Source organism: Rana temporaria, chromosome 13, assembly GCF_905171775.1.
Source record: "Rana temporaria chromosome 13, aRanTem1.1, whole genome shotgun sequence".
Lineage (NCBI taxonomy): Eukaryota > Metazoa > Chordata > Amphibia > Anura > Ranidae > Rana > Rana temporaria.
In genome coordinates, this window is record NC_053501.1 from 4,944,447 (window position 1) to 5,078,251 (window position 133,805).

Here is a 133,805-nt window from a genome sequence, read left to right on the forward strand (position 1 = left end):
AGGATATAAAAAATATATATAATGTTTGGGGATTCTAATTAGAGGGAAGAATATGGCAGTGAAAAATAGTGAAAAATGACATTAGAATTGCTGTTTAACTTGTAATGCTTAACTTGTAATACCAACGGCCACCACCAGATGGCGCCACCTTCCAAGCCAAGTCGCCAGGACACTATTTCTAGTCGCCATGGCGACCGGGATTTGTTGAGCCCTGTTTTAGGCGACGCCGCGACTTCGGCCTAGTCCGCGGAGCGCCGGTCCTAAGTTTTTTAGGTAAGGCCGCAGCTTAAGACCGGTGCCTAAAAACTTAGGACCGGTGTCCATCAGGAAAAAACAAAAACTATTCGAATCGTGAATCAAGTTTTTTTTTTTTTTTTTAAATCTCAGATTTTTTGGGGGCCAAAAATCGCCCAGCTCTACCGTTTGTACGGTCCATTGGACAATTGTTGTCGGATTTTCTGCGGACAGATGTGGGATAGCATGCTTTAAAATTTTCCGACAATTGTGCGTTGAATTGAATTTTAGCCTCTAAAGAACAACACATACATTTTATTAACTAACAGTACCATCATCCAAAAATTTGAATTGAAGAGAGGTTGGACTTTTGGTCCCCAAAACCAAAAAGGCAGAGAAAGCCGGGCAGTTGGACTATTGCAGTACAGGAAAAATAGATAAACTCAAATATGAGAACTCAACATAAAAAATAAACACCGCTCATATAACCTGAGAAAAAAAAAAAGAAAAAAAAGACAGATTTATTTTTAGATTTTATTACTTAAATAAAACTCACAAGTCACAGCTCTTTGCCGAACCCAGAATTTACACTGTACAAATACAGCAGCGCTATTTTCTCTCCTGATCAAGGGTACCTGTCACGTACACACAGAGGAGGCCGTTTTACAAGCTTCTGAAAGAACTGTAAACGCACAGCATGGCTTCTTCCGTTCATGTACAGATGACAGGTACACTTGCAGCCTGTAGGTTTAGACCCCTTTCACACCGACACGTTTTTCAGGCGGTTTATCGATAAAAATAGCGTCCGCTATACCGCCTGGAAAAAATCGTGCCCTGCAGTCTTCAGTGTGAAAGCCCGAAGGCTTTCACACTGAAGCGGTGCGCTAGCAGGACCACTCCAAAAGTCCTGCTAGGTGAATCTTTGGAGCGGTATAAGAGAGGGGTGTTTACCGCTCCTTCCCATTGAAATCAGTGGGAAACCGCGGTAATCCCGCCGGCAACGCGCCTCTGCAGAGGAGCATTGCCGGCGGCATTAACCCTTTTTCGGCTGCTAGCGGGGGTTTAAACTGCACCGCTAGCGGCCGAATATCACAGTAAATACGACGCTATCGCGGCGCTAAAAATCGCGCCGCTATACCGCCACCGCTCCTTCCCATTGAAATCAATGGGAAACCGCGGTAATACCTCCAGCAATGCTCCTGCGCAGAGCCGGCGATATTAACCCTTTTTCGGCAGCTAGCGGGGGTTAAAACCGCACCGCTAGCGGCCGAATATCGCGGTAAATACAACAGTATAGCGGCACTAAAAAACGCGCCGCTATACTGCCACCGCACCTCCGCTGCCCCGTGTGAAAGGAGCTTTAGAAAGGGTATTCCAAAAGGGACAGCACTGAGGAAGCCATCGTCACCCAGTAATGTTTGTAAACGAATAGGCAGATGTCTGAAGCCCCTGGAACAAATTCTTTACGCAGGTGACTAACTGTAACAAGAAAAAAAAAAAAAAAGAAAAAAATTGCGCCGATATACCGCCACCGATCCTTCCCATTGAATTCAATGGGAAACCGCGGTAATACCTCCAGCAATGCGCCTCAGCAGAGGCGCATTGCCAGCGGTATAAACCCTTTTTCGACAGCTAGCGGGGGTTAAAACCGCACCGCTAGCGGCCGAATATTGTGGTAAATACGACAGTATAACGGCGCTAAAAATTGCGCCACTATACCGCCACCGCACCTCCGCTGCCCCGTGTGAAAGGAGCCTTAAAAAGGGTATTCCAAAAGGGACAGCACTGAGGAAGCCATTGTCACCCAGTAAGGTTTGTAAACGAATAGGCAGATGTCTGAAGCCCATGGAACAAATTCTTTACGCAGGTGAATAACAACAAGAAAAAAAAAAAAATGCTGAAACTAAAAATGTTATCTTTTCAACATCAACGGGGTTCATTTAAAAATCAGTAAGAAGTATGCCGCCACCCAGAGTTGCTGATCAATTTATGGTGAAGGTGCCCACATGTCCGCAGAACTCCTGCCCAGCTGGAAACTGATTGGGGAAAATGAGATGCAGAGTCCTATGAGTGCCACCCCCATCTACAGGAAACACCCGGGCGCATTGGTCTGACTATGGGACGGTTATGTGGCAGACTGGCAGGAACTGCATCACTGGACACGTGGAAAGAAAAACCAGAGTGATGTCCGTCCCCCACAGACTTGGACACAAGCCCGGGCTCGGCACTGAAATTCTGAATGAAAAGTATTTGTAGAGTTCCACAAGTCTGTAATAAATAATGGAAATCGCTGCGGACTGCGCCCTGCCGTGTAAAATAGATAATTTTTTTTTCTCTTTGTACAGCAAACAAACAATGACAAAGAAGAGAGCAAAAAAACTGATCTCGCTTTCGTTTCAGATGTCACTCGGTGTGGCCAAGTGGTTGCATATGTTCAGATTGAACGCCGACTCCTGGAAGCCTTTGGGACAGTCCGTGGTTACGTCACATGACGCCGTTGTCATTGCGGTGCCTGGCCTTCCTGTGGCTGTTGCTGGGGCTGATCTTGTTGTGGAGGAGGGGGGTCTTGTGCGGCAGGTCTGGGCGCTGGGGGTCGCGGGACCACTTGCGGCTGTCTTTGCCGGTAAGCGATGACTGTCCCCAGGAGTAATGCGATGATGGTCATGAGATAGAGGTCCCATTCTGGCCCCAGCAACTGATCCATATCAACACGAGACATGACTTCCTTCACCTGATACAAGAACAGAGGAAACATTTTAGAAGCAGGGATGGGGGTGGGGATATGCCAAGACTCATAAGCAATTTTCACACTAAGCTAAAGGAACAAGAATCCCAAAATTACAGCTCAGTATTTAGTTTGCAGTGGCTGAGTGGGTTAGATACAACCCTAATAAAAGGTTATTAAAAAATTAACAGTTATTGAAAGATAGAACAGAACCTTTGGAGTCAGGCTGCACATGCTCAGTTTGGTGTGTATTGCTAGAGAGGTTTTTTCTTGGGAAAGTGCATGTGATCAGCACAGGGCCACTCAGCACTGACAGGGGGTCAGGGGTCATGCAGCCTCATAGAACAGTCAGAGGAGAATAAATAATTATATATATATATATATATATATTTATTGTCAGAACCACTGACGTATCGCGGCATAGTGCCTCCATATACTGTCAGAATGTTTATACTGAAATATAAAAAATATTATTGTATTTATGGAAATATGGAAATCTGTGCTTTGGGAGAATTACATCTTCCTACAATATCAAATCCAAAATTCTTTTATCCGTGCTATTTTGAAGACAAGTAACACAAATTAATATTGCTTAAAAAATATATATATTATTTATCGGCGTATACCGCGCACTTTTTCCCCCCTGAAAATAGGGGGGAAAATCACAGGTGCGCATTATACGCCGATAGTGTACCTTGGGCTCGGAGGGGGACGAGCGCTGCCGAGTGCCACCGGAATTCACGAGCCGTCTCTCCTGTTTACTCGGCTCTGACGTCACACACACAGTCCCGCTTCCGCCACCGGCATTGGACCAGTGTTCTATCAATCACAGGAGCTGGTCCAATGCCGATGGTGGAGGCGGGACTATGTAGCCTCCCGCGATCGGTACCCGGAAATGACCACTGTGCTTCACGGAACGCTGTCCCCCCTCTCCACAGCACCGGAGGAATACAATCTCCCACCGCCGCTGACAGAGGTAGGGACAACAGCGACCCCAGTCCACCACCATCTGGACCAACAGAGCACCCACAGTGAGTGACACTATATGAATTGCCTTTTTTATTAAAACAACGAGATTACTGGAGATGGGCACATAGGCTGCATTTAGGCTAGAGATGGGCACAAAAAAAAAAAAAAAAAAATCCTGAAACTTCCCTCTGAAATTGGCGTGCGCGTTATACGCCGATAAATACGGTAACTAAAGATATAGTGCAAAATTTAAAAATCGGGTATAATGGGTGATAATACAAATTGATATACTTCTACAATCAGAGATAAATGATGGTTAAATGTTCAGATAATATTTACATTATATGACAAGGTATATTCACAGTTCAATACTTAAATCATACTTGTGTATTTAAAACCTGGTTAACTCGTAGTGAATAGCCTTCCCGTGATTTCACGGCTTAGTAAATAGCTTTTGTTTACATTGACACTATGTTATCTCTTCTCAACACAAACAGATCTCCTGCTTACTTATTATATGCATAAACAAAAGGTTATATTATGCAATAGCTTGATAATTTGATCAAGGCATTTAGCTTTTTAAAGACAAACAACAATTGTGTATGAGAGATATGATCAACATGTACAAATATATAAGGGGTCCATATAGTGAACTTGGTGTCGAGTTATTCACTTTACGGTCATCACTGAGGACAAGGGGGCACTCTCTACGTCTCGAGGAAAAAAGATTTCATCTCCAAATACGGAAAGGTTTCTTCACAGTAAGAGCTGTGAAAATGTGGAACAGACTCCCTCCAGACGTGGTTCTGGCCAGATCAGTAGATTGCTATAAGAAAGGTCTGGATACTTTCCTGTACAGAATATAACCGAGTACTGACATTTATAGGTAAAGTTGATCCGGGGAAAATCCGATTGGCTCTCAGGAAGGAATTTTTTCCCCTGCTGTAGCAAATTGGATCTCATGCTCTGCTGGGGTTTTTCTCCTTCCTCTGGATCAACTGTGGGTATAGAATTGTGTATATGGGATTGTACGATATTTTATTTATTTATATTTTTATGGTTGAACTGGATGGACTTGTGTCTTTTTTCAATCTGACTAACTATGTAACTATAGATGCGGTCTGTTTCTCTTCCAAGTCCAATTATAAACGATTCCCTCTTTTAATTGAATGCTAAATGCAGAAAATGTAATCTGGAGTAGCTGTATATTAGCTCAGTTGGCGGGTGGGTACACAGATGTTGATATTGGTCACACAATAAACACCCCAAAATGATCATAATAAATCAGAGAAGGAATGGTCTTGCCTGGTCATAATCAGGAGGTCACAGACTCTGCACTTACCTTGGACCACTCACATTCACCTACATACATGCATGCGTGCTACTTACATTCAGTTCCTGCAGGTACTGCGTGGCGTACAATACTCCAAGTTTACAGAGCGCAAGGAAGACGGGGACCTGTGCGTCCGGGCTGGCCTCGGCTGCCATGTCATAGAACCTCTTAGCCAAATGAATGTCCTGAAAAGAGGGGACAAAGAGCGAGATAAACTGTTAAGGCTGAACTGCAGGAAGGTATAAAAAAAACAAAAAAACAATGCAGCCGTTTTCATTAACACATCATTTGGTGCATTAATTTTTTCGAAATTCAAACACCACAAAGTATCAGAATGTGGCCTGGCATCAATCCCTGCACAACAGAGCTCAGGAGCCAATCAGTTATATGGCAGTGCAAGGAACGTTATATCCGTTAGGGCTAGTTTACACGCGCTTCAAAACAAGTGCTTCCATGATGGTTCTTAGTAGGGATGTCCCGATACCGATACTAGTATCGGGACCGATACCAAGCATTTCCTGCATTTGCCGTTCGTTTTAAGTACTTGTATGGCACTCGCCCATCATTTGCATGGGGTCACGCCTCATTAGCATGGCTCACTCCCACATCCACTTACGACGGCTTACGCCGAGGGAACCCAGCGCAGTTTGTGAGGCACGTGCTTTGTGAATTCGGTGCTTGCCTCTCTGCGCTACGTCGGCGTAGCGTATATATTGGATACGCTACGCCAGCATAAATATGCGCCAATGTATGTGAATCCGGGCCATAGTTTATATTTCCATCAAATAATGTGGCATCCTTTCGTTTCTAACACATCACCCAGTCCATACCAGTATACTGTATATATCCAGAATGATACATTTTCTTCATGAAGATCGGATGTGTTTTCTAAGTGTTCCTTTTATTATTTTTTTTGAGCAGTGTGTGTGTGTGTGTGTGTATAATATATATATATCAAATTAAAACAAATTTTTATTTATTTTTTTCCCTCTCCTTTTTTAGTCACATGTTGTATAGATGATCTCAGTCCTCACTGACCTGTTTGATGCCCAGACCCTTCTCATGCATGTATCCCAGGTTGAACATGGCCTGGGCGCTGTGTTGCTGCTCCGACGCCAGGCGGTAATGAATGAACGCCGTCTCGTAGTCTATCTCCGTCCCGTAGCCGTAGTAATGATAGTCACCCAGCTTTAGCCGGGCCAGCGTGTACCCTGCAAGACACCAAGACACAAATTACTGCAATGTCATTTCCTATGAAATTACTCAAACGTAAGGCATAAGATGCATGTCCAGTCCATACTTTATTTTAAGTTTTGAACAGAGTGGGAGGGTTTTACATTTACACCCCGTCAGCTTTTGATATCTGAGGCTCTGTAGGGGCTCATTTAGTCAAGTGATGCCCTCTAAAGAATGATGTACACTCAGATCTTAACTACGCTCTTATAGGGGTATTGAACAGGTGGTGCTGCCTAGCATCTCAAACCCCACACCAGTGTGCTACTAGAGTGTGCTTTGCAGGGCACTCCCACCCAAAGCCCCGCACGACAGCAGGGGTCATTTTTTGCCACTATGCAAAGCATCGCAGCTGCGGCATATGTACACCCCCATCCGCCACGTTGGTAGTTTAAAGCGGAGGTCCACACTGTAACGGTCAGAGGTTAACACCGTTAACGATATTCCATTCCACCAACCCAAGACAGCTTATCTGACTCAATCCAGCAGACACGATCCATATGAATTTTCCCAGAATAACGAGACACAAGCTCTGTTCTCGGGTTCCAAACGAATGAATACTTTAATGGTAAACTCAGCTTGTTATATACAGTTAGAAACCAAATCTGGACAATGACTCAACTTCACCCACAACATGACACAAGGAACTTTATTACACATTCCGTTAGATAATGACATTCCGATGAGCTAATTACTAATCATTACCCAGACGTTCTGACTCCGCCATAAGTTATTCTCACCTGCTACATAATACACATTCCTTTAGTAAACATAATTGACATGCTAATCCACTACACCTGAAAGGTCAGACATCTGACCTTTCAGACTGCCAATACATATCTATCATCAATAGAACTTTCACACAATACAGTGTCATTAGCATCACACAATGAGAGGTCCTTCAGAAGCCAGACTTAATTAGCACATCAACAGTCTATGTTCCACATTGAAGGAGACACTCTATTGACCTGTTGTGTTCAGAAACTACCTGTAATATTTCAAGATATCCTGCAATACATTCTGAATTATTACTATCCCATCTCATGTAATTCAAGATATCATTTCTCAGTCATCCTATGCCCCTATTGGACATAGGATGACCCTAGACCCAAGAGTCATTAGTGAAGCTGGCACAGGAGTACCCCACATCCTTCAAAAGTCTCTGGATATCACGGGCCATTCCGTTACACACACAAAAACGGAACCTCGGCTTTTCGGAACCCTCCTTCCCTCCGGTTTGGCACCTTTCAGGGGGAGGGGGTGCAGACACCTGAATAATACAGGTGTTTGCACCCACTTCCCGGCATAGACCCCTGCGGGGGTTACGGCACTTCCCCCTCCTCCCCGCTGTCTTCTGGGAAACACACAGGTCCCAGAAGACAGCGGGGACCAGTGAGGACGCAAAGCGAGATTCGCGCACGTGCAGTAGGGAACCGGGAACTGAAGCCACAAAACGCTTTGCTTCCCGATTCCCTTACCGAGGATGGCGGCGAGAGCCGAGCGATTGATCGTCTTCGGCTGCCGACATCGCGGGCACCCAGGACAGGTAAGTGTCCTTATTAACAGTCAGCAGCTGCAGTATTTGTAGCTGCAGGCTTTTAATATATATTTTTTTTTTGTAGCCGGACCTACGCTTTAAACGGTGGAGCAGTAGAACTATAGCTCAAATGACATGTTTCTACCACCCCCCATCCACAAGCGAGCCATGACCAAACACCAATTGTGTGCGAAACGCGTCGGCTGCCCCTTATGTGACTGTATCTTTGGATGTACATGTCTTACTTTTATCAATAAAGACAACTTCCTCAAGTTTATCCGGAGTGCGGCTGTCCATGGATTTCCATGTTTGCCTAGTGCATTGCCAGCACCTTGGACTCCAGGGAGGTTCCTCCAATTGTCTGCTAAAGATCCACCTGGAGCGGTGACTCCCTTCCCTATAGCTCAAATTACATGTTTCTACCACCCCCCATCCACAAGCGTTCACATTGGCCAAATGTTGGGTGGCATCGTCCGGTTCAATAGAAACCAGCCAACATTCAGCCTGTGTGTACTGTAGCCGGTCCAACAAAAGCCAGCCGAAAAAGGTCTACCGATTGACATCCCATCAGCGATCTCAGCCAATGGCTGAGTGTGTTGACCAGGGGGAGGGAAACCCCCCCCCCCTGTCAAAACACAATAGCTCAGTAGGGGAGATCGGCGTACTAACATTGCATAGTTGGTACAGGATCTCCTCCTTAGTGCTTTTGTTTTTTCTCCTTCACCCTGCTGGGTAGAACGTTTTTTTTTTTCCAGTCAGTGTGTACAAGGCTTTAGAAAGATTTGCCTTCACTTCCTGTCCTGGTGATAACAGTTTCATCAGACAGGAAGTGAAGGGGAATGCTCCAATAACACCACAAACAGTAGGGTGAGGCCAGGACCCGTCAGCTTTATATTTAATCGGTGCCCCTCTTACACATTTCCCTTCACTTCCTGTCTGGTGGTAGTATATGGGGGGGGGACGCTCTAATGGAGCCCCGATTAGCAATAAAACACCAAAGCAGGTTTTAATCCTACCCCATGTCATCAAAAAAAAAAAAAAAAACTAAAACAAAAAAATGTATAAAAAAAAAAAAAACACAACCCAGCTAAATGGCAGAGATACAGAGTAGAGATACAGAGCAAAGATACAGAGAAGACATACAGAGTAGAGATACAAAGCAGAGATGCAGAGCAGAGATGCAGACATACAGAGCAGAGATACAGAGAAGAGATACAGGAGCAGAGATACAGAGAAGAGATACAGGAGTAGAGATACAGGAGTAGAGATACAGAGAAGAGATACAGAGTAGAGATACAGAGCAGAGATGCAGACATACAGAGCAGAGATACAGAGCAGAGATACAGAGCAGAGATACAGGAGAAGAGATACAGGAGAAGAGATACAGAGAAGAGATACAGAGAAGCGATACAGAGAAGCGATACAGAGAAGCGATACAGAGAAGAGATGCAGACATACAGAGCAGAGATACAGAGAAGAGATACAGAGCAGAGATACAGAGAAGAGATACAGGAGAAGAGATACAGGAGAAGAGATACAGGAGAAGAGATACAGAGAAGAGATACAGGAGAAGAGATACAGAGAAGAGATACAGAGAAGAGATACAGAGAAGAGATACAGAGAAGAGATACAGGAGTAGAGATACAGAGCAGAGATACATAGTAGAGATACAGAGCAGAGATACAGAAGCAGAGATACAGGAGCAGAGATACAGGAGCAGAGATACAGGAGCAGAGATACAGGAGCAGAGATGCAGAGTAGAGATGCAGAGAATAGATGCAGAGTAGAGATGCAGAGAATAGATGCAGAGAAGAGATACAGAGAAGAGATACAGAGAAGAGATACAGAGTAGAGATACAGAGTAGAGATACAGGAGCAGAGATACATAGTAGAGATACAGGAGTAGAGATACAGAGAAGAAATACAGGAGAAGAGATACATAGTAGAGATACAGAGTAGAGATACAGAGCAGAGATACAGAGCAGAGATACAGAGAAGAGATACAGAGTAGAGATACAGAGCAGAGATGCAGAGATACAGAGAAGAGATACAGAGTAGAGATACAGAGTAGAGATACAGAGTAGAGATACATAGTAGAGATACAGGAGCAGAGATACAGGAGCAGAGATACAGGAGAAGAGATACAGAGCAGAGATACAGAGCAGAGATACAGAGCAGAGATACAGGAGCAGAGATACAGGAGCAGAGATACAGAGCAGAGATACAGAGTAAAATATCTGCACTAACCTTGAGCGGCGGCTCGGTTCCAATGTAGCAGAGCTCTGGGGAAAGTCTCATTCTCACCAACCAGAGAGGCTTCTTCTGTGGACAGAGATGCAGAAAGTTAAACCTCTGAAGCTGTGGGGGGCGCAGCACATATGATGAGGAACATGCCGATAGGAGGAGAAAAGTACAGTGACAGAACAGATGGGCTGCTGTCCAATCACAGAGTGGGGCTGGGAGATGACCAAGCATTATTGCTTAATTGCAGGAGAGAAAAGTCAAGTCACCAGCCCTGTCCAGTCTACAGATAATAGAACAAAATCTCAGGACTGGATGGACAAAAATACAAAGTATTTGGCAGGTAAAACATCTTCCCTATATGTACTTAAAGCGGAGTCCCAACCAAAAATGGAACTTCCGCTTTTCGGAACCCTCCCCTCCTCCGGTGTCACATTTGGCACCTTTCAGGGGGGAGGAGGGTGCAGCTACCTGTCTAATCCAGATATTTGCTCCCACTTCCGGGCAAAGATCACCACGGTGACCTATGCCACGTCTGGCGCCTACTCCGCGCCTCCCTCCCCCACTGTCCTCTGGGAGGCACACAGCAGAGACCAGTGGGATCGCGCAGAGTGACTCGCGCATGCGCAGTAGGGAATCAGGAAGTGAAGCTACAACGCTTCACTTCCTGATTCCCTTACAGAAGATGGCGGTGGCAGCACCCGAGAGCTGAGGAACAGATCGGCTTCGGGTGCAGACATCGCGGGCGCCCAGGACAGGCAAGTGTCCTAATATTAAAATTCAGCAGCTGCAGTATTTGTAGCTGCTGACTTAAAAAAAAATTAATAAAAAAAATTGACGGACCTCCGCTTTAAATTTTTGTGTAATTTCACAGTTTTCCTGGAGTTTAGAGTTAGACTGAATATTATCACCACTGGGGGTTTTTTATAGCCCAAAAAAGAAGGAAGGAAGGAAGGAAGGAAGGGTAATACAAAATAAATATATACAATAATAATAATAATAATAATAATAATAATAAGATGATTTTTTTTATAAATAAAAAAATATATATATATATATATATATATATATATATATATATATATATATATATATATATATATATATATATATATATATATATATATATATATATATATATATATATATATATATATATATATATATATATATATACACACACATATACACACACACACACATACATATACACATACACATACATACATATACACACACACAATAATAATAAAAAAGTTTTTAATAAATATAAATAATCGAAATTTAGGCCAATAAAGTAATCTGCTACATATCTTTGGGAAAAAAAATAAAAAATAAAAAAAAATAAAAAAATAAGCGTATATTGATTGATGTGCACAAAAGTTAGAGCATCTACAAACTATGGCATATATACTGGAATTGTTTTTTTTTTTTTTATACTCGTAATGGTGGCGATCAGCGACTTATAGTGGTACTGCGGCAGGCAATCAGACACTAACTGACACTAATACTGTGATCAGTGCCAATACTATACACTCTACATAGACGCTGGCTGGGAAGGAGTTAAACATCTAGGACGATCAAAGGGTTAAATGTGTACCTAACCTGTGTTTTGGTTATACTGTGTGAGGTGCTTTTACCAAGGCCCCTTTCACACTGGGGCGGTGGGTGCGTCGGCGGTAAAGCGCTTTAAAATCAATTTTGCGGCTCTGTTTGGCCAAAGGGGGGGATGGGGGGGAAGACAGCACGGGGGGGGGGGGGGGGGAGAAAAGACAGCACGGGGGGGGGGGGGGAAAGGAGGCACGGGGGGGGGGAGAGAAGACAGCACGAGGGGGAGAGAAGACAGCACGAGGGGGAGAGAAGACAGCACGAGGGGGGGGGGGGAGAGAAGACAGCACGAGGGGGGGGGGGGAGAGAAGACAGCACGAGGGGGGGGGAGAGAAGACAGCACGAGGGGGGGGGGGGAGAGAAGACAGCACGAGGGGGGGGAGAGAAGACAGCACGAGGGGGGGGGAGAGAAGACAGCACGAGGGGGGGGGGAGAGAAGACAGCACGGGGGGGGGGGGGGAGAGAAGACAGCACGGGGGGGGGGAGAGAAGACAGCACGGGGGGGAGAGAAGACAGCACGGGGGGGGAGAGAAGACAGCACGGGGGGGGGGGGGAGAGAAGACAGCACGGGGGGGGGGGGGGGAGAGAAGACAGCACGGAGGGGGAGGTGGGGGGAAGACAGCACGGAGGGGGAGATGGGGGGAAGACAGCACGGAGGGGGAGGTGGGGGGAAGACAGCACGGAGGGGGAGGTGGGGGGAAGACAGCACGGAGGGGGAGGTGGGGGGAAGACAGCACGGAGGGGGAGGTGGGGGGAAGACAGCACAGAGAGGGAGGTGGGGGGAAGACAGCACAGAGGGGGAGGTGGGGGGAAGACAGCACAGAGGGGGAGGTGGGGGGAAGACAGCACAGAGGGGGAGGTGGGGGGAAGACAGCACAGAGGGGGAGAAGACAGCACAGAGGGGGAGAAGACAGCACAGAGGGGGAGAAGACAGCACAGAGGGGGAGAAGACTGCACAGAGGGGGAGAAGACTGCACAGAGGGGGAGAAGACTGCACAGAGGGGGAGAAGACAGCATGGAGAAGACTTGTAACTCCCCCCACCACCTGATACCTGACTGCCCAGGTATCGGGTGAAGCATCGGAGCATTTCAGCCAAGTACAAGTACACAGGGAAATGCTCGGTACTAGTATCGGTATCGGTACATCCCTATTAGAAACCATATAACCTACTTTCTGTGCGTTTTTGATGCAGAACAAAAAAAACGCAACTGGAGTGCATGTGGTGTGAACTGGGCCTTAGATACACCAACAAATCCGAGTGAAACTCACATTACAGCGGCAGCAACACTTTTTGTTTCTATCGGAAAAAACATTTTACAGAAATAAATAAAAAACTGATCATTGGAGTCACCAGTCAGTTATAAAACGGTTTGTCTCATTCCTACAATTTCTACATCTGAAAGACAGCTTGTTCTGTTGAAAAATACTTACTGGGTGGGATCACCAGGGGGAAAGCAAAAGGAAAAAAAAAACACACATTAAAAAAAGAACACTAATGCAGCCACGACATCTAAAGCCTCGTACACGCGATCGGATTATCTGACGGGAATTGTGTGGTGACGGGCTGTTGTCGGAAAATCCGACCGCTTGTACGCCCCATCGGACAATTGTTGTCGGATTTTCCGACAACAAATGTGGGATAGCACGCGTGAAAATTGTCCGCAAACAAAATGTGTGTTGTCGGATTATCCGATCGTGTGTACACAAGTCCGTCGGACAAAAACTCCAAAGTACAAACACGCATGCTCAGAAGCAATTCTAACCATAACACAGCATTAGCAGAACTTGCCCAAAGGGTGGCGCTAAGCAGCTGAAAAAACACGTAGTTTCGTGTTGGTTGGCCGACAATTCTTTGCCGTTTGTATGCGATACAAGTTTATGGCCAACGCCCTTCGGACAAAAGTCCTGCGCTGCGGAAAATCTGATCGTGTGTATGAGGCTTAAGAATCGGTAAGTTGCAATATTATACCGTATATACTCAAGTATAAGCCGAGTTTTTCAGCCCTTTTTTTTGCCAGGCGTCCATTTTTTTTAAAAAGTCGCGGCTTCCTCCTGGCGTTCCGTTCCGCGATGGGCATTTGACACGGTGTTCCGCCTATCACGGACGTTCTCTCATCCTCAGGCAGTTTCCCAGCAGATACTGTGTTCCGCCAATCGGACGCCCTCTTGTCCGAAGCTGAAAGAATGTCTGTGATTGGCGGAATACCTAACAGAGTGTCCGCTGGGAAACGGAGTCTGAAGATGAGCGGACCTCCATGATAGGCAGAACACAGTGTCAAATGCCTATCACGGAACGGAACACCAGGAGGAAGCCGCGACTTTTAAAAAAAACGAACGCCTGGCAAGAATTCAGGTACTCGGGCACAGTGAGACTGCAATGGGCACAGTGAGACTGCAATGGGCACAGTGAGACTGCAATGGGCACAGTGAGACTGCAATGGGCACAGTGAGACTGCAATGGGCACAGTGAGACTGCAATGGGCACAGTGAGATATGGCACAGTGAGACTGCAATGGGCACAGTGTGGTATGGCACAGTGAGGTATGGCACAGCAAGACTGCAGTGGGCACAGCGAGACTGCAATGGGCACAGCGAGACTGCAATGGGCACAGCGAGGTATGTCACAGCGAGACTGCAATGGGCACAGTAAGACTGCAATGGGCACAGTGTGGTATGGCACAGTGAGGTATGGCACAGCAAGACTGCAATGGGCACAGTAAGACTGCAATGGGCACAGTTTTTGTGGTAAAATGAGGTCCTCGGCTTATACTCGGGTATATACGGTAAATGTTTGCTTTTGGGTTGAATACGGCTTTATTTTATACCGTAAACTGGACAGAAATGTAATCGCTGAGAGCGTGTCAGTTTATTGATGCGCGGCGGTTGGTGAATCAGACTCTCGGCGTCTACAATAAACCAGGAAATAAATTCAGGTCGTTATCGCGGGGCAAAGGGCTTGTGAATGTGGAGATTAGCGACGTCTTGTTTACCAAACTCAGCTACTTATTACCTTCGGCCGCTCAGACTAAGCCACGCCTTCAAATGACTTGTAAGATATGAGGCGCTCCTGCCTTGCAGCACCGGGGTCCTATAAATTGTAATGGCTAATAAAGAAGCCTATGCTTACCTGCTCTGTGCAATCATTTTGCACAGAGCAGCCCCGATCCTCTTTTTCTGGGGTGCCCCGCCAACGTTCCAGGCCCCTCCTTTTCATCTGGTGCCCCCCACAGAAACCCGCTTTCCCTGGGGGCACCCATGCATGCTTGCTCCCGAGTCCCGCTGCTGCGTCCATTGACACACAGACAGCGGGACTCATCCCCGCCCCCCACTCCAGTGTCACTGGATTTGCCTATGGCTCCCACTGCTATCAATCTGCCCAATGAGGAAAGAGACAGAGGACGGAGTCGCTGTGCTCCTACACATCGCTGGATCAGTTTGGGCTTAAATTAAAAAAATATATAAAAAAAAGGGGGGGGGGTCTTGGGGGAGCTGCAGCACAGAAGGTTTTACACCTTCATGCATCCTTGAGGATTTACAACCACTTTAAACCACTTGCTGACCGGCTCACGCTGATATATAGTGGCACGTTCCCAGAAAACAACGTATGGGTACGTCGTCCCCTTTAAGAGGCGCATGCCCGCTGCACCACGGCAGGGGACCCGATGGAGCATGGCCGCAATAGCCATTGGCAGGGCTGATCCGCCCTATAGGCTCACTATGCAAGCCGATTAAGGCCCCGCAAAGCTGTGGAGGGCCCCCCAAATTACTGGAGGCCCCACCTGGTGCGAAGTCATTTTCAGCCCCTCACCCCACTTCTCAACTCGCTGGCTGCATGGGAGAAGAGGTAAGAAGTCAGCACCCCCCGGCTTCTCACTTTAATGTAAAATGTAATTTCTGACAGCAGAACACCCCCTCCCCCCGCTTATCAACTTTAATCTTTAATGTGACATGTCATTTTGCTTAGGGCCCCAGGGAGGTCAGGATTGGCACTGGCCATTGGCCACCTGTGATCGTGGGCACGAAAGTTAGAACGGGGATTTGTGTGTAATAAACACACAAATCTCTGTTCTGTCAGGGCAGTGGAGACAGATCGTTTGTTCCTACCGTGTTACCCCCGAAAATAAGACCTACCCCGATTTTCAGGAAGGGCTGCAATATAAGCCATATCCCAAAAATAAGCCCTAGTTTAGAGTGCCGGTGAAATACTAGAGTCCACTCTATTACAGTATACCTTTTGGTATAGCGCTGACCTCCCTCTGCTCTCAGCTGTACTCGCGCTGCTCTCCTCTTCCCCTCTCCTCCCAGTGGGGGGGGGGGAGGGGGGGGGATCTCGGGCCCCCCTCCCTCTGGATTCCTTAGAGCTGGGAAGAGGCCTCCGGCGGGCAACGAAATCGCCGAGCAGCACGCTGCAGTTACGCTCTGCATTCCTTAGAGCTGGGATAAGGCCTCCGGCTGGGGCAACAGATTCGTCGAGCAGCGATCAGCTGATGTTGGGCTGCTCTGCTCTTCTGCAAGCTGTCAGCGAGGGAACTCGGGGCCCCCCTCCCTCTGCAGTGCTTGAAGAGGGCAAGAGAGCTTCAAAAAGGTTACAGATGGGAATCACAGTGGTGTAGTGAGTAGCACTTTCGCCTAGCAGCAAAAGGATCGCTGGTTCTAATCCCAACCACGACACCATCTGCCTGGAGTTTGCATGTTCTCCCTGTGCCTGCGTGGGTTTCCTCCGGGTACTCCGGTTTCCTCCCACACTCCAAAAGACATGCTGGTAGGTAAATTGGATCTCGTCCAAATTGGCCCAGTATGTATCTGTATACCTGTGTGTATGACTGTGTGTCCCAAGCGTGTCGAGATCCTACGGGGTAAAATGACCGCACCAGCCAAGCAGACACTGGCTGGAAAAAGCGCCCAGAGGAGATTCAGTTCGCATGTGTAGCGCTATACAAGTCGTTCATGTTCAGATGCGCCCAGCACTAGAAGGAGGTATGTGGCACAATTGAATTGCAGACATACACATTATGCAATATGCTGTGCTGTAAATTTTAGGAATTTCCACAGGGGATTTCTGACAGGCAGGGGGGAAGAGAAGACAGCATATGGCATAAGACCTACCCCGAAAATAAGCCCTAGTGTGTTTTTTGGTAGCCAAAATTAATATAAGACCCAGGCTTATTTTCGGGGAAACACGGTAGTAAGTAGGTAACAGCGATATGTCTCCTCCCCCAGTCAGTCCCATCGCCACACAGTAAGAAACACTCACGAAGGAACTCAGTTAACCCCTTGATGACCCCCTAGTGTTAGCCCCTTCCCTACCAGTGACATTTACACAGTAATCAGTGCATTTTTTTTTAGCACCGATCGCTGTATAAATGTCAATGGTCCCAAAAATGTGTCAAAGATATCCGATCTGTCCGCTGCAATGTCGCAGTACCGCTAAAAATCACCGCTATTACTACCAAAAAAAAAAAAAAAAGCCATAAATCTTTACAATAGTTTGTAGAAGCTATAAATTTTGCGCAAAATCAATATACGCTTATTAAGTTGTTGTTTTTTTAACAAAAATATGTAGAAGAATATATATCGGCCTAAACTGATGAAGAAATTTGTTTATTAACCACTTAAGCCCCGGACCATATTGCTGGTCAAAGACCAGAGCACTTTTTGCGAATCGGCACTGCGTCGCTTTAACGGACAATTGCGCGGTTGTGCGACGTGGCTTCCAAACAAAATTGGCGTCCTTTTTTCCCCACAAATAGAGCTTTCTTTTGGTGGTATTTGATCACCTCTGCGGTTTTTATTTTTTGCGCTATAAACAAAAATAGAGCGACAATTTTGAAAAAAAAATTATATATTTTTTACTTTTTGCTATAATAAATATCCCCAAAAATATATAAAAAAAATTTCCTCAGTTTAGGCCGATACGTATTCTTCTACATATTTTTCGTAAAAAAAATAAATTAAAAAAAAATCACAATAAACGTTTATCGATTGGTTTGCGCAAAAGTTATAGCGTTTACAAAATAGGGGATAGTTTTATGGCATTTTTATTAATATTTTTTTTTTTACTATTAATGGTGGTGATCAGCGATTTTATTCCGGTACTGTGACATTATGGCGGACACTTCGGACAATTTTGACACATTTTTGGGACCATTGGCATTTTTATAGCGATCAGTGCTATAAAAATGCATTGATTACTATAAAAATGCCACTGGCAGGGAAGGGGCTTAACACTAGGGCGTGGGGAAGGGTTTAAGTATGTTCCCTGGGTGTGTTCTAACTGTAGGGGGGGAGGGACTGACGAGGGGAAATTATTGATCGCTGTTCATACATTGTATGAACAGACGGTCAGGCTTTTCTCCCCTGACAGGACCGGGAGCTGTGTGATTACACACACAGCTCCCAATCCTCACTCTGTAACGAGCGATCGCGGGTGACCCGGCGGTGATCACACGCGCGTCAGGATCGAGGGGGGGCACGCGCCCCTAGTGCCCGCTTCGCGAGGTGATGTAGAGCTACTGGCTCTCGCACAGGGGAGCCGACCTACCGCCGTATAACTGTGGCGGCTGGTCGGCAAGTAGTTAAAAAACGTTTTTGGGGGATATTTATTATAGCAAAAAGAAGTAAAAAATATAATTTTTTCTCAAAATTGTCGCTCTATTTTTGTTTATAGAGCAAAAAATAAAAACCGCAGAGGTGATCAAATACCACCAAAATAAAGCTCTATTTGTGGGGGGAATTTTCTTGGGTACAGCGTCACATGATCGTGCAATTGTCAGTTAAAGCGACGCAGTGCTGTATTGCAAAAAAAAAAAAAAAAAAAGGGCCTGGTCATCAAGGGGGCAAATCTTTTGGCCTATAAGTGGTTAACCCTTTCCTGCATTACACCTCACAACAGCAGACAATCCCTTACGCTGGTCCAGGATGAAGGCCGCGTTGCTCTGTGCCACCTCGTAGCCTTGTTCAGCCAGTAGCAAGTACTGCACTACAGCCGTGTTGGCGTTTCCGTTCTTGTAGCTGTTATACGCCGTCATCAACCTCTCAGACCAACGGCCGCGCTCGCACACGTTCTTGAACAGCTGCACAGAGAAGAAGAAGAAGAAGGAAGACAAGTGAAGAGCACTGAGAGCCCAGGACAGGAGAACAGGCTGTAGAGTGCAGGGAAGCAGATACTGTACAACCTTTTTTTATGTCTTATGACTCCTTATTATCGACCTTTTATATACTGCACATTTAACGTCCCTTTAACCACTTCAGATCCGTGTTATAGCCAAAAGACGGCTACGGCTACGGCGCGGACTTGGACGTCCTCCCGTGCTCGAGTAGCATGCGCGTCCCTTGCAGGGCGTGCACGGCGTGCTCTGTAATCAGCGAGTCAATCAGACTCAGCTGATCGGAGTAGGGGTTGATCCTGACCCCTTACCACGTGATCAGCCGGCAGCCAATGACAGCTGATCATGTGATGTAAACAAAGCCGGTAATCGGCTATTTTTTCGTCTCACACTGATAGCGTGAGGAGAAAAAAAAAATAGACGAGCACCGGCGGCTGTCAGAGGGACATCTGTCCCGATCAAGGAGACCGGGACTGATGCTCATCTGTGCCACCTGCCAGTGCACAACAGTGCTCCCTACCACTGTCCTCCAATCATCTCACCACTGGACAATGAGGTCCCTGTCCTCCAATCATCTCACCACTGGACAATGAGGTCCCTGTCCACCAATCATCTCACCACTGGACAATGAGGTCCCTGTCCTCCAATCATCTCACCACTGGACAATGAGGTCCCTGTCCTCCAATCATCTCACCACTGGACAATGAGGTCCCTGTCCACCAATCATCTCACCACTGGACAATGAGGTCCCTGTCCTCCAATCATCTCATCACTGGACAATGAGGTCACTGTCCTCCAATCATCTCACCACTGGACAATGAGGTCCCCGTCCTCCAATCATCTCACCACTGGACAATGAGGTCACTGTCCTCCAATCATCTCACCACTGGACAATGAGGTCACTGTCCTCCAATCATCTCACCACTGGACAATGAGGTGCCTGTCCTCCAATCATCTCACCACTGGACAATGAAATCCCTGTCCTCCAATCATCTCACCACTGGACAATGAGGTCACTGAACTCCAATCATCTCACCACTGGACAATGAGGTCCCTGTCCACCAATCATCTCACCACTGGACAATGAGGTCACTGTCCTCCAATCATCTCACCACTGGACAATGAGGTCCCTGTCCACCAATCATCTCACCACTAGACAATGAGGTCCCTGTCCTCCAATCATCTCACCACTGGACAATGAGGTCCCTGTCCTCCAATCATCTCACCACTGGACAATGAGGTCCCTGCCCTCCAATCATCTCACCACTGGACAATGAGGTCACTGCCCTCCAATCATCTCACCACTGGACAATGAGGTCACTGCCCTCCAATCATCTCACCACTGGACAATGAAATCCCTGTCCTCCAATCATCTCACCACTGGACAATGAAATCCCTGTCCTCCAATCATCTCACCACTGGACGATGAGGTCACTGTCCTCCAACCATCTCACCACTGGACAATGAAATCCCTGTCCTCCAAACATCTCACCACTGGACAATGAGGTCACTGTCCTCCAATCATCTCACCACTGGACAATGAGGTCCCTGTCCTCCAATCATCTCACCACTGGACAATGAGGTCACTGCCCTCCAATCATCTCACCACTGGACAATGAAATCCCTGTCCTCCAATCATCTCACCACTGGACAATGAAATCCCTGTCCTCCAATCATCTCACCACTGGACGATGAGGTCACTGTCCTCCAATCATCTCACCACTGGACAATGAAATCCCTGTCCTCCAATCATCTCACCACTGGACAATGAGGTCACTGTCCTCCAATCATCTCACCACTGGACAATGAGGTCCCTGTCCTCCAATCATCTCACCACTGGACAATGAGGTCACTGTCCTCCAATCATCTCACCACTGGACAATGAAATCCCTGTCCTCCAATCATCTCACCACTGGACAATGAGGTCCCTGTCCACCAATCATCTCACCACTGGACAATGAGGTCCCTGCCCTCCAATCATCTCACCACTGGACAATGAGGTCACTGTCCTCCAATCATCTCACCACTGGACAATGAGGTCCCTGTCCTCCCTCCAATCATCTCACCACTGGACAATGAGGTCCCTGCCCTCCAATCATCTAACCACTGGACAATGAGGTCACTGCCCTCCAATCATCTCACCACTGGACAATGAGGTCCCTGCCTTTCAATCATCTCACCACTGGACAATGAGGTCACTGCCCTCCAATCATCTCACCACTGGACAATGAGGTCACTGCCCTCCAATCATCTCACCACTGGACAATGAGGTCACTGCCCTCCAATCATCTCACCACTGGACGATGAGGTCACTGTCCTCCAATCATCTCACCACTGGACAATGAAATCCCTGTCCTCCAATCATCTCACCACTGGACAATGAGGTCACTGCACTCCAATCATCTCACCACTGGACAATGAGGTCACTGTCCTCCAATCATCTCACCACTGGACAATGAGGTCACTGTCCTCCAATCACCTCACCACTGGACAATGAGGTCCCTGTCCACCAATCATCTCACCACTGGACAATGAGGTCCCTGCCCTCCCTCCAATCATCTCACCACTGGACAATGAGGTCCCTGCCCTCCAATCATCTCACCACTGGACAATGAGGTCACTCCCCTCCAATCATCTCACCACTGGACAATGAGGTCACTGCCCTCCAATCATCTCACCACTGGACAATGAGGTCACTGCCCTCCAATCATCTCACCACTGGACGATGAGGTCACTGTCCTCCAATCATCTCACCACTGGACAATGAAATCCCTGTCCTCCAATCATCTCACCACTAGACAATGAGGTCACTGTCCTCCAATCATCTAACCACTGGACAATGAGGTCCCTGTCCTCCAATCATCTCACCACTGGACAATGAGGTCCCTGTCCTCCAATCATCTCACCACTGGACAATGAGGTCCCTGTCCTCCAATCACCTCACCACTGGACAATGAGGTCCCTGTCCACCAATCATCTCACCACTGGACAATGAGGTCCCTGCCTTTCAATCATCTCACCACTGGACGATGAGGTCACTGTCCTCCAATCATCTCACCACTGGACAATGAAATCCCTGTCCTCCAATCATCTCACCACTGGACAATGAGGTCACTGTCCTCCAATCATCTCACCACTGGACAATGAGGTCCCTGTCCTCCAATCATCTCACCACTGGACAATGAGGTCACTGCACTCCAATCATCTCACCACTGGACAATGAGGTCCCTGTCCTCCAATCATCTCACCACTGGACAATGAGGTCCCTGTCCTCCAATCATCTCACCACTGGACAATGAGGTCACTGCACTCCAATCATCTCACCACTGGACAATGAGGTCCCTGTCCTCCAATCATCTCACCACTGGACAATGAGGTCCCTGTCCTCCAATCATCTCACCACTGGACAATGAGGTCACTGTCCTCCAATCATCTCACCACTGGACAATGAGGTCCCTGCCCTCCAATCATCTCACCACTGGACAATGAGGTCCCTATCCTCCAATGGCCTCCACACTCACCACATCTCATCCAATAGAGGACCTTTGGGATGTGGTGAAACGGGAAGATTGGCATCATCGATGTGCAGCCGACAAATCTGCAGCAACTGTGTGATGTCATCATGTCACTATGGAGCAAAATCTCTGAGGAACGTTTCCAACACCTTGTTGTATCTATGCCATGAAGAATGAAGGGGAAAGGGGTTCCAACCCGGGACTAGCAAGGGGGACCTAATAAAGGGGGTCCAACCCGCTACTAGCAAGGTGTACCTAATAAAGGGGGTCCAACCCAGGACTAGCAAGGGGGACCTAATAAAGGGGGTCCAACCCGGGACTAGCAAGGGGGACCTAATAAAGTGGCCGGTGAGTGTATATGGTGAATTGTGATACATATGGTATTCTATAGGAACATTATTGCTCAGTTACCTCCACAGCGGTTTGGCAGGATCGTAGAACCCCGGTGCCGGTGGCGTGCATTTGAGCCAGATTGTAAAACGCCAGAATGTGACCCCCCTGGGATGCCAAATTAAAATACTTCAGGGCCTGTTTGTAATCTCTCTTCACTCCGACACCGTCTGCAGGGAGAACAGAAAACACAAGTCAGTGTCACCCAACAAGATTACATTCCTATACTATACATGAGTATCACCTGAATGATTCACAATATTCAAGTGGAAGGATTTCATACAGTAAAACCTTGGTTTGAGAGTAACTTGGTTTGAGAGCGTTTTGCAAGACAAGCAAAATGATTTTAATAAATTTTGCCTTGATATACAAGCGATGTCTTGATATAAGAGTAGCGTCATGTCACAACTGAGTATAAAAAAAAAAAAAAAAAAAAGAAGAGGATCCTCTAAGTGTAGCAATATGGTTACATTTAACCACTTCAGCCCCGGACCATTTTGCTGGTCAATGACCGGGCCACTTTTTGCGATTGGGCACTGCATCGCTTTAACTGACAATTGCGCGGTCGTGCGAAGTGGCTCCCTAACAAAATTGACATCCTTTTTTTCCCACAAATAGAGCTTTCTTTTGGTGGTATTTGATCACCTCTGCGCTATAAACAAAAATAGAGCGACAATTTTGAAGAAAATAAAAATATATATATTTTTTACTTTTTGCTATAATAAATACCCCCCCAAAAAATATAAAAAAACTAAATTTCTTAGTTTAGGCCGATACGTAATATATATATATATATATAAATAATAATATTATTATTATAATATATATATATATATATATATATATATATATATATATATATAAAAATAACAAAAAAAAATAATAATATATAATAATACACATATATATATATATATATATATATATATATATATATATATTATTATTTTTTTTGTTATATATATATTATTATTTTTTCTGGGATCACGGCTGCCATGTGACAGCTGCTTTCTAATACTTTTCTATCTGTCCTCCTAATGTTCTCCCACTTTGAACAGTGCCACCCCCATCAGATTACCCGCTGTCCTCACTCTCCCAATCCATAGTTGACTACCATACCGAACACCCTCCTGCCAAATGTGTGAGCACAAGAGAGCGACACTTACTGTAGTACATGGAGCCCAGCTGAAGCTGCCCGTCCACCCAGCCCTGCTCAGCCGCCTTCTGGAAATACTTCAGTGCCAAGTCAAAGTTCTGTTAAGAAAAAGAGAAAGTCAGATTGGAAGAAGAAGAAGAAGATCGGAGCCCCGGGGGCCGGATAAGTATACAGGGAAGATCTACAGTTATCATAGAGTAGGAGGCCTTGTACTGCCACATAAACCTAAAATAAAATCGATTTACCAAAACTGAAGCAGCTGTGCATGGGAGCCAATCCGCTTTTAACTTCAGTTTGTTCAATGAAGCTTTCACGATAAAACCTGGAAGTCGATTGGTTTCTATGCAGAGCTGCACCAGGATTTTGCACTCAATAAAATCTGCCCCATAGTGACCTATCAAAGTGGCTGAGCGACTTAAAAAAAATAAAATAATGTATAACTAGGAGTATCGGGCTATTTTGAGGCTGTATACACATTTTGAGCGCACAGGCAGAATTTAACCACTTGCCCTCCTGGTATTATTTGATCACCTTTTTTTTTTTTTTTATAGTGCAAAAAATAAACGCAAAGAAAAAGAAGAAGGTTGACAGTTTGTAAAAAACAAAACAAAACAAAACAAAAAAACAATTAAATAGGCCGAAAAAATAATATATATTATATATATATATATATATATATATATGTATATATATATATATAATAAAAAAAACGCAAAGCAAAAGCGGCTCTGGCAGCGAAAGGGTTAACCACTTCAATACCGGGCATTTTCACCCCCTTCCTGCCCAGACTAATTTTTAGTTTTCAGCGCTTTTGCATTTTGAATGACAATTGCGCGGTCGTGCGACGTGGCTCCCAAACAAAAATCGGCATCCTTTTTCCCCCCACAAATAGAGCTTTCTTTTGGTGGTATTTGATCACCTCTGCGGTTTTTATTTTTTGCGCTATCAACAAAAGAGCGACAATTAAAAAAAAAAAAAAAAAAACAAACACAATATTTTTTACTTTTTGATTTAATAAATATCAAATAATAATAGAAAAAAACTAAAAAAAAAAACACAATAAGCGTATATTGATTGGTTTGCGCAAAAGTTATAACGTCTACAAATTAGGGGATAGTTTGATTGCATTTTTTTTTTTTACTAGTAATGGCGACGATCTGCGATTCTTATTGTGACCGTGACATTGCGGCGGACACATCGGACACTTTTGGGACCATTCACATTTATACAGCGATTAGTGCTATAAAACTGCACTGCTTACTGTATAAATGTGACTGGCAGGGAAGGGGTTAACACTAGGGGGCGCTGAAGGGGTTAAATATGTTCCCTAGGGAGTGGTTCTAACTGTAGGGGGAGGGGACTCACAAGGGGAGGAGACCAATCTGTGTTCCTCTGTACTGGGAACACACATCGGTCTCCACACCTCTGATAGGACATGGATCTGTGCGTTTACACCCCATCATTACACACACAGATCCACGGTCCTGCCGTAATCACGGGCAATCGCAGGTGCCTGGCGGACATCACAGCCGCCGGGCACACGGCCCCGAACGATGCCCCCTAGCGGTCGGGAAGCCCAGGACGTCATATGATGTCCACCCCGGAGGGAGACAAGGTTTCTGCTGACGTCATTTGACAATGGCTCGGTAGGGAGACGTCATTTGACAATGGCTCGGTAGGGAGACGTCATGTGACAATGGCTCGGTAGGGCGACGTCATTTGACAATGGCTCGGTAGGGAGACGTCATTTGACAATGGCTCGGTAGGGAGACGTCATTTGACATTGGCTCGGTAGGGAGACGTCATTTGACAATGGCTCGGTAGGGAGACGTCATTTGACAATGGCTCGGTAGGGAGACGTCATTTGACAATGGCTCGGTAGGGAACTGGTTAATGATCAAATTTTTTTTCTTTTTTGGAGAAACACAGGTACAGTGTGAACTCTCATCTGAGACAGAAAATTACTTTTATTCCAGAAAGATCTTTTGCACCCATTCTGGAGAATATAATGACTAATAACTAGGTCAGACCATATATTCGGACTTGCTATACCTGAACAGAGACATGTCACCCTAGCAGCAACATGAAGTTATAGGATACAAGCAATACAAGCATCATCACAAATACAGAGAATTCCATTCCAAGGAATTGGGAAAGCTCAAAAAGGAACCACAAACCTTCCAATAGAGAAAAGGAACGGACCCAATAGGTCCAAGGAAATACTCACCACAGGAACACCTCTGCCGTACAAGTATGCCATGCCTAGACCGCTCTGCCCTACCGGATTACCCTGTTAGAAGAATAAAGTTGTGTCAGGTTCATTTGGTCACATGCTGCCACCTACTGTCTGCAATCTGAAATGGTTGTGCCGGCTTAAAAGTAGAACTTTACCCATAACAACTTGATAAAAAAAAAAAAATGTATGTTTTTTAGTAAGGAATATACATTCCACATTAAAAATGTGACTACCAAAATGAGCGTGTGCTGTAAATTGTCTCCAGCATTGCTCCCGTTTCTTCTCCCTGGAGGCGGCCATTTTGCTGAAGCCCCAGAGCCCCTGAACAGCAGTAAATTATTAGACCCCTTTCACACTGAGGAGTTTTTCAGGTGGTACAGCGCTAAAAATAGCGCTGCTATACCGCCTGAAAAACTCCTGCACTGCATACTCAATGTGAAAGCCGGAGGGCTTTCACACTGAGGCGATGCGCTGGCGGGAGAGAAAAAAATCTCCTGTCAGCAGCATCTTTGGAGCGGTGAGAGGAGCGGCGTGTATACCGCTCCTTCCCATTTAAAACAATGGGAAACCGCGGTATTAACCCTTTATCGGCTGCTAGCGGGGGTTAATACCGCACCGCTAGCGGCCAAATCCCGCTGCAATTCCGACGGTATAGCGTCGCTATTTTTAGCGGCGCTATACTGCCACCGCGCCTCCCGCCCCAGTGTGAAAGGGGCCTAAAGTGGAAAAAATAGGATTTTTGTACTCACCGTAAAATCCATTTCTCTGAGTTCATAGACGGACACAGCCTTCATTGACCTTAGGGTTATGCTTCTTCCTACCAGGAGATTTAGGCAGAAGTATAACCCTAATGTCAATGAAGACTGTGTTCGTCTATGAACGGAAGAGAAAAAATGAATTTAAAAAAACAGTTACATTTCTTGTTTCATCAGCCAAACTGTCAAACCATCAAATGGCTGAGGTAAGAACTGATCACATGCAGTTTCATATCAAACAGAAGCAGCTTCCTTGGCTGTAAAGGATGAGAGGGTTTAATTGCACTTAAAGGCCGTCAGAAGATCGACGTCTACAAACTCGGCAGTGCCTAAAAATAGAGAGCAACCAAGCATGTGCGGAGTGGGGGGAGACTGAGTTTTACTGGATTTTAAAGCGGATCTCCACCCAAAATATAACATTATCGCATAAATAATACTTCTCCTAAAGAATGCTGAAACCGATATTTTTAATTAAAATAATATTTACTGTACCATGAAACTGTACGGGCTTCCGGTCTGCCTCCCTCGGGTTTTTTGTCGGGTTTCTCAGTTTTCTGTCCCGCGTAGTGTCTTCTGGGAGCTTGTGTCATAGCTCCCTTGATATTGTATTCTACCCTGTTAGGCAAGATATCGCGCGATTTCGAGGAAGAGGCATGGCAACACAGACGCCAAAGCCGCTGCTCCCCGTTGCATGCGCGAGATCGAGCGGTGGATGCTGGGAGATCAGCATCCACCGCAACAAGGAAGTGCCGGGCTGTGGGCTTATGTCCACAGTTAAAATGGAGAGGAAACCAGAAGGATGAATAAAAGTTATTTTTTGAGACTGGATAGCAGCGGAGCGGCCGGGGGAGACCGGACACGTGAGTTTGGCAAATTAGTGTCATTTAAATTTTAAATAGCCATTACTAAAAAAACGTTTTTGGCGTGGGAGATCCGCTTTAAACAGTAGAGTAGGCACTTAAGTCCCTTTCACACTGGGGCGGGAGGCGCGGTGGTGGCGGTATAGCGGCGCTAAAAATAGCGGCGCTATACCGTCAGAGCTGCCGCGGGATTTGGCCGCTAGCGATGCGGTATTAACCCCTGCTAGCGGCCGATAGGCGCATTGTGGGCGGTATTGCGGTTTCCCATTGTTTTAAATGGGAAGGAGCGGTATACACGCCGCTCCAAAGATGCTGCTGGCAGGAGATTTCTTCTCTCTCCTGCCAGCACATCACATCAGTGTAAAAGCCAGAGATTATATATATATATTTACATAAAAAAATATATAAAAAATATATAATAATTCACACACGTCACATTAAATCAATTTTTTATTTATAGCAAAAAAAAGTGAACTTTAAGAATAAATTGGAATAAGTGTCACTTATGAAATTTCAGCTGAGATCACATGGTCTCTATCTAACAATATCTCTATCTAAAAAATGTCTGAAGTCAAAAACAGCCGCTGTAAAAACGTCCAGTGTGCACAAGGCGTAATTACTATGGCGATTCTATAATTGTATATAAAAAAACATTACCAGCTACAGCACTGACAATATTTATATAGAATTAATCTAAAGACTTTTAGCCAAGTTCTACCTTTTCTACCCCCGTCCCCATTTCTTGCACACTCCGATTCTTTAGAATGCCCACCCATTGTAACATTTTACCCCCCCCCCCCCCCCCCAATCTCATCCTCTCCTACCATCCACCATGCACCCCTCTCTTCCTCTGCACACTAGTCTTACCATGTCAGCTGCTTTCTTGAAGTACTGAAGAGCGGTTTCATTGCTCTGCATCACCGTGTCACTGCCCTCTGAGTACATCTGAAAGACATGAGAGGAGACACAGCTGACCACACAGACCCAACCAGGACAGGAGCTTTTGGAGGGGACTGTAGGGGTGTCTACAACCCTTGCCTACTGACTAGGGTCGCCCCGATACCACTTTAAGACCGAGTACAAGTACCGATACTTTTTTTCCCCAAGTACTTGCCGATACCAACACTTTTTTTTTTTTAATGTCATGTGACAGTGGCACATGTGTCAGTATTTTTTTTTTTTTTTTTTACAATTTTTTGTTATGTTTTTTTTACAGTGCTTTCTTCTTTTATTTTTATTTTTTAAGGGGGACGGGAGTGGATTGTGTCCGTGTGTTTTTTAATTGACATTTAGCGGCTCCTACCTCCGCTCTTCATCCTGACAGATCGAGGGGGTGGAGGAGGACATTGAGGGTGACACGGAGTGCAGAGGGGGAGAGCAGCAGGAGGGGGACATGGACAGCGGCACAAGGACCCCCGGAGGGGGAGATCAGCACGGAGGGGGACACACAGCACGGAGTGGGACACACAGCATGGAGGGGGACACAGCACAAACAGCAGCACGGAGGGGGACAAGGACCCGGAGGGGGAGAACAGCAGGGAGGGGGACATGAACCAGATGGGGGAGAGCAGAACGGGGGGAGTGACAAGCACCGATCATCACTGTATAACTTTCACTAAAGCAGCTGAAAAGAGGGCAGATCAGTGCTTGTAACTTCCCCCGCCGCACCGATCACCCCTGACTGCCCAGGTATCGGGTGAAGCATCAGAGCATTTCACAGAGTACAAGTACACAGGGAAATGCTCGGCATCGATACCGATACTAGTATTGGGACAACCCTACTACTGACTGACTATGAGCCCTTGCTTTTGAGAGGGCTTTATTCTTGGGGGGTGTGTGCCTGGGGGACCCTTGGAGTGGTCTTGGCTTTAGTCTCTGGTCCATGTCTCCCCAAAACACAGACTCTGGGAAACTAGGACAAGGATACAGATTTGGAGACACTGTGCCCAAACAAGCAATGGCTCCTTTAGACTGAGACTCGGAGTAGATGTTGATATAACCAGCTCAAAACTACCTGATGCTGGGGTCTCCGGCTATAATATATTTAAGGTGTTATGTGCTTATTGTTAAAGGATGTCTCTCCCATTGTGTGCCTCCTAGGTGCGATTTCCCATTGTTAATTGAGTCACCTATTATTTCTGTCTGTCCAATCATCTCTTTGAGATGTGGTTAATATTGTGTCCACTTTACCTCGTTGGATGTTTATGCGATTATGATAATGTGTAATGCACTTTTTGTATCCAGAGTTGTGGACTTGTTGCCGGATTGTCTGGGGACTCCCTGACTAATCAAGGCTTATTGTTAATTAGTGTATTGTGTATGTTTACGTTGGCTGTACCTTAGATGTGCCAATTGTCTAGGATAATGTGATCAAACTATTACCTGATCTTCCATGGTATATATTCTGTGTAAATGGACAATAAAGTCAGTTCCTGCTTGCACCAAAGCTAGTGTAGTCTAGTCCTTGGGCGCTCAGCTATAATACCCGCTTCCTGGGTCCAGCCTGGAGGAAGCGGGATACTGACTGAAACACCCAAGCTGGTTGCTGGACAGTCAGTCACATTTTTCTCCATAGGGTCTGTGTGCTTCCTGTACACCAGCAATATAGAATTCAAAACATCTCCCCTGGGATATCCCACTCCAGTTCTGTCTCCAACACATGTACGGACCCCAGCTCTTATCGTCTAGGATTTTAGTCACTATTGGGGATGCTGAATGGGGGATGGGGACAACTATCCAGCTGCTGATTGGCCAGCTCTGCCTGAACTCTTTGGTCCCCAAGCCTCTTTGGCTCTTACCTTCCCCAGGAAAGCCATGGCATGAGAATTCCCAGCGTTGGCAGCTTGATTGAAGTATTCAAAGGCCCTCTGTAGAGAATTAGTGTTTAGTGTTCATTTGCGCAATGTACACACCCAGCACAGATCAATATACAACATACACAAAGTGCACACCCAGCACCTATCAATATACAACATACACAAAGTGCACACCCAGCACAGATCAATATACAACATACACAAAGTGCACACCCAGCACCGATCAATATACAACATACACAAAAGTACACACCCTGCACTGATCATACAGCACACACCCAGCACTGATCATACAGCATGCACAGTACACACCCAGCACTGATCATACAGCATGCACAGTACACACCCAGCACTGATCATACAGACTGCACAGTACACACCCAGCACTGATCATACAGCATGCACAGTACACACCCAGCACTGATCATACATCGCGCGCACACACACACACCCAGCACCGATCAATATACAACATATGCACAGTACACACCCAGCACTTATCATACAACACATCCAGCACTGATCATACAGCACACACAGTACACACCCAGCACTGATCATACAGCACACACAGTACACAACCAGCACTGATCATACAGCACACACACACACACACTACACACCCAGCACTGATCATACAGCACACACCCAGCACTGATCATACAGCACACACCCAGCACTGATCATACAGCCCACATAGTACACACCCAGCACTGATCATACAGCATATACAGTACACACCCAGCACGGATCATACAGCACACACCCAGCACTGATCATACAGCACACACCCAGCACTGATCATCAAAGATCTACAATGCTAGACACGAAATGATCTTGGACATACCTGATGGTTTTGCTCTACTCCACGTCCCCCGTGTAGGTGAAGCTGCCCCAGACCCACCTAAAGCATAAAAGACCATTACTAGGACACAACTTGTGGACAACACATAGAAAAACTAGGGGAACTGTATAAAGAACAGCACTAGGCAAGCCTGGACCAATCAGATGTCAGGGGCGTTTCGAGTCCAGGTGAAAGAATAAAGCTATAACCCAATTGTTGTCTGTATCAATTTCCATTACTGTGAGCATTACAGTTCTACTGCTGTCTGTCACAAGTTATGTCACCCGTTACAGTATTAAAGTAGAACTATAGGCAAAAACTTTTCCTCCCCCTGTTTTGGATAGAATAAGGGAGGATTACAACCCCTGTCAGATTTTCTTTTGCCATCTGTGTCCCATTGCGTAGATTTCCCTTCACTTCCTTTCCCCATAGACAAACAGGAAGTGAGGAAATCCCTGCAAATCAAGGGAATTTCGTGGGGAGCTCCAGGTCCATTAGAAGATTTCTTCTGGGGACAGCCCAAAATGTGGGATTTTCTTTTACTTTCGATGATAAATGGTAAAAAGGACAAATAAAGAGGGTGAATCTTCCTAAGTGCGGGTTCATTCAGGGGCAGCATGACTTGCCGCGCGACACGACTTCAGAGGCAACTTGCAAAAGGACTTCTGTATTGAAGGCAATGCAAGTCACCCCAAAGTTGTAGAGGAACCTTTTTCTAAGTTGGAGCGACTTGTGTCGCCCTTGTATGAACCAGCACTAAAAACTGTCAGGGGAGGAGAGAAAGGAGGAGGAGGAAGAAAAAGAAGAAGAAGAAAAAGAAAAAGAAAAAGAAAAAGAAAAAGAAAAAAAGAAAAAGAAGAGCCTTTAGTTATACTTTATTTGTGATAATTAAAAATACAAAGTGTAAAAGGCTGACCTGTGCCTGGACATCTCCCTTCTCTGCCAGAAACTGGTAATACTGGATCAAGTCTTCCTCCAGCATCCCGCTGGCCATGCCTGGGTTCTCCACTTCGTCCGCCAATCGGATCCTCTGTACCACGGTGCCGCCCGTCAACGAGATGTCACTGGCAACTGTAAGATGGAGGACAGAGAGAAAAATCATTCGATGAAGAATACGGAACACATTTATTGTTGAACAAATGTAATTTTAAGTGATCCCCCTCCCCCACCCTGTGCAAGTGGACACCTTCACCAGACACCCCCCCCCCCCCCCACCTCTTTATCAGACATTTCCCCCCCTACCTCAGTCACCCCTGTGTGTCCACACAATGTGCACGACTCCTGCTCCGCGCTACTCACTGTCTAATTGTGACTCCGTCAGGGCAGAGCGAGCAGCAGGTGGCAGCTTGTCCTGGCGGCGGCGCGGGCTCTCTGATGAAAAGAGACCACGCAGTTCCTGTCTGCGCTGTGGCCAATAGTGAGCTGCGCTGCGGCACCCACCGCTACGGTCCAGGGTACAGAGTTACGGTAGCTTCGGGGGGCTTTATTATCGGGATGCCTTATGTTCGGGGGAGGCCCTATTATCAGGGAGGTCTTATTTTGGGGGGGGTGCCTTATATTTCAGCGAGAGGCAAAACTGTAAGTAGGTCTTATTTTTCGGGGGATGTCTTACTTTCGAGGAAACACAGTAGTTTGACTGTCGTGACCCAGTGATGTCATCACTGGGTCTTTTCCGAGTTTAATGGAAGGGACTGGACAGCTCCTGTAAACATCACAGCACCCCCTTTCAATATGCATGCATCTCTGTGCTGGCCACCATGTATGGATTATATTAGCTGTGCAATCTGCTGATCAGAGCCAATAGAGTGTAATTGAGCAACTGATCAGCAGATTGCACAGCTAAAGTCTGCAACACACAGCGCAGGTGGATTATTGATTGATAATGATTGGAATCTTCAGACAGGAAATGAAGGCGAGAGTAAGAAAGCTGTTGCAGCTTCAAAGGGTTATATTGTTGGGACGGAAGTTTGCAGAGGATTGAGAATAATCAGTTTTGATTAGAGGTCGGGCGATATGGGATTTTCTCTGGCCGATGCGATATTTAGAAATTGGGGCAGCTGATGGTCGATATATGATGCCGATTTTTGTGCAAAAAAACTCGGCCACTCCACTCCTTCCTGCCTGCTTGCTCCTGTCACTCTAGCACACACTTGATGTCCTCAGTAAAGGTGGCATTGGTTGGCACTGGTTTGGAACTGACAGATGGTACTGATTGGCAGTTGAAACTGGTTGGGTACTGGCAGGTGGCACCGATTGGTGGTGGCACTGCCAGGTTTCACACTGAGCCGAGTGTTACACTGACGAGAGAGAGAGCGAGAAAGAGAGCGAAAGAGAGAGCAAAAGAGAGAGCGCGAGAGCAAAAGAGAGAGCGTGAGAGCAAAAGAGAGAGCGTGAGAGCAAAAGAGAGAGCGCGAGAGCAAAAGAGAGAGCGCGAGAGCAGATAAAGAGCCTCATCCAAAAATACCACAAAAGACTTCAAGCTGTCATTGATGTTAAAGGGGGCAATACACGGTATGAAGAACTGGGGTATGTAAACTTTTGATTAGGGTCATTTGGGTAGTTTCTGTTGCTATTATGATTTAAAAAGAGAAAACACAGTTGATTGATAATAAATGGCTTCAGCCAATCACTAACCATGAGTAAAAGAAATGTTTTTGTGTTATCGTACATATTCTCTGAAAAATGGCCAAGAAATCATAAATTCTGCCAGGGTATGTAAACTTATGAGCACAACTGTATATGGATAGATACCGTATTTGCCGGTGTATAAGGCGACCGGGCGTATAAGACGACCCCCTAATTTTACATTTTTTTGTAAGATTTTTTGCCTGTACTCGCTGTATAAGATGACCCCCCCTTCCGAAGCTTCCGACACTTCATATTTCTTCCTTCTGGAGCCATATTCTTCTTCCTTCTTCTTGCTGGAGCTGGAGCCAATCACAGCGAGCGATGCATTCTATTAATGAATACAAAGCCTGCTTGGATTGGCAGAGGCTGTAACATCATCAGCCCACTCCTCTCTGACTCTCAAAGCCAATCCGAGCAGGGTACGGTCTGTAGCCTGCACAGATTGGCAGAGGTTGTTACTCCAATCCAAGCAGGCTCTGTATTAATTTGAATACATCGCTCACCGGGATTGGCTAAGTTGTATATAATGTATATAGCCAAAGCTACATACAGTATTACCACACATCCAGCAGGCATCCGAGCAGTTGACCCGGCGTATAAGACGACCCCTGCTTTTTGGCCATTTTTTTTAAGTGTAAAAGGTCGTCTTATACGCCAGCAAATACAGTAGATAGATAGATGATGAAAGAAATGATAGGACACATCTCCTGCATTGTATTACAATCTACAGTTCCTTACCATGATTTGCCACCAGGCGGTAATGTGTGAGAGCCGATTCGCAGCTCTGTAGTACTCCGATCCCGGCCCAATATCGATAGCCCTGCAGCAGGGAGAATACACATCAGAACCAGTAATGATACATACGCTAAAGAGCACATGTGCCTTCCTTTTTATTCATATTTGTCAGGGAGGGGGGGGGGTGGAAAAGGCAGACCTCATATGTGGCCCATTCATTGAACTTGCTTTATTGCATTTTGGAAGTGGGCGCCTTAGGCCCGCTACAACCGTAAGACACCCCCTTCCTTTCCTGCCGCTCTAACATAGCCGAGAGATAAACACTTATGGGTGGGCAACTTCTGATAATTCCTGACACACAAATGTGGAATATAAACTGATGAACCGCAGTGATTGTGTTACTGCAGGTCAGGAACTGAAACATTAGACTTACCAGAACCATGTGTGAGATCAGGTTTCCTCCCAATGCTCCAAACGTGTAATAGACCAGAGCCTGGAGGGGACAAAATTCCACAGTGACATTGCATGTACATACACAGACCGCACAATGTACACACACACACACAGACACCGCACAACGTACATACACACACACCGCACAATGTACATACACACAGACCGCACAATGTACATACACACAGACCGCACAACGTACATACACAGACCACGCAACGTACATACACAGACCACGCAATGTACATACACAGACCGTGCAATGTACATACACAGACCACACAATGTACACTACACACACACAGACCGCGCAATGTACATACACAGACCACACAATGTACACTACACACACACACAGACCACGCAACGTACATACACAGACCACGCAACGTACATACACAGACCACGCAACGTACATACACAGACCACGCAACGTACATACACAGACCACGCAATGTACATACACAGACCACGCAATGTACATACACACAGACTGCACAACGTACATACACAGACCACGAAACGTACATACACAGACCGTGCAATGTACATACACAGACCGTGCAATGTACATACACAGACCACACAATGTACACTACACACACACAGACCGCGCAATGTACATACACAGACCACACAATGTACACTACACACACACACAGACCGCGCAATGTACATACACAGACCGCACATCGCACAATGTACACACACACCCATACACACACACAGAACAATGTACATACACCGACCGTACAACGTACATACACAGACCGCACAACGTACACACACAGACCGCGCAATGTACACACACAGACCGCACAACGTACATGAATGAGTGACAAGAAAATTACCTTCGCCTGACTGCTGTTCACCCCTAATCCGGAGGCGTACAGATATCCCAGAGCCTAGAGAGTGAGAAGATGGTGAAAGGCTTACAACAAATGGTTTAGAAACAGAAACAGTGAGATGCACATAATATAATAATATAATGACATGCGTAAGCCTTAAATAAGAACCAGAAATATACAGAAATGCTATGGAAAACGGCCAGACTGCAGGCGAGCAACAAGAGATGGCCAAAGACTGTGGCTTTTGTACAGGAGATGGTCACCGACTACAGATCTGCTATTCAAACTGCTGGAGACAGGGAATACACTTTAACCACTTCAGCCCCGGAAGGATTTGCCCACTTCCTGACCAGGCAATTTTTTTTGCGATACAGCACGACGCCGCTTTAACCGACAATTGCGCGGTCTTGCGACGTTGTACCCAAACAAAATTGGCATCCTTTTTTTCCCTACAAATAGAACTTTCTTTTGGTGGCATTTGATCACCTCTGTGTTTTTTATGTTATAAACAAATAAAGTGTGACACTTAGAAGAAAATGTGTATATATATATATATAAAAAAAACAAGGATGTATTTATCAGTTGAGGCCAGGGGTGCTCAACCTTTTGAAGAGCGAGGGCCACTTAAAGCGGGGGTTCACCCAAAAATAAATTTTTAACATTACATTCAGCCGAGTTGTCCTAATGACATTTGCTGTTTTTTTTTTTTTTCGTACATACCTTATTTCACCGCCGCTTCTGGGTATGGGTCTTCTCCAGGACTGGGCATTCCTATCTGATTGACAGGCTTCCGACCGTCGCATACTATGCGTCACGAGTTGCCGAAAGAAGCCGAACGTCGGTGCGGCTCTATACGGCGCCTGCGCACCGACGTTTGGCTTCCAGAGTCATTATTACATTGATCAGTGCTATAAAAATGTATAAATGACACTGACAGGGAAGGGGTTAACACTAGAGGACGATCAAGGGGTTAAGGGTGTTCCCTGGGTTTGTTCTAATTGTAGGGGGGATGGGCTGGGCTGCCTGGAACACCACAGAGATCCCCGTTTCCAATGACTTTTTGTTATAGAAAAGCAATCATTAGCTGTATATTCACACAGTAGAAAAAAACTTTATGGAGAGAAGAGAATCTGTCCTGGATGCTCCCACACAGAAGCCATGTGTGCACCAGAAAAATACTCAAAAACACATATTTCACAGCTCCAAATCACAAGGCCAGCTTACCGTCTGTCCCCTGGGGGATCCCTGCTCGGTCAGTTTTATCAAGAGATCTTTAGCTGCAGGAATATCTTGCTTTATGGGGTCCCCGAACAGTAAAGCATAAGCCACTTTCTCCATAGCTTTCACATGATTCATGTCCGACGCTTTGCTGAAGTACTGGAAGGCCCTGCAGGGAAGGGAGAACACAGAGGGTTAGACAAGGTACTGAACCACCAAGATATCGCATCCTGCTAGAATAAAGGCCTATGAAGCTATATGGAATCAGACACCAATTCAAGGTGGACCTTCTCCCTTTACCCAGCAATGCAAGGTGGACCTTCTCCCATTGCCCAGCAATGCAAGGTGGACCTTCTCCCATTGCCCAGCAATGCAAGGTGGACCTTCTCCCATTGCCCAGCAATGCAAGGTGGACCTTCTCCCATTGCCCAGCAATGCAAGGCGGACCTTCTCCCATTGCCCAGCAATGCAAGGCGGACCTTCTCCCTTTTGCCCAGCAATGCAAGGCGGACCTTCTCCCTTTTGCCCAGCAATGCAAGGCGGACCTTCTCCCTTTTGCCCAGCAATGCAAGGCGGACCTTCTCCCATTGCCCAGCAATGCAAGGCGGACCTTCTCCCATTGCCCAGCAATGCAAGGCGGACCTTCTCCCATTGCCCAGCAATGCAAGGCGGACCTTCTCCCATTGCCCAGCAATGCAAGGCGGACCTTCTCCCATTGCCCAGCATGGCAAGGTGGACCTTCTCCCATTGCCCAGCATGGCAAGGTGGACCTTCTCCCATTGCCCAGCATGGCAAGGTGGACCTTCTCCCATTGCCCAGCATGGCAAGGTGGACCTTCTCCCATTGCCCAGCATGGCAAGGTGGACCTTCTCCCATTGCCCAGCATGGCAAGGTGGACCTTCTCCCATTGCCCAGCATGGCAAGGTGGACCTTCTCCCACTGCCCATCAATGCAAGGTGGACCTTCTGCCACTGCCCATCAATGCAAGGTGGACCTTCTGCCACTGCCCATCAATGCAAGGTGGACCTTCTGCCACTGTCCATCAATGCAAGGTGGACCTTCTGCCACTGCCCATCAATGCAAGGTGGACCTTCTGCCACTGCCCATCAATGCAAGGTGGACCTTCTCCCACTGCCCATCAATGCAAGGTGGACCTTCTGCCACTGCCCATCAATGTAGGGTGGACCTTTTGCCACTGCCCATCAATGTAGGATGGACCTTCTGCCACCGACCAACAGTGTAAGGTGGACTTTCATTTAAAAGGGGTACTTGGGCTAGCCAACCCATCTCAAAGGATACTTGATAAATATAAGAGGTGCGTAGTCTTATAGAGAACCTAGTGCAAGATGGGTGGGGTGTAGGGAGAACACACAATATACACAACATACTCCTTCTTTTGAGATCTCTTTGTACTTCCATTCAGGATCTTCATGCCCAGCTGGTACAGGTCCTCGGCTTCCTGCATCTGCCGCCTCTTGCTAGCCTGTTCTTCCGCTGTGGGCATCAGAGACAGAAAGTATCAATACTGCAATCCTTGTACAACCCACAATACGCAGGACATTCCAGAAAATGCTCATCGCTAATGGGCAAACAATTACTTATTTAGTGGCAATCACTGCTGTCCCTCCTTCCTGTGGGAATGCAGCCTCCTCTAGTGGTGGTTCTGGCTAAGCACTGGGTCTCCTGAAGATCATCTAAAGAAGCTGCCGTGTGCCACGATGGCAACCAGGAGGCAGCTGGCCAGTTGTGGAAGTGTGGGAGTCACAGAGCAGAATTGAGAGGAAGAGTATTTTTCAGGGAGGGGAAACACCAGTCATGATAGAAAAGGAGAAGATAGGTGCTGGTGGTTATCTCCACACCTCCCAACTTTTTGAGATGGGAATGAGGGACAACTATCAGCAAAAGTATACAGGCATAGGACACACTTTAAAGGAGAATTGTAAAAAAAGAAAAGAAAAAAAAAAGAAGGATTGGTTAAACCCGAAAGTGCTTTTTTAACACTACTATTCCTTTATATTGGCTTTTAGAGTTTATAAAAGGCAGCAATCTAGAAATCAGAAGGTTTAGCCCTAGAAAACACCTTTTAAAAAGATAAAAAGTGCATTTTATATACATCTATATAGATCAGACCAAAATGAGGGACAAATGAGGAAGAAAGAGAGACAGAGGGACTTATATTCCAAACTAATGTTTCTCAACCTTTTTCAGTCAAGGCACCCTTTAAAATTCTGCACAAATCTCGAGCCCCCCCCCCCTATTATAAAAAGGTTAAAAAAGCTAAACTTATAGGTTTATATAATACAGAAAAATCCACACATGTAGGACACCCAGCGTTCATACGGGCGGACCATTCAGGTTTCTTTAGGCGGACCTGAACGGACGCTCCGTGCAGGTCTATGGAGTCACGGATGTCAGTGGTGACCATGTACGCCGACATCCGATCCAAAGTGTGACAGATGAGCAAAGCGGAGCCCTTACACGGACACGTCCAAAAACCAAATAAAGGCGAAAAATGGCAAAAAATCTCCAGAGCACATGGGCTCCAGAAGGGCCATGTCTTCTCCTATCGCTTGGCAGAAAAAAACTGGTGCTGCATGAGGCAGAGAGTGGGATGTACCCGGGGGCCCGCCCCCTGGGAGGTGCTGTACTGAGAGAAGTGTTTTAACACTTGAAGTGCTGTTTTTTCTGCCTAGTCTCTCCTAAAAGGAAAGGAATATAACCCTAAGGTCAATGCTGCTGTGTCCGTCCATGAGCGGAAGAGAAAGGGCCCTTATTCTTTCAAAGCAAATGCACCAAAGCAGGGGAGGAGCACAATTCCCAGCGTCTTCCTTATCAACTGAAGATGTCACTGGTTGTTAGAACACTGGCGGCTAGAAGGTCACAATGAAAACCTGCGACTTTGTGTAATTAAAAAGCAGGCTCGAGCCACCTACTGACTTGTAAACAATTTTGGGGAAATGTTTAGGCATTTTGCCAAGGCACCCCTGAAGAAACCTCAAGGCACCTCAGTATGCCTGGGCAGTGGGCATCCTGGTTGAACAAGGCTTCTCTAAACACTCACTTTCACAGAAGCCCCACTTTAGGTCCCTCTTGTAATCGTAGGTAGTGGCGCACCACAGCCTGCCGTCCTCCCGCCCATCCGATGTACACTCGTCATATTCCTTCTCCAGGAAGAGGAAAGGTAAGTGGCATGGCTCCCCGTCTGCTGTCCCTCCGATGGCAGTAGTAACTGCAAGAGAACACAGGAAGGGTTAAATATCATGATTTGACAAAAAAAAAAAAAAAGAATTAAGAAAAGGCTTACATTGCAGCTTACAGGAATCTGCTGAATATTTTCTATGATGACCCAATTCTACCTTTTATTTAACAGTTACGTAAAAAGTCCTTTATGTCACTTTCATATTTTACAACACATTGATAGCAGAGACAGAAGGATATCGGTGCAAGGCAGAAAAGATCTGGACAAAGTTCTCTCCATCCTCTCCTGAACACTGTGGGTGGCTTCAAGTCGCCTCCAGAACAGGCGACTTTGCCAGTGGCCAATCAAAACAATAATCAGCTCTGTGGGAGGGAGGGAGGGGTTTGCCTGAGAAAAACTAGTTTCTCTTCCTGTAAAGTTGCTTCAGTTAAGACTTTGGAGGTGACTTCCATTGAAATCAATTAGGTAGATTCAGGTACGTTCGCGTAACTTTGCGGCGGCGTAGCTTAAGTAATTTAAGCTACGCCGCCGTAAGTTAGCGAGGCAAGTACATGATTCACAATGTACTTGCCTGCTAAATTACGTCGGCATAGCCTGAATCGGTGGGCGTAAGGGCGCCTAATTCAAATGTGTCTGAGGGGGCGTGTTTTATGTTAATGGCGCTTGACCTCAAGTTTTTTTAATTTTTTGTTTTACTGCGCATGCGCCGGGCGCCTACATTTCTCAGTGCGCATTGCGGCTAAGTACGCCGCACGGGCCTATTGATTTAGACGTGGACGTAAACCCCGATTCACGGACGACTTACGCAAAAGACGTAAAAAATTTTGACGCGGGAAAGGCGGCCATACTTGACATTACTATTCCAATAGAGCCTAGCTCTAACTTTACGCGGCCTATCTCTTACATAAACGGCGTAAAAAAGTACTGCGTCGGCCGGGCGTACGTTCGTGAATCGGCGTATCTCCTCATTTGCATATTCTACGCCGACCGCAATGGAAGCGCCACCTAGCGGCCATCCAAAATATTGCAATCTAAGATAGGACGGCGCAGGCCGTCGTATCTTAGGCATGTTTAAGCGTATCTCTGTTTGAGCATACACTTAAACATAAGTCGGCGTAGATTCTGAGTTAGGTCGGCTTATCTACTGATAAGCCGGCCTAACTCTTTCTGAATCTACCTAAATGTGTACAAGTTGCCTAGAAGTCGCCTTGAAGTAGTACAGGAACCTTTTCTGAAGCCGGAGCGACTTCAGTAGTGTGCATTAAGGCCCCTTTCACACTTGTGCGACTTCAGAGCAGAAGAGACATGAGAGGTACTCTGCAGGGAGAGGAAGCGATACTCTGCAGGGAGAGAAGACGGCTCCATTCACTTCCATGTAATTTGTCATGTCAGGCTACTTGGGGGCGACACAAGTCGCCCCCCAGGTCAGGTAGTGTGAACCGGCTCTTACCCCAACACTTAACCACCCCCCCCCCCCCAAAATATATTAGGTGGGTGGAAAACGCTGAAAAACAAGGCAACAAAATGATGAAACAGATGATATTTTTCTCTACTGGCCAATTAAAAAACTTGGCCCTGGCCAATTCTGACACTTCGTTTCTACATGTAAAAAAAATCATAATTCTTTTGCCATTTTATGCTAGAAAATTACATAGAACCCACAATAAACTATATTTTTTTTTTTGTTTAGCAGAGACCCTAGAGAATACAATGGCGGTCATTGCAACTTTCTATCTCGCACGGTATTTGTGCAGCAATTTTTCAAACTCATTTTCCTTAAAAAAATAAAATAAAAAATAAAAAACACAACCAGTAAACCAGTATTTTTTTTGCATAATGTGAAAGATGAAGTTACGCTGAGTAAATAAGATACCCAACATGTTACGCTTCAAAATTGCACACGCTTGTAGAATGACGCCAAACATCGGTACCTAAAAATCCCCATAGGCGACGCTTTCATTTTTTTTTTACTGGTTACATGTTTTGAGTTACAGAGGAGGTCTAGGGCTAGAATTATTGCTCTCACTCTAACGTTCGCGGCGATACCTCACATGTGTGGTTTGAACACGTTTTCCCATGTGGGCGGGTCTTACGTATGTGTTCGCTTCTGCGTGCGAGCACACGGGGACAGGGGCACTTAAAAAATAATAATAATAATAATAATAATAATATGGAAAAAAATTATTATTGTTAATTTTACTTAATTTTGATCACTTTTATTTCTATTTCAAGGAATGTAAACATCCCTTGTAATAGGAATATGACATGACAGGTCCTCTTTACAGTGATATATGGGGGTCAATAAGACCTCACATCTCACCACTAGGCTGGGAAGCCTAAAAAGAGATCACCGCTTCACAGCCGAAGCGGCGCCGTTTTTTTGATTGCAGAGGCCAGGCGTGATGTCATAACATCACGCGCCCGGCCTCCGACGATCAGAGACTCCAGCAACCATCTGGTCCGCCGGAAATCTCTATGATCAGCATCCGAGGCCGGCGGATCCGTTCTCCGACTCACCGATCGCACAGGTGAGTCGGTAGAAGCACCGGAGGGCGGCGGAAGGAGGGGGACGTCCCATTTTGCTGCCCGTACGAACGATTAAGTGGTGGAACAGCCGCTATGATCATTCCTATGGTGTAGGGAATTGCCGGCTGAATGATGCCTGTAGCTGCACCCATCATTCAGATATACCCCCACAAAGCCCAGGACGTCATGTGACATCCTCTGGGCCTCGAGTGGTTAAAATCACTGCACACAAACGCTTGAAAAAAGAAAAAAAAAAAAAAAGAAGAAGAAGAGGTGACGCTCAGGTGTGAATGCACCCCACAGCTACTACCCTTTGTTCCACTTGACCCTCCCCCTTCTAGACTGTAAGCTCTAACGAGCCGGGCCCTCTGATCCCTCCTGTATTGATTTGCATTGTGACTGTATTGTTTTCCCTGATGTTGTAAAGCGCTGCGCAAACTGTTGGCACTATAAATCCTGTATTATAATAATAATACTAAAAAGGCAGAGCTACCGTATTTATCGGGGTATACCACGCGCCGGCGTATAACGCGCACCCCAAACCTAGAAAGGTAGTTTAAGGAAAAAAAAAAAAAAAACTTATATTTTTGCCCTGCGTCCGTCTGCAGCTTCCTTGCGCAGGGGTCCGTCCAGCCTTGTGGGGGTCCGTCTGCGGCTTCCTTGCGCAGGGGTCCGTCCAGCCTTGTGGGGGTCCGTCTGCGGCTTCCTTTGCGCAGGGGTCCGTCCAGCCTTGTGGCTATCCGTTTGCGGCTTCCTTGCGTGGGGTCCGTCTGCGGCATTGCGCGGGGTCCGTCCAGCCTTGTGGGTGTCCGTCTGCGGCTTCCTTGTGCGGGGTCCGTCCAGCCTTGTGGGTATCCGTCTGCGGCTTCCTTGCGCGGGGTCCGTCCAGCCTTGTGGGTATCCGTCTGCGGCTTCCTTGCGCGGGGTCCGTCCAGCCTTGTGGGGGTCCGTCTGCGGCTTCCTTGCGCGGGGTCCGTCCAGCCTTGTGGGGGTCCGTCTGCGGCTTCCTTGCGCGGGGTCCGTCCAGCCTTGTGGGTGTCTGTCTGCAGCTTCCTCGCGGGGTCCGTCCAGCGTTGCGAGTGTCCGTTTTTGGATTTGGCGCCATTGCCGAGAGGAGCCGGATTTCCTGTGTGTTCGGCTCCTCTTGCGTGGCTGCGGGCCTAGCCGAGTGCTCAGTCCTCGGCTCCTCTCACGTGGCTGCGGGCGGATCCGAGTGCGCAGTACACTCGGCTCGGTCTATTTCGGCGGCTCCCGGGAACAGCAGTATCGGCGTTTATCGCGCACCCACGATTTTCCCCTGATTTTAAGTGGAAAAAAGTGTGCGGCATGCACCAATAAATACGGTACTTTGCGTTCATTTTGAAAGCTTTCATCAAACGCACTGGAGGGGCCTACTTTGATACTTACAGAACAGAAGCAGGCAAGGCTGAGTGTGATTCAGTCTTTGCATTGTGTAGAACTGATCTGGATGGGATGGTTTTTATTGTCTCCACAAAACTATCTTTTTTTTTTTTTTTTCTCAGCTGCACAGAGCAGGCCACAGACCTAAAATAATAATCAGGTGCATACATCCAGACAGAAGCTTTTATCTTCTTCTTACCGATATAAACAAGCTCTGAGAAACGGGTTTCAGTTCACTTCCTCACCGCAGGCTTCTGGAGCGTTCACACAAAACTCTGTCGTGGGCCAATAGAAGTGCAGGAAGAGGCCACACCTCCTCACCTGCTGAGCCCCGGGGACGCCGTGTACAGCCAGGTGTGACAGATGGCGGTTTCACATGGACAGACATCTGGCTGATGAAACTCCCGACACGTATGGCATAAATCTCTCCTCTAACGATTGCATCCTACGGGTGACGACTGCTGCAGGCGAGACGCCGAATATCACCCGCAGAGAACCCCAAACCACCATCACACCACATACACACCGACCCCCCAATACGAGGCGTACCGCCTTGTTTTGGGGGGGGGGGGTCGGTGTGTATGTGGTCTGATGGTGGTTTGGGGTTCTCTGTACAAGCATCAGCTTAGTAGATTATAGGAGAAGCTGCGTCATGATGAACACATGGGGGGGGGTAATAAACAGACACGACCCATATCAACAGTACCCTGCCGCCTTCCCCGTGGGTCGGACAGCAGGTCGCGCGGACTCGATTGCCGCGGGGATCCCTGCGATCGTCTCACGAAGGTATAGAGCGGGGAGATGCCTTGTGTAAACAAGCATCTCCTTGCTCTGCCTAGTGAGAATGACGCCGATCTCAGCTCTGTGTACTCGGAGCGGAGATCGCCTCCATTCATAGTGTGGACACCCGGCTGTGACAGCTTTCGGCTTCACGGCCGGGCACTCACTGCGCATGCGCGAGCGGCGCTGCGCTCCCGGAGTGGACAGGCGATCTCCTGGGACCCATCACATGTCCCAGGGGGATCACTTACAGGGAGGGGCCGCCTAAGGCGATATGACAAGTCGCCTAAGTGGTCCCTGGTCAGAAGGAGGAAGAGGGACAGGAAGTCCTACTCCTACCAAAGCCCCCCCCCCCCCAAATGTGGCATGCAAGGGGGCGAGGAGTGCTTAAAGCGGAAGTTCCACTTTTGGGTGGAACTCCACTTTAACCACTTAAGGACCCATTCACGCCGATATACGTCGGCAGAATGTCACGGCGCGTGCACGCGACCCGGTCTGAAGCTCCGTGACCGTGGGACTCGCGGACCCGATCACCGCTGGAGTCCCGCGATCGGTCCCCGGAGCTGAAGAACGGGGAGAGCCGTGTTCTTCACTGTGGCGCCGTCATCGATCGTGTGTTCCCTTTTATAGGGGGACACAATCGATGACGTCACACCTACAGCCACACCCCCCTACAGTTAGAAACACATATGAGGTCACACTTAACCCCTTCAGCCCCCCTTGTGGTTAACTCCCAAACTGCAGTCATTTTTACAGTAATCAGTGCATTTGTATTGCATTTTTTGCTGTGAAAATGACAATAGCCCCAAAAATGTGTCAAAATTGTCCGAAGTGTCCGCCATAATGTCGCAGTCACAAAAAAAAAAAATAATAATAATCGCTGATCGCCGCCATTACCGTGTTTCCCCGAAAATAAGACGTACTCCGAAAATAAGCCATAGCGGGATTTCGACGCAAGATCGAAATATAAGACATCCCCCCGAAAATAAGACGTAGCGATGGCGTGTCGAATCCCCGAAAATAAGACATAGCGATGGCGTGTCGTATGCGTAGCGGCGCGGGCGGGAAAACAAGACGTGATAGGCGTACTGTACTGGTGCGGAGCTCAGGAGCTGTAAAGAAGTCGTGCAGCCCTTATCTGCTCCACAGTATCTCTAAGTGACCGGAGAGGTGTCAGCAGCCCCATAAATACGGTAAGGTCGGCTCCATACTGTTGTACCATACTTGCTGGTAAAAAAAAAATAAGACGTCCCCCGAAAATAAGCCATAGTGTGATTTCTGGAGAAAAAATAAATATAAGACGGTGTCTTATTTTCGGGGAAACACGGTAGTAGTAAAAAAAAAAAAATAATGAATAAAAATGCAATAAAACGATCCCCTATAACCAATCGATAAACGCTTATTGCGATTTTTTTACCAAAAATAGGTAGAAGAATACGTATCGGCCTGAACGGAGGAAAAAAATAAATAATGTTTTATATATTTTTGGGGGCTATTTATTATAGAAAAAAGTAAAAAATATTGCATTTTTTTTTTTCAAAATTGTCGCTCTATTTTTGTTTATAGCGCAAAAAATAAAAACCGCAGAGGTGATCAAATACCACCAAAAGAAAGCTCTATTTGTGGGAAAAAAAAGGACACCAATTTTGTTTGGGAGCCACGTCGCACGACCGCGCAATTGTCAGCTAAAGCGAAACAGTGCTGAATCGCAAAATGTGGCCGGGTCCTTTAGCTGCCTAAAGGTCCGGGTCTTAAGTGGTTAATGATTGACAGGCTGTGCAGGTTCTGGTGTCTCGGGGTCATGGTATATGTAGTAGCAGTCGGTCACATTCAACTAGACTTGTTCTGTAATGAAGACATTTCGTAGCTTCTAGAAGTCACTTCCAATGAGTGGCAGGATCAATGAGTGGCAGGATCATGGAGTGGCAGGATCATGGAGTGGCAGGATCATGGAGTGGCAGGATCATGGAGTGGCAGGATCATGGAGTGGCAGGATCATGGAGTGGCAGGATCATGGAGTGGCAGGATCATGGAGTGGCAGGATCCATGAGTGGCAGGATCCATGAGTGGCAGGATCCATGAGTGGCAGGATCCATGAGTGGCAGGATCCATGAGTGGCAGGATCCATGAGTGGCAGGATCCATGAGTGGCAGGATCAATGAGTGGCAGGATCAATGAGTGGCAGGATCAATGAGTGGCAGGATCAATGAGTGGCAGGATCAATGAGTGGCAGGATCAATGAGTGGCAGGATCAATGAGTGGCAGGATCAATGTTGGGGTATTTTCCAGAACTGAAGAAGTGTTTGGAGAAGCTATGAAACGTCTTCAACATTACAGAACAAGTCTAACTGGATGCAGCCAACTACTACTAGAGAGAGATGTACGGACTGATTATAGAAGAGTGCATAGAACAGACAGCTGGCTTATATAAGAGGACAAAGGGCACATTTACATGTTAAATGACTCACAGCAGAGGCAATAAATCCAATATGGAAATCACCAGCATAAAAAAATAAACCGGCTCTCCATTACGCTTAGGAGACACAAACATTAAAAAGGATAGTAAACCTTCACCTAGGATTGCACCGATAAACCCCCCCCCCCCTTTTTTTTTTATTGCCGATTACCAATACTTACGGTTAGGGCCGAAACAACTAATCGATTAAGAAATTAAACGATTACAATTTTCATATTCGATTAATCGGCCAGTAACATAATGGGGTTAAAAAAACTACAATTGTCCCTTTATAGTACAAAAAAGCAAATCGCTACTGTAAATATTACAGTAGCGATTATTTGCTCTTTTTGTACTTATTTTTGTTTTTTTTTAACCCCCATTATGTTACTAAACATCTCAGGCCGGGGTCACACCTCTGTGTTTTGCAGAAACACACTGCAGTTCATTTACATGTTTTCCTATCGGACACGTTCACATCCAGGATTTTTTTCAGCTGCTGCGTATTTGGAAAGGGCAAGGAGTTTTTAACACAACGGTGCGATTTTTTTTTGGTTCAATATACTTCAATGGAGAAGCTTCAGAAAAGCATGTAGTGTGTGTGTGTGTATATATATATATATATATATATATATATATATATATATATATATATATATATATATATATACACACACACACACACACACATAAATGCTGTTAATACATACACACAATTTTCAGGTACTAAAAGGGACACTAAAAAAGGTACCCATTTTTAAAAAAAAAAGTTAACATGTCATCTTTACCTCCACTGTGCAGTTCGTTTTGCACAGAGTGGCCCCGATCCTCCTCTTCTGGGGTCCCTCGTTGGCTGTCTTGGCTCCTCCCCACATCAGCTAACCCCCTTCATGGGAAGCTCTCTCCCCAAGGGGGTTAAGCGTGCGGGCGCGCTCCAGTGATACAGCCGGTGGCCTCAACCGCATCACACGGCTCCGCCCCCCGGGCGCACCACGACATTGCATGCGATTGACAGCAGCGCAAGCCAACGGCTGCGCTGAGATCAAACTAGCAAATCTACCCAATCGACGGCCAGACTTTGAGGAGAAGAGGACGCCGGGGGACACACACAGCAGATTTGAGCTCAGGTAAGTAAAAAAACAGGGGGGCTGCCATTGCCAGGTTTTTTTTTTTTTTTTCATCTTAAAGCGGAGTTCCACCCACAATTTCACTTTTTAAATATAAATACCCCTGTAATACACAAGCTTAATGTATTCTAGTAAAGTTAGTCTGTAAACTAAGGTCCGTTTTGTTAGGTTGTTACAGCATTTAGACACTTTATAAAATAGAAATTGACCGGGGCCATCTTAAGTGTGGGCATCATGAAGCCAGACTGTATGACTTCCTGGATTTCAGCCTTGCAAATCTCGCACATGCTCAGTGCTGCACAAGCAGTGTCAGATCAGGTTTCAGCAGGGCTGTGGAGTCGGAGTCGAGGAGTCGGGGGAAATTTGGGGTACCTGGAGTCGGAGTCGGCAAACTATGCACCGACTCCGACTAAATTTAGATTGGAAGTAAAAAAAAAAAAAAAAACGCAAGTTTAAATGTCCCAATTCACAAAAAGTTATAATTAATGACTTCTCTACTGTAAGAATAAAGACCAATGCATGCAGTGCCTCACATAACTGCAATCTATGTAATGTAACTATACATCAGAGGTAATGTATATACCGTATTTATCGGCGTATACCGCACACTTTTTTCCCCTTAAAATAAGGGGAAAATCGTGGGTGCGCGATATACGCCGATACCCACGTCCCGCGCTCAGTTTGAATGCCTGCGCCGACATATACCGAGCTCGTGCTCACACATAAACGTCACAGAGCGTGAGCACGAGCGAAGCCGAGCCTGGCCGAATGTAGCCGAGTGTACTGCACTCTGTATATGTCGGCACAGGCATTCAAACTTTGAATGCAGAGGCAATTCTCTTCCTTAGAACTCTACATTGAATTGATTTGCATTTGCTAAGCCTAGAACTACATTTCAAGATTAATATAAACCATTTCTAGGTTTTACAGATTTTGTTTTTGGTTCATTATAGATAAGCTTTGTTTTTGTTTAAAACAACCAAATAATGTGGTTTGTATTTTTGAACTGGTAAAGATCCTGTTCCTGATGTTTATGCCTGCTGCTACTATCCAGCCACTTGATTGATTAATAAAACTTTGTTTTCATTGTGTTTGTCTTTTGCTTAAACTGTGCAATACAGTAGACTGTTGGCTTCCCAGCCAGTAGTCCTGTGGTAGGTTGCGTTTCTTTCCCTCAAGGAATGTATAAAATACATTTGCATATTAATACAGAGGAGTCGGAGTCGGAAGTACATAAAACTGAGGAGTCGGAGTCGGAACATTTATCTACCGACTCCACAGCCCTGGGTTTCAGCACCTGTGCTGTCCAAGTCACATGATTCTTTGAGACTGGGGAGTGCACAGACTCCTGGAAAGTTACACCCACTACATTCCCAGGAGTCTGTGCGGTGTAGGTTAGGAAGCATTAAGCACCTAGGTGCAGGAAGAGGGAAGATTAACTATTCTGCCTAGCAACAACACTTTGAAGGCATCTAAAAAAAAAAAAAAAAAAAAAAATTTGTAAAGGACTAATGACATTTTTTTAAAACTACTGATGTAATGTTATATTTATGGGTGGAACTCCACTTTAATGTATAGGATGCATTAAAGTGAAAAAAATAAATAAAAAAAACGAACCTTTACAACCCCTTTAAACACTTTTCGCTTAATTTGTTCAGATGCTTTGGAGGCTTGAAGAGACACATCTGGGGTCTAATAGGTCCTCTTTAACCACTTCCATACCGGGGGGCACTTACGCACCTTCCTGCCCAAGCCAATTTTAAGCTTTCAGCACTGTCGCAATTTCAATGACAATTGCACGGTCGTGCTACACTGTACCCAAATGAAATTTTTATCATTTTGTTCCCGCAAATAGAGCTTTCTTTTGGTGGTATTTGATTACCTCTGCGGTTTTTATTTTTTGCGCAACAACTAAAAAAAGACCGAAAATTTTGAAAAAAATTAAGTTTATTTTTTTCTGTTAATTTTTTTTGTAAATAAGTAAGTTTTCTTCTTCAATTATGGGCACCGATGAGGTGGCACTGACGGGTACCGATGAGGTGGCACTGGTATGCTGCACTGATGGGCAATCATAGGCGGCACTGATAGGTGGGCACTGGGCATAGATGGGCATTAAGAGGTGGCACTGATGGACACTGAGGGGTGGCACTGATGGCATTGCTGGGCATCATTTCAGCCAGTGCCCATGTTTCCAGTCAGTGCCCATTTGTGGGCACTGATTGTGTTCATGTTTTTATTTTTTAATGGTGTTTTTTTTTTTTTGCTCTATTGAGCACCGGGGGGCACTACCTGGTGGTCAAGTGTTGGCATCCGAGGGGGGGCTGCGTTGATAAACAATCAGCGCGAACCCTCCGTCAGGAAAGCCGCCGATCGGCTCTCCTTTACTCGCGTCTGTCAGACGCGAGTGAGGAAGAGCCGATCAACGGCTCTTCCTGTTTACATCGTGATCAGCTGTGATTGGACACGGCTCATCACGTGGTAAAGAGTCTCCGCCGGAGGCTCTTTACCGAGATCGGAGATGCAGGGTGTCAGACTGAAACCCTGAATCACCGATCGCCGCGGGCCCCCACGGTCGCGCGCCGGCATGAAATTCTGCAGGACGTCAATAGACGTCCAGTCAGGATTTCACAACCACTTCCCGGACGTCAATTGACTATTGACCGGGCGGGAAGTGGTTAAGGGGGCTGTCACAGCCCATGCCATCACAAGGGATGAACAACATCCCTTGTGATAAGCAATAAAGCTGTTAAAAAAAAAGAAGAAAAAAAAGGAAGAAACAGTGGTAGAAAAGTACATTTAAATAAAAAGGATTTTAAATTGAGGCCCCCTATAGGTCATAAGCGGAGGCCCCCTATAGGTCATAAGCGGAGGCCCCCTATAGGTCATAAGCGGAGGCCCCCTATAGGTCATAAGCTGAGGCCCCCTATAGGTCATAAGCGGAGGCCCCCTATAGGTCATAAGCGGAGGCCCCCTATAGGTCATAAGCGGAGGCCCCCTATAGGTCATAAGCGGAGGCCCCCTATAGGTCATAAGCTGAGAATCGCTGTTACCTGGTTTCTGAGGCTCTGCGTTCAGTTGTCTCTCTTCCTGATCCTGGGCTGCAGGATCCCCCTCCTGATTGTCCGTATCTTCCAGAAATGTGACGGTCTGTGTGATCTCTGGGAAGACGACTGGCTCATATGGGGGTTCCAGATCTGAATATAAGGGGTCGGAGGACTGAGAATTGTCTAGCGTCTCTGTACTGTCCAGGGTGACCACATTCTCCGTCCACGATGCCGCGTTCTCTTCATGCTGGTCCTCAGGTTCAGTCTTTGGATCGCCTCCGGTAGGGAACTCCGATTCCACCTCTTCCCTGGGCTCAGAAATGTGCTGGGGGGGGCAGAAGAGAAGAAGACAGCAGTGAGCACAGACACCCAATGATATGATAAACCGGACTATCCTACATCAGACAGAATGTGGTATTGTATGATAAACACCCCCACCGCCCAAACTACACAGCTAGAAGAGCCGATCCCATCACAGCGAGATCATCCTGTGCAGAGCAAACACTTCACATGTACATAGAGATTTAGGATCTATTGTATAGATCAATGGTGGAAGACAGCAGAAAAATCAGTTCTAGTCTACAATCACGTATCGGCTTTTATCACTTGTGGACTCCATTGGTTTGGGAAGATCATCTCTCCGCATCGGATCACAAGGTAAACACTGGAAAAAAGGGGTCACAATCGTGTAGATCTGTGCAGAGTTCTTACCGGGATTTCCTCTGTGTCTTCTTCATTCTTGTTATCTGGAAAAGAAGAGAAAAAAACATTTTAACTCAGCACCATGTATGGGACCGCACTTCCCCAGACCCGTCACTCAGCACCATGTATGGGACCGCACTTCCCCAGACCCGTCACTCAGCACCATGTATGGGACCGCACTTCCCCAGACCCGTCATTCAGCACTATGTATGGGACCGCACTTCCCCAGACCCGTCATTCAGCACTATGTATGGGACCGCACTTCCCCAGACCCGTCATTCAGCACTATGTATGGGACCGCACTTCCCCAGACCCGTCATTCAGCACTATGTATGGGACCGCACTTCTCCAGACCCATCACTCAGCACTATGTATGGGACCGCACTTCTCCAGACCCATCACTCAGCACTATGTATGGGACCGCACTTCTCCAGACCCGTCACTCAGCACCATGTATGGGACCGCACTTCCCCAGACCCGTCACTCAGCACCATGTATGGGACCGCACTTCCCCAGACCCGTCATTCAGCACTATGTATGGGACCGCACTTCCCCAGACCCGTCATTCAGCACTATGTATGGGACCGCACTTCTCCAGACCCATCACTTAGCACCATATATGGGACCGCACTTCCCCAGACCCGTCACTCAGCACCATGTATGGGACTGCACTTCCCCAGACCCGTCACTCAGCACCATGTATGGGACCGCACTTCCCCAGACCCGTCATTCAGCACTATGTATGGGACCGCACTTCCCCAGACCCGTCATTCAGCACTATGTATGGGACCGCACTTCTCCAGACCCATCACTCAGCACTATGTATGGGACCGCACTTCTCCAGACCCGTCACTCAGCACCATGTATGGGACCGCACTTCCCCAGACCCGTCACTCAGCACCATGTATGGGACCGCACTTCCCCAGACCCGTCACTCAGCACCATGTATGGGACCGCACTTCTCCAGACCCATCACTCAGCACCATGTATGGGACCGCACTTCCCCAGACCCGTCACTCAGCACCATGTATGGGACCGCACTTCTCCAGACCCGTCACTCAGCACCATGTATGGGACCGCACTTCCCCAGACCCGTCACTCAGCACCATGTATGGGACCGCACTTCCCCAGACCCGTCATTCAGCACTATGTATGGGACCGCACTTCCCCAGACCCGTCATTCAGCACTATGTAAGGGAACGCACTTCCCCAGACCCATCACTCAGCACCATGTATGAGACCGCACTTCTCCAGACTATGTGTGGGACCGCATTTCTTCAAGCCTGTCACTTGGCACCATATTTGGGACCACACTCACTCACACCCATCACTCAGCATTACACGTGGGACAGTATTGCCCCCCCAGATCGGTCAACCAGCAGTAGACCAGACACTACACCGGTACAGAGGCTAAGGCCAGGCCCAGGTGGTGGCTCCATTCAATGCTGGGCCCAGGCCACCTGGATCTGGTCCAGTCCGGGATGCAGATGCCACATGGGCACGACCGGCCCAAGCTGGAGCTACCAGTAGGAAGTATTCCGTGAGGGGTCCAGCTGGTGTCCCCAGTCTGTGGGGGGGGGGGGGGAGTCGTCCCCCACGTGGTCCAAGCCCAGGCCAGGTCCAGCTGGTGTCCCCAGTCTGTGGGGGGGGGGGGGGGGGGGGGGGGAGTCCCCCACGTGGTCCAAGCCCAGGCCGGATCCAGCTGGTGGTTCCAGTCAGATCTTGGTTTTGGTGCAGGTTTAGACAGTGCTGGGACACTCTCAGCTCAACATGACCAGTCATTACCGGTGTCAAGTCCAGCCAGGGTGTTAGTACTGGGCGGTACAGGTGTCACTACTGGGTGTCACTACTGGGCGGGAACGGTGCCGGGGTCTTAGTAATGGACCGTACCGGTGTCGGGGTCTTAGTAATGGACCGTACCGGTGTCGGGGGTCTTAGTAATGGACCGTACCGGTGTCGGGGGTCTTAGTAATGGACCGTACCGGTGTCGGGGGTCTTAGTAATGGACCGTACCGGTGTCGGGGGTCTTAGTAATGGACCGTACCGGTGTCGGGGGTCTTAGTAATGGACCGTACCGGTGTCGGGGGTCTTAGTAATGGACCGTACCGGTGTCGGGGGTCTTAGTAATGGACCGTACCGGTGTCGGGGGTCTTAGTAATGGACCGTACCGGTGTCGGGGTCTTAGTAATGGGCGGTGATGGTGTCGGGGTCTTAGTAATGGACCGTACCGGTGTCGGGGTCTTAGTAATGGACCGTACCGGTGTCGGGGGTCTTAGTAATGGACCGTACCGGTGTCGGGGTCTTAGTAATGGGCGGTGATGGTGTCGGGGTCTTAGTAATGGACCGTACCCGTGTCGGGGTCTTAGTAATGGACCGTACCCGTGTCGGGGTCTTAGTAATGGACGGTACCGGTGACAGGGTCTTAGTAATGGACGGTACCGGTGACAGGGTGTTAGTAATGGACGGTACCGGTGACAGGGTGTTAGTAATGGACGGTACCGGTGACAGGGTGTTAGTAATGGACGGTACCGGTGACAGGGTGTTAGTAATGGACGGTACCGGTGACAGGGTGTTAGTAATGGACGGTACCGGTGACAGGGTGTTAGTAATGGACGGTACCGGTGACAGGGTCTTAGTAATGGACAGTACCGGTGACAGGGTGTTAGTAATGGACGGTACCGGTGTCAGGTCCAGTCAGGATCTTAGTAATGGGCGGTACCGGTGTCAGGGTCTTAGTAATGGGCGCTACCGGTGTCAGGGTCTTAGTAATGGGCGCTACCGGTGTCAGGGTCTTAGTAATGGGCGCTACCGGTGTCAGGGTCTTAGTAATGGGCGCTACCGGTGTCAGGGTCTTAGTAATGGGCGCTACCGGTGTCAGGGTCTTAGTACTGGACGGTACCGGTGTCAGGGTCTTAGTAATGGGCGGTACCGGTGTCAGGGTCTTAGTAATGGGCGGTACCGGTGTCAGGGAGTTAGTACTGGACGGTACCGGTGTCAGGGTCTTAGTAATGGACGGTACCGGTGTCAGGGTCTTAGTAATGGACGGTACCGGTGTCAGGGTCTTAGTAATGGACGGTACCGGTGTCAGGGAGTTAGTACTGGACGGTACCGGTGTCAGGGTCTTAGTAATGGACGGTACCGGTGTCAGGGTCTTAGTACTGGACGGTACCGGTGTCAGGGTCTTAGTAATGGACCGTACCGGTGACAGGGTCTTAGTAATGGACCGTACCGGTGACAGGGTCTTAGTAATGGACCGTCCCGGTGACAGGGTCTTAGTAATGGGCGGTACCGGTGTCAGGTCCAGTCAGGGTGTTAGTAATGGGCGGTACCGGTGTCAGGGTCTTACTACTGGACGGTACCGGTGTCAGGGTCTTAGTAATGGACCGTACCGGTGTCAGGGTCTTAGTAATGGACCGTACCGGTGTCAGGGGTCTTAGTAATGGGCGGTACCGGTGTCAGGGAGTTAGTACTGGACGGTACCGGTGTCAGGTCCAGTCAGGGTGTTAGTAATGGGCGGTACCGGTGACAGGTCCAGTAGGGGTCTTAGTACTGGACGGTACCGGTGTTAGTACTGGGCGGTACCGGTCTTAGTAATGGACGGTACCGGTGTCAGGTCCAGTCAGGGTGTTAGTAATGGGCGGTACCGGTGTTAGTACTGGACGGTACCGGTGTCAGGTCCATTCGGTTCCGTGTCTCACCAGTGTAGTCCGGTAGTTCGGCGGTGGCCCGGCGGCAGAGTCCGCTCAGTAGAATGAGAACCAGCAGCGCACACGGCGCTCTCCTCTCCCCCATCCTCCCGTCTGTCAGTGCCGGGCTCCAGCAGCGGCCTAAACCAGCCAAGCCACTCTCTCAGCCAATCAAAGCCCCCAGCTCTTCTACCTGGACCAATCACCTCGCGTCGGCTGCCTAGCGACCAACCAACAGCGAGAGGAGGTATTTCCAGGGGGAAAGGTGTTGTCAGCAGCCTGCCACTACATGGCCCTCCCTGATTGGCTGCTTGCGGGGGATAGTAAACAAACTCCAACTCCCGGCGTGCCTCGGGGTACTTTGCGGCTGTGGGAAAGGGAGGCCGGTAAACGGGCCAATCAGCAGGCGGCTAATCTAATCACATGACCAACACCGCCATGTCTTCAAAGTCCATCCGGTGGGTAGACCGGAAGTTGCATATTGTGCGCCGGAAATGCCCTGCGCGTGTAGCGGCCTGCGGTAACGAGGAGGTGAGACAATCCGGAGACATCTGGGGGTTTGGGGTGTGAGTGATGAGTGGGTCCCCATCCGAGGGTGAGGGAGGAGCTCATATCACACTATGGGGATTATATGGAGGATGATATAGTCATTGATGTCCTGGGGTGACCCCCAGTAGTGATATATGGGGGGGAGGGGTAGGTTTGGTGACCCCAGTAGTGATATATGGGGGGGAGGGGTAGGTTTGGTGACCCCAGTAGTGATATATGGGGGGGAGGGGTAGGTTTGGTGACCCCAGTAGTGATATATGGGGGGGGGAGGGGTAGGTTTGGTGACCCCAGTAGTGATATACGGGTGGAGGGGTAGGTTTGGTGACCCCAGTAGTGATATATGGGGGGGAGGGGTAGGTTTGGTGACCCCAGTAGTGATATATGGGGGAGAGGGGTAGGTTTGGTGACCCCAGTAGTGATATATGGGGGGGAGGGGTAGGTTTGGTGACCCCAGTAGTGATATACGGGGGGGAGGGGTAGGTTTGGTGACCCCAGTAGTGATATACGGGGGGGAGGGGTAGGTTTGGTGACCCCAGTAGTGATATATGGGGGGGGAGGGGTAGGTTTGGTGACCCCTGTAGTGATATACGGGGGGGAGGGGTAGGTTTGGTGACCCCAGTAGTGATATACGGGGGGGAGGGGTAGGTTTGGTGACCCCAGTAGTGATATACGGGGGGAGGGGGTAGGTTTGGTGACCCCAGTAGTGATATATGGGGGGAGGGGTAGGTTTGGTGACCCCCAGTAGTGATATATGGGGGGAGGGGGTAGGTTTGGTGACCCCAGTAGTGATATATGGGGGGAGGGGTAGGTTTGGTGACCCCCAGTAGTGATATATGGGGGGAGGGGTAGGTTTGGTGACCCCAGTAGTGATATATGGGGGGAGGGGGTAGGTTTGGTGACCCCAGTAGTTATATATGGGGGGGAGGGGTAGGTTTGGTGACCCCAGTAGTGATATATGGGGGGGAGGGGGTAGGTTTGGTGACCCCCAGTAGTGATATACGGGGGTAGGGGGTAGGTTTGGTGACCCCCAGTAGTGATATACGGGGGTAGGGGGTAGGTTTGGTGACCCCCAGTAGTGATATACGGGGGGAGGGGTAGGTTTGGTGACCCCCAGTAGTGATATACGGGGGGAGGGGGTAGGTTTGGTGACCCCCAGTAGTGATATATGGGGGGAGGGGTAGGTTTGGTGACCCCCAGTAGTGATATACGGGGGGAGGGGTAGGTTTGGTGACCCAGTAGTGATATACGGGGGGAGGGGTAGGTTTGGTGACCCCAGTAGTGATATATGGGGGGAGGGGTAGGTTTGGTGACCCCAGTGGTGATATATGGGGGAAGGGGTAGGTTTGGTGACCCCAGTGGTGATATATGGGGGAAGGGGTAGGTTTGGTGACCCCAGTAGTGATATACGGGGGGAGGGGGTAGGTTTGGTGACCCCAGTAGTGATATATGGGGGGGAGGGGTAGGTTTGGTGACCCCAGTAGTGATGTACGGGGGAGGGGGGTAGGTTTGGTGACCCCAGTAGTGATATATGGGGGGGGAGGGGTAGGTTTGGTGACCCCAGTAGTGATATATGGGGGGGGAGGGGTAGGTTTGGTGACCCCCAGTAGTGATATATGGGAGGGAGGGGTAGGTTTGGTGACCCCTGTAGTGATATATGGGGGGGAGGGGTAGGTTTGGTGACCCCAGTAGTGATATATGGGGGGGAGGGGTAGGTTTGGTGACCCCTGTAGTGATATATGGGGGGGAGGGGTAGGTTTGGTGACCCCAGTAGTGATATATGGGGGGGAGGGGTAGGTTTGGTGACCCCAGTAGTGATATAAGGGGGGGGAGGGGTAGGTTTGGTGACCCCAGTAGTGATATACGGGGGGGAGGGGTAGGTTTGGTGACCCCAGTAGTGATATATGGGGGGGAGGGGTAGGTTTGGTGACCCCAGTAGTGATATACGGGGGAGGGGGGTAGGTTTGGTGACCCCAGTAGTGATATATGGGGGGGAGGGGTAGGTTTGGTGACCCCCCAGTAGTGATATATGGGGGGAGGGGGTAGGTTTGGTGACCCCAGTAGTGATATATGGGGGGGGAGGGGTAGGTTTGGTGACCCCAGTAGTGATATAAGGGGGGGGGGAGGGGTAGGTTTGGTGACCCCCAGTAGTGATATATGGGGGGGAGGGGTAGGTTTGGTGACCCCAGTAGTGATATATGGGGGGGGAGGGGTAGGTTTGGTGACCCCAGTAGTGATATACGGGGGGGGAGGGGTAGGTTTGGCGACCCCAGTAGTGATATACGGGGGGGGAGGGGTAGGTTTGGTGACCCCAGTAGTGATATAAGGGGGGGGGGAGGGGTAGGTTTGGTGACCCCCAGTAGTGATATATGGGGGGAGGGGTAGGTTTGGTGACCCCCAGTAGTGATATATGGGGGGGAGGGGTAGGTTTGGTGACCCCCAGTAGTGATATACGGGGGGAGGGGGTAGGTTTGGTGACCCCAGTAGTGATATATGGGGGGGAGGGGTAGGTTTGGTGACCCCAGTAGAGATATACGGGGGGGAGGGGGGAGGTTTGGTGACCCCAGTAGTGATATATGGGGGGGAGGGGTAGGTTTGGTGACCCCAGTAGAGATATACGGGGGGGGGGAGGGGGTAGGTTTGGTGACCCCAGTAGTGATATATGGGGGGAGGGGTAGGTTTGGTGACCCCAGTAGTGATATATGGGGGGAGGGGTAGGTTTGGTGACCCCAGTAGAGATATACGGGGGGGGGAGGGGGTAGGTTTGGTGACCCCAGTAGTGATATATGGGGGGAGGGGTAGGTTTGGTGACCCCAGTAGTGATATATGGGGGGGGGGGAGGGGTAGATTTGGTGACCCCAGTAGTGATATATGGGGGGGGAGGGGTAGGTTTGGTGACCCCAGTGGTGATATATGGGGGGGAGGGGTAGGTTTGGTGACCCCAGTAGTGATATACGGGGGAGGGGGGTAGGTTTGGTGACCCCAGTAGTGATATATGGGGGGGAGGGGTAGGTTTGGTGACCCCCAGTAGTGATATATGGGGGGAGGGGGTAGGTTTGGTGACCCCAGTGGTGATATATGGGGGGGGAGGGGTAGGTTTGGTGACCCCAGTAGTGATATAAGGGGGGGGGGGAGGGGTAGGTTTGGTGACCCCAGTAGTGATATATGGGGGGGAGGGGTAGGTTTGGTGACCCCAGTAGTGATATATGGGGGGAGGGGTAGGTTTGGTGACCCCAGTAGAGATATACGGGGGGGGGAGGGGGTAGGTGGTAGGTTTGGTGACCCCAGTAGTGATATATGGGGGGAGGGGTAGGTTTGGTGACCCCAGTAGTGATATATGGGGGGGAGGGGTAGATTTGGTGACCCCAGTAGTGATATATGGGGGAGGGGTAGGTTTGGTGACCCCAGTAGTGATATATGGGGGGGGGGAGGGGTAGGTTTGGTGACCCCAGTAGAGATATAGGGGGGGGGAGGGGTAGGTTTGCTGACCCCCAGTAGTGACATATGGGGGGGGGGGAGGGGTAGGTTTGGTGACCCCAGTGGTGATATATGGGGGGGAGGGGTAGGTTTGGTGACCCCAGTAGTGATATATGGGGGGAGGGGTAGGTTTGGTGACCCCAGTAGAGATATACGGGGGGGGGGAGGGGTAGGTTTGCTGACCCCCAGTAGAGATATACGGGGGGGGGGGGGAGGGGTAGGTTTGCTGACCCCCAGTAGTGACATATGGGGGGGGGGGAGGGGTAGGTTTGGTGACCCCCAGTAGTGACATATGGGGGGGGGGAGGGGTAGGTTTGGTGACCCCAGTAGTGATATATGGGAGGGAGGGGTAGGTTTGGTGACCCCAGTAGTGATATGTGGGGGGAGGGGTAGGTTTGGTGACCCCAGTAGTGATATATGGGGGGAGAGGGGTAGGTTTGGTGACCCCAGTAGTGATATATGGGGGGGAGGGGTAGGTTTGGTGACCCCAGTAGTGATATATGGGGGGGAGGGGTAGGTTTGGTGACCCCAGTAGTGATATATGGGGGGGAGGGGTAGGTTTGGTGACCCCAGTAGTGATATATGGGGGGAGGGGTAGGTTTGGTGACCCCAGTAGTGATATATGGGGGGAGGGGTAGGTTTGGTGATCCCCAGTAGTGATATGTGGGGGGGAGGGGTAGGTTTGGTGACCCCAGTAGTGATATACAGGGGGGAGGGGTAGGTTTGGTGACCCCAGTGGTGGTATATGGGGGGGGAGGGGTAGGTTTGGTGACCCCAGTAGTGGTATATGGGGGAGGGGTAGGTTTGGTGACCCCAGTAGTGATATATGGGGGGGAGGGGTAGGTTTGGTGACCCCAGTAGTGATATATATGGGGGGGGGGGGAGGGGTAGGTTTGGTGACCCCAGTAGTGATATACGGGGGGGGAGGGGTAGGTTTGGTGACCCCAGTAGTGATATACGGGGGGGAGGGGTAGGTTTGGTGACCCCAGTAGTGATATATGGGGGGGTAGGTTTGGTGACCCCAGTAGTGATATATGGGGGGGAGGGGTAGGTTTGGTGACCCCAGTAGTGATATACGGGGGGGAGGGGTAGGTTTGGTGACCCCAGTAGTGATATAAGGGGGGGGGGAGGGGTAGGTTTGGTGACCCCAGTAGTGATATATGGGGGAAGGGGTAGGTTTGGTGACCCCCAGTAGTGATATATGGGGGAAGGGGTAGGTTTGGTGACCCCAGTAGTGATATACGGGGGGGAAGGGGGTAGGTTTGGTGACCCCAGTAGTGATATATGGGGGGAGGGGTAGGTTTGGTGACCCCAGTAGTGATATATGGGGGGGAGGGGTAGGTTTGGTGACCCCAGTAGTGATATATGGGGGGGAGGGGTAGGTTTGGTGACCCCAGTAGAGATATATGGGGGGGGGGGGGGTTAGGTTTGGTGACCCCAGTAGTGATATATGGGGGGGGGGGAGGGGTAGGTTTGGTGACCCCAGTAGTGATATATGGGGGGGGGAGGGGTAGGTTTGGTGATCCCAGTAGTGATATACGGGGGAGGGGGGTAGGTTTGGTGACCCCAGTAGTGATATATGGGGGAGGGGGGGTAGGTTTGGTGACCCCAGTAGTGATATACGGGGGAGGGGGTAGGTTTGGTGACCCCCAGTAGAGATATACGGGGGAGGGGGGTAGGTTTGGTGACCCCCAGTAGAGATATACGGGGGAGGGGGTAGGTTTGGTGACCCCAGTAGTGATATACGGGGGTAGGTTTGGTGACCCCAGTAGTGATATACGGGGGGGGGGGGGGAGAGGGGTAGGTTTGGTGACCCCCAGTAGAGATATACGGGGGAGGGGGTAGGTTTGGTGACCCCCAGTAGTGATATATGGGGGGGCAGGTTTGGTGACCCCCAGTAGAGATATACGGGGGAGGGGGTAGGTTTGGTGACCCCAGTAGTGATATACGGGGGTAGGTTTGGTGACCCCAGTAGTGATATGGGGGGGGGGGGAGAGGGGTAGGTTTGGTGACCCCAGTAGTGATATATGGGGGAGAGGGGTAGGTTTGGTGACCCCAGTAGTGATATACGGGGGGGGGGGGGAGGGGTAGGTTTGGTGACCCCAGTAGTGATATACGGGGGGGGAGGGGTAGGTTTGGCGACCCCAGTAGTGATATACAGGGGGGGGAGGGGTAGGTTTGGTGACCCCAGTAGTGATATACGGGGGAGGGGGGTAGGTTTGGTGACCCAGTAGTGATATATGGGGGGAGGGGGTAGGTTTGGTGACCCCCAGTAGTGATATACAGGGGGGAGGGGTAGGTTTGGTGACCCCAGTAGTGATATATAGGGGGGAGGGGTAGGTTTGGTGACACCTGTAGTGATATATGGGGGGAAGGGGTAGGTTTGGTGACCCCCAGTAGTGATATACGGGGGGGAGGGGTAGGTTTGGTGACCCCCAGTAGTGATATACGGGGGGGAGGGGTAGGTTTGGTGACCCCAGTAGTGATATACGGGGGAGGGGGGTAGGTTTGGTGACCCCAGTAGTGATATATGGGGGGAAGGGGTAGGTTTGGTGACCCCTGTAGTGATATATGGGGGGAAGGGGTAGGTTTGGTGACCCCTGTAGTGATATATGGGGGGAAGGGGTAGGTTTGGTGACCCCCAGTAGTGATATATGGGGGAAAGGGGTAGGTTTGGTGACCCCCCAGTAGTGATATACGGGGGGGGGAGGGGTAGGTTTGGTGACCCCAGTAGTGATATACGGGGGAGGGGGGTAGGTTTGGTGACCCCAGTAGTGATATATGGGGGGAAGGGGTAGGTTTGGTGACCCCCAGTAGTGATATACGGGGGGGAAGGGGTAGGTTTGGTGACCCCAGTAGTGATATATGGGGGGAAGGGGTAGGTTTGGTGACCCCAGTAGTGATATATGGGGGGGAGGGGTAGGTTTGGTGACCCCAGTAGAGATATATGGGGGGGGGGGGGTTAGGTTTGGTGACCCCAGTAGTGATATATGGGGGGGGGGAGGGGTAGGTTTGGTGACCCCAGTAGTGATATATGGGGGGGGGAGGGGTAGGTTTGGTGATCCCAGTAGTGATATACGGGGGAGGGGGGTAGGTTTGGTGACCCCAGTAGTGATATATGGGGGAGGGGGGGTAGGTTTGGTGACCCCAGTAGTGATATACGGGGGAGGGGGTAGGTTTGGTGACCCCCAGTAGAGATATACGGGGGAGGGGGTAGGTTTGGTGACCCCCAGTAGTGATATATGGGGGGGCAGGTTTGGTGACCCCCAGTAGAGATATACGGGGGAGGGGGTAGGTTTGGTGACCCCAGTAGTGATATACGGGGGTAGGTTTGGTGACCCCAGTAGTGATATGGGGGGGGGGGAGAGGGGTAGGTTTGGTGACCCCAGTAGTGATATATGGGGGAGAGGGGTAGGTTTGGTGACCCCAGTAGTGATATACGGGGGGGGGGGGGGAGGGGTAGGTTTGGTGACCCCAGTAGTGATATACGGGGGGGGAGGGGTAGGTTTGGCGACCCCAGTAGTGATATACGGGGGGGGGAGGGGTAGGTTTGGTGACCCCAGTAGTGATATACGGGGGGGGGGGGTAGGTTTGGTGACCCAGTAGTGATATATGGGGGGAGGGGGTAGGTTTGGTGACCCCCAGTAGTGATATACAGGGGGGAGGGGTAGGTTTGGTGACCCCCAGTAGTGATATATAGGGGGGAGGGGTAGGTTTGGTGACACCTGTAGTGATATATGGGGGGAAGGGGTAGGTTTGGTGACCCCCAGTAGTGATATACGGGGGGGAGGGGTAGGTTTGGTGACCCCCAGTAGTGATATACGGGGGGGAGGGGTAGGTTTGGTGACCCCAGTAGTGATATACGGGGGAGGGGGGTAGGTTTGGTGACCCCAGTAGTGATATATGGGGGGAAGGGGTAGGTTTGGTGACCCCTGTAGTGATATATGGGGGGAAGGGGTAGGTTTGGTGACCCCCAGTAGTGATATATGGGGGAAAGGGGTAGGTTTGGTGACCCCCCAGTAGTGATATACGGGGGGGGAGGGGTAGGTTTGGTGACCCCAGTAGTGATATACGGGGGAGGGGGGTAGGTTTGGTGACCCCAGTAGTGATATATGGGGGGAAGGGGTAGGTTTGGTGACCCCCAGTAGTGATATACGGGGGGGGAGGGGTAGGTTTGGTGACCCCAGTAGTGATATATGGGGGGAAGGGGTAGGTTTGGTGACCCCCAGTAGTGATATACGGGGGGGGAGGGGTAGGTTTGGTGACCCCAGTAGTGATATACGGGGGAGGGGGGTAGGTTTGGTGACCCCAGTAGTGATATACGGGGGGAGGGGGTAGGTTTGGTGACCCCCAGTAGTGATATACGGGGGGAAAGGGGTAGGTTTGGTGACCCCAGTAGTGATATACGGGGGGGAAGGGGTAGGTTTGGTGACCCCCAGTAGTGATATATGGGGGGAGGGGTAGGTTTGGTGACCCCAATGGTGATATATGGGGGGGTAGGTTTGGTGACCCCAGTAGTGATATACGAGGGGGGAGGGGTAGGTTTGGTGACCCCAGTAGTGATATACGGGGGAGGGGGGTAGGTTTGGTGACCCCAGTAGTGATATACGGGGGGAGGGGGTAGGTTTGGTGACCCCCAGTAGTGATATATGGGGGAAAGGGGTAGGTTTGGTGACCCCCAGTAGTGATATACGGGGGGGAGGGGTAGGTTTGGTGACCCCAGTAGTGATATATGGGGGGAAGGGGTAGGTTTGGTGACCCCCAGTAGTGATATACGGGGGGAGGGGGTAGGTTTGGTGACCCCAGTAGTGATATATGGGGGGGTAGGTTTGGTGACCCCAGTAGTGATATACGGGGGGGAGGGGTAGGTTTGGTGACCCCAGTAGTGATATACGGGGGGAGGGGTAGGTTTGGTGACCCCAGTAGTGATATACGGGGGAGAGGGGTAGGTTTGGTGACCCCAATGGTGATATATGGGGGGGGTAGGTTTGGTGACTCCAATGGTGGGATATTGAGGGGGGAGGTGAACCTCCTCTTTTGCAGTCTTATGGTACCTCTCCATGGCGGGGCTCCCGTGTTCTCTCCTCCTACAAAGGCGTGTCGGCGGTTTGCTGTGAGCCGACACGTAAGATCCGGAGGTACATCAGATCAGAGCGGAGTTCCTCTGTGTGTGTCTCGGATGAGACTCCTCCCACTGCGCTCTCACATTCCTGACGGGTATTGATGAGATATATTCCGTATCACATGGTTTGTTTTTTCCTCATGTGACACATCCTGGAGGATTCCTGGAAATTTCGGTCATCGGGTAATCTTTTTTTATTTATTTTGTTTCCCAGATATACGCTGTGACGGAACGCCGGTTTGGTAATCGCTGTGTCACCGCGATGAACGCGGCGCAGAGGAAGCGGAAGAGAGAGTTGTCTGAGGAGGTCAGGATGAAAATCATAGACCAGCACATCAAAGGCAAAGGCTACAAGACCATCTCCAAGCAGCTGGAGGTCCCTGTGACCACGGTGGCCAACATTGTCAGGAAGGTGAAGGACCACGGCAGCGTGGCCAACCTCCCCGGGCGTGGCCGCAAGAAGAAGATCGACCCCGGCTTGATCGGAAGGATTGAGCAAATGGTAGACAAAGAGCCAAAGAAAACCTCTAAAGAGATACAAGCTGAACTCCAAGGACAGGGTGCGTCTGTGTCTGACCGCACTATCCGCCGCTTCTTGAACGAGAGCGGGCTCAAAGGAAGGGGTCCTAGAAGGAAAGAGAAACCTAAAAAAACAGACGAGGCAAAATGAGCTTTTAGGAAAGTTCCCATCAGCTCTGTGTTCACATATTTATTTTATTATTAGAGGACCACCCTACCAACTGTGAAACATGGCGAAAGCTTGGCTTTGTGGCTGATTTGCTGTTCCTTGAGCCTGCTGGTTATGATGAAATCAAGACGATGCAGCGAATGCCTGCGCTAATCCTAACACTGTGGGAGAAGAAGAAGCTTAACGTAACAATTTAACGAGATATTGAGACAATGTAATATTTATAATGATGAGATAAAACTTGGACCGTCTTCGGGGGGAAAAAAAGGCAGGAAAGCAAGAATGGCCAATGCTGTATGCGTGTTACTGAAAATGAAAGGCGTGGCTATGGCGAAAGTCGTCCAATGGGATGCTGAGAGGAAACGATTATTGGAACAGGTACAAAGTGTAACTAAGAATCATTTGGGCTGAAAAGGCCGATGCCAATGTTCGTTATCACAGGGGGTCGACAATATCCGGGCCTGCCGCGATCGCGCGGCGGGGGGAGGTGGGGGTGCACGGAGGCACAGGATCCTGTCTCAGTGCGCCCCCGCCGCTCGATCGCGACAGGCCCGCGACGGCCGGTAATTGAGGCCCCTGCTTTGCGGCCTTGTGAAGTCCCAATGGCGACAAACTTTTACCCCTTTAACCACTTCCGGACCGCCGCATGTACATTTACGTCGGCAGAATGGCACGGACAGGCACATTGGCGTACCTGTACGTCCCTGCCTAGACGTGGGTTGGGGGTTCCCGTGGCTTCAGGAGCGATCCGGGACAACGGCGCGGCTATTCGTTTTTAGCCGCTCCCTCGTGATCGATCCCCGGAGCTCCCCGTATGTAAACACAGCTTCCCCGTGCTTCACTGTAGCGGCGTATCGATCGAGTGATCCCTTTTATAGGGAGACTCGATCGATGACGTCAGACCTACAGCCACACCCCCCTACAGTTGTAAACACGCACTAGGTGAACCCTAACTCCTACAGCGCCCCCTGTGGTTATCTCCCAAACTGCAACTGTCATTTTCACAATAAACAATGCAATTTTTAAATGCATTTTTTACTGACAATGGTCCCAAAAATGTGTCAAAATTGTCCGAAGTGTCCGCCATAATGTCGCAGTCACGAAAAAAATCGTTGATCGCCGCCATTAGTAGTAAAAAAAAAAATACATAAAACTGTCCCCTATTTTGTAAACGCTATAAATTTTGCGCAAACCAATCGATAAACACTTATTGCGATTTTTTTTTTTTTTTTTTTATTATTATTTTTTTTTACCAAAAATAGGTAGAATACGTATCGGCCTAAACTGAGGAAAAAATTTTTTTTTATATATTTTTGGGGGATATTTATTATGGCAAAAATTAAAAAATATTGCATTTTTTTCAAAATTGTCGCTCTATTTTTGTTTATAGCGCAAAAAATAAAAACCGCAGAGGTGATCAAATACCACCAAAAGAAAGCTCTATTTGTGGGGGAAAAAGGACGCCAATTTTGTTTGGGAGCCACGTCGCACAACTGCGCAATTGTCTGTTAAAGCGACACAGTTCTGAATCGCAAAAAGGGGCAAGGTCCTTTAGCAGCATTTTGATCCGGGTCTTAAGTGGTTAAAATCTCCATAGTCGACATTTAAAAAAAACTGCAGGTTGCATGTTTTGAGTTAGAGGTCTAGAGCTAGAATTATTGCTCTCGCTCTAACGATCGCGACGATACCTCATGTGTGGTTTGAATACCGTTTTACATATGCTGGCGCTACTCACGTATGTGTTCGCTTCTGCGCGCAAGCTCGACGGGGCGTGTTTTCTGGCTCCTAACTTTTTAGCTGGCTCCTAGATTCCAAGCACATTTTTCAAACCCTGTTGTGTTATCACATTGAACAATTAGTGACTGAGAAATGTGTATTGGAACAGAAAAAGCAAAGAACGCACAAGAAGTCCCTCCCACAAAGGCGCACCTGTTATACCCGTTTACAGGTGCGTAAGAACCGGAGGCACAAAGACAGACGGTGATTTCAGATGTGCGGACGTCTCGTGTAGACGGATCGCAGATATCGCCAATCTTACAAATTTTGAACATCCTCCATCTCTCCTCAGATTTATACTCCCTTTGCACATACAGTGGAACCTCGGATTGCGGTTAACAAGCGTTTCGCAATACGAGCGCTGTGTATTTAAAAAAAATAAAAATCCTAACTCGGTTTGCGAGTGTTGTCTTGCCAAACAAGCCGTATTCAGGCCAAAGTGGTGTGCAGTACCGCGTTTGGTCTGAGGTGGGAGGGGCGCCAGAGCCGATTCGGAAAGGCCCAAGGACGGCTCGGCTGACCTTGGCAAACCTCGGGAACGGAGTCTTTCAAGGTTAGCCAAGTGTCCTTGGGCCTTTCCGCCCGTTTCCAAAGGCTCTTAGGCGCCTCCCCACCTCTGGCCACATGCGGTATTGCAGGCCATTGAAGTCAATGCAGAACAAATTATTTTCGTTTCCATTGACTTTGATGGGGAAACTCGCTTTGATATGCGAATACTTTGGATTACGAGCGTTCTCCTGGAACCGATTATGCACGTAATCAGAGTTTCCACTGTATATATTTTATAATTTTTTTAGCTATAGCAAGTTTTTGTTTATTTTCCACTTTTTATGTTTTATTTTTATAATTTTTCTTTTCTCAGTGGAAGTCTGGACTGCCCACACCTGAAGGGAAGAATGTCGGAAGAAACCGTACCCGGTCATGGTTCAGGTTTCTATGGAGTCGTCCTCGGGTGCCATCTTCCTGGGATGGATGTGATGAGAGGAGGACTCGGCGCCGCCTTGTTTCTGGCAAAGCGCCAGGTGAACACGGGTATGACATTTCATACAAAGGGTGAAACATACTACAGTGGAACCTCCGCATTGCGAGTACGGCGGTTAACGAGCGTTTCGCAATACGAGCGCTGTGTATTTTGAAAAAAAGCCTAACTCTGTTTGCGAGTGCTGTCTCGCGAAATGAGCAGGATTCGGGCCAAAGCGGTGTGCAGTACCCGTGTTTGGCCTGAGGTTGGGGGGGGTGGGGGTGTCGGAGCCAATCGGCGCTGTTCGGGAAAGGCCAGAGGACACTTGGGCTGACCTTGGGAACGGAGTCTTCAGAGGTTTGCGGAGGTCAGCCGAGGTGTCCTCTAGTGTTTCCGATGCTCTCCAGCGCCCCTCCCCCCCACCTCTGGCCACATGCGGTATTGCATGACATTGAAGTCAATGCGGAATTGATTATTTTAGTTTCCATTGACTTCTATGGGGAAACTCGCTTTGATATACAAGTGCTTTGGATTACGAGCGTTCTCCTGGGACGGATTATACTCTTAATCTGAGGTTCCGCTGTATGTATTTATTACAGAGATAATTTAGAGATATCATTGGCTGGAGAACATTTTGCAGAAAAAGGTTTATGTGGTTCATCTAAGCTTTGCATCACTTGGCATTGTAATGAAGTAGAACGCATTCCCCTCCCACAAAGGCGCACCTGTTGTACCCGTTTACAGGTGCGTAAGAACCGGAGGCACAAAGACAGACGGTGATTTCAGATGTGCGGACGTCTCGTGTGGACGGATCGCAGATATCGCCGCTCTTACAAATTAAGAACATCCTCCGTCTGCTCCACGTTTATGTGCAAGACTAAAGGGAAGGCTGGAGGCCAGATTTGAATGCTCTTTGCGCATGCACTATGTTGTCAAAAGTATTGAGACGCCTGCCTTTGCACACACATGAACTTTAATGGTGTTTTTGTCCATATTTTCCACGTTTATTCATTTTTATGATTTTTTTTTTTTCTTTTCTCAGTGGAGGTCTGGACTGCCCACACCTGAAGGGAAAAATGTCAGAAGGAAATGGATGAAACCGTACCCGCTCATTATTCAGATTTCTATGGAGTCCTCGGGTGCCGTCTCCCTGAGATGGATGTGATGAGGACTCGGCACCTTGTGAACATGGCCGACGTTTCATACAAAGGGTGAAACATATTATATATTTTCTTTATTACAGAGATAATTTAGAGATCTCCTTGGCTGGAGAACATTGCAGTTGCTCTTTTGCAGAAAAAGGTGTATGTGGTTCATCTAAGCTTTGCATCATTTAGCATTGTAATGAAGTATAACGCATTCCCCTCCCACAAAGGCGCACCTGTTGTACCCGTTTACAGGTGCGTAAGAACCGGAGGCACAAAGACAGACGGTGATTTCAGATGTGCGGATGTCTCGTGTAGACGAAACGCAGATATCGCCAATCTTACAAATTAACCACTTAAGACCCAGACCTTTATGCAGGTAAAGGACCCGGCAAGTTTTTGCGATTCGGCACTGCGTCGCTTTAACTGACAATTGCGCGGTCGTGCGACGTTGCTCCCAAACAAAATTGGCGTCCTTTTTTTTTCCCCACAAATAGAACTTTCTTTTGGTGGTATTTAATCACCTCTGCGTTTTTTTTTTGTTTTTTTTTTGCGCTATAAACAAATTTTTTTTAAAAAATGCAATATTTTTTACTGTTGCTGTAATAAATTAAATATCCCCCAAAAATATATTTAAAAAAAAAAAACTTTTTTTTTTTCCTCAGTTTAGGCCGATTTGTATTCTTCTACATATTTTTGGTAAAAAAAAAAACGCAATAAGCGTTTGTCGGTTGGTTTGCGCAAAATTTATAGCGTTTACAAAATGGGAGATAGTTATTGCATTTTTTTAAGAATTTTTGACAGCCGGCGGGTGGGAAGTGGTTAAAACGCATTTTTTTTTCCCAGAGTATTTTCCAGGTATTGCAGAGTATTGGCGCAAGGGGTTGCAGGCATGGCTGGATCTGTGACTGCAATAGTCACAGATCCAGCCACAGCGCTGCTGACACCCGCTCTCCCCCTCTCACAGTGTACCGATCGGTACAGAGAGAGGAGGGAGCAACCGGCGTCATCAAATGACGCCGGTTTGTTTACATGTGATCGCTCCGTCATTGGACGGAGCGATCACGTGGTAAACGGCCGCTATTAGCAGCAATTTTCCGTGATGCGCCCAATTCAGGGAGGACGTTATATAATGTCCACCCTGCAGCCGTTATTTTACAGCGTGCAGTGGTCAAGTGGTTGATGGTGTTCTTGTCCGTATTTTCCACGTTTTTTTTATTTTTATGATTTTTTCTTTTCTCAGTGGAGGTCTGGACTGCCCACACCTGAAGGGAAAAATGTCGGAAGGAAATGGATGAAACCGTACCCGCTCATTATTCAGATTTCTATGGAGTCGTCCTCGGGTGCCGTCTCCCTGAGATGGATGTGATGAGAGGAGGACTCGGCGCCTTGTGAACATGGCCGACATTTCATACAAAGGGTGAAACATATTATATATTTTCTTTATTACAGAGATAATTTAGAAATCTCCTTGGCTGGAGAACATTGCAGCTGCTCTTTTTCAGAAAAAGGGTTATGTGGTTCATCTAAGCCAGGGATATGCAATTAGCGGACCTCCAGCTGTTGCAGAACTACAATTCCCATGAGGCATAGCAAGATTCTGACAGCCACAAGTATGACACCCAGAGGCAGAGGCATGATGGGACTTGTAGTTTTGAAACAGCTGGAGGTCCGCTAATTGCATATCCCTGATCTAAGCTTTGCGTCACTTAGCATTGTAATGAAGTATAACGCATTCCCCTCCCACAAAGGCGCACCTGTTATACCCATTTACAGGTGCGTAAGAACCGGAGGCACATAGACAGACTGTGATTTCAGATGTGCGGACGTCTCGTGTAGACGAAACGCAGATATCGCCAATCTTACAAATTAACCACTTAAGACCCGGACCTTTATGCAGGTAAAGGACCCGGCCAGTTTTTGCGATTCGGCACTGCGTCGCTTTAACTGACAATTGCGCGGTCGTGCGACGTGGCTCCCAAACAAAATTGCCGTCCTTTTTTTCCCACAAATAGAACTTTCTTTTGGTGGTATTTGATCATCTCTGCGGTTTTTTTATTTTTTTTTGCGCTATAAACAAAAATTTTTACAAAAATTCAATATTTTTTACTGTTGCTATAATAAATATCCCCCAAAAATATATAAAAACATTTTTTTTCCCTCAGTTTAGGCCGATTTGTATTCATATTTTTGGTCAAAAAAAATCGCAATAAGCGTTTGTCGGTTGGTTTGCGCAAAATTTATAGCGTTTACAAAATAGGAGATAGTTATTGCATTTTTTTAATAATTTTTGGCGGGCGGGAAGTGGTTAAAACACATTTTTTTTTTTTTCCCCCAGAGTATTGGCGCAGTGGGGTATTGCAGAGTATTGGCGCAGGGGGGTATTGCAGAGTATTGGCGCAGGGGGGTATTGCAGAGTATTGGCGCAGGGGGGTATTGCAGAGTATTGGCGCAGGGGGGTATTGCAGAGTATTGGCGCAGGGGGTATTGCAGAGTATTGGCGCGGGAGTTGCAGGGATGGCTGGATCTGTGACTGCAATAAGCACAGATCCAGCCACAGCGCTGCTGACACCCGCTCTCCCCCTCTCACAGTGTACCGATCGGTACAGAGAGAGGAGGGAGGAACTGGCGTCATCAAATGACGCAGGTTTGTTTACATGTGATCGCTCCGTCATTGGACGGAGTGTTCACGTGGTAAACTGCCGCTATCGGCGACAATTTTCCGTGATGCGCCGGGTCTTCTGGACCCAGGGGTCACGGACATTCCTGTGCGCGCGCCCGATTCAGGGAGGACGTTATAGAACGTCCACCCAGAGTTAAGGAACCACCCTGCAGCCGTTATTTTACGGCGTGCAGTGGTCAAGTGGTCAATGGTGTATTTTCCACGTTTTTATATTTTTATGATTTTTTTTTATTTTCTCAGTGGAAGTCTGGCCTGCCCACACCTGAAGGGAAAAATGTCGGAAGGAAATGGATGAAACCGTACCCGCTCATTATTCAGATTTCTATGGAGTCCTCGGGTTCCGTCTCCCTGAGATGGATGTGATGAGAAGAGGACTCGGCACCGTGTGAACATGGCCGACATTTCATACAAAGGGTGAAACATATTATATATTTTCTTTATTACAGAGATAATTTAGAGATCTCCCTGGCTGGAGAACATTGCAGCTGCTCTTTTGAAATTGTAATGAAGTAGAACGCATTCCCCTCCCACAAAGGCGCACCTGTTATACCTGTTTACAGGTGCGTAAGAACCGGAGGCACAAAGACAGACGGTGACTTCAGATGTGCGGACGTCTCATGTGCACGAAACGCAGATATCGCCGATCTTACAAATTATACCCATCCTCTATCCCCTGTGTTGTATAATCTGATTTCTATGTGTGTGGGGGGTTTAAGTCCTTTTTCAACCAGCGGACTGATTGGTTCTGCCTGACAGTTTTTCAGGTGGACACAATCGGATCACCCGTTGTTCTGAGGCGGCGGATGTCAGGGGACATGTGTCCGCTGAAACCTTCTCGGGCATCCGATAAAATCCGCTGAAAACAGACCTTTTGTCAATACGGTCGTCATCCAGCAGATCAGATAGAGAACAGTGTGCTTTGTCTGCTCTGCATGGCGGTAGTGGACACAGACCTGTCTACCTGCTCAGTAGGTGCAATACTTTATATTAACCCCTTCCTTACCTAGTCATTGTAATATGACATTGGCAGGAACCCTCCCTCTGGGTGGACGACATATGTTGTTAGGGGCCGCTGCATCGCTCGGGACCCGGTGCGCGTGCCAGGCAGTCGCGATGGCTCCCGCGATTGCCCACAATCACAGCAGGACCATGGATCAAGCGGCTAGTCATAGAGATGTGGTTTTTTTTTCTCTTCCATTCAGCAGCATTGACCTTGGGGTTATATATCCTTCCCTTCAGGAGAGACTAGGCAGAAAAAACAGCACTTCAAGTGTTAAAACACTTCTCTCAGTACAGCACACCTCCCAGGGGGCGGGTACATCCCACTCTCTGCATCAATTAGTCATTTTTTTTCTGCCTAGCATTAGGAGAAGACATGGCTCCTCTGTTTTTTTGCTTTAAAGCGGAGCTCCACCGTTTAAAAAAAAATAATAAAAGCCAGCAGCTACAAATACTGCAGCTGCTGACTTTAAAGAGTCACTAAAGGAAAAATTTTTATTGGTTTAAAATATAGTCTTCACACATATGTGAACGAAAAACGTCATAATTATTGTTTAAAATCTTGCTGTACCTGTTTAAAAGGACATTCATTGTATCTTCCGTCCGTCCTGAGTTTTCTTTCTCCTGACATGCTGGTTTTGCGGTGCGCGTTCTTGTTCTAAACATCACCGCCTAATGGGAACTACAGTTCCCATTAGGCTTAGCGGTTCGCGCATGTGCAGAAGCGATTTTTTAGTTTCCAAGTGTGGATGAGAACGAGCAAAGTTCTCATGCACACTTTAGCAGCACTCCGCCCAAACCACCCCCAGTATACACCCCTTCCCGCCCCTCTGCCTATACACATCATGTTCTCCTCTCTCCTCCCACACATATTCCCGCCCCTCTGCCTATACACATTCGATTCTCCTCCCTCCTCCCACACATATTCCCGCCCCTCTGCCTATACACATTCGATTCTCCTCCCTCCTCCCACACATATTCCCGCCTCCTCCAGCCCACTAACCTTCCTCCAAGTTTACAGAATGGTGTCTGTGTTACATGCAGGTGATCCAGCTCTTTTATGTGCTGCATAACAATACCAGTCTGCCTGGCTGTCATTACCCACAAACAATACCAGTCTGCCTGGCTGTCATTACCCACAAACAATACCAGTCTGCCTGGCTGTCATTACCCACAAACAATACCAGTCTGCCTGGCTGTCATTACCAACAATACCAGTCTGCCTGGCTGTCACTGCGAACAATACCAATCTGCCTGGCTGTCATTACCAAAAATACCAGTCTGCCTGGCTGTCACTACGAACAATACCAATCTGCCTGGCTGTCATTACCAACAATACCAGTCTGCCTGGCTGTCACTACTAACAATACCAATCTGCCTGGCTGTCATTACCAACAATACCAGTCTGCCTGGCTGTCACTGCGAACAATACCAATCTGCCTGGCTGTCATTACCAAAAATACCAGTCTGCCTGGCTGTCACTACGAACAATACCAATCTGCCTGGCTGTCATTACCAACAATACCAGTCTGCCTGGCTGTCACTACTAACAATACCAGTCTGCCTGGCTGTCATTACCAACAATACCAGTCTGCCTGGCTGTCATTACCCACAAACAATACCAGTCTGCCTGGCTGTCATTACCCACAAACAATACCAGTCTGCCTGGCTGTCATTACCCACAAACAATACCAGTCTGCCTGGCTGTCATTACCAACAATACCAGTCTGCCTGGCTGTCACTGCGAACAATACCAATCTGCCTGGCTGTCATTACCAAAAATACCAGTCTGCCTGGCTGTCACTACGAACAATACCAATCTGCCTGGCTGTCATTACCAACAATACCAGTCTGCCTGGCTGTCACTACTAACAATACCAATCTGCCTGGCTGTCATTACCAACAATACCAGTCTGCCTGGCTGTCACTGCGAACAATACCAATCTGCCTGGCTGTCATTACCAAAAATACCAGTCTGCCTGGCTGTCACTACGAACAATACCAATCTGCCTGGCTGTCATTACCAACAATACCAGTCTGCCTGGCTGTCACTACTAACAATACCAGTCTGCCTGGCTGTCATTACCAACAATACCAGTCTGCCTGGCTGTCACTGCTAACAATACCAGTCTGCCTGGCTGTCATTACCAACAATACCAGTCTGCCTGGCTGTCACTACGAACAATACCAATCTGCCTGGCTGTCATTACCAACAATACCAGTCTGCCTGGCTGTCACTGCTAACAATACCAGTCTGCCTGGCTGTCATTACCAAAAATACCAGTCTGCCTGGCTGTCACTGCGAACAATACCAATCTGCCTGGCTGTCACTGCGAACAATACCAATCTGCCTGGCTGTCATTACCAACAATACCAGTCTGCCTGGCTGTCATTACCAAAAATACCAGTCTGCCTGGCTGTCACTGCTAACAATACCAGTCTGCCTGGCTGTCATTACCAACAATACCAGTCTGCCTGGCTGTCACTGCGAACAATACCAATCTGCCTGGCTGTCATTACCAAAAATACCAGTCTGCCTGGCTGTCACTACTAACAATACCAGTCTGCCTGGCTGTCATTACCAAAAATACCAGTCTGCCTGGCTGTCACTGCTAACAATACCAGTCTGCCTGGCTGTCATTACCAACAATACCAGTCTGCCTGGCTGTCACTGCGAACAATACCAATCTGCCTGGCTGTCATTACCAAAAATACCAGTCTGCCTGGCTGTCACTACTAACAATACCAATCTGCCTGGCTGTCACTACCAAGTCCGCAGTCCCTGTCCTCCACCTCCTGTACCATGTCCGCAGTCCCTGTCCTCCACCTCCTGTACCATGTCCGCTGCCTCTGTCCTCCACCTCCTGTATCATGTCCGCTGTCCCTGTCCTCCACCTCCTGTACCATGTCCGCTGTCCCTGTCCTCCCCCTCCTGTATCATGTCCGCTGTCTCTGTCCTCCACCTCCTGTACCATGTCCGCTGTCCCTGTCCTCCACCTCCTGTACCATGTCCGCTGTCCCTGTCCTCCACCTCCTGTATCATGTCCGCTGTCTCTGTCCTCCACCTCCTGTATCATGTCCGCTGTCTCTGTCCTCCACCTCCTGTACCATGTCCGCTGTCTCTGTCCTCCACCTCCTGTATCATGTCCGCTGTCTCTGTCCTCCACCTCCTGTACCATGTCCGCTGTCCCTGTCCTCCCCCTCCTGTACCATGTCCGCTGTCTCTGTCCTCCACCTCCTGTACCATGTCCGCTGCCCCTGTCCTCCACCTCCTGTACCATGTCCGCTGTCTCTGTCCTCCACCTCCTGTACCATGTCCGCTGTCTCTGTCCTCCACCTCCTGTACCATGTCCGCTGTCTCTGTCCTCCACCTCCTGTATCATGTCCGCTGTCCCTGTCCTCCACCTCCTGTATCATGTCCGCTGTCTCTGTCCTCCACCTCCTGTACCATGTCCGCTGTCTCTGTCCTCCACCTCCTGTACCATGTCCGCTGTCCCTGTCCTCCCCCTCCTGTACCATGTCCGCTGTCTCTGTCCTCCACCTCCTGTACCATGTCCGCTGTCTCTGTCCTCCACCTCCTGTATCATGTCCGCTGTCCCTGTCCTCCACCTCCTGTATCATGTCCGCTGTCTCTGTCCTCCACCTCCTGTATCATGTCCGCTGTCTCTGTCCTCCACCTCCTGTACCATGTCCGCTGTCTCTGTCCTCCACCTCCTGTATCATGTCCGCTGTCCCTGTCCTCCACCTCCTGTATCATGTCCGCTGTCCCTGTCCTCCACCTCCTGTACCATGTCCGCTGTCTCTGTCCTCCACCTCCTGTATCATGTCCGCAGTCCCTGTCCTCCACCTCCTGTACCAAGTCCGCAGTCCCTGTCCTCCACCTCCTGTACCATGTCCGCTGTCTCTGTCCTCCACCTCCTGTATCATGTCCGCTGTCTCTGTCCTCCACCTCCTGTACCAAGTCCGCAGTCCCTGTCCTCCACCTCCTGTACCATGTCCGCTGTCTCTGTCCTCCACCTCCTGTATCATGTCCGCTGTCTCTGTCCTCCACCTCCTGTACCATGTCCGCTGTCCCTGTCCTCCCCCTCCTGTACCATGTCCGCTGTCTCTGTCCTCCCCCTCCTGTACCATGTCCGCTGCCCCTGTCCTCCACCTCCTGTACCATGTCCGCTGTCTCTGTCCTCCACCTCCTGTACCATGTCCGCTGTCTCTGTCCTCCACCTCCTGTACCATGTCCGCTGTCTCTGTCCTCCACCTCCTGTATCATGTCCGCTGTCTCTGTCCTCCACCTCCTGTATCATGTCCGCTGTCCCTGTCCTCCACCTCCTGTATCATGTCCGCTGTCCCTGTCCTCCACCTCCTGTATCATGTCCGCTGTCTCTGTCCTCCACCTCCTGTACCATGTCCGCTGTCTCTGTCCTCCACCTCCTGTACCATGTCCGCTGTCCCTGTCCTCCCCCTCCTGTACCATGTCCGCTGTCTCTGTCCTCCACCTCCTGTACCATGTCCGCTGTCTCTGTCCTCCACCTCCTGTATCATGTCCGCTGTCCCTGTCCTCCACCTCCAGTACCATGTCCGCTGTCTCTGTCCTCCACCTCCTGTATCATGTCCGCTGTCCCTGTCCTCCACCTCCTGTATCATGTCCGCTGTCTCTGTCCTCCACCTCCTGTGCCATGTCCGCTGTCTCTGTCCTCCACCTCCTGTATCATGTCCGCTGTCCCTGTCCTCCACCTCCTGTATCATGTCCGCTGTCTCTGTCCTCCACCTCCTGTACCAAGTCCGCAGTCCCTGTCCTCCACCTCCTGTATCAAGTCCGCTGTCTCTGTCCTCCACCTCCTGTACCATGTCCGCTGTCCCTGTCCTCCACCTCCTGTATCAAGTCCGCTGTCTCTGTCCTCCACCTCCTGTATCATGTCCGCAGTCTCTGTCCTCCACCTCCTGTACCAAGTCCGCTGTCTCTGTCCTCCACCTCCTGTACCATGTCCGCAGTCCCTGTCCTCCACCTCCTGTACCATGTCCGCTGTCTCTGTCCTCCACCTCCTGTATCATGTCCGCTGTCTCTGTCCTCCACCTCCTGTGCCATGTCCGCTGTCTCTGTCCTCCACCTCCTGTACCATGTCCGCTGTCTCTGTCCTCCACCTCCTGTATCATGTCCGCTGTCCCTGTCCTCCCCCTCCTGTACCAAGTCCGCTGTCTCTGTCCTCCACCTCCTGTACCATGTCCGCTGTCCCTGTCCTCCCCCTCCTGTATCATGTCCGCTGTCTCTGTCCTCCACCTCCTGTATCATGTCCGCTGTCTCTGTCCTCCACCTCCTGTATCATGTCCGCTGTCCCTGTCCTCCACCTCCTGTATCATGTCCGCTGTCCCTGTCCTCCACCTCCTGTATCATGTCCGCTGTCCCTGTCCTCCACCTCCTGTATCATGTCCGCTGTCTCTGTCCTCCACCTCCTGTGCCATGTCCGCTGTCTCTGTCCTCCACCTCCTGTATCATGTCCGCTGTCCCTGTCCTCCACCTCCTGTATCATGTCCGCTGTCTCTGTCCTCCACCTCCTGTACCAAGTCCGCAGTCCCTGTCCTCCACCTCCTGTATCAAGTCCGCTGTCTCTGTCCTCCACCTCCTGTACCATGTCCGCTGTCCCTGTCCTCCACCTCCTGTATCAAGTCCGCTGTCTCTGTCCTCCACCTCCTGTATCATGTCCGCAGTCTCTGTCCTCCACCTCCTGTACCATGTCCGCTGTCCCTGTCCTCCACCTCCTGTACCATGTCCGCTGTCTCTGTCCTCCACCTCCTGTACCATGTCCGCAGTCCCTGTCCTCCACCTCCTGTATCATGTCCGCTGTCTCTGTCCTCCACCTCCTGTATCATGTCCGCTGTCTCTGTCCTCCACCTCCTGTACCACGTCCGCTGTCTCTGTCCTCCACCTCCTGTACCATGTCCGCTGTCTCTGTCCTCCACCTCCTGTATCATGTCCGCTGTCTCTGTCCTCCACCTCCTGTACCACGTCCGCTGTCTCTGTCCTCCACCTCCTGTACCATGTCCGCTGTCTCTGTCCTCCACCTCCTGTATCATGTCCGCTGTCCCTGTCCTCCACCTCCTGTATCATGTCCGCTGTCTCTGTCCACCTCCTGTACCATGTCCGCTGTCCCTGTCCTCCACCTCCTGTATCATGTCCGCTGTCTCTGTCCTCCACCTCCTGTACCATGTCCGCTGTCTCTGTCCTCCACCTCCTGTACCATGTCCGCTGTCTCTGTCCTCCACCTCCTGTATCATGTCCGCTGTCTCTGTCCTCCACCTCCTGTACCATGTCCGCTGTCTCTGTCCTCCACCTCCTGTATCATGTCCGCTGTCCCTGTCCTCCACCTCCTGTATCATGTCCGCTGTCTCTGTCCTCCACCTCCTGTACCATGTCCGCTGTCCCTGTCCTCCACCTCCTGTATCATGTCCGCTGTCTCTGTACTCCACCTCCTGTATCATGTCCGCTGTCTCTGTCCTCCACCTCCTGTACCACGTCCGCTGTCTCTGTCCTCCACCTCCTGTACCATGTCCGCTGTCTCTGTCCTCCACCTCCTGTATCATGTCCGCTGTCTCTGTCCTCCACCTCCTGTACCACGTCCGCTGTCTCTGTCCTCCACCTCCTGTACCATGTCCGCTGTCTCTGTCCTCCACCTCCTGTACCATGTCCGCTGTCCCTGTCCTCCACCTCCTGTATCAAGTCCGCTGTCTCTGTCCTCCACCTCCTGTACCATGTCCGCTGTCTCTGTCCTCCACCTCCTGTATCATGTCCGCTGTCCCTGTCCTCCACCTCCTGTATCATGTCCGCTGTCTCTGTCCTCCACCTCCTGTACCATGTCCGCTGTCCCTGTCCTCCACCTCCAGTACCATGTCCGCTGTCTCTGTCCTCCACCTCCTGTATCATGTCCGCTGTCCCTGTCCTCCACCTCCTGTATCAAGTCCGCTGTCTCTGTCCTCCACCTCCAGTACCATGTCCGCTGTCTCTGTCCTCCACCTCCTGTATCAAGTCCGCTGTCTCTGGATGTAGGTCAGACTGATAAGAGCGAAAGGGATTTGATGGATGGATGTATATAGGACAGTTCATCAAATCCCTTTCGCTGTTATCAGACTGTCCTAATATCCATCCATCCATTCATCAAATCCCTTTCACACGTATTAAACTGTCCTCTATTTATCCATCCATTCATCAAATCCCTTTTGCTCTTATTGGTCTGAACTACATCCATCCATTCATCAAATCCCTTTCGTACGTATCAGTCTCCTCTATCCATCCATCCATTCATCAAATTCCTCTCACAGCTCAGTCTGACCTACATCCACACGTGCGATAGAGATTTGATGAACGGATGGATGGACGTAGGTCAGACTGAATTCTGAGAGTGATTTGATGAATGGATAGATGTAGGTCAGACTGATAAAAGCGAAAGGGATTTGATGAATGGATGGATATAGGACAGTCTTATGCGTGCGAAAGAGATTTGATGAATGGATGGATGGATATAGGACAGTTTATTACATGTGAAAGGGATTTGATGAATGGATGGATGAATGTAGAACAAACTCATAACAGCCAAAGTTATTTGATGAATGGATGGATAAATAGAGGAGAGTTTAATACGCGCTAAAGGGATTTGATGAATGGATGGATGTAGGTCAGAATGATTAGAGCTAAAGGGATTTGATGAATGGATGGATGGATAGAGGACAGTCTGATACGTGCAAAAGTGATTTGATGCACGGATCAGACTGTCCTATATCCATCCATCCATTCATCAAATCACTTTCGCACATGTGGATGTAGGTCATATTGAGGTGAGAGAGGGATGGGATGAATGGATGGATGGATCTAGGTCATATTGAGGTGAGAGAGGGATGGGATGAACGGATGGATGGATGGATCTAGGTCATATTGAGGTGAGAGAGGGATGGGATGAACGGATGGATGGATGGATGTAGGTCATATTGAGGTGAGAGAGGGATGGGATGAACGGATGGATGGATGGATGTAGGTCATATTGAGGTGAGAGAGGGATGGTATGAACGGATGGATGGATGGTCATATTGAGGTGAGAGAGGGATGGGATGAACGGATGGATGGATCTAGGTCATATTGAGGTGAGAGAGGGATGGGATGAACGGATGGATGGATGGAGGTCATATTGAGGTGAGAGAGGGATGGGATGAACGGATGGATGGATGGAGGTCATATTGAGGTGAGAGAGGGATGGGATGAACGGATGGATGGATGGATCTAGGTCATATTGAGGTGAGAGAGGGATGGGATGAACGGATGGATGGATGGATCTAGGTCATATTGAGGTGAGAGAGGGATGGGATGAACGGATGGATGGATGGATCTAGGTCATATTGAGGTGAGAGAGGGATGGGATGGATGGATGGAGGTCATATTGAGGTGAGAGAGGGATGGGATGAACGGATGGATGGATCTAGGTCATATTGAGGTGAGAGAGGGATGGGATGGATGGATGGATGGAGGTCATATTGAGGTGAGAGAGGGATGGGATGAACGGATGGATGGATCTAGGTCATATTGAGGTGAGAGAGGGATGGGATGAACGGATGGATGGATGGATCTAGGTCATATTGAGGTGAGAGAGGGATGGGATGAACGGATGGATGGAGGTCATATTGAGGTGAGAGAGGGATGGGATGAACGGATGGATGGATGGAGGTCATATTGAGGTGAGAGGGATGGGATGAACGGATGGATGGATCTAGGTCATATTGAGGTGAGAGAGGGATGGGATGAACGGATGGATGGATGGATCTAGGTCATATTGAGGTGAGAGAGGGATGGGATGAACGGATGGATCTAGGTCATATTGAGGTGAGAGAGGGATGGGATGAACGGATGGATGGATGGATCTAGGTCATATTGAGGTGAGAGAGGGATGGGATGAACGGATGGATGGATCTAGGTCATATTGAGGTGAGAGAGGGATGGGATGAACGGATGGATGGATGGATCTAGGTCATATTGAGGTGAGAGAGGGATGGGATGGATGGATGGAGGTCATATTGAGGTGAGAGAGGGATGGGATGAACGGATGGATGGATCTAGGTCATATTGAGGTGAGAGAGGGATGGGATGAACGGATGGATGGATGGATCTAGGTCATATTGAGGTGAGAGAGGGATGGGATGAACGGATGGATGGAGGTCATATTGAGGTGAGAGAGGGATGGGATGAACGGATGGATGGATGGAGGTCATATTGAGGTGAGAGGGATGGGATGAACGGATGGATGGATGGATCTAGGTCATATTGAGGTGAGAGAGGGATGGGATGAACGGATGGATCTAGGTCATATTGAGGTGAGAGAGGGATGGGATGAACGGATGGATGGATGGATCTAGGTCATATTGAGGTGAGAGAGGGATGGGATGAACGGATGGATGGATGGATCTAGGTCATATTGAGGTGAGAGAGGGATGGGATGAACGGATGGATGGATGGATCTAGGTCATATTCAGATGAGAGAGGGATGGGATGAACGGATGAACGGATGGATGGAGGTCATATTGAGGTGAGAGAGGGATGGGATGAACGGATGGATGGATCTAGGTCATATTGAGGTGAGAGAGGGATGGGATGGGATTAGGAGGCACATACATTATTGCATAGGGAGAAAAACCAGCAACATAAATTTGGTAATAAGTTTTATATTGCAATGATATTGTATCTGATGATGAAACAGAGTGAAAGATTTCCCATTTTTTTTTGGCTTTTCTGCAACGTTTGTCCTCCCTCAGCAGCTGCTTGGAAAGTCAGTGTCTATAGTGAAGTTTTCCTCTTAGCAAAGGGGGCGGGATCCAGGCAGGGCAGAGCCTGAAACGAATCTTTCAGATAGTGAGGAGGTGCTGGAGTGTTAGACACACCCACGATCTCACAGCTCCTTCTAGTCTACACAGACGTGCACAACGTTCTCACGCAGACCTGTAGTCTAGCAGAGGGAACGAGCACGTTACTGACCACACTGAGAACTCCTCGCTCAGTGATCATTTTCTTATCTACACAACCAGGAAGTGGAGAGAAATGAGAAGACAGAACTCAGAATTCAGAGGAAAAACGAAGAAGCAGGAAATGAAAACTGCACTGCAATGAGGTAAAGGAAGCTATATAGCTGATAAAAATTTTTCCTTTAGTGACCCTTTAATATTAGGACACTCACCTGTCCTGGAGTCCAGCGATGTCCGCAGCAGAAGACGACCAATCGCTCGTCTATCTGCTGCCCCCGCCACCATTATCGGTGAGGGAATCGGGAAGTCGCGCAGCGCCGTCGTCACTGCTCCCCGCTGTGTTCTGAGAGCCGTGTGTTTCCCAGAACACAACGGGTGGGGGCGGGAAGTGACAAACTTTCCCCGCAGAGAGGACTCCCGGAAATGGGTGCAAATACTTGTCTTCTACAGGTATCTGCACCTCCCCCCTGAAAGGTGTCAAATGTGACACCGGAGGGGGGGGGGGGTTTCCGATGAGCGGAAGTTCCACTTTAGGGTGGAGCTCTGCTTTAATATTCGTTTAAGTGTACTTCTTTCAAAGTAATTGGGCAGCGTTTTTTTTCAAATGCAAACAATGGGTGACATAAAATTGCATAGATCGCCATTTTATTCGCTAGGGTCTCTGCTAAAAAAAAGTTTGAAGGTTCTAGCTAAAAATACTGACTTTGCTTACAAGTAAATAAAAAAAAGGGGGGGGGGGGGCAGGAAAGGCCTGGTCTTCAAGTGGTTATTTATTAACGTGATTCTTTTTTTTTTTTTTCTTTTAGGTTGGCGGAAGTGATGGTCTTTGTCTGAAGAACAAGAAGTAAAAAGTTAATTTTGATGTTCAGAATAAAGTTGATTTTCAAAGTTGAGGATGGTGGCCTTTGTTTTATTTGAGAACCTTTTTTATTCACCTCACATACGTCTCAGTTGCCTTCACTCCGAACTGGAGTCGGATCATTCACAAGGGGGCCCCCCCCCGGTACACCATGGGGAGCACGGTTGGTCAGACCAGTGTTTCTCAACTCAAGGCGCACCAACAGGTCATGTTTTCAGGATTTCCCTCAGATGAAACGGCTGTGGTAATTACTAAGGCAGTGAAACTGATCAAATCACCTGTGAAAAATAATGGAAAGCCTGAAAACATGACCTGTTGGGGCGCCTTGAGGACTGGAGTTGAGAAACACTGGATCAGAGCCATCCTACTGCCTTTCACAGCATGAGGGGATGTAGTTGTAGGCAGTTGAAGGGGGGGGTTGATTGACTAAACTGGAGAGGGGAAAAATCTGGTGCAGCTCTGCAAAGAAACCAATCGGTTTCCAGGTTTTGTTGTCACGTGTTGTGAACTGGAACCAAGGGGTGCTGCACAGCTCACCGATGAGATTCGGTAACATGCTCTCTGTATCTTTATTGAAGCACTGAAATGACATCATAGGTATTAAAGGAACAATAAAAGTTGATGTGTTTTGTGCTGATAATGTAAAAGGGGGGGAGGGTACCAAAAACCCCGGGGACTTTTTAAACGGTGCTAATAGAGTGAAATAACACAAATATAGTATAGAAAAATAATTGTATTTGATATCAATAAATTGTATAAAAAACATCCGATTTAAATATTGAGTTGTTGAACTTCACAGATAAGAGAAGACCTGTTGCAGTATTGTATTGCTCTACATGTTTCGCTCCAAAATGAGCTTCTTCAGGAGCTTGAACAGGTAATGCTACAAAATATCAAAAAAAAAAATATAAAGGATGGAAACAGCAAATTCCTAAATATAGGTGCATATGTAACAGCACAGTATATAAACTTTTGAAAACAAAAAAAATATATATAATATAATTGTTTTGTGCTGAATTTAGCACAAAACGCATCAACTTTTTATTGTTTACTCGCATACCAGTGATGTCACTTTAATTCTTCAATAAAGATACCAAGAAGTGCAGAAATATTCTGGATTTGTTCATGTCCTTCTGCTTTGTTTACTCCACTCCTCTACCAATTATCCAACTTATCTTGAATCCCAATGTTGACGAGGGAAAATCCCTTTAAAGAAATATTCTAACGCCGTGTGCACACTTATCGGATTTTCCGTTGGGGGGGGGGGGGACCCTGGATGTTTTTTTTTTCGGCGGAATTTCGCTCAAGTTTTTTTTTTCTTGCATACACACGGTCACACAAGTTTTCTGAACTTTCGAACCGCCAAGAACGCGGTGACGTGCAACACTACGACGAGCCAAGAAAATTTTAAGTTCAATGCTTCCGAGCATGCGTCGGAATTGCTGCAGACGATCGGAATTTCCGATTGGCATTTTTTTTTTCCCCATCTGAAAATTTGAGAACCTGCTCTTAATCTTTTGTTGGCGGAAATTCCGACTGGAAAATTCGATGGAGCCTACACATGGTTGGAATTTCCAACCAAAAGCTCCCATCAGACTTTTCCTGTTTTTTTTTCAGGACTTTAAAACTTTTTTTTTCCATTGATACATGTTCCCTCGGGCAAGACCCGGGTTCTCAAAAACGTTTTAACAGGCATACTTTAGACACCCAGCAGGTACAATATTTAAAGGAATTTTTTTTTTTTTTTTTTTTTTTTTTTATTTAAGCATCATTAAAATCACTGCTCCTGAATCTTTAGGTGCAAACTACAGAGCACACGGCCAGTACACACCAAGTAGCTTTAGGGGCAAACTACAGAGGACACAGGCAATAAACCACGTGAGAATACTGCAGCTAGCACAATCACCTGCCTGCCAGTAAATTAGGAAGAACTGATCTAGCTAAACTATACAGTGTATAAATATATGTACAACACCTGGGATGTATATCCTCTTGACCACCGCCCCATGTCAAAAAGACGTCCTCCTTTTTAAAGTTGAATATCTCGATAACGGCAGCAGCTGCTGCCACAACCGAGATATTCATCTTTGCAGGGGGCGGTGGTGTACACGATAACGGCGGTCTCCGCGGCGGATTCGCCGCGAGATCGCCGTTATCGGTGGCGGGAGAGGGGCCCTCCCGCCGCTCTCCGCCGCTTACCGGAGCCGTCGGTAGCGGCGGAGGGGATCCGATGTGTCCGGCAGCTGAGCGGGGACGGGACTGAAGGAGAAATCTCCTTCACCCGTCCTCATAGCTCTGCTGGGCGGAAGTGACGTCAAAACGTCAGTCCCGCCCAGCCTCTTAAAGAAACATTTTTTTTTTTGTCATTTGAAAAAATGACTTTTTTTTTTTATTAATTTTTTTGCATTTAAGTCTAATTATGAGATCTGAGGTCTTTTTGACCCCAGATCTCATATTTAAGAGGACCTGTCATGCTTTTTTCTATTACAAGGGATGTTTACATTCCTTGTAATAGGAATAAAAGTGATCAATTTTTTTTATTTTATTTTTTTCAGTGTAAAAAATTATAAAACTAAATAAAAATAAATAAGAAAACCAAAAAAAAATTTTTTAAAGCGCCCCGTCCCGACGAGCTCGCGCGCAGAAGTAAACGCATACGCGAGTAGCGCCCGCATATGAAAACGGTATTCAAACCACACAAGTGAGGTATCGCCGCGATCGTTAGAGCGAGAGCAATAATTCTAGCCCTAGACCTACTCTGCAACTCAAAAAAATGCAACCTGTAGAATTTTTTAAACGTCGCCTATCGAGATTTTTAAGGGTAAAAGTTTGACGCCATGCCACGAGCGGGCGCAATTTTTAAGCGTGACATGTTGGGTATCATTTTACTCGGCGTAACATTATCTTTCACAATATATAAAAAAATTGGGCAAAATGTATTGTTGTCTTATTTTTTAATTCAAAAAAGTGATTTTTATCCAAAAAAAGTGCGCTTGTAAGACCGCTGCGCAAATACGGTGTGACAAAAAGTATTGCAATGACTGCCATTTTATTCCCTAGGATGTCTGCTAAAAAAAAATATATAATGTTTGGGGGTTCTGATAAATTTTCTAGCAAAAAAATTGTGATTTTCACATGAAGGAGAGAAGTGCCAGAATTTACCTGGTGGGCAAGTGGATATATATCCTCTACAGCAGGGATATGCAATTAGCGGACCTCCAGCTGTTTCAAAACTACAAGTCCCAACATGCCTCTGGATGTCATGCTTGTGGCTGTCAGAGTCTTGCTATGCCTCATGGGAATTGTAGTTCTGCAACAGCTGGAGGTCCGCCAATTGCATATCCCTGCTCTACACACTGTAACATTATCTGACTAGCCTGCCTGCTCTATCTGCAAAATATGACACTCTCTCTCCTCTCTTAACCACCGCAACACACTACACAAGGCTGACCTGCAGGCGGCCTTTTATAGTGTGGGGCGTGTACTAAATCCCCTAAGCCATAATTGGCCAAAGTTTTGGCCAATTATGGCTCTCTGTTTTTTGCGCGCTGTGATTGGCCAAGCATGCGGGTCATAGTCCATGCTTGGCCGATCATCAACTAGCGATGCCGCAGTGAATTACGGTCTGTGAAACGTAACTTGAATTTGGCGCGTTTTGTCCTTCTTTCGACCAACGATTGAACATACGATGTTCGAGTCGAACATGAGTTTGACTCGAATACGAAGCTCATCCCTACCCCTTAGGAGGCGCTCCCGCACAAACTGATAGATGGCATGACCAAGTGAGAGCGCACTCTTGTGACCCATATGTTCTCAGCCACGAAACGGACGATTGTAAAAGTGTGGAAGATGCCGATTCTCAACTTCGACGAAGTAAAAGTCTGTTGCATGGTACCCCGGCGAATGAGAAACTGACACATAATAAATTCTTATGTACCTGGCAGCCCTGGCTAGATTACTTCCCATCAACACAAGCGCCTACGTGCTTCCTGGAACTTTACCCCCTTGACACTTGCAAATAAAGATGGCGTACTAAACCTTAAATGATGTAATAAAACAGCGCTGCATTTTACTTTTTATTATATCACAGTGAGTGCAAGGGTCAGGAGCGCATATTACAGAGTGCAGGGATCAGGAGCGCACATTGCAAAGAGCACAGGGCTCAGGATTTCATATCACAGAGAGCACAGGGGTCAGAGAGCGCAGGGGTCAGAAGCGCGCATTGCACAGGGCTCAGGATTTCATATCACAGAGTACAGGAGTCAGAGATGCATATTACAGAGAGTACAGGAGTCAAAGATGCATATTACAGAGAGTACAGGGGTCAGAGATGCATATTACAGAGAGTACAGGGGTCAGAGATGCATATTACAGAGAGTACAGGGGTCAGAGATGCATATTACAGAGAGTACAGGGGTCAGAGATGCAAATTACAGAGTACAGGGGTCAGAGATGCAAATTACAGAGAGTACAGGGGTCAGAGATGCATATTACAGAGAGTACAGGGGTCAGAGATGCAAATTACAGAGTACAGGGGTCAGAGATGCAAATTACAGAGAGTACAGGGGTCAGAGATGCAAATTACAGAGAGTACAGGGGTCAGAGATGCATATTACAGAGAGTACAGGGGTCAGAGATGCAAATTACAGAGTACAGGGGTCAGAGATGCAAATTACAGAGAGTACAGGGGTCAGAGATGCAAATTACAGAGTACAGGGTTCAGAGATGCAAATTACAGAGAGTACAGGAGTCAGAGATGCATATTACAGAGAGTACAGGGGTCAGAGATGCATATTACAGAGAGTACAGGGGTCAGAGATGCATATTACAGAGAGTACAGGGGTCAGAAATGCATATTACAGAGAGCTCAGGGGTCAGAGAGCGCAGGGGTCAGAAGCGCGCATTGCACAGGGCTCAGGATTTCATATCACAGAGAGTACAGGAGTCAGAGATGCAAATTACAGAGAGTACAGGGGTCAGAGATGCAAATTACAGAGAGTACAGGGGTCAGAGATGCATATTACAGAGAGTACAGGGGTCAGAGATGCATATTACAGAGAGTACAGGAGTCAGAGATGCAAATTACAGAGAGTACAGGGGTCAGAGATGCATATTACAGAGAGTACAGGGGTCAGAGATGCATATTACAGAGAGTACAGGAGTCAGAGATGCAAATTACAGAGAATACAGGGGTCAGAGATGCATATTACAGAGAGTACAGTGGTCAGAGATGCATATTACAGAGAGTACAGGGGTCAGAGATGCAAATTACAGAGAGCGCAGGGGTCAGGAGCGCACATTGCGCAGGGCTCAGGATTTCATATCACAGAGAGTACAGGGGTCAGAGATGCATATCACAGAGAGCTCAGGGGTCACGAGTGTTTAGGGTGGAGAGGTCTTGAGTTCATATTGCAGAGAGTTCAGGGGTCACGAGTGTATACTGCAGAGAGTGCAGGGGTAAGAGGTTCATATTCCAGAGATTTCAGGAGTCAGGAGAGAGCATATTACACAGTACAGAGGTTCATATTGTAGATGGTGCAGTGGTCAGGAGTGTGTAATGCAGGAGTCAGGAGTGCATATTGTGGAGAGTGCAAGGCTTAGGGGTTCATAAAACAGAAAGCATGTGGTTCAGGAGAGCAAATTGCAGAGAGTGCAGGGCTCAGGAGTGCGTAACACAGAGAGTTCAGATGTTTGGGGTTCATATTGCAGAGAGTTCAGCGCTCAGGAGAGAATATCACAGAGAGAGCAAGCCTCATTAGTGCATAATGCAAAGAGTGCATGGGACAGAGGAGCATATTGCACCGGACAGAGTGTAGGGGTCAGCAGAGAGTGCAGGGGTCAGGAATGTGTAATGCAGAGAGTGTAGGGGTCAGGAGCATGTAATGCAGGGAGTGTAGGGGTCAGGAGCGTGTAATACAGAGTGTAGGGGTCAGGAATGCGTAATGCAGAGAGTGCAGGGGTCAGGAATGTGTAATGCAGAGAGTGCAGGGGTCAGGAGCGTGTAATGCAGGGAGTGTAGGGGTCAGGAATGTGTAATGCAGAGAGTGCAGGGGTCAGGAATGTGTAATGCAGAGAGTGTAGGGGTCAGGAATGTGTAATGCAGAGAGTGCAGGAGTCAGGAGCGTGTAATACAGAGTGTAGGGGTCAGGAATGTGTAATGCAGAGAGTGCAGGGGTCAGGAGCGTGTAATGCAGAGAGTGTACGGGTCAGGAGCGTGTAATGCAGGGAGTGTAGGGGTCAGGAGAGTGTAATGCAGGGAGTGTAGGGGTCAGGAATGCGTAATGCAGAGAGTGCAGGGGTCAGGAATGTGTAATACAGAGAGTACTGGGGTCAGGAGTGTGTAATGCAGAGAGTGCAGGGGTCAGGAATGTGTAATGCAGAGAGTGTAGGGGTCAGGAATGTGTAATGCAGAGAGTGTAGGGGTCAGGAATGTGTAATGAAGAGAGTGTAGGGGTCAGGAATGTGTTATGCAGAGAGTGTAGGGGTCAGGAATGTGTAATGCATGGAGTGTAGGGGTCAGGAATGTGTAACGCAGAGAGTGCAGGGGTCACAAGTACATATCCTAGAGAGTTCAGAGGATCGGGAGTGCATAATTCAGGCTCTGGGGGTTCATGGACTTATGAATAAATAGTTGTGGAACGAATCATTTGAGATTCCATTGTTTCTTATGGGGAAATTCGCTTTGATATACAAGTGCTTTGGATTACAAGCATGTTTCTGGAATGGTTTTTGCTCGCAATCCCAGGTTTTACTTGTATATAGATCAGACCAACGAGGAGGAAAGGGGGACAGAGGGACTTTGCTGCAAATCAGGGACAGTTGGGAGCCATGTATGTCGCGGTGGTGCTCCATAGGCACAGGGTCAGCGCAGTTGTGGGGGAGGGGAAAGTATGAAGCAGAAGAAGTTCAAAAGAGAAACATAATAAAAATAAAAGCAACAGCAAGAGAATGTTAATGTTGCTCTCAGAACTTCATTAAGCAAAGAAAATAATAATAATAATAATAGCTTTAATGGACTCTTACACCCCCCTCCCCCTCCCGTTGACTCAGCTATTCAAAAATAAAGAAAACAAAAACTGGCTTTTGCCCTTAACAAAGATGGCGGCGCCCGTCGGCATCGGTTATCTACTCGGCGGTTGACGCTACGGACTGCGTTGCTGGGTCACCACGACTCTCCCGCGAGCGGCAGAGTTTGAATAGGTGAGTGTGAAGGAGAGAGGGGGGAGATCCGGTACCGGGAGGAGGAGAAGGCGGGTAATCGGTCAGAGTGGGGGAGGGGTGGTTAGTGGTGGGGGTGCTCGTTGCTAGTGGTAACAGCTCTGTCTGGGGGGGAGGGGGTCACACTGTGTGTTCAGGGACCCCCCCATATGGATGTCACACACTAGGGGGGGGGGGATGGGGGTCCTGCAGTCGCTGATCCCATAGGCAGGAATGGGGGGCTCCGGGATGTTTGCCCCCCCCCCCCCCCCCGTGACTGACGCCTGACAGCCAATAGAGGGGTATTAATAAGGGGGGGGGAGGGGAAGAGAGAGATCTGTCCGCTGATTGGAGCAGATCTGGCAGATGACCGCTCTGTGTCTGCACAGTGGACACACACAGCCCCCGCTGTGCTCTATGGGGGGGGGGGGGGTATTTAGACTATACACCTGACTGCACCCCCCCCCCCCAATCCTATTGCATTTTTCCCTAGCCGGTCGGAGGCGGGCGATTGTAAATAGACAGAAGTTGTTTTTTTACACCCGGGGTGGATGGAGCGTCCAATTAGTTAGAGGAGGGGGGAATCGTATAGACTTGTGAGGGGGGGGGGGTATAATAGGGATTAGAGGGGCATTCATAGAGAATGGAGGGGTAATCAGAGATATAGGTATCGGGGAATGGAGGGGTAATCATATAGACTTGTGAGGGGGGGGGGGTATAATAGGGATTAGAGGGACATTCATAGAGAATGGAGGGGTAATCAGAGATATAGGTATCGGGGAATGGAGGGGTAATCATATAGACTTGGGGGGGGGGGGGGGTATAATAGGGATTAGAGGGACATTCATAGAGAATGGAGGGGTAATCAGAGATATAGGTATCGGGGAATGGAGGGGTAATCATATAGACTTGGGGGGGGGGGGTATAATAGGGATTAGAGGGACATTCATAGAGAATGGTGGGGTAATCAGAGATATCGGTATTAGGGAATGGAGGGGTAATCATATAGACTTGGGGGGGGGGGGGGTATAATAGGGATTAGAGGGACATTCATAGAGAATGGTGGGGTAATCAGAGATATAGGTATCAGGGAATGGAGGGGTAATCATATAGACTTGTGAGGGGGGGGGGGTATAATAGGGATTAGAGGGGCATTCATAGAGAATGGAGGGGTAATCAGAGATATAGGTATCAGGGAATGGAGGGGTAATCATATAGACTTGGGGGGGGGGGGTATATAATGGGGAATAGAGGGGATAATAAGACACAGTGGGGGGGGGGGGGGTAGAGGGGCGTTATTAAGAAATGAAGGGGCAATAGGACAGACAGGAGGAGGAGGGATGGTTATTGTCAGGGAATGGAGTGGTAATAATATAGACAAGTGATTTGGGGGGGGGGGGGGGGATATGATAGGACACATTAATGCAGGAGGGGGTAATAGGACAGAGGGGGGGGGAATATGATAGGACACCTTAAGGTAGGAGGAGGGGCTAATAGGACAGAGGGGGGGGGGGGATATTTGTATCAAACGGTGGGGTAACAGGTCAGGTTTTTTTTTTTTATTAGGGAATTTGAGGGGTAATAGGGCAGTCTAGGGGAGGGGTTATAGATTAGCAATGGTGGTTGGGGGGGGGTATATATAATGGGGAATTAAGGGGTAATAGGACACACTGGAGGAGGAGGGGGTAGAAGTGTATTTATAGAGAATGAAGGGGTAATAGGACATGCCAGGGAGTAGAGAGGATTATTATTAGTGAATTTGAGGGGTAATAGGGCAGTCTAGGGGAGGGGTGGTATTGAAGGGGTTATAGACTAGCAATGGTGGTTAGGGGGGGGGGGTATATATAAGGGGTAATAGGACACATTGGAGGAGGAGGGGGTAGAAGTGTATTTATAGAGAATGGAGGGGTTATAGGACATGCCAGGGAGTAGAGAGGATTTTTATTAGGGAATTTGAGGGGTAATAGGGCAGTCTAGGGGAGGGGGGTGGGTATTGGTGAGGAATGAAGGGCTAATAGGACAGAGTAGAGGGGGGGGGGGGTATTCATAGGAAGTGACAGGGTAACCAGACAGATGGATGGTATTAGAGAATAGAAAGGTAATAGTATAGACTAGTGATGGGGGGGGGGGGGGGTAAAAGGACAGACTGGAGGAGGAGGGGGTAGAAGTGTAATAGAGGGGTAATAGGACAGACTAAGGGAGGTGGGGTATTATTGAAGGGGTGATAGCACGGACTAGTCATGATGGTTGGGGGGGGGGGGGGGAATAGAGGGGATAATAGGACACAGTGGGGCGAAGCAGGGGGTAGAGAGGCATTATTGGGTAATAGAGGGGATAATGGGACACGGTGGGGGGAGGGGGATTAATAGAGAATGGAGGGGTAATAAGACAGACTAGGGGAGGGGGGCTATTAATAGTAAGGAATTGAGGGGTAATATTACAGAGTGTGTGTGTGTGGGGGGGGGGGGGGGGTGTAATAGGGAATGGCGGGGTAATCAGACATATAGGTGGTATTGGGGAATGGAGGGGTAATAGTATAGACTTGTAATGGTGGTGGGAGGGGGGGGTTTATAACGGGGAATGTTTTCCCTGGTCTGCAGTAAAGTGTTCTGTACCGTTCCATGGCGGAGTGCCGGCTTACTGTCCAGGATATACAGTGTGGTAGATGACCCGTCCAGTCTGGTGTATTATTTATCTCAGTATGGGGGGGGCGCGATGATCTCTGTCCTGGTGCTGTTTGCTCTGTACTTCTCCCCTCGGTGGGGTCGGCCGGCCTTCCCTCTCACACACGCCTCGTTGTCTCTCCTCTCCAGGTTCATCATGGCTGCCAAGATGGACGACGAGCAGGCGCTGCTGTCCTGTATGCAGGAATTCCAGAGCCACTTCATCAGTCAGAGCAGCAAGGAGCATTCCATCCAGGAGGAGAGGGATGCGTACAAGGAGTCTCTGAAGGATCTCGCAGGTGACCCGACTCTACCCTCCCCCATCTGTCCCCCACCCCCTCTCCAAAGGTGGTCCGCTCTCCTCCCTTATGGTATATAAATCAGGGAGGCCGTCTTTTTACGGCCTCGGGTCCTCCGGCCACTGGGGGGCGTGCGGCGGCGCGATGCCGATGCGCGTTCCTGGCGGCCGCAGTGTCCGCCAGGTACCCACGATCGGCAGTTTTAGAGCAGGGACGTGGAGCTCTGTGTGTAATGATGGGGTGTAAACACAGAGCTCCACGTCCTGTCAGGGAGAGGAGACTGATGCTGTGTCCCTTGTACATAGGGACACAGATCGGTCACCCCCCTCCCCCCACACAGTTAGAACACACCCAGGATACACATTTAACCCCTTCCTCACCCCCTAGTGTTAACCCCTTCCCTGCCAGTCACATTTATACAGTAATCGGTGCCTTTTTTTATAGCGCTGTTCGCTGTATTAATGTGAATGGTCCCAAAAATTTGTCAAAAGTGTCCGATGTGTCCGCCATAATGTTGCAGTCCTGACAAAATTTGCAGATCGGCGTATTGCTAGTAAAGAAAAAAATAATAAAAAAAAATGTCAGAATTCTATAACTTTTGTGCAAACCAATTACTATACGGTTATTGCGATATTTTTTTTTTTTTTTTTTTTTTCACCAAAAATATGTAGAATACATATCGGCCAAAACTGAGAAAAAAATATATTTTTTTTTTAAAAAAAATGGGATATTTATTATAGCAAAAAGTCAAAAATATTGTGTTTTTTTTTCAAAATTGTCACTCCTTTTTTTTTTTTTTTTTTGTTTATAGCGCAAAAAATAAAAACAGCAGAGGTGATCAAATACCACCAAAAGAAAGCTCTATTTGTGGGGGAAAAAAGGACGCCAATTTTGTTTGGGAGCCACGTCGCACGACCGCGCAATTTTAATTTAAAGCGACGCAGTGCTGAAAGCTGAAATTTCGCCTGGGCAGGAAGGGGGTATATGTGCCCAGTAAGCAAGTGGTTAGGGAGGGGCTGGGTGGGAAGGGGTTATCACAAGCACATGGTACCACGGACACATTAGAAATATGAAGCGTTGGGGGAAGGTACTCTTCAATTGTTATATATTTTTTTGTGTCTTTTTTTTTTCTTTGCAGAGGTTTGGGCGAGAAAATACAGAGAAGGAGAGATGATGATTGCGAAGTCTCTGGAATTCAGAAAAGGTGAGGGGGGAGGGGCAGTGGACTTTGTCGGACTTCTAGCAGTTGAAATGACACAATTTTGGTTATTTTGGGTTTTAAAAACTTAATTTTGCCCGCTTATTTCTGGGCAGGTATAAACCTTCCTCCCAACCTCCTCTAACCCTTCCCGCATGTTTTTTATTTTTATTATTTTTTTTATTCTTTTCCTTAACCTTGCGAAGCGAGCTATACTCATCTATGAACATTGCTCGGGCATCTCACCCGACCCCTTTCTGGGTGCGAGGCACCTCTGATCCGGCCCCTGCGGTTGTGCCCGCACTGGACAGTCCCCTTGCACTGACGTCACTGCTGCAGACTCCTCTTCTGGATCTTGAGGACCTTCATGACAGCCAATGATGGCAGTTTTGTGGACATCCAAAGGAGGATCCTGGGTCCGGTATACAGAAGAGGGGGGAAAAAGACTGAACTGGACCACAATGCTGTATCCAACAAGGCCCAGCCCTAGGGCAGCACTTTTCAGGGGGGGGCAGCATGGAAAGATTTCCCCCCTGGCTCGCGCTACACTATTAGTGTTGCACGAGTCTTTTGGGGCGGACTGGGCTGAGAGGCAAATTAGTCTAGCGCCCCCATAAAGCGGCTGCACTGCTTCCTGTATGCGGGCGGCTGGCATTCCGCAAATGTGGGTGGGGGTGGCACTGCTTTTAATTTTGACTGTCCTATCATCCTGGACCACAAATCTTCCTCACTGTCCTATATGTTTTCTGCTGCACCATTGGCATGGTTATATCTTCTTAGTCCTCTCCATAAAATTATCAGAAATTTGTGCTTAACCACTTGCCCACCGCGCCTATTTTGGCACTTCTCTCCTTTATGTAAAAATCAAAAAAAAAATTCCTAAAAAATTACTCAGAACCCCCAAACATATTAATTATATATATATATATATATATATATATATATATATATATATATATATATATATATATATATATATATATATATATATATATATATATATATATATATATATAAATTTTAGCAGACACTCTAGGGAATAAAATGGCGGTCATTGCAACTTTTTTTTTCTCGCACGGTATTTGCACAATAATTTTTCAAACGGTTTCATGAATTAAAAAATAACAAAACAGTAAAGTTAGCCCAATTTTTTTTGTATAATGTGAAAGATGAAGTTACGCCGAGTAAATAGATACCTTACATGCCACGCTTTAAAATTGTGCACACTCATGGAATGGCGCCAAACTTCAGTACTTAAACATCTCCATAGGTGACGCTTTAACATTTTTTACAGGTTACTATTTTCGAGTTAGAGGAGGTCTAGTGCTAGAATTGTTGCACACGCTCTAACGCACGCGACAACACCTCACATGTGGGGTTTGAACGGCGTTTACATGTGTGGGCGGGACTTGCATGCGTGTTCGCTTCTGCGCGCGAGATGACAGGGGCTTTTTGAAAAGCATTTTATTTTTACATTTTATTTTTATTTTACTTTATTATTATTATTATTATTTTTTTTTACACTTTTTTTTTTTTTGATCACTATTTTTCCTATTACAAGGAATGTAAACATCCCTTGTAATAGGAATCAGTGTGACAGGTCCTCTTTATGGAGAGATGCAGGGTCAATAAGACCTCCCCCTCATCTCTCCTCCAGGCTTACAAGCATGAGATCTGTGAAAAAATATCACTGATCACATGCCGACAGCCGTGATTGCGGCTTTGTTTACTTCCGGTACCGGGCGCGATGTCATAACGTCGCGGCCGGGCCTCCGACGGTCATAGAGATGACTGGTGATCATGGGGGATAGTTTTATGGAATTTTTATTAATTTTTTTTTTTTACTACTAATGGCGGCGATCAATGGTTAATTTTTTTTATTTTTCCGTGACTGCGACATTATGGCGGACACATTGGAATTTTGACATATTTTTGGGACCATTGTCATTTTCACAGCAAAAAGTGCTATAAAAATGCACTGATTACTGTGGAAATGACAATTGCAGTTTAGGAGTTAACCACTAAGGGGCGCTGTAGGGGGTTAAGTGTGACCTCATCTGTGTTTCTAACTGTAGGGCGGCTGGACGTGACGTCATTGATCGTCTTTCCCTATATCAGGGAACACACGATTGATGACGGCGCCACAGTGAAGAACGGGGAAGCTGTGTTTACACTCACCTCTCCCCGTTCTTCAGCTCCTGTGACCGATCGCGGGACTCCGGGGGCGGTCGGGTCCGTGGGTCACGGAGCTTCGGACCGGGTCACGATCGCGCACCACCATTGCACAGAGCAGGTAAGTATAGAATCCTTTTTTTTATTAAAATAATAAAAAAATAAAAAAAATCTTTCTGATCACTTTGAATAATGGAAAATTGATGCTGGAATGTATTTGTGTTCCTCTTCTTCCTGTACATAGATGTGAAGTGGCAGAACAAACGCATCGAGGAGAAGCAGGAGGACCTCCTGCAGGAGACCGCCAAGCTGCAAGACACCCGGCAGCAGTGTGAGGAGCTGGCCGAGCGCATCCAGAAGTTACGGGAAGAGATAAACAAGAGGAAGGAGTGTAAGTTCTATGCCGGTGACCTGACGATCTGGTTCCGGCTATCGAGATGGTTCCTGTAAGGACTGCGCAGGCGCCGGCGGAAATCTCCGAACCTCGGCCGGCATCCAGGGCGACGTGGAATTTGAAGAAAGTGGCCAGTCGGCCTCACGTCCTCGCTCGGCCTCCTGGCTCTTTTTTTTTAACATCCTTCAATCCCAAGGGGATGTTAAGGAATGAGCCTGGATGCCGGCCGAGGTTCGGAGATTCCCGTCGGCAAGGATTGCGCCTGCGCTGTCCTTACAGGAACCATCTGGATAGGGGAACCTTAATGACAAGTCACCGCGGCTCGGTGTGTGTGCGCTCAGGGTTGAGTCCCAATACCAGACATCCACCATTACTTTTTAACCACTTCAATACCCGCGTATATACATATGACGTCCACAAGGTGGCTCTGCCATTCTGGGTGGATGTCATGTGACGCCCTCGGGCCTCGCGGGTGCCAATGCGCGTGCCTAGTGGCCGCGATGTCCACCGGGTATCCGCGATCGGCAGTTACAGAGCCAGGTATGTGGATCTCTGTTTCCAAACACAGAGCTCCACGTCCTGTCAGGTAGAGAGGAGACCGATGCTGTGTCCCTTGTACATAGGGACACTGATCGGTCACCTCCCCCAGTCAGTCCCCTTGATCACCCCCGGCGCGCTGCGTCATTGGATGTGATTGACAGCAGCGCGAGCCAATGGCTGTGCTGCTTTCAATCCATCCACTCTAGCCAGTCTATGGCATGCACGCCATAGACAACGGTGCAGGCGCACTGAGAATGCCAGTTTTCTGAATGGCTAATGCCGACTCCCGCACGGAGTGACGTCTTCGGTGCCGTGATTGGCCGGAGCGGCGATACCCGGAAGTAACCTTCCAGAGGGGGAGACGAGGACGGCTGCAGGGGCTTCGATCTCGGGTAAGTAACTCATAATGAGCTAGTATTCTAGTCATAGTAGCTCATTATGACTTGGTCTTGCATTTTTTTTTGGGGGGGGGGGTGTTTAACCGCTTAAGGACCGCCTCCTGCACATTTACGTTGGCAGAATGGCACGGCTGGGCACAAGCATGTACAGGTACGTCCTGTGCTAGTGCCCAGTCGTGGGTCTGTGGCGTGCGCCCGCAGCACGGTCCGAAAGCTCTGGGACCCGCGGACCCGATCGCCGCTGGAGTCCCGCGATCGGTCCCCGGAGCTGAAGAACGGGGAGAGGTGTGTGTAAACACAGCTTCCCTGTTCTTCACTGTGGCGGCGTCATCGATCGTGTGTTCCCTGATATAGGGAATCACAATCGATGTCAGACCTACAGCCACACAGTTAGAAACACATATTGGGTAATACATAACCCCTTCAGCGCCCCATAGTGGTTAACTCCCAAACTGCAATTGTCATTTTCACAGTAATCGGTGCATTTTAAATGCATTTTTTGCTGTGAAAATGACAGTTTGTACCAAAAATGTGTCAAAATTGTCCGAAGTGTCCGCCATAATGCCGCAGTCACGAAAAAAATCGCTGATCGCCACCATTTTTTTTTTTTTTTACCAAAAATATGTAGAAGAATACGTATCGGCCTAAACTGAGGGGGAAAAAAAATGTTTTATATATTTTTGGGGGATATTTATTGTAGAAAAAAGTAAAAAATATTCAATTTTTTTTTTTCAAAATTGTCGCTCTATTTTTGTTTATAGCGCAAAAAATAAAAACCGCAGAGGTGATCAAATACCACCAAAAGAAAGCTCTATTTGTGGGGAAAAAAGGACGCCAATTTTATTTGGGAGCCACGTCGCACGACCGCGCAACTGTCAGTTAAAGCGACGCAGTGCTGAATCGCAAAAACTGGCCGGGTCCTTTAGCTGCCTAAAGGTCCGGGTCTTAAGTGGTTAAAGCAGCATAAGCCGATGAAGGGTTAAGGAGGATCATTCAGAATCGTAACGGGGATTTCCATTTCTGTTTTTTTTTAGCGGCGCTGGTCAGTAAAAAAATGAACAAAGAAAAACTGAAGGAACTTGGGAAATCTGCAGCGTTATTTAAAGATCGCCTGGGACTGGAGATCCGGAAAATTCGTGGTACGTAGAGTCGCGGAGGAGAGCGGTGTCTGGGCTGCCATTCCTGATCTCCTTTCAAAAATATGCCTACTATGGGCTAGATTCAGCATTGATTTACGCCGGCGTATCTGTAGATACGCCACGTAAATTCAAAGCTGCGCCGGCGTATCTTCTTTCTGTATTCAGAAAGCAAGATACGCCGACATTGGCCTAAGATCCGACAGGCGTAAGTCTCTTACGCCGTCGTATCTTAGGGTGCATTCTCACGCTGGCCGCTAGGTGGCGCTTCTGTCGTTTTCGGCGTAGAATATGCAAATGACCTAGATACGCAGATTAAAAAAAAATGTACGTATGCCCGGCGCTATTTTTTTACATTGTTTACGTTGGGCTTTTTCGGCGTAAGGTCGCTCCTGCTATTATGAACATCGTTCCCGCGTCAAATTTTGAATTTTTTACGTCGTTTGCGTAAGTCGTTCACGAATAGGGCTGGACGTAATTTACGTTCACGTCGAAACCAATGACGTCCTTGCGGCGTACTTTGGAGTAATGCACACTGGGAAATTCTACGGACGGCGAATGCGCCGTTCGGGGGAAAAACGTCAATCACGTCGGGTCACCAAGAATTAACATAAAACACGCCCCCTCATTTGAATTACGCGCGCTTACGTCGGCCCCATTTACGCTACGCCGCCGTAACTTAGGAGGCAAGTGCTTTGTGAATACAGTGCTTGCCTCTCTGACTTACGGCAGCGTAGATTAAATACGATACGCTGCGCCGCCGTAACAATGCGCGCCCCTACCTGAATCTAGCCCTATGAGGCTTTGACCTAGGACAGGGGTGTCCAAACTTTTTTGATGAAGTTTGCCGAGGTGTCCTTGGGCCTTTCCGGCCGTTTCCAAGGCTGTCCGGCACCCCCCCCCTACCTTTGGCCACATGTGGTATTGCATGCCATTGCAGTCAATGCGGAATGAATTATTTTTGTTTCCATTGACTTCTATGGGGAAACTCGCTTTGATATACGAGTGCTTTGGATTACGAGCGTTCTCCTGGATTATGCTCGTAATCCGAGGTTTCGCTGTATTTGTACTTACCGTGCCATACTTCTTCCAGGTAACAAGCTGCAATTTGTCTTCCGCTGCATTAACCCGAAGGACCTGGAGGAGCCATTCTCCTGCATCATTTCCTTCACTGAGGAAGGAGACTATAAGCGTAAGTCATCCCTAGGATGCCGGCACATGTGCACCCGGAGTCATGGGCCCTGTTCACACCTATTCTTTATAACACATCACAAGACACAAATATTCTCTTCAGCGATTATCCCCCCCCCCTTTTTTGATATGCTAAAAAAAAAAAAAAATTTAAACATATAAGCCACCGGGTAGGTATTACATCAAGTATAGTCGTCAGCAATGAATTCCACGGAGATCCAGACAATAATGTAACCATCAGCAGTCCATGACCTTGGTGTGCTGAATCTCCAACCCTATACTGCAACTCGGTGTAATTGATCCTTTGTTTTTTATATTGTTAAAAAAAAAAAAATCAGTTTAACAACCTCCCCCCCCAGTGGAGAAGGAATTAACCAATCTTGGTCAGCTTGACATGGCACTGCTCCCGTCACATTTAATATTGGCATCAATGGGAAATCTTGGTCAGCTTGACATGGCACTGCTTCCGTAACACTGGCGTCGATAGGAGCCTTTAGTCAGTTTGAAATGCCTCAAGTAACATTGGCATCAATGGGAAATCTTAGTCAGCTTGACATGGGATGGCTTCAGTAACATTTAACATTGGCTTCTATGGGACATGGCACTTCTCCTGTAACATTGGTGTCAATAGGAAATCATGGTCAGCTTGACATGGCATGGCTCCAGTAACATTGGCGTCAATGGGAAATCTTGGTCAGCTTGACATGGCACTGCTCCCTTAACATTGGTGTCGATAGGAAATCGTGGTCGGCTTGACATGGCTCCAGTAACATTGACGTCAATGGAAAAATCTTGGTCAGCTTGACATGGCTCCAGTAACATTTAACATTGGCTTCTATGGGAAATCTTGGTCAGCTTGACATGGAACTGCTTCCGTTACATTGGTGTCAATAGGAAATCATGATCAGCTTTACATGGCATTAGAGCAGTGCCATGTCAAGCTGACCAAGATTTCCCATAGAAGCCAATGTTCAATGTTACTGGAGCCATGTCAAGCTGACCTAGATTGCACCGCACATGTGCGAGATCAGCAGGTGCATGCTGGGTAGCCACCAGGAAGGACACTGCAGCTTCAGATGCCCACACTGTGAAGTTCATGCACAGTGAAGCCATCTCCAAAGTAAGAATACCATGCTGCACAAATGGAAAACTGGGCATAGTTTACAGCATACCTTTGTTACATTACACGAGGCATGAGTATTCTAAGGGCATTTTAATCTTAAAAGTCCTATTTCAGCCGGAACTACACATTAATGTTCAAAATCCCTTCAATGCACGTTGAATCCCACAGATGGGGCTGAATCGGCACTTATTTATAGGAGGTTTATCAGAAGGGGGAACACTCCGCTGGGGAGCCTCTGGTTGAAACTGGCATTACCCAACTCCTGCCCCTCAGTTGGGGTACCAAGTATTTATTCTCACTGTCCATCACAGGTGAAAGTAGATGCCTTGCTCAGAGCAACCCTTTCTATGTTCCTCCTTATCCACTGAGACAAAGCCGGGGGGGGGGTGGGGGGCGGCGCCGGCGCCGCGCTCAGTGGGTGGCCATCCTTGTTCTTTACACTTTGAAGTACGGTGTGCTGCGGACTTGACATGGCTCTCTCCTCTCTCGGCAGTTGAAGGCTGTGATCCGCCATTGGAGTGTATTGCAGAGTACGAGAAGAAACTCCGGGAGACCAAGAACTTCTCGGCATTGCTCGCCAACCTGCGCAAATCCTTCGCCGCACTGTGTGCTCAAGCAAAATAACCTGTGTGTTGTGTGTGTGTGTGTACTGTATACATTTCTGTGTTTCTTTACCCCGTCTGTGTTATGTTTTTAAAGTTGTAATACAGTTGTTTTTTTATCACCTTTTGCGCTTTTTTTATTTTATTTTTTATTTTTTTGCCACTTGCCCTCCAGAAGATTTAACCCCCTATAATCCCCCCCAATGACCAGGCCATTTTTATTTAGGATAGGGCACTGACTTTAACCACTTAAGGACCGGACCAATATGCTGCTACATGACCCAAGGGGTTTTTACAATTCGGCACTGCGTCGCTTTAACAGACAATTGCGCGGTCGTGCGACGTGGCTCCCAAACAAAATTGGCGTCCTTTTTTCCCCACAAATAGAGCTTTATTTTGGTGGTATTTGATCACCTCTGCGGTTTTTATTTTTTGCGCTATAAACAAAAATAGAGCGACAATTTTGAAAAAAATGCAATATTTTTTACTTTTTGCTATAATAAATATCCGCCAAAAATATATAAAAATGTTTTTTTTCCTCAGTTTAGGCCGATACGTATTCTTCTACATATTTTTGGTAAAAGGAATCGCAATAAGCATTTATCGATTGGTTTGCGCACAATTTATAGCGTTTACAAAATAGGGGATATTTTTATTGCATTTTTTATTAATTTTTTTTTTTTTTTTACTACTAATGGCGGCGATCAGCGTTTTATTTTTTTCGTGACTGCGCCATTATGGCGGACAATTTTGACACATTTTTGGGACCATTGTCATTTTCACAGCATAAAATGCATTTAAATTGCATTCTTTATTGTGAAAATGACAGTTGCAGTTTGGGAGTTAACCACAGGGGGCGCTGTAGGAGTTAGGCTTCACCTAGTGTGTGTTTACAACTGTAGGGGGGTGTGGCTGTAGGTCTGATGTCATCGAATGTGTCTCCCCTATAAAGGGGGTGACACGATCGATGCGCCGCCACAGTGAAGCACGGGGAAGCCGTGTTTACATACGGCTCTCCCCGTTCTTCAGCTCTGGGGAGCGATCGCGACGGAGCGGCTATAAACGAATAGCCGCGCCCTCGTCCCGCATCGCTCCCCGAGGTAAGCCGCACGCAGCGGGGGGGGGGTCCCGATCGGACCCCCGACCCGCCGAAAGGCAAGGACGTGTATATATACGCCCTTCTGCCTGTCCGTGCCATTGTGCGGACGTAAATAGTCGTGCGGCGGGCGTTAAGTGGTTAACTGTCAATTGCACGTGCAATACTGTATCCAATCAATTTATGTCCTTTTTTTCTGCCCCCACAAATAGAGCTTTCTTTTGGTGGAACCTTGGATCACGAGCATGATTCGTCCCAGAAGAATGCTTGTAATCCAAAGCACTTGTATATCAAAGCGAGTTTCCCCATAGGAAATAATGGAAACTCAGATCTGTTCCAGTAGCACTGCTAGTGTATGCAGTACCGCATGTGGCCAGAGGTGGGAGGCACTGGAGACATTCAGAAAAACACTCGGAGCCACTCGAATGCACTCAGGGATACTCAGGAACGGAGTGTTTCCGAGCGGCTCGGAGTGTCACCGGCGCCCCCCGCACCCCTGGCCAAATGCGGTACTGCACACCCCAGAGGCTTGAATCCTGTCAGGATTTTTAAAAAAAATTGCTCGTATTGCGAAAACGCTTGTAAACCGAGTTACTCGCAATTCTAGGTTCTGCTGTACCTCCTGTGGGTTTTTTTTTTTCGCGCTATAAACAAAAAAGAAAAGCTTACTTCTGCTATAAAACATCCAATACATTTTTTTTTTTTTTTTTTTTTTTTTTAATAAACCAAATTTCTTAAATTTAGGCCAATATGTATTCTGCTACATATTTTTGGTAAACAAATATCCCAATAAGTGTATATTGATTGGTTTGCGCAAAATAAATTTTACTGGCTACATGTTTTGAGTTACAGAGGTGGTCTAAGGCTAGAATTATTGCTCTCGCTCTAACGTTTGCGGCGATACCTCACAGGTGGTTTGAACACCGTTTTCATATGTGGGCGGGACTTACATATGCGTTCGCTTCTGCATGCGAGCACACGGGGACAGGGGCACTTTAAAAAAAAAAAAATGTTGTTGCTAAATTTTTTACTTATTTTTATTTTGACACTTTTATTCCTATTACAAGGAATATGACATGACAGGTCCTCTTTACAGTGAGAAATGGAGGTCAATAAGACCTCACGTCTCACCATTAGGCTGAGAAGCCTAAAAAAAAAAACGATCGGAGGCTGGGCGTGATGTCATAACATCGCGCCCCACCTCCAACAATCAGAGACTCCGGCGACCATCTGGTCCGCCGGAAATCTCTGTGATCATCATCCGGGGCCGGCGGATCCGTTTTCCGACTCACTGATCGCAGCGGTGAGCCGGGAGAAGCACCGGCGGGAGGGGGGGGGACGTCCCCTTCCGCTGCCCGTAAGAACGATCAAGCGGCAAATATCCCAATAAGTGTATATTGATTGGTTTGCGCAAAAGTTTGTTTATAGCATCTACCAGGGCTCGACAAATCCCGGGCGCCAGGTCGCCATGGCGACTAGAAATGGGGTCCTAGCGACTTGGCTTGGAAGGGGGGCGGGGGGGGTAATGATCTTAAATTTTTTTTTGTGAGCTGGCGCCATCTGGTGGGGAGCCGTTGGTATTACAAGTTAAGCATTACAAGTTAAACAGCAATTCTAATGTAATTTTTCACTATTTTCACTGCCATCTTCTTCCCTCTAATTAGAACCCCCAAACATTATATATATTTTTTATCCTAACACCCTAGAGAATAAAATGGCGATCGTTGCAATACTTTCTGTCACGCCGTATTTGCGCAGCGGTCTTACAAGCGCACTTTTGTGGGAAAAAATTACACTTTTTTTAATTAAAAAATAAAACAGTAAAGTTATCCCCATTTTTTTTTTTTAATATTATGAAAGATAATGTTACGCCGAGTAAATTGATACCCAACATGTCACGCTTCAAAATTGCGTGGAAAAATCGTGGAATGGCGACAAACTTTTACCCTTTAAAATCTCCATAGGCGACGTTTAAAAAATTCTACAGGTTGCATGTTTTGAGTTACAGAGGAGGTCTAGAGCTAGAATTATTGCTCTCGCTCTACCAATCGCGGCGATACCTTACATGTGTGGTTTGAACACCGTTTACATATGCGGGCGCTGCTCACGTATGTGTTTGCTTCTGTGCGCAAGCTCGTCGGGACGAGGCGCATTTTCTGGCTCCTAACTTTTTAAGCTGCCTCCTAGATTCCAAGCAAATTTGTCAACCCCTGTCAAACGAATATTTTTTTTTTTTTTTTTTTACTAGTAATGGCGGCGATCAGTGACTTTTATAGCGGGACTGTGATATTGTGGCGGATAAAACGGACACCTAACTGACACTTTTGGAGGACCAGTGACACCAATACAGTGATCGGTGCTAAAAATATATGCACGGTCACTGTACTAATGGCACTGGCGGGGGAAGGGGCGATCAAAGGGTTAAGTGTGTTACTAGCCAGTGTTTGTTTACTGTGTGCTTTTACTATGGGAAGGCAGAGATCCCTGCCCCTGCTTTGCAAGAACACAGGATCCAGGCCTTCCCTCCCTCGCAGAACAGCATTCTGCCTTTGTCATGGGCTTGAAATGAATATTTTATTATATGCTACTTTGTGCTAAAATCACTCAAATGTTGTTTTTCTTTCCTTATATTGTTTGTTTTTTATAGTCATTTTATATAAGATATATGGAGTTATTATGTGTGGGTGTGTACTACAATATTTTTGTTATTCTTACATAAAGAAACAGATGATGTTTTAAAAAGTTACAAGTACATCTTAAACTTTGAAAGGAGACAAAAGAGTTATTCAGATGTGTTCAAACCCCCCCCCCCCCCCTCGTTCCTTGTCCTCCGGCCCCTCCTTTCTACTGCACTCCTAAACTCCTCATTCCAAAGAACAAATATGGACCTTCCCCCTCCTTGTCCTCACTTTACTGAGGGAACGTTTATGCCACATGGCAAGAAGGATGATGTGTGCCGCATCCCCAAAAATGGGCTTCCAAGAAGAAACCATCCTTATATGAACTGACCTATGAGGGCTCCATGCCAAGAACAGACGTCACAGGGGGCGTGTAAATGGGACTGTACTGTATAGAATTAACCAATCAGTGTGTTCATGTGAATGATGTCATGATGTTGATAAAGCTATAGGACAGGGGTTGACAAATTTGCTTTGAATCTAGGAGCCAGCTAAAAAAGTTAGGAGCCAGAAAACGCGCCCCGTCCCGACGAGCTTGCGCGCAGAAGCGAACACATACGTGAGCAGCGCCCGCATATGTAAACGGTGTTCAAACCACACACGTGAGGTATCGCCGCGATTGGTAGAGCGAGAGCAATAATTCTAGCCCTAGACCTCCTCTGTAACTCAAAACATGCAACCTGTAGAGTTTTTTTAAACGTCGCCTATGGAGATTTTAAAGGGTAAAAGTTTGTCGGCATTCCACGAGCAGACGTAATTTTGAAGCGTGACATGTTGGGTATCAATTTACTCGGCATAACATTATCTTTCACAATATTAAAAAAAATGGGGATAACTTTACTGTAGTCTTATTTTTTAATTAAAAAAAGTTTAATTTTTTCCCAAAAAAGTGCGCTTGCAAGACCGCTGCGTAAATACGGCGTGACAGAAAGTATTGCAACGATCGCCATTTTATTCTCTAGGGTGTTAGGATAAAAAATATATATAATGTTTGGGGTTCTAATTAGAGGGAAGAAGATGGCAGTGAAAATAATGAAAAATTACATTAGAATTGCTGTTTAACTTGTTTTTTTTTTTTTTTTTTGCCCACCTTCCAAGCCAAGTTGCCAGGACACTATTTCTAGTCGCCATGGCGACCGGGATTTGTCGAGCCCTGTTATAGGAAATAAAGGGTTGGGTCTCTTTGATGGTCGAACGTTGAGAGGTGAGGATGTAGATTCTTGTCTGGTCTGCATATTTCACTATTGATTTGGGTCAAATGGCAGAAATGGGGTTAATCCTGAAATTGTGTCAGGAAATCAATCGTTATCACCTTGTTTACATGGGCAGATCACCGTTCTCCCTGTGTACTGAATAATCCGCGGGTGCCGGCGGACATCAAGTCACTGGGCTCCCGCGGGGTTGTGTGAGTGATCAGAGCGGGTCGCGGGCAGGGTGCCCCAGACCCGGAAGTGTCAGATCACGTACTGTGATCTGGCGCAGTGTGGCTGCTCTGCCGCAGAATATGTACGGCGTGCGGTCCAAAAGTGGTTAATCTCTGTCAGAAGGTCTCGAATTAACCTCTTCATCACCAGACTAATTTAACCAGTAGACTACCGCCTCCGTCAAATGACGGCGGGACGATAAACCTCTCGTTCTGGGAGGACGTCATATGACGTCCGAGCCACTAGGGGGCAAGCCGCTGCGTCACTGGGAACCCGATGTGCGTGCCCGGTGCTCGCGATTGCCCTGTAACTAAGCAGGACCGTGGATCTGTGTGTGAGTAAACGCAGAGATCCACGTCTTGTCAGGGAGAGGGGACCGGTGGTATGTGTCCCTTGTACATAGGGCGTAGATCGGTTGCCTCCCCCAGTCAGTCCCCTCCCCCCCACAGTTAGAATCACTCACTAGGGAACACATTTAACCCCTTGATCGCCCCCTAGTGTTAACCCCTTCCCTGACAGTCACATTTACACAGTAATCATTGCATATTTATAGCACGGATCGCTGTATAAATGTGAATGGTCCCAAATTAGTGTCCGCCGCAATGTCACGGTCATGATAAAAATTGCAGATTGCCGCCAATACTAGTAAAAAATAAAATCAATCCCCTATTTTGTAGGCGCTATAACTTTTACGCCAACCAATCAATGTACGCTTATTGCGTTTTTTTTTTTTTTTTTACCAAAAATATGTAGAAGAATACGTATCGGCCTAAACTTTTTTTTTGGGGGGGATATTTATTATAGTAAAAAATATTGCATTTTTTTTTTCAAAACTGTCGCTCTATTTTTGTTTATAGCGCAAAAAATAAAAACCGCAGAGGTGATCAAATACCACCAAAAGAAAACTCTATTTGTGGAAAAAAAAAAGGACGCCAATTTTGTTTGGGAGCCACGTCGCACGACCGCGCAATTGTCAGTTAAAACGACGCAGTGACGAATCGCAAAAAAGTGGCCCGGTCCTATAGCTACAAAATGGTCCGGGGCTGAAGTGGTTAAAATGAAAAAAAAAGATTTAAGAAGAAAAAAAAATAAATGCTATCGTAATGTAATGCCTGCCTTCTTTTTGCACAGCACTGGCGCTCTATAAATCCTGCATCACATATCACATTTGTGTCTCTGGGTATAATCAGTAGATTGCAGTGTCTGCTGTGCGCCAGTAGGGGGCAGTACGGCTCTGCTCAGCACTCGGCCCCATCGCCTTCAATCAGGCCTGCTTTGTGTTTGTTGCACAGACAGGCTGATTTGCTGTGACAGGCTGTGATGAGCTGAGACGGCGCTCGGCACTGGAGACACCTGTAGGAACAGATCTGGATGCTATTGAATTGGAAGGAGCGTAATGACAATCAGGGACACAGCTGTCACCGGCCGAGACACTAAATGAAAGAGACTGGGAAGATATCGTCTCTTAACTCTATCTTCCCCATGCCAGGGACAGAGGGGGGGGGGTCATACAGGAGGGGGCAGTGATACCAATTAGACTTTTACAGGAATACTCAAATGGTGGCCCTGGGGCCACACTTGGCCATCCAAGGTCTCCTGTGCTGTCCCGCTGGCCTGATTCTTCTTTAACCACTTCCCGACCGCCGCATGTATATGTACGTCGGCAGAATGGCACGGACAGGCATATGGGCGTACAGGTACGTCCTTGCCTTCTAGCGGGTGGGGGGTCCGATCGCGACCCCCCCGCGCTACATGCGGTGGTCGGATTCCCGCGGGGAGCGATCCGGGACGACGGCGCGGCTATTCGTTTATAGCCGCTCCGTCGCGATCGCTCCCCGGAGCTGAAGAACGGGGAGAGCCGTATGTAAACACAGCTTCCCCGTGCTTCACTGTGGCGGCTGCATCGATCGTGTGTTCCCTGATATAGGGAGACTCGATCGATGACATCATTCCTACAGCCACACCCCCCTACAGTTGTAAACACACACTAGGTGAACACTAACTCCTAAAGCGCCCCCTGTGGTTAACTCCCAAACTGCAACTGTCATTTTCACAATAAACAATGCAATTTAAATGCATTTTTTGCTGTGAAAATGACAATGGTCCCAAAAATGTGTCAAAATTGTCCGATGTGTCCGCCATAATGTCGCAGTCACGAAAAAAATCGCTGATCGCCGCCATTAGTAGTAAAAAAAAAAAAATTAATAAAAATGCAATAAAACTATCCCCTATTTTGTAAACGCTATACATTTTGCGCAAACCAATCGATAAACACTTATTGCGTTTTTTTTTACCAACAATAGGTAGAAAAATACGTATCGGCCTAAACTGAGGGCAAATTTTTTTTATATATGTTTTTGGGGGATATTTATTATAACAAAAAGTAAAAAATATTGCATTTTTTTCAAAATTGTCGCTCTATTTTTGTTTATAGCGCAAAAAATAAAAACCGCAGAGGTGATCAAATACCACCAAAAGAAAGCTCTATTTGTGGGGAAAAAAGGACGCCAATTTTGTTTGGGAGCCACGTAGAACGACCGCGCAATTGTCTGTTAAAGCGACGCAGTGCCGAATCGCAAAACCTGGGCAATGGTGTGGGGGTGGTGGCGCTGTCTGAGTGGAGGCTAATAATACCCAGAGGTGGTATGAACAAACTATATAGACCTCAAACACAATGAGTGATTAATGTGTCTCAGATATAGTGCCTCTAAAGTATGCGATGTGCTAGTGAAAAAGTGGATGACATATGTGTTGCTATGACCACATGCTGCACGTAGCATCAAAATGCAAAGTAATATAATATATACAACGTTGAAAAAAATATATAGTAATAAAAAGTGATAACATACAGCACAAAGGCTGGAAAAAAGGTGTCCAGAAAATGTCCAAAGGGTAAATCCAAAAAATGTATATATATTCAAAAGGTATATACGAAAACAACAGTCCAGGTGTGTGAACCAATATTAAATAAGTTGACAGCAGTCCAAAGTGATATTGGTGACTATGTGACTTTCCAAGCAGATAGGTGATCACAGTATGCAGTAGTGCAGTGATGCGAAGTGAGTCCGGTGCTCCCCCTCGTGGGTCCCTACTCACCAGAAGCCTTCACCCCTGCAGGGGTAAAGTGCATGGAAGATATCCAACCAACTCGAGTCCTCGTTCTCCTAGTAGATCCTATAGTCCAGCTGGTATCAAAAAGATCCTAGGTGGCCAGGTTCCTCCAAAGGGAAAAAAGGTTCTCATAGGGTAGTATGTTCAGATTCCAGTGGGTAAGTTTATTGGTACAGCCAATAGGCTTGTACTGAAACAATGTATACAAATGTATATAGGCAAAAAATAAAATGATATATAATAAAAAATATAAAATATAAAAATAAAAATAAAAGACACAGGGGCCAGATAAATGCTTATAGATGCAAGCAGGCAGTTATCTGTATAAAAACAAGCTTCCCTGCACAGCACAAACTCCACAGATGGAGATCAGAGCCAGCATGGGAACGGCGTGCGTTCCAGAACAGCTGGTGGAACGCACGCCGTTCCCATGCTGGCTCTGATCTCCATCTGTGGAGTTTGTGCTGTGCAGGGAAGCTTGTTTTTATACAGATAACTGCCTGCTTGCATCTATAAGCATTTATCTGGCCCCTGTGTCTTTTATTTTTATTTTTACTTTTATATTTTATATTTTTTATTATATATCATTTTATTTTTTGCCTATATACATTTGTATACATTGTTTCAGTACAAGCCTATTGGCTGTACCAATAAACTTACCCACTGGAATCTGAACATACTACCCTATGAGAACCTTTTTTCCCTTTGGAGGAACCTGGCCACCTAGGATCTTTTTGATACCAGCTGGACTATAGGATCTACTAGGAGAACGAGGACTCGAGTTGGTTGGATATCTTCCATGCACTTTACCCCTGCAGGGGTGAAGGCTTCTGGTGAGTAGGGACCCACGAGGGGGAGCACCGGACTCACTTCGCATCACTGCACTACTGCATACTGTGATCACCTATCTGCTTGGAAAGTCACATAGTCACCAATATCACTTTGGACTGCTGTCAACTTATTTAATATTGGTTCACACACCTGGACTGTTGTTTTCGTATATACCTTTTGAATATATATACATTTTTTGGATTTACCCTTTGGACATTTTCTGGACACCTTTTTTCCAGCCTTTGTGCTGTATGTTATCACTTTTTATTACTATATATTTTTTTCAACGTTGTATATATTATATTACTTTGCATTTTGATGCTACGTGCAGCATGTGGTCATAGCAACACATATGTCATCCACTTTTTCACTAGCACATCGCATACTTTAGAGGCACTATATCTGAGACACATTAATCACTCATTGTGTTTGAGGTCTATATAGTTTGTTCATACCACCTCTGGGTATTATTAGCCTCCACTCAGACAGCGCCACCACCCCCACACCATTGCCCATATTTCTTGTATCCTTTAGGGGATCACATTTTTGGGGGGGCTGCAGTCTTATACTTTCACTTTTAATTTGGATCATATATCTTTTGGTAGACTTCCAATACTGTTACATATTTCCATCTAGTGCTTCCTAAGCGCGGATACTTGTTTTTATTTCTTTTTGAATCGCAAAACCTGGCCTGGGCATTTAGCTGCCTAAAGGTCTGGGGCTTAAGTGGAGGCGCTTTTGCACTAAAAAATAAAACTCCTGCTAGCAGCATCTTTGGGGCGGGGTGGGAGCCCCTGCCCATTGAAATTAATGGGCGCCGCTTTAAAAGCGGTTTGAAAGCAGCGCTAAGCGGGCGCTTTTAACCCCCCCCCCCCACAGTGCCGCTATAACAGTAAAGCGGCACTAAAATTAGCAGCGCTTTACCACTAATGTCCCCCCATCCCCGCCCCAGTGTGAAAGGGGTGTTACTTTCTGTGTAGCTACTTCCATCCTTGCTGGTAACAAAATGTCAATGTAACTTCCTAAAGAGATACATTGTTGTGGTGAGTGGCCGTGTATTCCGGAGAGTTTTCCCAACTGCCATAATATAAAAGGGCAATTTTCATCTCTACTGACACCGCCCACTGCCCTACTGACACCGTCCACTGCCCTACTGACCCCGTCCACTGCCCTACTGACACGTCCACTGCCCTACTGACCCCGTCCACTGCCCTACTGACACCGTCCACTGCCCTACTGACACCGTCCACTGCCCTACTGACACCGTCCACTGCCCTACTGACACCGTCCACTGCGCTACTGACACCGTCCACTGCTCTACTGACACCGTCCACTGCCCTACTGACACCGTCCACTGCGCTACTGACACCGTCCACTGCCCTACTGACACCATCCTCTGCCCTACTGACACCGCCCTCTGCCCTACTGACACCGTCCACTGCCCTACTGACCCCGTCCACTGCCCTACTGACACCGTCCACTGCCCTACTGACACCGTCCACTGCCCTACTGACACCGTCCACTGCCCTACTGACACCGTCCACTGCTCTACTGACACCGTCCACTGCCCTACTGACACCGTCCACTGCGCTACTGACACTGTCCACAGCCCTACTGACACCGTCCACTGCCCTACTGACCCCGTCCACTGCCCTACTGACCCCGTCCACTGGCCTACTGACCCCGTTCACTGCTCTACTGACACCGTCCACTGCTCTACTGACACCGTCCACTGCTCTACTGACACCGTCCACTGCTCTACTGACACCATCCTCTGCTCTACCGACACCGTCCACTGCTCTACTGACACCGTCCACTGCCCCACTGACCCCATCCACTGCTCTACTGACACCGTCCACTGCCCCACTGACACCGTCCTCTGCTCTACTGACACCGTCCACTGCCCTACTGACACCGTCCTCTGTTCTACTGACACCGTCCTCTGTTCTACTGACAGCGTCCACTGCTCTACTGACACCGTACTCTGCCCTACTGACACCGTCCACTGCTCTACTGACACTGTCCACCGCCCTACTGACACCGTCCACTGCTCTACTGACACCGTCCACTGCCCTAATGACACCGTCCTCTGCCCTACTGACACCGTCCTCTGCCCTACTGACACCGTCCACTGCTCTACTGACACCGTCCACTGCGCTACTGACACCGTCCACTGCGCTACTGACACCGTCCACTGCTCTACTGACACAATCCTCTGCCCTACTGACACCGTCCACTGCCCTACTGACACCGTCCACTGCTCTACTGACACCGTCCACTGCTCTACTGACACCGTCCTCTGCTCTACTGACACCGTCCTCTGCTCTACTGACACCGTCCTCTGCTCTACTGACACCGTCCTCTGCTCTACTGACACCGTCCACTGCTCTACTGACACCGTCCTCTGCTCTACTGACACCGTCCTCTGCTCTACTGACACCGTCCTCTGCTCTACTGACACCGTCCTCTGCTCTACTGACACCGTCCTCTGCTCTACTGACACCATCCTCTGCCCTACTGACACCATCCTCTGCTCTACTGACACCGTCCTCTGCTCTACTGACACCGTCCTCTGCTCTACTGACACCGTCCTCTGCCCTACTGACACCATCCACTGCTCTACTGACGGTATTGAAGGGGTTAAGCTTTGGCACTAAAACCTGGAAGCTGATTGGTTTCTCTGCACAGCTGCACCGGATTTTCCATGCTTCAGTTTTAGTAAATCAACCCCCCCCCCCCCCCCCCATATGGTTGTTCCCTGGAATTCAGATCCCAGCACCTGACAGGTCCTCTTCCCCCGGCTCACCGTGCCACAAATAAAAAACGTTGCCTTCTTTCCAACCCCCCCCCGCGGGGATGGCGCCCAGCAAACATCACATCTCTCCATGATCCCGCCATTATGTCTGTCCTTTAATCTCCCCGGCCTGTGCAGGAACATTTCAAAGGCTTGCACAGAAAAACGTGCCCTCCGGTAATTGAATAATATCTACATTACACCCGCTTTGTTCTTCCTCAAGCGGCGGGGACATCAGAGCGCGCCTCCCTAGGGGCCGCAGGGGGGGGGGAGCGATGGGGCCCCCCCACACACACCAGCACCGCTGGATTATTGCTGTTTATTCTGGAGCAAGATACGCAAAGTTCATGTGCTGCATTTTTATAATGAATTCTAGGGACGTGGTACGGCGGACGCGGCGTATTCCGACCGCGACATACGTTGTAATTCCTCATAGGACCACCGGGCAGCAGAGTCCTGGGACTGATATTTTATTTGCTTTCTACATCTAATGACTGTTCAAAAAGCATTTACCCGCTTAATGACCGGCTCACGCATATATACGTCGTCACAATACCTCCTGTGGGAAAATCGACGTGTATATGCGTCCCTTTTAAGATGCGGCATTGTGGGCTCCGTGAGTCCGACCGTGGGTCCAGTGGACTCGATCGCCTTCGGGGATACCCGCGATCGTTTCACGGTGAGGAAGAAACGGGAGATGCTGATGTAAACAAGGCATTTCCCTATTCTTCCTAGTGACAGGACACTGATCACAGCTCCCTGTTAGACATGTGCAATTCGTTTAGTTCAGGGATATTCAATTAGCAGACCTCCAGCTGTTGCAGAACTACAAGTCCCATGAGGCATAGCAAGACTCTGACAGCCACAAGCATGACACCCATAGGAAAAGGCATGATGGGACTTGTAGTTTTGCAACAGCTGGAGGTCCGCTAATTGCATATCCCTGGTTTAGTTTCTAATTCGTTTTTTAACCACTTCCATACCGGGGGGCCTATTTTAGCACTTCTCTCCTCCATGCAAAAATCATAATTTTTTTGCTAGAAAATTACTCAGAACCCCCAAACACTATATATATTTTTGCATGGAGGAGAGAAGTGCCAAAATAGGCCCCCCCGGTATGGAAGTGGTTAAAAAACGAATTAGAAACTAAACCAGGGATATATATATATATATATATATATAATGTTTTTTAGCAGACACCCTAGGGAATAAAATGGCGGTCATTGCAACTTTTTATCTCGCACGGTATTTGCGCAATCATTTTTTAAACGCCTTTTTTTGGAGAAAAAAAATTGTTTCATGAATTAAAAAACAACAAAACAGTAAAGTTAGCCCGATTTTTTTTGTATAATGTGAAAGATGAAGTTACGCCGAGTAAATAGATACCTAACACGTCACGCTTTAAAATTGCGCACACTCATGGAATGGCGCCAAACTTCGGTACTTAAAAATCTCCATAGGCGTCGCTTATTTTTTTTTTATAGTTACAGAGGAGGTCTGGGGCTAGAATTGTTGCTGGCGCTCTTACGCACGCGGCGACACCTCACATGTGTGGTTTGAACGGCGTTTACATATATGGGCGGGACTTAGGTGTGTGTTCGCTTCTGAGCGCGAGCTACCGGGGACAGGGGCGTTTAAAATTTTATTTTTTATTATTTTATTTTTTATTTTACTTAATTTATTTTATTTTTACTTTTTTTTTTTGATCACTTTTATTCCTATTACAAGGAATGTAAACATCCCTTGTAATAGGAATGATTTGTGACAGGTCCTCTTTATGGAGAGATGCGGGTCAATAAGTCCTCCAGGCTGGAAAGCATGAGATCGTGAAAAACAATTCAAGGATCTCATGCTTTTAGCCGCGATTGCGGCTGTGTTTACATTCCGGTACCCGGGCGTGACATAATAACATCGCGCCCAGACTTCCGACGATCATAGAGATTAGGGTTGTCCCGATACCACTTTTTTAGGACTGAGTACAAGTACCGATACTTTTTTTTATGTACTCGCCGATACCGAATACCGATACTTTTTTTAAATGTGTCCCCATATGCAGCCATGTCCCCCACATATGCAGCCATGTACCCCACATATTGCAGCCATGTACCCCCACATATTGCAGCCATGTCCCCCACATATGCAGCCATGTCCCCCACATATGCAGCCATGTCCCCCACATATGCAGCCATGTCCCCCACATAATGCAGCCATGTCCCCCACATAATGCAGCCATGTCACCCACATAATGCAGCCATGTCCCCCACATAATGCAGCCATGTCACCCACATAATGCAGCCATGTCCCCCACATAATGCAGCCATGTCCCCCACATATGCAGCCATGTCCCCCACATATGCAGCCATGTCCCCCACATAATGCAGCCATGTCCCCCACATAATGCAGCCATGTCACCCACATAATGCAGCCATGTCCCCCACATAATGCAGCCATGTCACCCACATAATGCAGCCATGTCCCCCACATAATGCAGCCATGTCCCCCACATAATGCAGCCATGTCCCCCACATAATGCAGCCATGTCCCCCACATATGCAGCCATGTACCCCCACATATTGCAGCCATGTCCCCCACATATGCAGCCATGTCCCCCACATATGCAGCCATGTCCCCCACATATGCAGCCATGTCCCCCACATATTCCAGCCATGTCCCCCACATATTGCAGCCATGTCACCCACATAATGCAGCCATGTCCCCCACATATGCAGCCATGTACCCCCACATATTGCAGCCATGTCCCCCACATATGCAGCCATGTCCCCCCACATATGCAGCCATGTCCCCCACATATGCAGCCATGTCCCCCACATATTCCAGCCATGTCCCCCACATATTGCAGCCATGTCCCCCACATATGCAGCCATGTCCCCCACATATGCAGCCATGTCCCCCACATATGCAGCCATGTCCCCCACATATTCCAGCCATGTCCCCCACATATTGCAGCCATGTCACCCACATAATGCAGCCATGTCCCCCACATAATGCAGCCATGTCCCCCACATAATGCAGCCATGTACTCCACATTCCAGCCGTGTCCCCCACATTCCAGCTGTGTCCCCCACATTCCAGCCGTGTCCCCCATACCTGGATGATGCCGCACGTGCCGCCGTTAATCAGCGTGCGGGGAACAGCTTTCGTTTGAATAGCTGTATCCCCGCCGCGTATAGACACTCCCCCTTGCGCGGAATTGGACAGATCATCAGGAATTCGATTCGGGAATTCCGAATTTAGAATTTCTGAATTTTCCCAAATTTCCGAATTTTTGAAAAAAGCAAAAAAAACGAATGAAACGAAAACGAAAGAAAAACAAATTTTTCAGCAGTCTGCCCCCTGTAATCGGGAGCGGCGATCAGTGTTGTGTCTCACACACAGTCTATCCCCCCTACAGTTAGAATCATTCCCTAGGACACACTTAACCCCTACAGCGCCACCTACAGGTTAACCCCTTCCCTGCCAGTGTCATTTTTACAGTGATCAGTGCATTTTTATAGTGTGAGATTCTCGTTGTAGATCTGCATTGGTGTTTCCACATAATTTTTTTTTTTTTGTATAAAAATTGCCCATTTTTTATATCCCCAGCCCTGTTGTGTTTCTATGGAAGGGGCATTAGACTGTAAGCTCTTGGGGACAGATGTGAATTGTTTATGTACAACGCCATGTAATATGCGACACAAAATTGCAGCTTCCATCGGTGGGTTGCACACGGGTCTGCACTCTGCGTGTTCGGTGGACTGCGGCATCTGCTGCTGGGGGGCGTTTTTTGCGATGAGTTTGTTGTGTTTGGCGCCCGATGCTCTTTTTTTCCGGCGTCTGCTGGCTCCCGGGACGTGTAAATCCGTCTTCTAGCAGCTGTCACTCTTCTGCCTGATTGACGGGTAACATATCGGCGAGCCGGCGAGCCAGACGGATCCCCCGCCGCCGCGGCGCTGATTAATTCCCAGTGTCAGATGACAGGAAGGTTGCCGGGGGGGGGTGTAAAATGCTGTCGCAGTTCGGGGGAAGCCGCGCTCTCGGTTTTCGGAGACTCGGGTTCATCTAATGAAATCTAAAATCCAGTATTGCCAAAGATTCAATCTCTGCGCCAACAGACCGCCGGCGCTCAGCAGCTGGAAGATGTAGGAAAAAAAATGGAACGTCGTCTCTTATGTGATTCCTTAGGAGCCGCCGCTTGGAATGGGTCATGTGATCAGCAGGACAGGGGGCCAAAATGTGGGACTATCCCAACAAATCCGGGACACAGCATTGGCAGGACAGGGGGCCAAAATGTGGGACTAGCCCAGCAAATCCAGGACACGGCATTGGCAGGACAGGGGGCCAAAATGTGGGACTAGCCCAGCAACTCCGGGACACAGCATTGCCAGGACAGGGGGCCAAAATGTGGGACTATCCCAACAAATCCAGGACAGTCCCACATTTTGCAGGTCTGTCCCGGGCACCTTCATTCCAGGACAATACAGTGTCCCGGAATGAAACTGACACAGCCACCCCCCCCCCCCTGGGCCAATCTGATGCCCCCAAAAAAGGGCGCCACATCACCGCTTTACTCACTAACAGTACTTGTCCTGGCCGGGAATGCCTGGAGGAGCACAATCCCCGCCCCCTGCTTGTGATTGGAGACATTATGGGCCAGATTCACAAAGAGATACGACGGTGTATCTCCTGATACGCCGTCGTATCTCTGAGTTCCGACGGTCGGATCTATGCGGCTGATTCATAGAATCAGTTCCGCATAGATCTCCCTTAGATCCGACAGGTGTAAGTGACTTACACCGTCGGATCTTAGGCTGCAATCCTACGCTGTCCGCTAGGTGGCGCTTCCGTTTGTATACGCAAGGAATATGCAAATGAGGAGTTACGCCGATTCAGAAACGAACGACCGCCCGGCGTTTTTTTTTTACGTCGTTTGCGTTCGGCTTTTTCCCGGCGTATAGTTACCCCTGGGTCTATGAGGCGCAGCCAATGTTAAGTATGGCCGTCGTTCCCGCGACAAAATTTGAATTTTTTTACGTCGTTTGCGTAAGTCGTTCGCGAATACGGATGGACGTCATTTACGTAAACGTCGAAACCAATGACGTCCTTGCGACGTCATTTGGAGCAATGCACGCTGGGAAAATTTCCTGGACGACGCATGCGCTGTTCGATCGGCGCGGGGACGCGCCAGATTTGAATAGTACACTCCCCCCTAGCCGCGGAATTTGAATTCCGCCGGGGGATTTACGATACGCCGCCGCAAGTTTTGAGGTAAGTGCTTTCTGAATTAAGCACTCGCCTCAAAAACTTGCGGCGGCGTATCGTAAATCAGATAGATTACGCGGATCCGCTAACCTATCTGAATCTGGCCCTATAAATCCCACCTCTTGCGTCCAATCACTGTGCTGTGATTCGTTACAGCACAAGCTGATTTTTGGGAAGGGGGGGTGTCCCTGAATGGTAGTTTGGAAATGTGGTCACCCTAGCGGTAGGGAAGTGGTTAAACCTTTTATCGGAGCCTTATACCGCCGGGAGGTTCCGGTGGTTGGATCTCAGCATTTGTTAGACCTGATTTTAAAATCTTTCGCGTTGCGTTTTTGTAAGAATGGCGGTTGCAGCATTGGACAGGCAGTAATACCGCGCCACTGTCCTCGTTAGTGGTCCCCTCCCCCCCCAATGACAGCTCAACCTCTGCTCGGGATTTAAGACACTCACCGGCGAGCGTCACGCCCAACCAATCCGGTGACGGTTCAAATTTGACTTTCTTTTGCTTTTTTTTATAAACGTTTTGTAGAAGAATGCGGAAGAGGCAGCTGTCGCATCATTACAGTCTGATAAAATGGAACTGAGAACAGCTGGCGGGACGCATTGACTCTGTACGTTTCCTGGAATAACACCAATCACTAAATTAGAACACAATGGCGCCGACTCCGGCATCAGCCGAGGTCCAAACTCGCTTTTATTTGCGCTAAATTGTACATTTTCGTATTTGGAAAACAACCCAATAAACGGAGCCCTGGCATTTGACTTGCCGCACTTCTGCTCGGAATGCGATGGAATTTCGAAACGCGATGAATTTTGCAACTGTTGTTCAGTGAGGGACCGTTCACAATTTTTTTTTTTTTTGTGTTAACGTATTGACAAGCAAATTTAAACTCTTTGGCTGCATTCACATTGTAACGCCGCGTACGCGGTGTATTTTGCCGCGATTTGTTTACTTTTTTTTTTTTTTTACAGATAATTTCCATTGATGTCTATGCCCGAACGCCAATGCCGCCTGAAAAAAAGGGTCCGGGACTTGTTTTCAGGCGGCAGGCGTACGGCGTTTCGGCGTTCGGCGTGAGATGTGAACCATCTCATAGACATCAATAGAAATTCGCCCCTCCAGCGGCACGAGTGTCGCGCTTTAGGCGTATATACGCCGATGTGTGAATGCAGCCTTATGCCGCTTACAGATGGATTTTTTTTCCGACAGAATGTTGGCTCAAACTTCTCTTGCCTACACACGGTCACACAAATGTTGTCGGAAATTTCAACCACCAAGAACGCGGTAACGTACAACACTACGACGGCGCTATTAAAGTGGTTGTAAACCCATACAGACCACTTGGTAACCCTAGATTAACCACTTAAGGACCGCCGCACGACGATATACGTCAACAGAATGTCACGGCTGGGCACATGGATGTATATATACGTCCCCTTTAAGAACCCAGCCGTGGGTCGCGAGCACGCCGCAGCTCATGACCCGGTCCGAAGCTCCGTGACCACGCCTGCGGGACCGGCAGGTGAGTGTAAACACAGCTTCCCCGTTCTTCTCTGTGGCAGTGTCAGTGATCGTGTGTTCCCTGTCATAGGAAACGACGATCAGTGACATCACATGTACAGCCACGCCCCCCTACAGTAAGAAACACATATGAGGTCATACTTAACCCCTACAGCGCCCCCTAGTGGTTAACTCCTAAACTGCAATTGTCGTTTTCACAGTAAACAATGCATTTTTGTAGCACTTTTCGCTGTGAAAATGACAATGGTCCCAAAAATGTGTCAAAAGTGTCCGAAGTGTCCGCCATAATGTCGCAGTCACGATAAAAATCGCTGATCGCCGCCATTAGTAGTAAAAAAAAATAAAAAAAAAATAAAACTATCCCCTATTTTGTAAACGCTATAAATTTTGCGCAAACCAATCGATAAATGCTTATTGCGATTTTTTTTACCAAAAATAGGTAGAAGAATACGTATCGGCCTAAACTGAGGAAAAAAACATTTTTATATATGTTTTTGGGGGATATTTATTATAGCAAAAAGTAGAAAATATTGCATTTTTTTCAAAATTGTCGCTCTATTTTTGTTTATAGCGCAAAAAATAAAAACCGCAGAGGTGATCAAAAACCACCAAAAGAAAGCTCTATTTGTGGGGAAAAAAGGACGCCAATTTTGTTTGGGAGCCACATCGCACGACCGCGCAATTGTCAGTTAAAGCGACGCAGTGCCGAATCGCAAAAAGGGTCCAGGTCCTTAACCTGCATATTGGTCCGGGGCTTAACCCGTTAAGGCTTACCTGTAGGTCCAATAAATATCTCCTTAACCACTTGCTTACTGGGCACTTAAACCCCCCTCCTGCCCAGACCAATTTTCAGCTTTCAGCGCTCTCGCACTTTGAATGACAATTGCGCGGTCATAAAACACTGTACCCAAATATCATTTTTTTCCCCACAAATAGAGCTTTCTTTTGGTGGTATTTGATCACCTCTGCGGTTTTTATTTTTTGTTAAAAAAATAAATAAAAAAGACAGAATTAAAAAAAAAATAATACAAAACCGTTTTATATTTTGTTATACAAATTTGCAAACGGGTAATTTTTCTCCTTCATTGATGTACGATGATTAGGCTGCACTGATGGGCACCGATAGGTGGCACTGATGGGCTGCACTGGTAGGCACCGATGGGCTGCACCGATAAGGCGGCACTGGTGGGCACTGATAAGGCAGCACTGGTGGGCACTGAGAAGTGGAATTGGTGGGCACTGATGGATGACACTGAGAGGTGGCACTGATGGGTGGCACTGAAGGGCATTGATAGGTGGCACTGGTAGGCACTGAGAATTGGCACTAATAGGTGGCATTGATAGGTGGCAGTGATGGGCACTGATAGGTGGCAGTGATGGCCTCTGATGGGTGGCAATGATGGGCACTGATCAGCACTGGTAGGTGACATTGATAGGCAGCACTGCTAGGTGGCACTGATGAGGCACTGACTGGCACCACTGGTGGGCATTGCTAGGTGGCAGTGATGGGCATTGGTAAGTGGTACTGATTGGCAATGACAGGTGGCACTGGCGGTCACTGTGGGCCCCTAGTGGTTAATCTACATGGTTAAGGAGATATTTTCCAAAAAAGGGGCAACTGATGTCTATGGCGCATGCGCGTCGTAGACAACGGCACAGGCGCACTGAGCGCGTCGCTAGTGAAGGCGATCGTGCCGTCACCTAGTGGCTCTCGCGCGCATTCACAGGAGTGACATCATAGCTGCTCCGGCTAGTCACAGCGCCGGAGCCGCGATACCCCGGAACTCAGTCCGGGAGAGATGGCGGCGGTGGAGGAGGTGATCGAGGTTCGATCTCGGGTAAGTAATTCATAATGAGCTAGTATGCTATTCTCCTGGAGCGAATTATGCTCGTCATCCGAGGTACCACTGTATGTCATTTTCAATGCACAGTGTCTCATCTTACAGGAATGAGCCAGTGTTACTTCATCAGTGGTCATCCAATGGCCTAAGAGGATGGCTGTCTGCGGCCCCCAGCGTGGCCCCATGGACAGCCCAGTGTCAAGCAATTTACACCTTTCCAGGGGGGGCGGGGGGGGCGGAGGCCTCTACTAGAAGACACAGAGGGCCAGATGGATGACCATTAGATTCTCATTACTGGAACAATCAGCGGAATTGATCCCTTTTGAGGCAACGCTGGCAATTACCCAACATGCAATTAATCGTTGGTGGTCTAAATCAAAAAGGATGGGGGGGGGGGGAATGGTTGGTAATATGCTGCAGGCGAAAGGGGGTAGTAATAGTCTGCAGCATATAGAAGACATTGTATTGAAAGCCTAACTTTTTATTTTACATTTTGGATGGAGAATGGAAGGGTTAGAGCGCTGGTCATCACAGTGCGAGGTGTAGTGCGAGGTGTAGTGCCAGGTGTAGTGCGAGGTGTAGTGCCAGGTGTAGTGCGAGGTGTAGTGCGCCTCAACTGCAGCCCATGAGATCGCTGAAGGGCCACACATAGGGCTTAGTGTATGTAATGCTGGGGAGGAGTGTGGGGGGGCTGCAGACATGCTAGAGAAAATGATGGTCAGGTCAGAGATTGGGGATGGCATAAACCAGAGGCTCTGGGCGGACAGTTGGATAAATGGCTCTATATTTAGGACGTATCCGGTCTATAAACCAGAGGCTCTGGATGGACAGTTGGATAAATGGTTCTATATTTGGGACGTATCTGGTCTATAAACCAGAGGCTCCGATTGGACAGTTGGATAAATGTTTCTATATTTAGGACGTTTCCGGTCTATAAACCAGAGGCTCTGGACGGACAGTTGGATAAATGGTTCTATATTTAGGACGTATCTGGTCTATAAACCAGAGGCTCTGGACGGACAGTTGGATAAATGGTTCTATATTTAGGATTTACCTGGTCTATAAACCAGAGGCTCTTGGCAGACAGTTGGCTAAATGTTTCTATATTTAGGACGTATCTGCTCTATAAACCAGAGGCTCTGGACGGACAGTTGGATAAATGGTTCTATATTTAGGACGTATCTTCTCTATAAACCAGAGGCTCTGGACGGACAGTTGGATAAATGGCTCTATTTTTAGGACGTATCTGGTCTATAAACCAGAGGCTCTGGATAGACAGTTGGATAAATAGCTCTATATTTAGGGGATATCTGGTCTATAAACCAGAGGCTCTGAATGGACAGTTGGATAAATGTTTCTATATTTAGGAAGTATCTGGTCTATAAACCAGAGGCTCTGGATGGACAGTTGGATAAATAGCTCTATTTTTAGGATGTATCTGGTCTATAAACCAGAGGCTCTGGATGGACAGTTGGATAAATAGCTCTATATTTAGGACGTATCTGGTCTATAAACCAGAGGCTCTGGATGGACGGTTGATCATTGGGCTTAAAGGGATTGATGGCACGTTTCTGCCCGCTGGTCCGGAAGAAGAAACCTCTCGCTCTGTGCGTTTGGAGATGACGGCACATAAATGCGTTGTGTCCTAGGCATGCGTTGCTCTCGCCAATATCATCGCAGAGCAATAGTAACACTCAGCCAGCAGGTGGCAGCAGTGCTCCATCGTCAAGCTTTGCATCCTTCTACAATACATGATGTTGGGTACAATAATTCCTCAGGTTTTATGAGAGATCTTTAAATGTGAACTCCATGTCAGGTACCTGTGTGACGGGTCCCGGGGTCTGCGGCGGACTGGGATTGGTCAGCCGTCTGCAGAACGAGGCGTTTGTGAAAAGGCCGATGGACGGTTTAAGGCAGCGCTGGGACGCATGATGTCAGCTGCGCCTGTCCCTGATCTGAATGTAGTCCGTCTCGTTCTCAGTCTTCTTGTTTCTCTGCAGGGGAGTCAAACCACCTGACAGTTTTTCCAATATCTCTTCTGCATTGGACTCCATTGGTGAGATCTCTGCGCTTGGGTGCGAGGAAGTCCTCCGAATGGTAATTACCCGTAACCGTATACGGTGACACGAATCACGATTTAACGACTATTTCACCGACTCTAGATACAATAAAGAGATAAAAAATTCCATTGTGTCATTTCCACGATGACTTCATGTTTACAGCTTAACTGCTCTTACTGTAAGGAACCCCTCCCTGTACTGATGGTAAAGCCCTCCTTGTTCTGTACACAGCTGATGTCCCATTGGCTGAGGGCCCATTTACATCCCTGCGTTGCACGCTTGGCGCTGTTATAATGGCTCTTAGAAAAGGCAACGCATCTGCGCTTCGGTGCGTCGCGAACCCACAAAAGTGTGCGGCAGTTTATTGCGTCACGAAATGTAGGTGGTACTGGGGGCCCATTCGTTTCACTGGGGGCCCCCTTAATGCAACAGATATTAACCACTTGGTGCCTAGGGTGACCACATTTCCAAACTACCATTCAGGGACACCCCTCCCTTCCCAAAAATCAGCTTGTGCTGTAACGAATCACAGCACAGTGATTGGACACGAGAGGCGGGATTTATGATTTCTCCAATCACAAGCAGGGGGCGGGGATTGTGCTCCTCCAGGCATTCCCGGCGAGGACAAGTACTGTCAGTGAGTAAAGCGGTGATGTGGCGGCCTTTTTTGGGGGCATCAGATTGGCCCGGGGGGTGTGGCTGTTTTAAGTTTCATTCCGGGACACTGTATTGTGTAATATAAATGTATCTGTGTAATATAAAAAATAAATAATAATATATCATTAATTAAAATTGTAAAAAAAATAGTAAAAAAAAAAAAAAAAAGTTATGATAAAAAACAAATAATATTATTATTAAATACAATTGTAAAAAAAAAAAATATGATAAAAAATAAATAATAATAATATATTATTATTAACCTCTTCCATACAGGGCTTTCATACACACCTCCATACCGGGCCTATTCTGGCACTTCTCTCCTACATGTACAAATCATAATTTTTTTGCTAGAAAATTACGCAGAACCCCCAAACATTATATATGTTTTTTTAGCAGACAACCTAGGGAATAAAACGACGGTCATTGAAACCTTTTATTTTGCACGGTATTTGCGCAATAATTTTTCAAACGCCTTTTTTTTGGAAAAAAATTGTTTCATGAATTAAAAAAATAACAAAACAGTAAAGTTAGCCCAATTTTTTTTTAAAATATGAAAGATGATGTTACACCGAGTAAATAGATACCTAACATGTCACGCTTTAAAATTGCGCACACTCATGGAATGGCGCCAAACTTCGGTACTTAAAAATCTCCATAGGCAACGCTTTGAAAATTTTTACAGGTTACCAGTTTAGATTTACAGAATTGTTGCTGGCACTCAAGCGCACGTGGCGATACCTCACATATGTGGTTTAAACGGCGTTTACATATGTCGGCGGGACTTGCGTGTGCGTTCGCTTCTGCGCGCAAGCTACTGGGGACAGGGGCGTTAAAAAAAAATTTTGATTTCTTTTTTTTTTTTTTACATATGTATTTCTTTTTTTACACTTTTTTATTTTATTTTATTTTTTTTATTATTACTTTTATTCCTATTACAAGGAATGTAAACATCACTTGTAATAGGAATGTGTGTGACAGGTCCTCTTTATGGAGAGATGGTCAATAAGACCCCACATCTCTCCTCCAGGCCTGAAAGCATGAGATCGTGAAATTTTTTTCACAGATCTCATGTTTACCGTTGCTTAGCAGCCGCAATCGCGGCTTTGTTTAGTTACGGGGACCCGGGCGTGACGTCATCACATCGCGCCCGGGTCCTCCGACGGTCATAGAGATGACTGGTGACCATCTGGTCACCAGTCATCTCTATGCTTCCTGCCAGCGCCGGACGATTCGTTCTCCGGGCCCCCGATGTCATGGGAGAGCCCGGAGAAGCACCGGATGGCGGCGGGAGGGGGGGATGTCCCCTCCCGCCGCCTGTAAGAACGATCTAGCGGCGGAACCGCCGCTATGATCGTTCTTACGTTGTGCAGAATCGCCGGCACAAGAGAAGGATATCTGAATAATGCCTCTAGCTGCAGGCATCATTCAGATATCCCCCCCACAAAGCCCAGGACGTCATATGACGTCCACTCTGAACGGCAGAGGTTCTTTGTGGACGTCATTTTACTATAGGTCTGGTAGGGAAGTGGTTAAATAAAATTGTAAAAAATATAAAATAAGAAAAGTTATGATAAAAAAAATAATAAAAATAAACTACTGACGTCAATTTCTTCCTACTGACACCGTCCACTGCTCTACTGATTATATATACACACACACACACACACACACGTGTGTTTGAGCTTTGGGTGCACACCCTAGTGCCCTGGTGTGCGCACACCTATGGCGGAGGGCTTTTGAAGAACACCCCCCCCCTCTAATGTACAGTCGCCATACGGTGGAGTGAGACGGGCAGTAACGTGATTATCCCACATACAGCGGATGATATTACACGCTTGCCTGGGCTGTTACCGCCAGCCAGGCGCTGACACCGGAGAATCTTTGAGCAAATGCGGAATTACGGGGCGACGTTTCCACGTATTTCAGATGAACGTCGTTTTCTCAAAACCCCAATAGAGAGAATTTCCCGGCCATGAAAAAAAATACGATCTCCGACTCCGCAATTTCTGAAACATCTCCTGTAAACAGCTCAGGATTTTCCCTTAAGAAGATGTAAACCCCGATCACCCGATCACTAGAAGATTTAACCTCTTAATGGCATTTAAAGTCGTTTTTAACCACTTAAAGGGCTTGTAAAGGTAAAAAATGTTTCCTAAATATCTTTACCTTAGTGCCGTCCTCCTTCACTTACCTCATCCTTCCATTTTTGCTTTTAAATGTCCTTATTTCTTCTGAGAAATCCTCACTTCCTGTTCTTCTGTCTGTAACTCCACACATTAATGCGAGGCTTTCTCCCTGGTGTGGAGTGTCGTGCTCGCCCCCCTCCCTTGGACTACAGGAGAGTCAGGACGCAATGGTGACATTTTGGAGATTTCACCCGCTGGACTTTTTTTTTTCCACCACTAGATGTCCTCAGTATGACGACCAGCATCATTCAACCTAATTCATCCCGGACGAGCCCCCAGCTTGCGACTGGACAGTGAAAGGAGAAGCAGCACAGTGATGAGCTGATCTCTGTGTTACTCTGCTCTCTCCTCCTATCAGCCCATGAAATGATTGTCTCTTTGTGCTGCTTCTTCCTTTCACTCCCCAGCCCTGTTGTACAGAGACTGCAGGAGGCTGATTCCAGGTCACATTCAGGTACTTGCATTTAAAAAATACATTTAATGAAATTTAAAGTGACATTAAGAACTTTATAAAAAATAAAGCCAAAATGACAGTTGATCAGAATATACAACACACAGAGGTTTCCATACACGTTACAGTAATACAAATCTTTGTTTATCACGACCAGCTCATAATTTGACGACTGGCCCTTTAAGGTTGTTGAGCTTTGTGTGACCATTAGAGACTAGTAGGATAATTAACAAACTGAAATGACTAATTAGAACCCGAGCCAATCACAGCGTCCCTGGACAGTAACCAGCGGGCCAGAACAGTGCTGACACCGAGATTTCCGTCCTCCTCCTCCTCCGCTGTTGCCATGGCTTCTAGATTCAACCATTGATTGTTCATTAAGAGAAACATTTTTAATTTTTGGTAAATTTAGATATTCATGGATTTTGTTTGTGTGTTTTTATTGTTCTTACATTTACCTCCTGGAGGTCGGGTGTCTTGTACCCGGGTGTCCGGATTATAGAGGCCAAGACCACCGTGGGGTCCCACATAATACCCACAGCAACCAATTCTGTTACATTGGGGATATAAAGCAGGAAATATGATTGGCACTTCATGCATTATCCTTCCTTTCTTCCTTCCTTTCTTCCTTCCTTTCTTCCTTCATTTCTTCCTTCCTTTCTTCCTTCATTTCTTCCTTCCTTTCCTCTCTCTTTTCTTTCTAACTTTCACATTCCTTCTTCCCTCCCTTCCTTCCTTTCTTCCTCCACTCCTTCTTCCTTCCCTCTTTTCATTACTTTTTACCGTACTTTCTACTTTTCTTTCTCCCCCTCTCCCTTCCTCTCTGGCTTATTTTCTCCCTTCCTTCCTTTCTTCCTCCATTCCTTCCCCCTTTCCTCTCTTTCTTACTTTTTAGTGCCCTTCCTACTGTCTTTTTTCCCTTTCTCCCTCCCTCACTTCTTTTTTTTCTTCCTTCCTTCCTGCTTTGCATTCTTCATCTCCCCTTATTTCTTCCTGTCCCCTTCCTTCCTACTTTCCTTACTTCTTTTCCTTCCTTGCTTCCTTCTCTACTTTCTTCCTCCATTCCTTCCTCCTTTCCTCCTTCCCTCTCCATTACTTTTTACTGTCATTCCTACTTTTCTTTCTCCCTCTCTCCCTTCCTACCTTCTTTCCATTTTTCATCTCCCCTTATTTTTTCCTGTCCACTTCCTTCCTTCCTTCATTCTTACTATTTCCTCCCTTCCTTTCTTTCCTCCCTCCCTTTCTTTCTCTATTCCTTCCTTCCTCCCTCCCTCCTTCCCAATTAACATTCCCAATTAACATTACTTTTTCCTTCCTACTTTCCTTTCTGCCTCCCTCGCTTATTTTTCTTCCTTCTTTCCTTCCCTAATTCCTTTCTCCTTCCCTCTCTTCATTACTTTTTACTGCTCTTCCTACTGTCCTTTCTCCCTCTCTCTCTCCCTCCCTCACTTCTTTCTTTTCATCCTTCCTTCCTGATTTGCATTTTCATCTCCCCTTATTTCTTCCTGTCCCCTTCCTTCCTCCCTTCCACCCTTCCTTCCTCCATTCCTTCCTTCCTTCCTCCATTCCTTCCTCCTTCCCCATCTACAATACTTGTTACTGTCCTTCCTACATTCCTTTCTCCCTTACTTCTTTTCCTTGCTTCCTTCTCTCCTTTCCTCCTCCATTCCTTTCTCCTTCCCTCTCTTCATTACTTTTTACTGCCCTTCCTACTGTCCTTTCTCCCTCTCTCTCTCTCCCTCCCTCACTTCTTTCTTTTCATCCTTCCTTCCTGATTTGCATTTTCATCTCCCCTTATTTCTTCCTGTCCCCTTCCTTCCTCCCTTCCTTCCTTTCTTCCTTCCTTCCTTCCTCCATTCCTTCCTCCTTCCCCATCTACATTACTTGTTACTGTCCTTCCTACTTTCTCTCCTTTCTTCCTCCATTCCTTCCTCCTTCCCAGGGCTGTCTTTTCCATTGGGCACGCTGGGCAGTTGCCCGGGGGCCCCACTTGCCTGGGGGGCCCCAATCGGCTGCCCAGCGACCCCAGTAAAAAATGGTGGAGAGCAGCGGGTCAGAACTGAAGGCTCTGGGGGACTCCTGCAGACTCTGATGTAAGAGGAAACTCTGAGCAGGCTGGGTTATAGTAACCTAACCTTCATGTCAATGAAGAAATTTGTAAAACTGTAAATGTAGGTACTTTTTTTGCAGTGCCAGTAAAAAAAATGTGGTTCTGCCAGTCAATTTCATGATTTTTGTCAGTAAATTCTCATGCACGATTGTGTAGACAGGGCCCCAGTGCACTGTATTGCCCGGGGGCCTATAATGCTCTTAAGATGCCACTGCTCCTTCCCTCTCTTCATTACTTTTTACCGTTCTTCCTACTTTTCTTTCTCCCTCACTTCCTTCCTACCTTCTTTCCATTCTTTATCTCCCATTTTTTATTCCTCTCCCTTCCCTTCCTTTATTCTTTCCTTCCTTCCTTTCTTCCTCCATTCCTTCCTCCTTTCCTCCTTCCCCATCTACATTATTTTACTGTCCTTCCTACTTTCTCCACTTTTCTTCCTCCATTCCTTCCTCCTTCCCTCTCTTCATTACTTTTTACCGTTCTTCCTACTTTTCTTTCTCCCTCACTTCCTTCCTACTTTCTTTCCATTCTTTATCTCCCCTTATATATTCTTCTCCCTTCACTTCCTTTATTCTTTCTCTTTCTTTCCTTCCTTCCTTCCTTCTTTCCTTCCTTCCTTCCTTCCTTCCTCCATTCCTTCCTTCTTCCCCATCTACATTATTTTACTGTCCTTCCTATTTTCTTTTCTCCCTCCCTCACTTATTTTCCTTCCTTCCTTCCTTCCTTCCTTCCTTCCTTCCTTCCTTCCTTCCTTCCTTCCTTCCTCTCTCCCTCCCTTCATTTCTTCCTCCATCCCTCTCTTCCTTACTTTTTAGCATCCTTCCTACTTTTATTTCTCCTTCTCTCCCTCCCATCCTCTCTTATTTCCCTCCCTCCTTCCTTTTCATTCTTTCCTTATTTCTTCCTGTCCCCTTCTTTCCTTCCTTCCTTTCGTCCTTCTCTTCCTCCCTGTTTCCTCTCGTCCCTCTCTTTATTTCTTCTTCCCTCCCTTTCTCTCTTTTTCACTTCCTTCCCTCCCTCTCTTCATGCCTTTTCTCCTCTCCCTTTCTCTCTTCGAACAGCTATGCATTTTTTTTTTAAATATGCATACGCCGCTAAGTGTAAAAGCTGATTGGCACCAATCTGGTGGCCATGATGCTGTATTGCCACTAGATGACGCTGTCTATCATAGAAAATATGTATGCTCCTCAGCACCATCTAGTGGCCGCGATGCTGTATTGCCACTAGATGACGCTGTCTATCATAGAAAATATGTATGCTCCTCAGCACCATCTAGTGGCCATAATGCAGGATTGCCACTAGATGCCGCTGACTATCATAGAAAATATGTATGCTCCTCAGCACCATCTAGTGGCCGCGATGCTGTATTACCACTAAATGCCGCTGACTATCATAGAAAATATGTATGCTCCTCAGCACCATCTAGTGGCCATGATGCTGTATTGCCACTAGATGACGCTGTCTATCATAGAAAATATGTATGCTCCTCAGCACCATCTAGTGGCCGCGATGCTGTATTACCACTAGATGACGCTGTCTATCATAGAAAATATGTATGCTCCTCAGCACCATCTAGTGGCCGCGATGCTGTATTGCCACTAGATGACGCTGTCTATCATAGAAAATATGTATGCTCCTCAGCACCATCTAGTGGCCGTGATGCTGTATTGCCACTAGATGACGCTGACTATCATAGAAAATTTGTATGCTCCTCAGCACCATCTAGTGGCCATAATGCAGGATTGTCCACATTCACACATTCGAATTGCAGAGGATATAGCCTGGACACATTTGATTTTGCCCCATTTGCACACAACAAATTTACTTGCAGTTTCAATGGATGAACAGCTTTGCATTTTATTTTTTATTTTTATAAATACACCTTTAAGAGTAAAAGTCGATCTAGCCACTGCCACGAAAATGCATTTAATGTGTTGTATTACAGCAGCGCTTTCTATTCACCCCGCTTGACTCTGCCGCTTCCTGCCTGTGCCCTCTTATCGTCCCTGCCCCCCTCCCCCTTTCCTGAGCTGCCAGTTAGTGACAGATCCCTGTATAAATTCCCGGTGAATCTGCAGCATGCGATTGATCATTACCCACCTAATGGGACGTAATAATGTGGTGGCATTGTAGCCATTGACTGATATATGAGGGGCTCCGTGGGGTGTAATTACTGGAATGTCCCAGCCAGACTCTCACATCTAGGATGGGCGCTGAATTGGCGCCGGGTAAAGGGCGACTTGTAATAAAGGTTAATAAACC

General features: G+C 47.7%; 2 protein-coding genes and 1 long non-coding RNA gene across 5 annotated transcripts; 2 read left to right on the plus strand and 1 right to left on the minus strand.

The window, feature by feature from the left end:
• Positions 1-2,118: 2,118 nt before the first annotated feature.
• On the minus strand, positions 2,119-56,570 carry SEL1L (SEL1L adaptor subunit of ERAD E3 ubiquitin ligase). 2 transcript variants are annotated; one of them, XM_040332765.1, is made up of 21 exons: positions 56,374-56,570; positions 52,685-52,719; positions 51,980-52,298; positions 40,503-40,670; positions 38,830-38,935; positions 37,448-37,610; positions 36,227-36,280; positions 35,356-35,415; positions 34,926-35,007; positions 32,476-32,630; positions 31,563-31,619; positions 30,698-30,766; positions 28,767-28,844; positions 26,276-26,338; positions 24,059-24,146; positions 22,914-23,062; positions 18,789-18,954; positions 10,279-10,350; positions 6,300-6,472; positions 5,318-5,446; positions 2,119-2,965 (listed from the first exon to the last, which is right to left on the minus strand). In XM_040332765.1, exons 1-21 carry the CDS (start codon positions 56,465-56,467, stop codon positions 2,735-2,737), a joined length of 2,511 nt encoding a protein of 836 aa, XP_040188699.1. In that variant the 5' UTR covers positions 56,468-56,570; the 3' UTR covers positions 2,119-2,734. The 2 variants fall into 2 exon arrangements, with proteins under 2 accessions (XP_040188699.1, XP_040188698.1); XM_040332764.1 differs by having other exon boundaries at positions 10,279-10,353; positions 56,374-56,565.
• Positions 56,571-56,800: 230 nt separating this feature from the next.
• On the plus strand, positions 56,801-84,644 carry LOC120920601. Its single transcript, XR_005744745.1, has 7 exons — positions 56,801-56,892; positions 65,721-66,572; positions 68,833-69,002; positions 69,974-70,142; positions 71,320-71,496; positions 73,000-73,173; positions 84,558-84,644. It is a non-coding gene; the product is annotated as an uncharacterized LOC120920601 (long non-coding RNA).
• A 7,077-nt stretch (positions 84,645-91,721) lies between these two features.
• On the plus strand, positions 91,722-103,647 carry SPC25 (SPC25 component of NDC80 kinetochore complex). Of its 2 annotated transcripts, none has more exons than XM_040332651.1 (7): positions 91,722-91,810; positions 94,621-94,769; positions 95,908-95,973; positions 98,384-98,530; positions 100,506-100,610; positions 101,701-101,799; positions 103,415-103,647. In XM_040332651.1, the coding sequence occupies exons 2-7, from the start codon at positions 94,628-94,630 to the stop codon at positions 103,543-103,545; spliced, it is 690 nt and encodes a 229-aa protein (XP_040188585.1). In that variant the 5' UTR covers positions 91,722-91,810; positions 94,621-94,627; the 3' UTR covers positions 103,546-103,647. The 2 variants fall into 2 exon arrangements, with proteins under 2 accessions (XP_040188585.1, XP_040188586.1); XM_040332652.1 differs by lacking the exon at positions 91,722-91,810 and adding an exon at positions 91,832-91,864.
• Positions 103,648-133,805: the final 30,158 nt, after the last annotated feature.

Excerpts from the sequence above, each read along its gene's own strand:
- SEL1L (XM_040332764.1), bottom strand. The coding sequence starts at position 56,467 with ATGGGGGAGAGGAGAGCGCCGTGTGCGCTGCTGGTTCTCATTCTACTG. Across the intron at positions 35,008-35,355 it reads TGATCTCACACATGGTTCTG|GGCTATCGATATTGGGCCGG; the intron begins GTAAGTCTAATG and ends TCCCTGCTGCAG. Across the intron at positions 6,473-10,278 it reads GAACCGAGCCGCCGCTCAAG|GGTACACGCTGGCCCGGCTA; the intron begins GTTAGTGCAGAT and ends GGTGTCTTGCAG.
- SPC25 (XM_040332651.1), top strand. The coding sequence starts at position 94,628 with ATGGCTGCCAAGATGGACGACGAGCAGGCGCTGCTGTCCTGTATGCAG. Across the intron at positions 95,974-98,383 it reads GTCTCTGGAATTCAGAAAAG|ATGTGAAGTGGCAGAACAAA; the intron begins GTGAGGGGGGAG and ends TCCTGTACATAG. Across the intron at positions 98,531-100,505 it reads GATAAACAAGAGGAAGGAGT|CGGCGCTGGTCAGTAAAAAA; the intron begins GTAAGTTCTATG and ends GTTTTTTTTTAG.